Source organism: Amphiura filiformis, chromosome 2, assembly GCF_039555335.1.
Source record: "Amphiura filiformis chromosome 2, Afil_fr2py, whole genome shotgun sequence".
In the NCBI taxonomy this organism is placed as follows: domain Eukaryota; kingdom Metazoa; phylum Echinodermata; class Ophiuroidea; order Amphilepidida; family Amphiuridae; genus Amphiura; species Amphiura filiformis.
Genome location: NC_092629.1, coordinates 30,672,687 through 30,775,506, shown reverse-complemented (window position 1 = coordinate 30,775,506; position 102,820 = coordinate 30,672,687). Strand labels below are relative to the sequence as shown.

Below are 102,820 nucleotides of genomic sequence, written 5' to 3'. Positions count from 1 at the left end.
TAGGGCTAAACTATAACATACACACACGACGATACAATAATCTCGTTTAATGGTTTGTAATGTGTTGTTTGTATTGTTTACCCTGACTGCTCATATCCATATTGAGTCCTGTTTATCAGGGACAGTCGTAGCTCGATCAGTGGTAGAGCGCTCGCCCGACAAGCGAGAGGTCTGGGGTTCAGGTCACCGCGCAGGTAGGTATGTCCGGAGTTTTTACTCTGGTATATCTGCCGATGCATGTCATGTTTCCATTTGTAATTTCTTGTTTAATTGCGCGATGCGTAATTATTCTTTCCCGTGTATATTGATATATTTAGAATAACGGTTAAGCATCATTAATTTGATCTCGTGCGCTAGTTTGTAATGTTTGAGTCAGGGGTTTGAATATTTCCATGTTCCAGTGTATGATATGATGCGCAAGCCTCTTCCCTTGTTTAGACGATACATTGTTAAAACTTTCTTAAATATGTGACAAGTGTCACTCATCAATTCTTAATTTCTTGCTTCACATTATTGAGGAAAATCCAAAAATTATAACAGTTATCCACAACCATTACCACACTGAAAAGCACCCAGGGCCGGATTTATCATTGGGCCAGATGGGCCCGCCCCCCCCCCCAAACAAAATTGCCCTTTGCATCTTCCTTTTTAGCCCCAAAACACCATGTTTTGGGCAAAATTAGGGCAAAATTTAACAATTATGCACGCTTCGCGCCCACTGGCCCGTTATATAGCAAAATTCATCTTCGTTTTTGGCCAAAATATAGTCTGAAATCTTCGCGTGCTTCGCGCGCAAATTAAATGCCCCTCCTCCGCCACTGTCGATATCCTAAACCAACACTTGGCCACCTGAGTGCACATGCACACGGTGAGTTTGGGGGCCCCCAAATTTTGGCCTGGCCCAGGGCCCCCAAAAATGGAAATCCGAAAGCACCTAAACCAGTATAGTATTGCCTTATGTAGGCCTATGCTAACATTTAGATCATTCCTTTTTCAAGATATTTCAAATATTAAACATTAAAATTAAAATTGAAAATCTTATTCAAAACTGGCTCAGTCCACTTGCCACAAGCAGTTGGATGGTTAATTAATAACAATGATGAGACCACAAAAGGACTATTCAACACGACCTTCAACTCGACCATTTATCAACCAGAATATAATATTAATCTACATTGCCAGAATCTGGATTAACTACAGGCTACATGTAGGCCTAGATGCGGTCTAGCGCCTGTTGCAATTTTTTTATTGACGCGCTTTTTTTAGTGATAAATACATATACCGGTAATTCCAAATTATCCGATTATCACTATGTCAACTGGGTCACGCTTTTTAATTTGAGTTCTGCACCACGATCGAAATGATCGCAACACATAGTCTATGTCATGTACTATCAATTCCAAAAGGTACGTCCAGGGAGTTCCGTAACCACTTCGCTGGCGAATAGGTAGGTCTTTACTCTCTTCAGAAGTCAGTGAGAAGTTTTGGGCTGAATCGAATTGATTTGGATTAAGACACAGACATATGCAGACAGCTCTCGAACCGTGCAATAGCTGCCTTCTGTTTTATTTTAATTTATAGTTGACAGAACTTGCCAAAATCTCGTGAGTAAACGGGTTTTTAAACATCACGGAAAAAACAGACAAACAAACAAATAATCCACACTCTAAACCTGCATCTCGGCCTCGCCACCCGCGTCCTCCGGCTTTTTAGTTAATCACATACCGGTACGTAATTTACGAATAGTAAAAGGCAGCTAACCGATTGACTGTCTGTATGAGTGACTTTGTTGCGCTAACAAGCAACAGAGTTCATTGTCAGTGCCCAAAGTCGTGTTATGCTGTGACGTCACGTCCCTTTAGTTCCGATCAAACTGAGTGGAACTTTTTGATTTGTCATTTCCTATTTTTAGCAACATTGCATATTGGTAGTGATATAGCGTACCAGGATGTTGTTTGTGACAACATGGAACCAAGTAATGTACGTGACCCACGATCAAGCCAGAGCTGTCGCTAGACCATTTTCTCGGTGGCATAAATCATTTTTCAAAACATCTCCCGTACACAATTTACTCTTTTTTTGGTCATTGCACAAAAATACCAATAATGGCATTTTCACACAGGCCTCTCTAAAAAGTGGAAAGCGCCATCTTTGGCAATTAGAAAATAATGTTGTGACATGATGCTTACATGTATCAACGTCAAGGGGCAGTCCTAGCTTTCAAATACAGTTTGTTTCGTTCATTTTAGTTTCGGTAATCCAGAGATCTGTTTCACTAAACACAAATTTCATGAAACCCCTTTGGTGCCACTTTTTAGAAAATTGAGTAGAATGTTATATCCATACCTGTACAGTGCAATTAAAATGAAAGAACATTAATTTGTAAGAGTAGAAATGATTGTGTAACAATTGCTCAGTACTTAATTGTATTAAGGGTGTACTACACCCATCGATAAATTTGTGTCTATTTTTGCAGTTTTCTCAAAAACTAATAACACACTGGTAACAAAAGTTATGTATATTATACGGGCAAGGAATTCAATTACTACACTGGAATTTCAGTTACCCAAGACAAGCGGTTCGTTATTTATGATAAGAATACTGTCCGCTACGATGTACCTCATTTTCTATCATATATACTGAACCGCTTGACTTGAGTCACTGAAATTTCAGTGTAGTAATTGGATATTCCTTGCCCCAATAATATACATAACTTTTGTTACCAGTGTCTTATTATTTTTGGAGAAAATGCAAAAATAGTCACAAATTTACCACAGGGGTGTAGTACCCCCTTAAGACGAGGGCAGTAAGATCTTGCAGCAAGATGCATTGCTATAGGCGGCAGTCACGAAGAAGGAAGGGGGCTCTGACCAAGACCAAACTGTAAAATGGACTAAATGTTGGTTCAAGCAATTTCGAATTCAGCTGCTGCACACTCTGAAATATGATAATTTGTACTTGTAATATGATGAAAATCGCCAATCTATTTTAAATCTCTAGTTTAACATTTCAAACGTATACGATGTGCAATGTGACATATATAACAACAAAGTATGCCATATCGTCTTTTAATAGGTCTTGAGTGACAAAGAGAACAGTATTTACAATGATAAAACCATTGACATGTATTTCATGAATTTTACATCAGAATGTGAAATATTTATATATCTTTTAATCTAAAAAGAGAATTATTATACTTGTATCATGATAAAACAGTAAAAACATTTGGAGGGACATGTGTAATCGATAAATTCTTATCTTGATAAACTTGATGCTATCATTGATTTACATGTACAGACCTCTTCCCTAGTAAAAGTGACATAATTGTGATTTTACCCTTTCGTTGTTAACTAAACATATCTCGAGATTAAAACAATCAAATTGAACAGAACAAACGGCATTTGAGAGCTAAGATTGCGCTCTTGACGACATTGTTAGCATCTTGTCACAACCAGTATTTCCTAATTGCCAAGAGGGCGATTTTCACTTGCACAATTTTTTTAGACAGGCTGTACATCAATTATTAAGTGATGATTTTGTTCATAGATCATGTAGATATTAAATATCCACGTGCCATGTGTTCTGCACACGAAATACGACTTTTAATCTGTATTCATTTTAAAGAAAACACTGGTGGCACTATTTATGGCAAATCTTCTTTGCGTCTTTACAAGGGGTACATACTTCTAAAATGGCATTAAGACATAAAAATGACATTTTGCAAAGAAATTTTCAAACTACTTTTTATCATCAAAGGAAAGCAATAACACAATTTTTTTTATTATTGGGCTAAATTGAATTAAAAATTTAGCGCCCTCAATTTGGACACAAACGTACAGTTTATAGAATAAATACCACAAAAAGGTAGGAAAAGAAGGTTGATAAAGAAAAGAAAATCTAAGTTAAAAATACCTAACAAATATATAGGCCTACACCAGGCACAAAAAAGAAACTCGTCAGTTATATTCATCCTTGCTGTTCAATAACTTGATAATTTTGGATTATTCTGAAATATACATTTTGTTAATTGGACGTTTCTTTCTCGCTTGACACCCTGTTTGTGAACATTGAGCAAGAATTGACCAAGATATGCGCCTCCAAACTCTCAAACCCCAAAATGAAAACTTGCAATTTTAACGATTCAATTGTGCCTGTTACACTGTGTGCTTTATTGATTGGCCCGTGGTGCTTGTGTGCAATACAACGATGCGTTCCCATTGAAAATCGTTGAAAATGCAACTTTTGATTTTGGGGTTTGAGGCTTTGGAGGCGCATATCTTGGTCAATTCTTGTTCGCTTTTCACGAACAGGTTGTCAAATGAGAAAGCAAAGTCCAATTAAAAAATGTATATTTCAGAATAATTCAAAATTATCAAGTTATTGAACAGCAAGGATGAATATAACTAACGAGTTTCTTTTTGTGCCTGGTGTATATAATATGTGTATTACGCAACTACCATATTTGCACATGATCTGGGTTGCCGGGCGTGGTTGCGCACTGCTGTAATTGGTAAGTCCGTTTTAGCCTGTTCGATTTTTTGAAGGGCGAAATATAAGTTGTGATAACAGTTGTTTATTTCAACAAATTTCAGAGAATAAGATCTTGGGATTTAGCTGAGAAATGAGTTAAAAATGATGGTTATGAATTCGTTTAATAACTTTGCATCAGTTATTTATCAGGCATTGTGAAAAATATAAACATTTTGCTTTGGACCTCGGAATATTCCTCGGTTCCAAAGGCAAAATGTTTAGATTTTTCACAATGCCCTCCAAATAACTGATGCGCAGTTATTAACCTATAAGTAGTGTGATAGCTGTTGGTATTGTAAAGGTTTAGAATAGAAAATTGTAATGTTTTGTTAGAAACATAAATAAATGATCACATCAAACAACCGTGGAAAGAGTTAATATGAATTGTCTTTTTCGAAGTATAATGCTCTCAAAAACAGGATTAGTCTAATCAAAATCTATTTATTTCTACAATCAAAATGTATCATCTTTTGTATCTGCATAGAATTTGCTTACTGATATTTTTATATGGGTATCCAAATTATTGCTAAGGTAACTTTAATCATATACTATTTTTTAGGACTTAATCACAGGGAACAGCAAACTATCCAGTGAGAATGTATAATTTTACCACGCTGGTCTTACTGGCCGTCATTTTGTCTGTCTCGGGTAAATTATATAACGTCCCTTTGAATCACGGGTGTGCTAGAACTTTCTGCAAGGGCGGGGGACAACGAAAAATAATTGACCAGTGAGTACCGGTATTATTTTTTCGTAATAATACTATTAAAGTGAAAGTTGAAACATATTGGGTTCGTTTCGAATTTTCCCGAAAATTTACAATTTACACTATTTTTTACCAAAATGATGTTTACCGAATGTGTGCGTATTAAAACAATACAAAATTTAAGAAAAGGGAATATTATTTTATTCTTTTTTCTTTAAGATGGGGCCGGGGCACCCCTGCCCCCGTCAGGCATGCTTACGATCTTTTTTTTAAAATAATTTCATAATATTGCTTTCTAATTCGGACCTTCTTGGACATTTTATCAGTATTTTAACCCTGAAAAGTGCCTTTTTCAGTGGACATTCGGAGGGTGGGGTTATTGCCGGGAGTTATTGGGGCGGACGCAACTCCTGCACCACCCGCCTTGCGTACAGGCCTGCTGATATAAATATAAATTTCTAATCTTTAATCATATTCTTCTCTTCTCTCTAGCAAAACCTTTACAAAACCAACATTTTTGGGACTTTTCCCCCAGGGGAATTGTGACAGTGTGTACATCATATTGTATTGATCATGGCACGTACACCGGTAGCTGCAAGGGAGAATCAGTCTATAACCACGATTGTTTGTGTTGTGACGACCCTGCCAATGTACCAGAATGCAATGATTAACTCTCTCCACGCTAGTATCTACTCAGACGACAAGTTTTTAAAAAACTTTTAAAAAAATTCAAACATTTCAGAATGAACAGATCATATTTAGAATCAGCATTAAAATGAGTACAAACAAGCCTAGCATTGGTTCAGTGGTTCTTGAGAAAGCCCTTGAGAATTTGAGAAAATATCTCAAAACTTGGACCTTAAGTATGTTGAAGCCTATGGCTAGCATGCAGAGTAAACCATCTGTAGTTTAACTCTCTCCTTTCATATAATGTGGGTGTTGACTGCAGCCGACAAGTTCCTAACGACTTTGACAGTAAAAACCAACACACCTGACACTTTAATATAAGTTGTTAATCAAGTTCAGTATTGTTAGTTTTATTGACATACGTCTATTATATTTCTAACAGTAATTTATTAATGGTACATAAATTACATTCTATATATAGAATAAATTCTACAAATTTTATTTGTAATTGCAATTTCTAAGGCTACAAAATAATGATCTACATAAATATTAAACTTTAAACTATATATTTTCCCATTGTTGAACAAATTGAGTCTCTTGGGTCTATAATTATAGGTATATAACCTTTGCCCATTTCATTTATCCCCACTGAAAATATATATTTAGTAAACAACTCCCCAGTCCCCAGACAATGAGTTATAAACATACACATGTTACACAAATAACATGATATCATATTACTGCAGGTGTCTTTTGTGCGAAATGACAACAGGGGGAATATTAGTTTTTGTTCAATCACGGCACCTATGGCAAATACAGATGGCAAAAGAACTATTGGTACCAGTATTTTCACCCCTTGTTTCATAAATAAAGACATATATATATAATGTCATAATTAGAAATAGCAGCCAAAAACCACACTATTCCTTTGGAAGACTAAGCTAAAGTCTTCCACTATAAGTTTCAAATAGAATAGTCAATTGGGTAACTTCCATTTGAAATACCCACTCCAGTTGTAGAAGATAAAAATGCAAAGCCATAATACAGGGGGAGTATGGGTTTCAAAATGGTTAATTCTGACTAATTACATTTGAAAAACATACTCCCCATGTGGAGGATAGTGGAAGATATTTCTAAAATCTTCCACAGGGGTAGTGTGAATTTCAACTGGAATAGCCCATTTTCAGCACCACTTTTCTAAACCAATTATTTTCTATAGGGCTTCCATTAGTAGACTGTACTACCACAAGGAATACAGACAATTACGACTAACTCTGCTTTACATTCATTGCTATTACTGCATTACTTTCACCATACATAGGAGATGAATGTTACGATAACAATTAACATGGACATACAGTACGAATATTAAAAGGGTCACCATAAAGAAAAGTACTTTAACAACTTTCATGTTAAGGATGACTGACATATATATAGTAGCGGCAAATAACCCGCGAAAGGCGACGGATGTGAAAATCACACAATTTTGGCGGTAAAGCGACGTCAAAAGGGGAAAAGCTGACGGATGGGAACGACCTTCAGCGACAACACGACGGCAAGGGACAAATGGCTACGGCAGGAAACGGAGTCTAGTGACCAAAATCGGATGTTGTCTGGGCGGCGAGTGACGATTTCGCGACAGAGCCCAACAATAAGCAAAGTGGTCAGATGACTGGCAGCGGATTGGCTGGCGGGAAGGAACAGCGGCCGTGTCATCAGGGTATGAGATGTAACGTCACTTGCCGTTGTTTTTTCGTCAATGGTTGTTGACAACAACTACCAACGAAATTGTGACGACCTCAAAGAAATGAGGGTTGCGGTCTCCAATGAAATCTGAACGGAATCAGAAGTAATTTTTTGCCGCCACATGCTGAAAATTTGCCAACGGACGCGACTGATAATTCCAGCCGTCTGCTGTCGCTAGCGGATTCGTCAGCAACAATTGAAGGCAACACATGATGATTGGCAGGAAATTCAATAGTAATCCGCAGCTTAACGTAGCTTGCAGTACCCCCTATTCATCACAGTGTTAGCTAACCTTTTGCAAGCAGGTGAATTAATTGAAGTTTAAATTTTAATCCAAACATATTTATTACTACCTTAGAATTTCCAGATGATACTCCATCTTTTATCAGTGAGAGTGAGACTGTGAACTCTGTCATCAGGTCATAAGAGTTGATCACCAAATCATAGACTTTAAGAAGTTTAAACCTGCACCTGTCCTTGTTTAGTGTATCACTTTAATGATACAGTGTGCAGTCTATCGTTCGCTATAAATGAAAGATGGAGTACCATCTGAAAATTAAAAGTCACACGATCCAATTAAATCTACAGTTCATTAAGGTGTGTATCCAACAAGGAATGTTACTGGCCACCTTACAACTCACTGTGCTGAGCTCTGAACAAAGAATGGGATTTGCATGGCTGAATTATCATTAATTAAATAGAGTAAATGTTCACTTGGTGGGGATTTTGAACTTCACTCAACCCCATTTCTAAGTTTGTTTTATTGGTAAAAAGTTTTACCTTACAATGTTATGATGAAATGTTGAGAGTGGGACTTATTTCTTGTCATGTGTTTATATACAATGGGCTATACCGGTTGAAATCCACACACCTTTGGAAGACATGACCTTATTTCACACTCCCTAGTTGTGTGTGGAAGATTAAGGTCATGTCTTATATTTGGGGGTGTATGGATTTCAACCGGATCTATCCACATGCAAATTTTGTATGTACATGTTTGAAAAAAAGATACCTTAGCACATAAAAATATAGAGCTACATACATGTATATAATTTCGGTAGATTTGTATTACTTAGTGTTGTATCAACATATAAGGCAGCAAATAATTTTTTATGATTTTTGTATCAAAAATGAATACCTTTACAATTATAAGGCTCATTTTCAGAAACTGATGTTACCTTTAAACTATTGATTCTTGGTGAAGGTCAACTATGGAAAGTAACTTTTGATAAATTTGGCTTGCTATAAAAATTATCTTTCAAATGGGAGAATATTTGTTGAAGTTTTAAAGACCCATGATCCCAGCACAAAAAAGTGTAAAAAAATTGTTTATAAATTGCTTAGAAGTGAAGGATAAGTCATTCAAATTGTTATTTGGTAATTTTGAAATGAAAAATTTGGCAAAAAACGAAGAAAAACACCAGTATTGATGAAGTTGAAGCCCCATTCAAATACATGTAGCCAGCATATAAATTACAGACAGATTCATGTAAATTGCCTTATTTTCGGCTGAACCACTAGCAGGCTATGTTAGCACATCTATGACAATGACAAAGGTGCCAAAAACCTGAATTTTGATGATTTTTACGACTGTTGGGATGAGCAAATCACTGAATGGGCCTTTAAGAGTAAAGGCAAGTCATGGTATTAATAATCCCTTTCGCAAATTTGGTTGTGCATGTACGGAATTCCTTGCTTGGGAGATAAACATTGCGGACTTGCCACAGTATTTCAATGCGGGTGAACTTTGCATGTTGTAAGAAACACTTCCTACATGAGTTTTTCATATTTTTGCATGGTACTTAATGTCTTCTAAACACTTGCATAAGACAAGGAAATATTGATGAGCTAGAAACAACTGCTAGAGTGAAACAGAAAAGTAATATCATTGGGGAATCCCTTTCGGGCACGCTTCATCACATGCATCATCAATGGAGGAGGTTCGGTTGTCATCTCTCAAAAAGACCCGGATGTTGATGCGTGCGCAGTCCGAGACACACAAAATTGTGAAAGGACTTTATACTCATGTTTGATTTCACTGGGAACATAAATCATAATTTATAAAACACACTACACCACCCTTACTGAGGAAGATTTTTACAAATACTTACTACTTTGTGTTTTACCTTTGTTTTTGTTCTTATATTAAAGTTTTAAGGTTTTTGCTTTGAAACTTGACTGAATCTCACCACACACTATTTATTTTGTACTGTTTAAAAACATTAAAACTATAACATAAAAATTTGCCTAATGGTGCATATGTCCCTTGACATAACTGAAATTTAAGGCACGGAATAAAAGTGCCCTCTTGTATGTGAAATTCACGCAAAGGCAAACGAGACCATGTGTGCCATTAGGCGAATCTTTACAGTATGTTCATGATGTACAACTTTGTAAGTCCTACATTAATAACAAGCATAAGCCACACACAAGACTTAGCAAAATAGAATTCTAGCTCTGATGATGTATGTTGACTGCTGCCCCCATTTGTCAATTTTCAGGGTTGACAAGTGAGAAGCTTATGTGTTAAAAAAAGTGTCGGACTTTTCCACCAGATTCTGGTGATATGAGACTGCACAAATTGACCGCATTTGTTATCTATTGAACACATATTTTTTAAGAACTTCCTTGTCACAACAGTGTGCTGGTACAACGGCACAGTACACATACACCGATAGGCAGTCGTGCTTTAGCACAAACTAAAGTGGCGAAAGAATCCACCACGATACAAGCGGTAAGTTTTTTAGTTGTCAGTACAAGCACAACACAAATACATGAACAATGTAGACAACAGGATTTAGGCATAGAAGCATGTAAGCCAGACATAAATAGTGATAGGTCAATTACATCTTTATCTTTTGAAACCCTCAAATCACTTGGTCATGTGATTCGCGTCTACTCAATTCAGTGCTTTAAAATTTTACCTAATCAGTGACAGCTTGTTGACACTATATTTTGATACATACAGCTTTGCGGTATAACTGTGCACTTGTGTACGATAACCTTTGACCGAACTCTTGAAGCTGCGCACATTAAAATTTGCTTGACAAAAATCACTACAGGTAAAAAGATTTCTAAATATAATAGCTAGTTATTAATTTTCTGCTGAAGAAAATTTTCAGAGAAAAATCCTAAATGACTTGCCAGCTAAAGATCATACAGGGCTCAAATAGCAATATAAAATAAATTCATTGATAACTTAACCAGTTTTAACCCTGAAAAAACACTTCATGGCAACCTTATATCAAGCCTTTCGACACACACTCAACATCACAGAGAGCATTAGCATAGCTTTATCTGAACTAATTAAATAATAAAATATCCCTACTCTTTATTAAACATGGTCTGTCAGCTGTCAGACAAGGTGTCCAGGTACCTGGACAGCAACATGGGCGGAGGGTCAAAGGAATCGTGGTTGTTCTCAACTCGAGTCTGTCGCTGGCCGTCACAATCATAACCTGCAAGGGAAAAAGAAATTGTAACTTTAAAATTAGCAATTATATTGTCCCAGAAATAAATATATCAATACACGGTACTTAAGGTCTCTTATACATGTACAGCCAGAAAAGCCCACTTTGAAGGGATCAAGCAAAATCAGTCGAAAGTCGGATATATTGATTTTCTGATACAGCCAAACAAAGACAATAATTTCTTTTGTATTTTGCAAATCCGGCATCCTCTTATTATGAAATTTTTGAGTAGCTGTCCACCAAGAAGGCTTATTACCAAAATTTCAGTTGATTCCGATTTTGTGTTTGCATGCTTATATGCATGATACATGTATTGCAATGCTCATAGGCTGTGTTTGATTTTGTTCTGTTAACCAGAATGTTAATACAAATTTGATAACACTTATGCTAAACAAAAATCTGTAAGAAACTTATTATACATAAACATTATGTAGCAAGAGGTGTCCAGCAGTATAAAAATCTCAACTTTTTTTGAGAAAAGTGGGGATCAAGAAATGCCCCTTTAATACATAGCAGATAATACATAGCAGATACATAGCTCAGATAAACTCTTACTTGTTGACTGAAGGTCCAGGTACTGACAAACCGAGTGTAGCAGTAAACGGTCATAGCTACTAGGTATGAGAGACACAAACACAGATGTTGGATCATCTTTGAACCAAGACACTAGTTCTTCTTCATGAGTTTCCAAAGAACCCTGAAACAAATATAGAAAGAAGAAGGACATGCTTGAGGGAATGGACAAAAACATCAATACATGTAGATTGAAGCCTTACAAACATAGCTAGTTTTTGTTACAATGTTGAGCCTCGACCCTCTCTGAAAATCACTGCAAGTGGGTCGAAATAAAATGAATCTTTTCTTACTGTATCTACTGTACTCCTTCCATTTACTGCCCCTGCCTCTATAAGCCAACCCAGCGATTTTACTACACATGATCCTCCATCATTATGTGCAGGAACCAACTACACATGTATCTAACAAAGAAGCGCTGTGGGCAGTTAATGGAACGAATATGATACATGTAGCAGGAGATGCCACTTTGAACCATCATTTTTGGCTGTTGTCAATATTGTTCATCTGATGCTTGCACAAAGTATATCTTAACTGTTCATCGATACATTTCCTAGTAAAGGGCGGTAATACAATATCGCTTGTGTGGGGAGTGGAGAGTGTCTGTGCATAATATTGCGTTGTTTTAGAGGACTTAAATATATACATAACGCACTGATACAACAAGGATCTCGGGTGATCTGAGGGCCTACACACTGGTCCATGGAAGATAAGCCGTTTTAACAGAATGGCAAGTCCTATTTGTGGTTTGACAACGCAATGATTGCCTGTTTAAATCAATGAGATAGAATCAAAGACTATCCACTCCACCATTCTTGCATGTCGCTATTATAAATAGAGGCAACTTAATATGCACCTGGCAAACTGTAATTCAAAGCGCCTTGTTGTTTCCATTAGGCGTGCCTAAATTGTGCCTAAAATACACACTAAGCACTGCATGCAAAACCTTTGAAACGTACAAGCTTAAAGACGCAAATTACGGTTTGATTTTGAGCTCTTGCTGACAAATTATCTGCAGCCCTCCATGAGCGAAAACCAGATGGCAGATTTGCCATAGCATTAATTACGTATAGTGCAATTTGAGTCGGTAATCTTTGGTTTAAATATAACAGCTTAAGGTGAGGTTAATAATCTTCTTATGACATCTGGTTGCATCTTACCTTAGGTAAGTGTCGTCTTTGCAGCATAGTTCTATTCTTTGGATTGATCCTGAGAAAACAGTCTTCTGGCGTGTGAGCTGGGTGCTCTGTAAAAAAAAAAGCAAACAAATAATCCAAAATAATTGCCGGTACAGAATGTCCCCCAACAACTAAATACATAAGTTATGCCCCTCGTAAAAGCATTAATCAGGCTATTGAAATCCATAAGAAAGACATTTAAGAGAGTGTAGATTTCAAATTCTGTTATCCTCATTGAAATTCACACTTCCTGCGGGGAGATTAAGGTCATGTCTTTCATAGGGGTATACATATATCAATTGGATTAGACTTCGGGGTACTCAAGTTTGGTTTTGGTAGGGACGTGCATTGAGATTTTGGAAGTAGACCCATAAATATACCAATTTTTCAAGAAATTTGGACCCATTGATATACCAAAAGTCAAAATTTTCGGCCGAATTTACCCAAAATTGTCTTAGTTTTTACAAATTTTCCCAAAATTTTGGGAAAATTTTGAAAATTTTGGCTACATTAAGGAAAAATTGGGCTGTTTTCCGAAAAAATTGAGACAATTTTGAAAAAGGACCCATTCATATACCAAAATAGGCTTTGAAAAGGGGTCATTGATATACCAGAAGGCTGAAAATGCCACCCATGTTTGCGGACCGCCCCGTTTGGTCATTTGTACTGATTTCCCCCCCCCCCCAGGGATTAGCCCATCCAACAGTAACAGCAGAGAGAAGACATCCTTGAGAGGGCACTCTATTCACGTGGTTTCTTTTCCAACGCAATAAGATTACGAATTTTGATGGTTTGCAAGTGAAGAGTGTCCATCGACTGATTACGTAACTGTTATGAATAATTTATTAGTTTTTCAATGCAATCACCTCGACCCATTAGTACATATTATCTGTGTTATCAAAGCACTCGGAATAGCAATCAGGTGAGTTCACTGAACTACGCCCTAATACAGATGGAGTTTCAATACTCAATAGCATTCTTCTCTCCATACACAGATGAACAAATACAATAGAAGAAGGTCAGCACATATGACCTTCTTTAGCGACATGTTATATGAGTTGCACAAAAAGCTCAATATCGAACAGGCTAGTATTCGTTTGTGCATATGGACTGCACATTGAAGATGCAAAATATAAGTCATTATAATTTAAACAAGAAATGGGATTTTCATATACGGTAAAAACATGGAATAATACAACTAAATTCTGCCGTCAGGTCAATGGTTCATTATATCCCGTATGTTTCTTTTAATTCGAGACCAATTTTGAGACCAATTATTTTGCAACCCATTGATATGTACATCTGCAGATCTGGGTTTGTTTGTGTTTTGGTTTCTTTTGAAATAACAAATTCTGGTTTTCCAGTGCAAGGGGCCGCCAGGTGATACTAATTTAATGCTTTTAAAAGGTATTTCTAGTATAATGGCTCTCCATACACAAATGAACAAACAATGGAGGGGTCAAATTGCCATGCAAATGAGCGAGTGTTGCACACCTGGTAACAGATGCCCTGAAATGTTGCCACTATTAATTAGAAGTGGCATACCGGTCGCACAAATACCAGGACAATATTAACCAAATTTTGGATGTTTATCTTCTTTTTGGCCATTTTAGGCCACAATTATCCTTATTTCGGCCCATTTCAGCATTGAAATTGCACACTTTTGCGCCCTTCGAGGGCACAGGTCCTAATAAGTAATTTGGGTAGTATTTTACCAACCTTGGAAATTTTGTCCATTGGTAACTACGACAGCGCACAAACACCGATACATCAAAACCAAATTTACACATAAAATATATGAACAGGTTACTTTCAGGCCGGACAGGTTACTTTTAGGAGCAGCCAGTCCGACAAACTAGTTGTGGCTTAGCTGATTTTACACACTGACCCCATACATTTTTATTGTGACATTACTGCTGAATGTTAACACCCTGAGCACTACCTGCCGATTTAACATTGCCCTGATTGGTCAATTACATGATATCTTCACTTAAATCACCAATCAGAATGGAACTTTGCAAATAATTCTCCCCAAAATCTTTTGTGTGGTGAAATTGTTCGGCAGGTAGTTCTCATGGGGTTAAGACAAACATGTAACAGCAAAACTCACCTGTTCTCATGTCTACATTTTCCTTTTTGTCATTTCCATTAGTGTCTCCTGCTTCTTTCTCATTGTTTTTGTCTTTTTCATTATGTTCACTGACGCCATTTAAAGACAAATCCCTGAGATAGCGTTCTTGTTCTTCACCAGAACGGTTAACAAATTCATTCCACACCTGAGAAACAAAAGGATTACACTTACAGTTTATTATTCTTATAGTCTAAAGTAAGGGTGTAAGATGTAATATTCATAACCTCATTAATATACGCTGAAGCCTGTAATCCAATCAAAAGAAATTGATTGCCTGACCACGCACTAATTGCGAGGTCAATAATAACTCACAATGACTCCTGGAATACAGCGCGTTACAACGACTTCTGAGCGCGCGTGCGTGTATCGCTAAGCGTTATGGCAACGCACACGCCTACGCGATGTTGTCGCGCTTCTGTGATTGGTAGCTCTTGTTGTCGGCGCGAATGTTATATTCGCCTGGTTGATTTTTTTGTAGGGTAGGTTGCAACAATGATTAAAACTGGTTATATTTAACAGCGTTTTATGGCATAAAATAACATAAAATGCCATTTTGATTTGTTCAAAATATTACATACGATGGTAATGAATGACAATAATAACTTTTAACCATCTATTTTGAGGTCATTGTGTGAAATTAGTCGGGTTTGTTTTTGGGCCTCGGTATTTTCCTCGACCTACCGCTCCCTCGGAAAAATACCTCAGCCCAAAACAAAACCCTCCGATTTCACACAATGACCTCAAAATAGATGGTGCACAGTTATTATTGTCTAAATAACGATGTAATTTGATATACTAGCAACTTCTGATTGAGAACATCAGCAAATCGATTTTTTCATTAAGTGATGGAAATGCATTATAAAACAATTCATAACCTCAGTATGGTCAATGCGTGTGATCTAATCATATTTAATTATTGTAAAAATGCGAATGCAAATTGAGGTTATTAATATCTCACAATTGACCGCAAAATGCATAATTGTTCGCAAGTATATATTAGTAACCTCTGTGTGCATCGAACAAACTACACACACGCTGGCTGCCGTATTTGGATTGTGCGCTATAATTAAAGACAGAGATAAAAAGAATTTATCGCGTCTGATGTCACTGTCAATCATCCTTGATTGGTTTACACAGGTTAGTACGTAAAAGGAAGACCGATCTATCTGGTGCTGATCGGAGAAAAGGAATAGCAGCAAATGGCGAAAAATTACGTACTTTTACAAGACAAAAAGCAGCTTTTCTAGGCATTCTTGACATGGTGCCTTCGCGAAAGAAAGTTTCCTATTTAAAGACCTAACTTTTGAGATGGTTTGCATGTTTGAAGGTGCAAAATTAACAATAAGGCGCCCGGTTATGCCGCCGCATTCAGCAAGTCATCATCACGACACTTGTAAACAAACCGTGCTTGAGTTTGATTGACAGATGACGTCAGACGCGATAAATTCTCTTTATCTCTGTCTTTAATTATACCATATTTGGACAGATTGTGATTCACACTTTTGTAACAGTCATCTTGTTTTAGCCTGTTCGATTTTTGGAAAGGGAAGATGTAAAAACTGTTTATTTATTATAAACTTTTGAGGAAAATGTTGTGTTATGTAAAGTGACGAGATCAAAGTAACGGTTATGAAAGAATTAAATAACTTTGGATCGGTAATATGTCAGGCATTGTGAAAGATTGCTTTGGACCTCGGAATATTCCTCAGATCCAAAAGCAAAATGTTTAGATTTTTCACAATGCCCTCCAAATAGCCGATGCACAGTTATTAACCTCTACGCTCCTTGTGATTGCTATTAGCATGATACAGGCATAATAAGTTACAGTTTATGTACAGGCTTACCTCCATGCTTTCCTTGTTTTCAAAAAGCTGCTCAAAAGCACTCTGTGATGTTACCAGATCAGTCAGGCTCACTTCAAGCTCCCCATATTCTTCATTCTCCACCAGACTGAGCAGAAAGCATGCTATATAAAATATTTTTTAAAATGTGAGGAGGAAAGAAAAGTAGTTATACTTTGGATATTCACTAAAAAGCTAACCCAATTTTTAACACCAGAGCATACTAACCACAGCCAGGGTTCAAACCCGCAACCTCTCGCACCATAGTTGAATGCCTTATCGATTGAGCTAACTTGACTATGCATACATATATGGTCATTTTCACAGTAAAGGGTGTAACTTTTGATTTTTAGGGTCAAAATTTCAAACCACTTAAATATGTTTCTGTTTACTGAAATCATGCATCGAAGCAACTTAAATTCCAGCAAAATAATGTTTCAAGGCTTAAACCTTTTGATTTCTAATAAAAAAATTGACATTTCCATAACATTTTGGTTAAAATCTAAGAAAAAATGTATTTTACATAACCTCAGAAAATTTTGACATGAAAGCTGGAATACATGTGAAATTCCATTCCAAAGTAAGTCAACAGATATAAGTTAAATTTTATACCATGTTTTGCTATGTTTTTGTAATTGCAGTTTTGAAAATTTTTAACATCAAGTGCCATTTACAATGGAAATTTCCAAACCTTAAACATATTTTTAAAGTTTTAATTGGGTTCCTAAAATAATTTGAATGTCTAACTTCATGTACAAATACTACTTGATGAAAGGAACCTCCCAGCCAAGTTTCACAGAAATTGGAGTTATTTTTAGAAATGGCAATTCAAGCGATTTGTGTTTCGGAGGCTTCAGTTAACAACACAGGTGATCATAAAAGTAAAATATTTGGCTAATTACTACAAGTTGACATAAAAAAATAGGTAAAAAATATCACAATTACCAATTTTCATGCTTTGCTTCTAAGTATTGAATTTCAGTTGTGACAAAAATTAAATTATCACAGCAAGTCATTTTTTTGGTTTCGGAGGCTTCATGTTAACAATTGTTAAACATTGCAGAAGTAGTTTTTTTGAAAACAACAGTGTTGGGATCATCTAAGCTGTTATTTTCTTGTGTGTATTGAATCAATGATTCTATGCGGCAGATATTGTAGATTTATCACATGTTAATTTTTTCACCCATTTGTTAAGTATGGTGTTTTTTGCATGTTTTGCCTCCGAAACAGGCTTTTTTGGGTATCAGTATATTTTTCAAATATTAACCATAATGTCAATTTTTTTTTTAATTTATGACATTCTGCACATATCAAGTAATAATTACAATGCAGATATCAGTATGAAACACACCAATTTAGATATGCATAGATGATAATTAATCTTATTGTTGTTTCGGAGGCTTCGTTTGTTTCGGAGGCTTCAATTGTTAACGGAAAGTTTGTATTGGGTCCCATTTTCAAACGGTGATATATATCTCCACGATTTAAAAACATGTGACTTGAGGATCTATGTTGCTACATTTTGATAAATAGATTGGATGAGCTCTTTTATTTATATTTGCACAAGCTTGCTGAACAGTTTGTTTCGGAGGCTTCAAAAAAGTTAACGGAAAAACGGCTCTTTGAAGTCAAGATTTTATAAAAATTTTAAAAGCTTGCAAATCGACTAATTTTTGTTACCCATTTCAAGTTAAGATAACAACTGTTATGAATCAAGAAGAAGTGAAGAAATAACCAAGAATTATGAACCAAAGCTACACCCACAAAGTTTGTTAACAATTGTTAACGGAAAATGAAGCCTCCGAAACAACAAATATCAAGTCCGGTTCTCAAAAATACAGGGCTGTTCACAATTAAATCTAATGTGGCAGTGTTTACTGAACATATGACTGTACTTTCAGGATAAGAAAAATTATCCATGAACTAACTGAAGAAAACACAGGGTTTTACAAAAATGTTACTGTTTTTATAGTTTTTCAAAATGGCAATATTAAGTACATTTAAGCCTGCTAAAACTGAACGCAGTAACTCCCAAAGCTGATTATGCTACCCAAGGTAGCTGCTAACTAGATGACTTATGTGGCCAAAAATCATGGAATTCTGTGGCTTTATTAGAACACTACGGATTAAAATGTTAAAAATCCAAAGTTACACCCTTTACCGTGAAAATGACCATATACAATACCAGTACTTATGGATACACTAGGATCCACAACATGCTCATCTATCAGGGCACATTTCTTTAACCCCAATACAGTTGCACATTCATTGAATGACCTTTGACAATTTGGGTACACAAACACATACTCGCAACTTGAGGTCAAATTTTGCTCTATGATTGTTTAATTGAGGTTATTGAACTATGGCATTGGGATGAGGCCATTGTGGTCCATATAGTGATACTTACTATTCTCATGGCGTCTAGTCTTCCTCACACCCAGTTTTTTGCGTTTGCTTGGTGACTTGACGGCAACTTTTGGCTGCCAATATATCGGGCGAGTAGAAATGTTTTTCATTTCTGTCACATTCTTGGCTTTATTTTCTGCATCTGGATTATTTTCAAGTCTGTAGAAAAGAACAGAAAATAACAATAACAATAATAGTAATAATTTGATAAACATGCACTTTTAGGGCATGTTACAAACAAAACTATGTAGTTTTTTATTGCATTTTACCAAATTTAACAAAACACATGTGATAAAACCTGACAAAAATATTTACAATAGCAGAGCACCAGATCACATAACATCACAAAAGTACATAGAGTCCAATCTCTCATATGTATATGCCCTCCAGTGGGATTTTTGGGGTGGGTCGGTTGGTTGGAAAAAAAAAATTGTATTTTTTTTTAATTACTCACTACTGTATAGGCCTGTAGGCAATGAATATTGGTCATGTGGAAAGATACATCAACACTTCCTTCAGACCTTCAACATGCAAGATACACCATAGAAATGGATGCAATTAGAATGACTGCATAAGTTTATTGGAAGCATTTATGCAGGAATGGACAATTATAGGCCTAAATGTTATAATGAGTTTGTAATGATTTTCTTCTTTGAAAGAAAAATGTTGTTGGCCAAATTTAGCTTTGAAATGAAATTTACACACAGAAAAAGTAATAAAATACTGTACCGGTACCATTAAAATTATAAACCAAAAATAAACAACAACAAATATTTTTAAAAAGGTCGACACTGACTTTGGCCAATTTTGGGTCGGTCGGCAGAGGGCAAGCAAACAATTTTTTTGGGCCTTATGATCAGGACCAAGCCAAGCATTGGCCATATAAGTGAAAAATCTGAATGAGTGAACTATTTCATTCTGCATTTGAATGTCTGAAGCAGGGTTCGAATTTGGCTGTATCGCATAGCAGTTTGCTCCACATTTTGAAGTAACTGCTACCCAATTTTGCATTTGTATAGCACTTTTTATAGTGCTTTAATAGTATATGGAAGTACCCCGATTATGATGAATTAGCCAAAAACTGAGTACGCAAAATTTTTAAACGAATTCAAACCCTGGTCTGAAGTGCAAACACTGAGACAGCAAAAAGTTACGGTACTCAAAATGGGATAACAACACTGAAAGATTTTGAGTGCTGTTGGAACTCACACGCCCGGGCTCACACACGGGAGTGTGAGTTCAAATTATTGGAACTGATCAGAACCTCACTTTTGTAATTGCTGTAAACTGCACCAAATTGGCAGACCGCAGAAGAACTGTGCTGAAAACTATAGTTCTAAATCATGAAATCTGATTTATATTCAAAATTGCACAATTGTGGTGCAATGAATGAATTGATGAACAAAAGTTGGCATTGATCATGTTCACGTTGATAAATCCCAATCTTCTGTCCAATTGAAGATTCATTACAAACATCCTAACCTTAAAATTATTTACACACCTTGGTTTTTAGTGATCATAGCAAGCCGAGGTTCAGGCTCGGCCATGACCGGCTGAATGTGATGTGCATGTGATGATCACAATATGAATATCAATACATTTTTTTTTTAGGTAAGCTTACAAAAACTCCGCGACGTGTAAAACCAAGTTTGACCTCACAAATACATTACATGCACTCACTGAACACCCTTGTTTTCCTTCTCTGCATCTTCGGTTGTTTTAACACCCATTTTACTGTAAAATTAAGACCAAATTTCGCACGAAAAGTAGAAAAACTGATGCTAAAACAAGTCAGATTTCTGCCGACTGTGCAGTGACCCCCGGTCGAAACGTAAATAGAACGGGTTGCTAAAAATTTCACCCAGTTACACCCAAAATCAATAATTGTAGTAGAAAAGACGCCCAATACATGAATGTGAAAAAATAATTTTGTCTGATAAAATTCCCTTAAAAAAGAACGTGTAAACACGTGTATAAAAAAGAGTAAAGAGGGGTGTCATTTTCTTCGGAATGGGGGGAGGGGGTCATGAATGTACTGAGGGAGGGGGTATAGAATTTTTACACCAAACTGGGGATCACTTTGTTACACCAAAAATATAAAGGGGCTCATAAAATAATTTTTAAATGTGTGCATGCGCAATCTAAAATGCAATTATTTTGCCCGCTTCAGCTTTCTTTACATTTCGCCTAAGTTTTTGCGCGCTCAGCGCCCTTTGTTCCAACAATAATTAATGTGTCTACTTTTGGGTGGAGGGGGGGGGACTGGTGGGCCAAAAATTTTGAGCGATTGAAGCGAAGCCTATGATTTATACTTCTAGCATGAATGTCTTTTTAACATTGGAGGATCCCAATGGGCACAACTCATCAATGACCTTGTATTTTGGTTTTATTGAGGTTTGTACTTGATATATAATATTACGCTTGTTTTCTTACAGTAAGTATACCAACCAAAATCTAACTTAAAACACAAAGTTTGGTTAATAGTTTGGAAACGTTAATGTGACCAACAATAATTCAACGTATAGGCCCCCTATTTAGCATTATTTTGTAGGCCTATTTGTCATTTTCACAACGTCAACCTAACCAACATTAGGGCCTTACACATAGTGCAGTTATACTGCACAGCAAACATGATTCGACCTTTGCAGTACTTAAACCTGGTTAACAGGTAGGTGTTACTCAAGTAAAATCAATCATTAAAGTCGGCCAGCCCGCGCCCATCCCCCACATTGAATGGTGGACTGCACTTGTGACGTGCCCAAATATGGCACTTGCCAATCAATAATCATCCACTTGAAATCCCCTGGCTCGCTCCACTGACCAAAGTTATGGACAGATGTGGGAGTTGTTTTTGCTGTTATTTGTCACTTACATATATCAGGGAGGTACGAACATTTGCAGATGCCACACCTACCCACTTTTTAGCCTACATGTAATATACATTATTCTTGATTGACAGCAAGTACAAATAATCCGTCAAGTGGTTTAGCTTTAATGCCCTTCGGAAGAGAGCGGTCCCGACAAGTGAGTGATAGTCACTAAAAGTTGCATTCGATTTACACAGGTTGCAGGCCATACGTGCCCTTCCTTAATAAAACACCAACGTGCGAATATTTCCAAACATCTAAATTAGCTAAAAATTTAGGACATGTTACAAAACTATATTTTCTAGAATTTCAGAGAGTACAAACAATATTGGCCGGTTATTTTGCACACAGTGACGTTAACTATAGAAGCCCTATACCTATATTATACATTATTATGTTTTGATGGATCCAAGTTGTGATAATATTGGATCCAAAACATAATAATGATAAGATTGGATGCTTTACGCCCAATATTTATTGGTTTAGCTATGAGTTGTAAAACATTGGACTCGACTACGTCTCGTCCAATATTTTAAAACTCATAGCTCGACCAATAAATATGGGCTCAACCGATCCAATTTTATATCACTGTCGGTCACGCGTCAATGGTGAGAGCACTGTGTATTGTGTATAGGAAAATGAACAGGAACTGCAGTATGATTCTAACGTCAATCTGACATGGCATTGGTCAGTTTGGTAACATCAATATAACCTGACGTGAAAATAACCCTAACACGTGTTACTTTTTCGTGGAAAAATAAGCCAAAAATTGCTGGATAAAACACCAGTCGAGGAATGTCTCAAATATCATAAAGTGAAGTATATTTATACTTAAAAGAATGGGGGAGGTGTAGTAGAAGAACAGAGAGAAAGTAAGAATGCAAATGGTCCATACATGATTAAAAAAATAAATTCAGTGCATGGGGATAGGCCCGCGGATGAAAGTGCAAGCCAAAAATCACTAAAACCAAAGCAAACAGTAATATACCGTTACAGATTGACATGAAATAATTATGTTAAAATAGGTAGTGATATCAGGGCCTACTAAAAGCTGGAAAAATATTAGCAAGCAAGGAGGCCTACAATAAGAATGCCAAAATGGGAATTGACATATCAAACAAGTAGGCCTAGTACCGGTACATGTAGGTCCAGTAGTAAATGCTAACATTTATTACAACTTTGCAGAGAAATGCTGTAAGATTCTTATCAATTTTGTCTGGGTCTTTGTTCCACCATATCAGGGCCCCGGATCAGGGCTCTATCACCGGGCATATATTGTAAACATTCAATAGGAAACCCAATCGCTATCGCTCAGCAATGTATATACATGTAGTATAAATTCAGCTTAAGATTGGGTTGATCCAGTTGCCTTCATACACCCCCTATTGAAGACATTTGCACTCTAAAAAGTAACTCCCACAAATGGATAGAATCTAATTCAAATTTGACAAGTAGGACATAATTCGGAGTGGGATATAACAGATTTCTCTTCAAAATTAACAAATTTCGCTTCAAAATGAATCGGATTTTCTCATCAAAATGACATGAAACTCATCAAATTTGATAAGATCGTCTTGTCATTTAAAAACATGAATAAGTTCTTGTCAAAAATGGATAGGTTCTTATCAAAAATGATGTTGACTCCATGTTATATCTACACCCCCTGTGTGGGAGATTACAGGCCATGTTTTCCATTGGGGTGTATGGATTTCAACTGGAATAGCCAAATCTCACAGAAAGGACCTAAATTGGGACGCGATTTTTCCAAAATAGACCCAATCTATACTTGTTTGATGCCACGCAAATTGTATTCATTTTTAAGAAAAGGTGAACAATGATGGCGCTATTTATCTTAAGGGGTACTACACCCTTGCCCAATTTGTGCCTATTTTTGCATTTTTCTCAAAAATTATAGCGCATTGGTGACAAGTAAGATATGTATGTTATAGGGGCAAGGACTACAACTAATGCACTGGAAATTGTATTTCAACACAGACAATAGTTGTCTTCAAGTCTTTTGAGTTGCAGTCAAAAATGAGGGAAACCCAATATTTGATCAATAAATCAATAATTACTTGCCTTGAGTTGCTGAATTTTCAGTGCAGTAGTTGTAGTCCTTGCCCCTATAATATACATATCTTATTCGTCACCAATGCTCTATAATCTTTGAGAAAAATGCAAAAATAGGCACAAAATTGGCCAGGGGTGTAGTACCACCTTAAATCTTGTTTGCATCTTTACAAGGGGTAGACACTTGTATAATGGTATTAAAACATCGGACTAACAAAATGGTAAGGACATTTTCAAAACATCTTTTATCATGAAATGTTGGTAATATTACTCATTGGCTAATTTGAATTTAAAATTATATGTAAATAGCGCCCTCAATTTGCACACAAATGTACAGTTTATGGAATAAAAATTGCCACAAAAAAGCAGAAAAAGATTATTAATTTGATATAGAAACGAAAATATAATTATGTTAAACAGAGCTATATGCAAAATATGTGTCATGATGCAGTTATGTCTATAGTAGAATTCACCACGACCTTTGCAGGACTTGAACCCCATTAAAAGCTATTAAAACAAGCTAACACTCATTGAAAACAACTCAACTATGTTAAATCAGATCTTCTCTGGTTAAATCCACACTACACATGTTTCTGTTTTACCTGTGCGATATTGCAATGAGCTGGTATTATAATTTCAGTTGGGTGAACGATTATAAAGCTGTGTTGGCCTTTGTTTCACAAATGAGACAATAGTCTGAATATTGTTAACAAGCATTCTTGAAAATGAGAAACATAATGGTTGTCATGGTTGTAGACTTAACACGGTTTGGAAATGATTTCTTCATTTTTTTGTGTGTTATCTGTCATTCACATATCAGGGAGGTACGACCATTTGCAGATGCCCAACCTACTCAGTTTTTAGCCTACATGTAATGCATTCATTATTCTTGATTGACATCAAGTACAAAAAATATCCGTCAAGTGGTTTAGCTTTAATGCCTTTCGCAAGAGAGCGGTACAAGAGAGCAGTACACAAGTGAGTGATAGTCAGTAAAAGATGCATTCGATTTACACAGAAAATTTTGCAGGCCGTGCCGTGCCCTTCCTTCCTAAAACACCAAAGTACGAAATTTCCAAACACCGAAATTAGCTAAAAATGTAGGACATGTTACAAAACTATATTTTCTAGAATTTCAGTGAGTACTTTAAATATTGGCCAGTTATTTTTCACACAGTGACGTTAACTAGGCAATGCCCTATAACATTCACTGTTTGTAGACGTCACGCGTCAATGGTGAGAGTACTGTGTATTGTGTATAGGGAAATGAACAGTAACTGCAGTATGTATATTAGTATGATAACTGTTGGTATCGCCCAGGTCTAGAATTTTATAGCATTATATACATGATATAATGTTATGTTAGCAAAATTAATAAATGATCACATCAAACAACCACTAGTGGTTATGTAAGACCGATTCTTGAGTGAAGATATGATGAGTGTCAGTCATATCTTGAGATTCCAGGATTTGTCTTACATAAAGAGGTGTGTTTTACGATGTTAGAATTATTAAAAGCTTATACGGAGCAGAATAAAATGTATACGAATGCTTCTTAATAACACCAATAAAGCTCTCACTGATACTGACTGTCCAGAAGATCTTGCTAATAAATATCAGGGCTCTATCACCCGCATATTGCCCGGGCATATTGTAAACATTCAATAGGCTAAAAACCAATCGCTATCGCTCAGCAATGTATATACATGCAGTATAAATTCAGCTTAAGATTGGGTTGATCCAGTTGCCTTCATACACAAACCGGGATACAAACATACATAACGATCGAGGTGGATGGCATAGTGTCCAATTGTAATATAAGCTCCAAGTCATGTATGAAGTCAGACCCAGTTACATGTTTGTTCCCTGAATTTAAGAGTGATGAAGAGTTACTTGAGATCATTAAGAAGTGTCCTTTGATCTTGACCCTATGCCTAACTGGCTGGTTCAGCAGCACATAGTGGTAAATTTATATACATTACTTCGAAGGTTTTGGACAAGTGTGCTTCCTCTCAATTAATTGAACACACCAATAGCCATAGTCTATCTGAGCCTTTGCAGTCAGCATGGTACAGAGTCAGCATGGTACAGAATCTGCTTTATCATGCGCCCATAATGACTTCTCGCGCGCCCTTGATGATTAAAAAGCTGTTATGCTGCTGATGATTGATCTATCAGCAGCGTTTGATACGGTTGACCATAGGATTATGCTGCAATGGCTTCAAGGTGATTTTGGTGCAACTGATTCTGCCCATTGTTGGTGTAGTTCATATCTTGAAAATCAATCATGTCAAGTTTTTGTTTCTGGGGTATATTCAGGAGACCTTTACATGAAATATGGCCTTCCACAAGGTTCAGTTACAGGACCTTTGGGGTTTGTTTAATACTATACCAATGTTGTTGGTAGAATATGAGAGTATCATGATGTAACATATCACAATTATGCTAGTGATGATATTCAGATATAGCTCACCTCTGATCCCTGCATTCCTGGTGATGTACAATGTGCTCTTTTTAAACTTTCTAAGTGTGTTGCTGACATTCAGCATTGAATGATTGAGAACAAACTCAGGTTGAACCAAGACAAGACGGATTTTTTCATCGCTTCTTCTCTGCATCATCAGAAGAGATTGGAAAACACCAGTCTTCTTCTGGATGGTACGTGTTGACATATTTCTATGTCTATGTCTGTTCGGAACCTTGGGGTTGTTTTCGAAGTATTATATTAACTGGCTAATATAAAGAAATATCTACAGAATTCGCCCATACATTGATAACGAAACTTGCCATAATACCGTTAGAGCTGTTATTGTAGCACGTCTTGATTATTGTAATTAATTATGTTACTGTATATCTAAGAATGATCTAAATCGTTTGCAGAAGTTGCAAAATAAGTGTGCACGTTTATGTCTCAAACAAAGCATGTTACCCCTCTCTTGAGCCAAATTCATTGGCTCCCTGTCAGTGAAAGGATTATATACCAGACGCTGCTTTCTGAATGGGCTCTCTCCGCAGTACACAACTAAATGCCCGACTGTGATCATCCCAGAGGGCATGGGTAATGAAGACCCGCTCGGCAGATAGTATTTCCTACTTGGTGTCTCGTTCTAAGAAGGGTGCTTGGGATAGAGCCTTTTCAGTGGCAGCTCCACGTTTGTGGAATACCTTACCGGTTCATATCAGAAATGCCGCTACTCTTGAATCATTCAAAACTCCCGGGTCAAAACTATGCTCAAGACATATATCTTTTTTCCATTATATTGTTGTCTTTGTTTTGTTTTGTTTGTTTTGTTTTGTTTTCTGCCGAAAGCAGTATGTATTGGAATTGGAACCTAAAACACGACTATTGGGCGGAATAATAGCCGGATTGCAATGACAACTCATTCTGTCAAGTACTCTAATACTAGCGCTCAGGTTTGGGTTACGTTTTCCATGTTGCCACGAAGTTTCTTACGGTACAAAATGCTGAATGTGTCTGCATGTCGGGCTAATGAATTATGCATTAGAAAAGAAAATGGCAGGGACGGTCATAAATTCTTTATACGGGGTTGTTGTAAAATGTTTGCCTTGAAGAGTGATTATAAAAATGTTTGACTTGATTCTGGACTTTGAAAAGAATATAAAGCTTTGAATGTGTAAAGTTTTTATTGTTTTAAAGAAGTTAATCTGAAATAAGGTATCTGTGAAGGATTTTAGGGATATTTAGAGGGCCTGCACCCCCCGTCTTACAAAAATGTCGAATCTTTTTGTGAACGGCGCCTAAATAGTTCAGCCTGAGACGAATATTTAGGGGAGACCGGGGCAAAGTGGAACACGGCGCAAAGCGGAATACCCCCATTAACTTTTGTATATGCGGTCCTCAATCGCCAAGCTCGTGTAATAAGAACATCACACTCATGCAGTTAACCCTCTATCTTTTTAGCCAAATATACCACAGAGTCGTGCGATATGTCAAACTTTGCCTCTGGTCATAAGGAACAAAAAAGTCAGTGGTCGCATATCTGTAGGATCATTGGTTGATGAGATATAGTCACTTTTTTCTACTTTGTGCATTTAACCCTCTATCTTTTAAACCAAATATACCACAGAGTCGTGCGATATGTCATACGTTTCTTCTGGTCATAAGGAACAAAAAAGTCAGTGTTCGCATATCTGTAGGATCATTGTTTAATGAGATATAGTCACTTTTTTCTACTTTGTGCATTTAACCCTCTATCTTGTTAACCAAATATACCACACAGAGTTGTGCGATATGTCAAACTTTTCCTCTGGTCATAAGGAACAAAAAGTCAGTGGTCGCATATCTGCAGGATCATTGTTAATGAGATATAGTTACTTTTTTGTACTTTGTGCACTTAACCCTCTATCTTTTTAACCAAATATCCCAGAGTCGGGATATGTCAAACTTTACCTCTGGTACGTGAAGACTTTGAAGACGTGAAGAATTGTTTTGTTTAGAAAGGTGATTATTTAACTTAAAAAATGAGGGGTCAACCATGTCTGTAGGAAACAAATTAGCAAAGTTATGGGCAAATGTATTTTTCCAAATTCTGTGACCATCATTGACGGTACCTTACAATGAATTACTGTACAAAAAAGCAAGTACCCATTATGCAACATTTTTCAGCACAGCAATCAATTTTACAGAAAAGAGATTTTATTTGAAAAAATCTTTATAAAGGTGTACCAAATTGACACTTTTTGACTTTCAACCTGAAGTTTCTGGTGTCCAAATTTCAATTTTTTTGTATTTCCTACACAGTTATTAAGCTATTTCTGTGGTCACAAGTTGGGAGTTGAAGGAGGGCCTCTATTATCTATACGCATCCGGGGCACATGATACGTGATTATAGCCTAGTTTCCTTGTGTGTAGCCTTCTTCACTCAGTACGAAGGCTACAGCATCAATGTATTGAAAAATGCAGGGGCCATCGCAGGGTTCGATATAACTTGTGTCATGGAGCAAAATACTCCCCCATTTTGGACAACATGCTACACAAATTTCAGCTTGTATAGCAATTTTTTACAATGTAAACATATGCTAATATTATAAGAACATCGCCCCAAATGAGGTTTTCACTAAAAATTGCTACGCAAATGTTTCAAAGTAAATTGAACCCTGGTCCATCGATCATGTCAGTAAATGAATATTTTGTTTTGGGACTGATTATTCGGACTACCACCCGGCATGCAGGTATTCCTGCATTAAATACATCAGAATTATTACCATTGCAAGATGGCTTAAAGCTAGCATTTCAAGTATCTCTTATAAGCTAATAACAAATGGTGCTCGCTGGAATCTCTTGAGGCATTGTCTTTTTTAAAGACATGTCTTGTTGGTTTTGTTTTTTATGTTTTTGTTGCACTTTGTAGCCACGGGAAAAGGCGCAATATAAAAGTTAATTAAAAAGTTAAGTTAAGTTAAGTTAAGTTAAGTTAAGTTAAGTTAAGTTAAGTTAAGTTAAGTTAAGTTAAGTTAAGTTAAGTTAAGTTACGTTAAACTGATGCGAGAGGAAAATGTAAAACTGATGTTAGCAACAATTTTTGAGAGGCTATTTCCCTGATGTCAACTGAAACAAAAAGTCACATTGAACAGAAAACAGAAGCACTGGCATTTTAATTTCCAAGGCTACGCCCACGAACCTCTTTGACAACCCTTCTTTCAGCCTAACGGAATGGTTTTTGCAAATATTAACAATGTGCTGCATTTACTTTTACAAAGCTTTAGAAACAAAAGGCAAACAAGTACGTTTCTTTTTCTTCAAAATATTTAATATTGAACAATATATTGCACATAAAATACTACGATGTGGTAGCTACCTTATATATACTTCCATGCTAAAACCAACTACGCCATTCTGAATTTAACTGTGATGCCAATGCGCATTTCATTAGGCGCAGCCTCAGATCGTTAGCGTTCGCTCAAATCGATGGCGTATACACCCACACCCTTAGATGCGCGAGCGAAACAGCTGCCTCAACGCGGTGACGTCAATGCCGCATCAAGGTGAAAAATGTTACAAACAGCACGAGAGATGTATTTTTATGTCATTTAAATTAGCGTAGAACATTTTAAAATTAAGAGCAATAACTCTAATTTTTCTCGAACTGTTTTAAATAGAGGTTATACACCCCAAAGAATTTCTCTCCTTCATATTAATCTAATTAATCAATAGCACACAGCAGTATTTTATATGTTAAATATGTACCAGTGTGCAAATATCAACCATACCATTGGTCGTTCGTACTAGGGTTGCACGACTAAGTCGCCAATAGTAGTAGTTGCTACTATTACTAGTGATAGTCGCGACTTTTGACTATGACTTGGTGATAGTCGACTAATGACGATTATCTATTATGTGCTCAAGACATTAAATAAGATAACTACGATACATTGTTTGGAAAACTGATCTCTTGTTATTCATACAAATATAAAAGGTCAAAATTTTCAATTGATCGTCAGATTTTCCTCCCAGCTACATACACTTTAAGAATATATCATTAGATTTATAAAATTTATTTCGAGGACTGTTATATACAGGGTGTCCCAATAAAAAGAGGCCCCTCATTGCGCCCTCTTTTTCTCCTATTTTAGACAATTTGATCAAGTATATGTGGATGTGTAAAGAAGCCTTTACCCGTTAGCTTTAATAAACCGAAACAATTCGTCGGTCGCAACACATAGTGGCGTACGTGAAGGACAAAATACGTTTCCGAGCAAACCGTTTTTGAAGGATATGCTACTAGTAATGGGTTCTATACTTCTCCACTGTTATCTCTCAGTGGTCCGATTCCATTTGAAATTGAAGTTTAAGGTTCAAACTATTAAACCGTGTCTTTAATAGTTAACAAGGAATAACTGTTATAGGATAATAGTTAGCTCTAAAGCTATACGCCACTATGTGAAACGGAAAATTTGGAAAATCACTCTACGCCACTATGTGTTGCGACCGACGAATTATTTCAATCGGCTCATAACCTTTGAAGATACGCCCTTTTAAAGAAATGTATCCGTTTTTCTCTCTGTCCACGGAGGAGGTTTGGCTACTTCAAAGATTGAAAAGTGCATATACCATGCATGAATATAAAACATTCCTCGATGGTAACTTTATAAAATAACAACTTCATTTTAGGGAATGGGCTTTGCCGGTGGGCTTATAGGTTATGGATTTTGTTAAGTGCCATTGATTTGGGCGAAATTGATATGGGATGGGACTTCTTTTGCTATACTTGCAATTACTTATGTTTTTCTCGGTTATTTTATGCCTTTTTGTTTTATTATGTTTCTTACTTTCTTACTTTATTGTTTCTTCCTTTCTTTTTATTGACGACATCAGTCATTTCCCTTTTGGAATAAAAGGTAGCCCTGAAAAGGGTTGTTTAGTTTGTCTTTGGTTCTTTTGAAGTTAGTTTACTGCGTTGCTCTACACTCTATCTGGTTGGCTCTTTGACGAATACAGGTTTCAGCCCTAGTCCTCATTGCATCAAGCGCGTTGCGTACCAACCTTGTGCGCCGGATACTTGCGAATATAGCAGTAATACGTTTGCAAAGATCTTGGATTTTGCCACAAATGAAGAAATCAAGTGGTGTGAGGTCTGGTGATCTTGCAGCCCACTCCACAGCATGACCAATCCCAACCACTCTGTTTGCTATCCGTGGACAGGGTGAAAAACGGGTACTTGTCTTTAAAAGGGCATATCTTCAACAGTTTTGAGCCGATTGAAATAATTGTTTTGGTTTATTAAAGCTAACAATTAAAGGTTTCTTTACATATCAAAATATATTTGATCAACTTTCCACAAATAGGCGAAAAAGAGGGCGCAATGAGGGACCTCTTTTTTTTGGGACACCCTGTATCAAAAATTTGAAAAATATCAAATTTTAATAATTTGTCATAAAATTTGTATTATATCGTGAATTTCAAAAATGAAAATTATTTGATATCAGAAAGACATGCTTCGTATTCAGAATGCAATTCGATACGTCTGAGGTGCTCTCATGTCCCACAAAAATACTGTCGAAACGCCATAAACGCTCATTCTAGATCATTTAAGCTGTACTTTGAATTACGACCGCAGATTAATTCGTTTAGTGGATGTTTACACTACATCGGCTGAATTCGATTCCAAATTCGCATTCATGAAAATCGACTTCGTTTCTTTACGACAGGTAAACACGAGTTCAACGTCTTCGTTTACATTAGCGAAAAGTCGTAATTTATGATGACTTATTCGAATTCACTTCAAATGAATGATTACACAAGTCATCATTGGAATTACGACTTTTGAATTATAATTAATTACGACTGTAGCTGTTTACACTTATGTTACGAATTAAGTCGATTATGACTTTAGTGCAATCGATTACGCCCAATGTAAAAGTGGTATATATTACATTGACAAAGAAGATGGTTACGGTAAGACGTTAAAACCTTTTCGTACTGTTTGTATTTAATATTTTAAGTACCATAACAAGAAAAAAGCAATCCGTTTCAATACCTTTTGTCTCTGTACAGTATATTGCCCGAGTCATTCTTCTTAAACATACCTTACATGAATCATTATAGACCTATTCGATTTCTAGCTCAAATTTTGACCTCCAAATAGTCGTCAATATTCTCTTACAAATTTTGCCAACAAGTCGACTGCTTTTTAAAAAGCTGAAGTCGGGCAACCCTAGTATGTCCATCCAGTCGGGAAAATTGCACCCATATTACAGTAGTCCAGGGATTTTGAGAGGTTTCTTTAGGTCGCCCGAAGATAGGCAGCATGATTCGGGTGTCAGTCAATTCCTGGAAAGGTGGGCACGGGTTGTGCGGCAGATTTGGGATGCAGTTCCAGGTTCTTATTGTTAGATTTGGGCGCTCAGTTTTCTGGAATCTTGAATTTTATATTTAGAATTTGACCAATTTGCCTGAATTTTGAAGACAAAAATTTCAAAGTACAAGAAATTAGTATCACTTTGGGTCTCTTTTTCGTTACATTTGGTATATTTTGGGGGTATGTTTTTGGGATCCCATCCCAACTCGAGACCCCCGCCTAAGTATTGGCGGTGTTCAAGATCACATATACGCATGCTGATATCAAAATGTCCCTTGGCATTGAGGTCAACTTTTATAGGTTGAAATAGCACAATTGTCTCACATAATGGTCTTACATACAGTTCAACTTCAGTTGCAGAAAATAAATAGCTCAAAGCTCATTTCAAAGGTCAAAGGTCATTTCCGGTAAACTTGTAAAATACAATGAACATGAAATAATGGTCTGAACATTTCAAATGAAAAACCGCACCAAACTGGTCATCATGGCTGCACTATCATGACTATGCGGACTGTTGTGTAATTGTGGTGTTCAAAGTCACATGTTGATGTCAAAGATATTTAAGGTTAACTCAGGTTACACTCATAGAATGACTTGTTCGCCTTGTTGGCGCAATTCAAAAGGAGTAAGTTTGGATAACTCAAAAATAGTGTAAATGTTGCCAAAACAAAATTCATTTTAGTTATCCGAAAATGCTGAAAAAGCTCAAAAGTTCCGTCAACTAATCAACTTTGTTGGCATTACTTAAAAAGTTGATGTAAGTCGTTGCGTCAACTTTTTAAGTAATGCCAACTTCTGAATTCAAGTTCAGGGAACTTAGAAAAATAAACAAGGTTCAAAGAACCAATTAGTTGAGTTATTGTAACTCAACATGTAAGTTGATGTAACTCGTTCATATTAACTTAAGTTACTGGTACTTATTGTTTTGAGTTATTCCAATTTGGTACTTTGTTACTTAATTCACGTAATTGGATCATTTTCTACACAATTAGCAGTATTCAAATATTTATTTTTGTAATCAGTGCAAAATTTTGTATACTATAGCACACCTCTAGAAAATTATGCTAGGCTAGTTTCATTTTCTGAGTTGTAACAACTCAATAAAGTAAGTGCAAATGAATGCGACCAACATAATGATATCGAGTCAGCATTACTCAAAATTGTACGCGTTGGCATTACTCGGAAAGTTGACGCAACGACTTACATCAACTTACTGAGTAATGCCAACGAACAATTTCTATGAGTGTAACTTTGAAATTACGCCGAGGATAAAAAAATGGTCTTTCGTAAACAGTTCAAATACAATGCAACCAAATTTGAATCATAGCTGCCTAATAGTGGTCTTCAAAGGGTAGATGTCTCATTTAAGGCAAAAACATCACCATTATGGTTAGGGGTTAGAGGTTAGGGATAGGATTGGGGTCAGGGTTAGGGGTTAGGTTTAGGGGTCGTTTGTCTTAAATGAGACATTTAGCCTTCAGAGTCACATATTTGAGGGCAACTTTTAAAATGCAGGCAAGTTGAGGTCAAAAGGTTACTTAGGAGATCATTTGAAAGCAATTCCACAACTGTAGAAGCAATTGAAATCGTATTTGGTCAATAGAACGCATAATGTCGTGTTTCAATAAGAGGACGTTAAACTTGAGGTTAAAGATGCTTGACAAAGATGTTTGATCAGATCGACATGCAATCTTATCCCCACTTTTTCTATGGCATCAGGAGAAACCTCATTTGTTTCTCATATTCCCGGTGCAGTGGTGAGATATTAGACCTCAAATATGATTGAACAGATTCATCAGGATCAGTATAGTAAACTGGTTAACAAAGTTCTTTGTATCTGATCCAGAATATTCACGATTATTTACTTGTGTACGTTTCAAGGACACCTGTTGTCTTTATCAACACTTCCCAGCTAACAATTTTACGTTGTTAAAACGTCGTCTAAAAGTTATATAAAGTGGAATAAACGTAACATATGGACGTTGTAAGTACGTAAATCTGTGAACTCGTATTCGTGTAATGACAACGTTATTCACGGACGTTAATGTAACGTCATTTTGACGTTGTTTCGACGTCAAGTTGTGAACGTCGAAACAACGTCACTACGACGTTACAGCTACGTCCGATAATAACGTTATCACAACGCGAATACGAGTTCACAAATTAACGTAATTTTGACGTCCGTAGATTACGTTGTATCGAGGCCAGACCGTGACATTTATACGGCGTTGTAATTACGTGCTTTATACGTCGAAACAACGTCATAAATTTGCGTACTAACGACGTCCGTAGATGACGTTGTATCGGGGTCAGTTCATGACTTTTTAACCACGTTTTAACCACGTGCTTTATACGTCGAGACAACTTGATTATGATATTACATTAACATCCGGCAACAATGATGCTCAATCCCAAAAAGGGAGAGCTTATGAAAATTCAAGTTAACAACTTCAGGAATAGAAGTCTTTACTCTGAGTTTCACGCCTAAAGGCAATATCGTCAGACGACACGATAGAGAAATTTTGGCTGGACAACCATCTCCTTGTAATGGAAGAATTTACATTCCATGGTGTCAACATCCAAACTATTCCATGTCGTTTCAGATACGTATTTTTGTAACGTTTTCTGAACGTATTATTCAAACGTTGTCACCAGGTCTGGTCAAACACATTGCATCAACGTCGAAACAACGTCATTACAACGTCATAATGACGTTATATTAACGTCCAAAAGTCAACGTCGAAAATAACGTAGTCACAACACGAATACGAGTTCACAGATTTACGTATTTACAACGTTGATGAAAACCTAAGTGTTACGTCCGCGAATGTCGTGAATACGTAGTGTGTTAGCTGGGTTGATGGGTAGTGACTGCTACTGACAACCGACTCTAGAAGTAGTTCCAGCGTTGATCTTGGAGTTGCCAATTGGTTTTCCTCCAAGGGATTTTTTAGATCCCTGTTTCAGAAACGCATCAAATATGTGAGATAGTTGGTACTGTCCTTCTGTTCATGGTGATGCCCCTCCTCTTTCTTATTTCTATAACCCTTGGAAGAAAACCAACTGGCAACCTCAAGATCAACGCTGAAACTACTTCTAGCGTCGGTTGTCACATAGCAGTCACTACCCCATCAAGTGTTGATAAAGGCAACGAGTGTCCTTGAAACGTACACAAGTATTGAACATTCTGGATCAGATACAAAGAACTGTTAACCAGACCTGAAATATGTTCTGTTTAGATGCTATGAGTTGAAAATGCCCTTTAACCCTAGAACTACGAAGAGGGGGGGGGGTTGGTCCCCTAAGATTTTTTTATCCGTCATAAAAACGAGCGCGTTTACGCCCAAACGACCTAAGCTAATCGTAGATACATCCTTTGCGCTCATTTTGGTGATTTTTTGGTGATTTTTACCCCAGCACCTTACGCGGGGGTAGGATCGGCCATCAAAGATGACCACAGATGGAGGGGGTTGGTGAGGCCCCAATGAGTTTCATTTCGCTCTTGTGAAATTATTTCAAGAGCTACTGACTTTTTACTTGTTAGTTAGGGCGTAGGTGAAAATCGCATTTTTGTAGAATTTTTAGCCGAAAATCAATTTTGCCTATACTTTTGTAAATAGCCAGAATTTTCCAAAATTGCACGGGCGCCCTCACATTATGACGTCATAGCGACATTATGTGGGGAATGTTTGTACTTCTTTTGGTATCACTGGATAGGATAGAGGAGACCCATAGCTATACATTAGTACCAAATATAACGGTATTATGACGTTTTTAATTGCAAATTGCGAATTTAATTGCAAATCGACGTTCGTGTTACTAATTATGGCTCAGTAGTTCTATTGTTAAATGTCACCAGGAGCATTACAGCAAAATGTAAAATGCAATTTTGCTTCTTTGAAATATTTGATTCTTTTATTTCCATGTAGCCAAGTTTCTCTCACAAAAAAACCCAAAATTCGGCGTGGACATTTCATGCGCCCCCACCCCACCCCGAAAAAAATGAAAGAGGAAAATACCCCCGACCAAAAAAATAGAGAAAATCGGAAAGGCAAAGGAAAGGGGAAGGGGCAAGGACCCCGTTTTTCACCAAAACCAACCCCGATCATGGGCCAAAATAGTGTAAAATACCAAATGTTTGAGCACATTGCCCTGATAAAGCTCTTAATAAAAATTCCTTTAAAAGGAATAGGGTGGGCAAATGAAAAATTGTCAAGAGAAATGAAAGAATGAGTAAGTCTTCACAATTAAAAACAGGGAAAATATGACACAACATCGATTTCCAATGGGGGAATAACACAAAACGTATAAACAAAGTTAAAAGAGTTTTTAACTTTATACGTTTGTTATTCCCCCATTGGAGGTTGTGTCATATTTTCCTGATTTTAATCTTATCTATTGCTTATCCTTTGTTCTCTGCTGGTCAGTTGGAACAGATTTTCCCTGTTTTTATATTAACCCTTCACATCATAACAGAAGACGTTTTATGTTAACATTTTATATAAAACATTGTTATAAAACTTTTGTAGATAATAGTTATTTAAAACATTTTCGTAATCATTCCTAGAGGGTTTTTTTTATCATCAGATAGAAAGACTTCTGCTCATCTTCTCTGGTGAGACAACAGGGCTGGGGTATCTTTCCATATCAAAGTTTAAAAATCTGTCATATCAATTTCCTCAATATGTTGTTTTGATACAACTTAAGAGAGGAAAAGTTTGATTTTACAATATTTCGATATTATTTTTTAACTTTGTAACTTTATTATGATTAACATAACTGTATTTCAAAGCGTCAAACTATATCATTATTTTGTCCCAACAAAAATAATCCAGGGAATAAAATATTCATTCATATGTTTATTTATTTTATTCAACCTGGGCCATTTCTACTGGAGCACATGCATTCTAATAATTTGTCTATAATACCTTATACAAGCATCATAAAGCACTATTTGTCACAAGATTTGAAAAGTAAATAGCCTATGTACACACTGAACACTATGCACATTCAAGCTGTATTTAAGTACATGCCGAAGCTGTGAGTACAGTATAAAATGATATATATGACCTTCACAATGCTATTAATTTAGCCCAAAGATTAGGAAAACTAGCAAAACTGGTGAACTGGTACTGTTCAAATAAAAACATCTGCAAATCTTGCTGCAATTTCCAAATAGTATTTCTATTACTTAAATAATTATTTTTGTTATTTCTTTTAATACAAACACATTACTGCCTATGACGACTTTATCGTATTACTTACATATCAAAATCAAGTAATAATTACAAAACTCGCCGTAAACTATCACCTCTGTGGGTGTTTGGGATATAACCGGCACGAATATTTTCTCAACACTGCGGCATGTGAAAAAGTAGGTCAATAGTCAGAGAATATAGGGTGGGTGCGGCACGCCGCACCCACCCAAAAACGTATATATATATCCCACTAATAATACCGGGTCAAAATGATGCAACCGGGATTTTATTTTCGTCTTTGACCCTGAAATTGTATTATTTTGCCACTTCTCCTTGACCAAGAAAGCTGGCCACGCCCCTGCTAATATTATTCTAAAATGTAAATTTATTATTCACACTTTACTATGCATGTCCTATACGCATAGGTTAACGATACAATATTCGTGAACTTTTAAGAAGCGAAATTAACTGATCCTTAGAACAAATATTATTAAGTTTAAAATATTATATGAATATTAAAACACTTCGCTATGGAATCCAAATTGAAAGCGATCGCAATGGCCCCTGACGATGCGACCCAAGACTGGAGGACCGCAAAAGAAGACATCCACGCGTCCTTTCTTCTCGCCTTTGATCTTGGTGAACAACTATGAAACGAAAATAAAATGCAGGATAATAATATTATATTATCGGAAAAACACAACATGGTTTTGAGTAGTTATAATCGTGTCTTACTATAATACTGACGTAATTTCGGTTAGAAGCCTCACTATAATCGGGGACTGAATTAAAAATACTAGTTTGCGTCTGATGTCACCTGTCAAAGAAACTCAGACACGATTTGTTAACGATTCATCGCGCGATGATTAAAATTTTTAATGCAGTTAAAGACATAATGTACGATCTTTTTTCAGAATTTACCTTTATTTTTTTCAAAACCGATTTTTTGGCATATTTGTAATACTTACACATGTTCTAACTTAAATCTATGAGCAAACTGTCAAATTCGTCCTATTTGTAGTAAAACGGGACGATTTTCTGTTGGTCCGACATAAAGTCATAATTTTTTAGATTATGACTTTATGTCGGCCACGATCGCAAACCGTAGTCTCCTACAAAACTAGCTTGGTTACGCTCCCTCCACATGTGGAGGGAGCGTAACCAAACTGGCCGCGTAGGAGACTAACTCTGAGGCCGCACTCGCTGTCCTAATCCAAATAGTGCGAGATGTTTCGAGTCGGATAAAGGTGAAGTTTATGATGTTGTTTCTTTGCAAATTCCCAATGTTTTTCGCGTCCAAATGTATTGGGAACTTTCATAATGATTGCATATTATCATTTTAGAAGAAAAAAAGAAAAATCTAAAAATTTAAAAAGATCGTACATTAAGGCTTTAAATGCAGTCTCCGTTTATAATTGGGGGTGTACCAACCCACTCGCCCTCCCTGTGAAATTCTATACCAACCTCCCTATAGGAGACCAATATCCATTTGGTACCAAATAGAACAGCTATTTGATACCAATGGATTGTCTTCTCTATTTATTCAGTGAAACTAAAACAAATACCAACATTCTTCATACGACGTCATTATGACATCCTAACGTAATTTTAGTGCCCTCGTAAAATAGGGACATCCTACCATGAACAACAAAACAGGTTTCAACTTGGCTAACAAATCGTACAAGCATGTGGTTTTACTAACTATGAAAGGAAATTACTAATTTCATATTGCAATATAGATCAATATTTCAGAAACAACAAAAACAAATATTAATGGGACTTAATAGGCGATATACACAAATTAGTCCGATCTTTCGATCGACCATCGATGCTTATTATTTCTGAAATCCATTAACTGACTATTGTTAATTGTTGTGATAACATATGAATCTTTGCCTGTATTGATATTGACCAATATAAAGTTAGCATTAATTCTGATAAATTAGTTAATAGTTCGAAGCAACATCTACGATCGAATCAAAAATCGAAAAAAAAAATTCTGTTGCCTTAACAACCTATATATCCTTGCAATTTGATCGCTATGCTACCCCTGGAGCTCCCTGGGTAAGGTGTATTTCTTCAACGCTCAAATATAAGCCCAAGGCATGAACATTAAGATTAGTATTTTGGGCGCTTATTTGAGCGCCACCCTCTTAGTATAAAAGACAAATGTTTAAAATAATGATCAATAAAAATGATATAAATGATATGAATGTATCTTCAGTTTATGCATGGTCTGCATTTACCTTGCTCCAATCTGGTTTTCCTGGTTTCAGTTTAGTCTTCAATCCGGTAAGAGCGTCTCGTTGTTCGCGTTCGTGAACGGCATCCAACGCCATCTGAAGGCCAAAGCTTTTCACATCTCCTGTAGCACTCATTGCTGTCATATAGAGATGAATGTCCAGAAATCGCTCGGCATTATCGTCTTGATCATCTTCGAGATTTGACAGCATGGTCACAAACCATTCGAAAGCATTCGGGCTGCGGTTAATCCACACGAAGTCAACCTGTTATAACGAAAAATGTGAGAATATTACGCTACATGTCCCTTGAAGTTTTAAGCTGAATTTATACCCCATCGCTAGCGACGAGCTGTTGATATTTGACTTATGAGGTAGCGCGTTTATTCCAACGCAACAAACACGCGCTACCATATTAGCTACAAATTAATCACTCGTCATTCAGCGATCATTCAGCAATCAGCGTCATTCAGCAATCACTCGTCACTCGTAAATTCAGCTTTAAGCATTATTCTTCTTGACAGGTTTTAACCCTCTCCGGTCTGCATACAGGTGTCGACTGCAAACGACAAGTTCTAAATTTTCTTTAAAAATACAACAGTTTTAGAATTACACATTTTCATGACCATATTTGGCATCAGCATGAAAAATGAGTACAAATAATCTCAGTATAGGTTCAAAAAAAAAAGAAAAAAGCGCAGTGATTTATAGTGCGCTATACGCACAGGCACAACGCCTAGACGTTGATCCACAAGCCTCAGCACACTTTACAGGTTGTCGCTGACCACTATGGCCCCACATCATTCCATAAACCATTAAACAACAATACAGGGACTTTGCTGCTTCAAGAGCGCACACCCAAGACATACCACAAATAACCATCGCAACCAGGATCAGCTCCCCGAGTTTCGTACGGGTTACAACGAGACAAATTAGCAGTGAGTTCCTTGTCCAGGGGAATTTCAAGCTAACTAAATTTTTCCACGAGAGCATACTAGGCACCACCAGGGTTCGAACCCGCAACCTCTCGCACCATAATCGAACACCTTATCGATTGAGCTAACTTGACTGCTTGTGTGATTCAGTGATTCTTAAGATAGCCCTTGATATTTTGAGAAAAAGTTGCAAAGGAATTCGTTCCCTGTCCTTAAGGATGACCAGTGTTGAGTTTACAGCACATGACACAACATTCATTGATACTGGTATCCTGATCTATGGATATATACAGACTGGGCAACAGTGCAGTATTGCAGCATGCATTGTTTAAAAAAAAGAATTCGGCAAATAAGTTGAACATTTATCCAATATCCTGTCGATTTCACATTACGTACTAAACGGCAATGCTCTATGCATGAAACAATTAAGATCAGGTTTGAAGGGGTCACCTATGGTGATATCCCAGTAATCACAAAATGTTCTTAAAACGTTTATTTAAAACGTTATCGTAAAATATGTTTGGCAAACATTTTTTGCTAAATATTTTGTCACACTTAAATGACATTCTGTTTAGAATGTTTTGCATCAAGTATTCAAAAATGATTTTAGAATGTTATTAAAACGTTTTGCATACCCTTTATGTAACCCGAAATTCGAATGTTTTCTATAAAACTTCTTGTGCTTGCTGGGATCATGCGCGTATTCTTACAGTGCTTATGATGGCAAAATAAGCATTCCATAAGCTACAGCATCGCATAATGTGGCAATATCGTATTTTCATAGTTATAACCGCGTTATTAACATTGAAAGCTGTACTCCAAAGGACCGAATGACAGCATTCCCATGTCAAGTCTTCAGCCATGCACTAACAAATACCTACCTTCCTTACACTCATAACAGTCTCCGGTATATCACCGCTCCAATTATATTCACATTTTGGGCAGGTATGCTGGCAGGATTTGTACCTCGCTACTATGGATTGTACGATAGACGCAAACGGGGTAACGCCTATTCCTGCTCCTATGAGCACAGCATGCTGAGCCTGGAAGATGCTGGTGCTGGGTGTTCCATATGGTCCTTGGACTTTTACCTGGAGATAATGAAGATTTATTGAGACACAGACAAGTTTTATATTTGGAATCACACATATTACAAATATCTTATCAATCAAAAAAGCTTGGATTCTACAATGTTCTGTCTTCTGCATACCGATTGTCAGTGGATCAATGGTTCACGTCAAAAATATTGCGGGTTTTCGGGGATGCATTACAGGTAAGAGTTTAATCTTAACATCCTACTTCATTTGAATGAACACAGATGCCAACAGCTGTGCTCGATCCGACAAATACAAAATGTAAGCGGGTGGAAACACTGATCAAAAGTAGATCAAACCAATCAAACAACATTATCGGAAATATTAACCCTAGAACTACGAAGGGAGGGGTGGGTTTACGCCCAAACGACCTAAGCTAATCGTAGATCTATCCTTTGCGCTCATTTTAGTGATAAAAGGGTGAGGCCCACCATTGGTTCCTACAGTAAAATCAATGATTTTCATTTCGCTCTTGTAAATTATTCCACGAGCTACTGTTTTTACTGTTTTTACTTGTTATTAGTTAGGTTGAAATAGTCATTTCCTGTTATATTTAGGGAAAAATTCAGTAAAAATCCCATTTTTGTAGAATTGTTAGCCAGAAATCAATTTTGTCTATACTTTTGTACATAGCCAGAATTTCCTAAATTTGCATGGGCGCCCTCACATTATAACGTCATAGCGAGTAGCGACAATATATTATGTGGGGAATGCTTGTATCATAGTGCAGTTTTGTCCACGGCAAATTCACCGTGACCTTTTCAGCCATAAACCCGCTTAGTGAAGATTAAACCGAAATATGCAGTACTAAATCATTATAGTAATCGATTGTCCAATGCACATTTCTTACCACGTGATAATATTAATCCAATGAGCGATCGAATTGTCCGCTACGGTCGACTAATCCAATCGATAATGACGCTATTGACATGTACGGGTGGAGCTCCACTGACTGAGTTTTGGTGATTTTTCACTGGTTTGCTATCATTTACTCATCAAGGCGCTCCACCGTTATTATAAGGACTATGCTAATAATTTAAAGATTAACGTGTAGAAAATAAACCATACCTGATTGACAGAAAGTACTAAATTTGTACACATTACGGTTTGGTGGCACTCCTCTTCCAAACGCGACCAAGTCATGACGGCCCGGTGAAGCAAAATGTGCATTGGATTAACACGGGAGTTTGGATAAGATGGTAGATTTCCTTTCTCATACAAATGCATGCTCCCCCGTTATTAAAGCTTGTGCCGGATTAAAAATTCAGATATTTTGAAAAGAATAAGTAATTAAAACATAGAGCAAGTACTAAAATCAGAGCCTTTATACTTTTTGATATATGACGCTAACTAGTTCATCTCATATACCCACAGCACAGCGCTACTAGTACGGGTCAATTACCTATGTGAGTGCCCCTGTGTTGTGTGCATATATATATATAGTTAACAATAACTGCATGATGTTTATTTTTGTATTATATCACTGGATAGAGGAGACCCAAATATAACGGAATATGACGTTTATAATTGGAAATTAGGGTGGAGGTTGCAACGCCCCCTTCAGAGTTCGTGTTACAAAATATGACTCAGTAGTTCAAGGGTTAATAACAGCCAATCAGAATGAATTGGATTCACTTCCACCGGCGAGTACGCACGCGTTCATCATGCATTGTACGCAGGCATTCGTCATGCTATGTCCATTCAAATGATTATTTACTGTAGTCACCTGTATTGGGTCTTTGGAATCCAGATCGAACAGCAAAACTCTTCCTGGTTCTCTCTTCCCTATCTCGCCATTCGTTACCTTGGAAACTGCCCCATCAGTGGACGAATCTGTTAATGCTAACTTTTTCCTCTCCTCCAGTAATTGGTCAAAATACTCATATAGTCTGCCTGTCCAATTTCCAACAGTTCTCACATGGATGGAAAAATCGTCTGTATTAAAATGATAGTAACAAATAATTTCGTGCTCTTTTGTTACTGATACACACGTGGTATATGGAGTGATTTACTTATAACAAGAATACCCAAAGAATGACTAATTAGATACATCAAACTCGGGTTCTCTTTTATTTGTTCATATTTAATACACTTTCACTTAAGGGGCGGCTTCCAAACTCGACCGCCGGTTGAACCCAGTTCCGTTGTTTAGAACAATTATTGAAATCGGTTCCAACCGAACGGAACCGGCAGACAACAGGCGGTTGAGTTTCGAAGCCGTCTCTAAACGATAACATATACGGGAAAACGTGAAATGGTAGATTGAATACGACCTAACCTGTATTTTCAGGCGGACTGCTGATGGTAAACGGATGCCACTCATACGGTGCAATCTTTGGAATGTTGAGGAATACGTAATCCCCTGCTTGGATGTCAAATTTCAGAGGGCGGTTGATCACTAGATGGGTCACCTGTGGTGTAATATGTAATAGATGACATAACAATAAAACAATTTTTAATATATATACTGTAGTGCAATAAGCGTCAGGACATAATTATGACAATATCAATAATAGGCCTATTTCATATTAAAAGGAAGGCGCAAAATCAATGATCGACGCAATTTAGAAGAATAACATTGATACAAATTTGAGGTCCATCCCAATTAACATCATTATTTCCTGGTGGTAAAAAAATTTAAGTTTAAGTTTAATTACCTTTGATGGCAGTAGCACAACTCTCTTTACGAGCATATCACCAAATCGCTTGGACATCACCCACTCACTGTCGGAGATCTTCTCAAATAAGTATAAGCCACCGGGAACCAAAAAGAATTTCCAGAATCTAGGGCCATGTATAAGTAGCAGGAACAGATACCACATGTAACATACAAGATGGCTCATATAAAAGATCTGAAATGATGGAATAAAGGACATGTGATCATTACGTTACATTCCTCTGCCTTAAAAAGTGTCCATCTTCGCTTCAATGTTCTCCATTGAGGTTTCCTAGCTACTACTCAGGTGATTGCCGACCACATAAACATGTTGTCAATAGCCGGAGACAGTATGATTCAGGTGAATTACATTAGGAAGTGACCTCCGTCATAGGCTCTTCTCATTCCTGAAATGAATGCTGACCTTAATGCTTGTCTGAAAAGCTAACCTGTAACGTTTACCTGAATACTTAGTAAATATTTACCTGAATGCTTAGTGAATGCTGACCTTTATGCTTAGTGAATGCTTACCTGAATACTTAGTGAATGCTTACCTGAATGCTTAGTGAATGCTCACATGAATGCTAGGTGAATGCTTTCCTGAATGCTTAGTGAATGCTTACCTGAATGCTTAGTGAATGCTTAGTGAATGCTCACATGAATGCTTAGTGAATGCTCACATGAATGCTTAGTGAATGCTCACATGAATGCTTAGTGAATGTTTACCTGAATGCTTAGTGAATGCTTACCTGGATACTTAGTGAATGCTTACCTGGATGCTTAGTGAATGCTTACCTGAATGCTTAGTGAATGCTCACATGAATGCTTAGTGAGTGCTTACCTGAATGCTTAGTGAATGCTTACCTGAATGCTTAGTGAATGCTGACCTTTATGCTTAGTGAATGCTTACCTGGATGCTTAGTGTATGCTTACCTGAATGCTTAGTGAATGCTTACATGAATGCTTAGTGAATGCTCACATGAATGCTTAGTGAGTGCTTACCTGAATGCTTAGTGAATGCTCACATGAATGCTTAGTGAGTGCTTACCTGAATGCTTAGTGAATGCTCACATGAATGCTTAGTGAGTGCTCACATGAATGCCTAGTGAATGCTCACCTGAATGCTTTGTGAATGCTCACATGAATGCTTAGTGAGTGCTTACCTGAATGCTTAGTGAATGCTTACCTGAATGCTTAGTGAATGCTCACATGAATGCTTAGTGAGTGCTTACCTGAATGCTTAGTGAATGCTTACCTGGATGCTTAGTGAATGCTGACCTTTATGCTTAGTGAATGCTTACCTGAATACTTAGTGAATGCTTACCTGAATGCTTAGTGGATGCTTACCTGAATGCTTAGTGAATGCTGACCTTTATGCTTAGTGAACGCTGACCTTTATGCTTAGTGAATGCTTACATGAATGCTAAGTGAATGCTTACCTGAATACTTAGTGAATGCTTAGTGAATGCTCACATGAATGCTTAGTGAGTGCTTACCTGAATGCTTAGTGAATGCTTACATGAATGCTTAGTGAGTGCTTACCTGAATGCTTAGTGAATGCTTACCTGAATGCTTATTGAATGTTTGCCCGAATGCTTGTCTGAATGCTTAGTGAGTGCTTACCTGAATGCTTAGTGAATGTTTAGTGAATGCGTAGTAAATGCTTACCTGAAAATGACCAGATCTTCTCACCCACTCCAGCGAACCGAGGAATAGAACCGCTAAGTACAGATCTAAAACGAAACCAGTGATCGTCGCAATACCAGGCATACGTAGCTGCCACGCTTTATACGATGTAGTTTCGTCTACTACATCTGGGGCGTTCACTGAAATTAGAAAAAACAAGAGTGCAGTTAAAGTGCAACAATACATATCGTGTTGACATGATTAAGGAAAGTAGCTATTTGATATGACATAATATTGTACAGCAATGTATAGGCCTATAGGTAAAAACCACGTTGTACCACCTAGCCTGAGCAAATTATCTTGGTTCAAACTCCCCCTCAAGTGCAAAAGGCCCTACATAATGTACTAAGATTTATGATCTCATAATGGCGGTAATGAGCTATTCCATTTAAAATCCACACTAACCCTGTGGAAGATTTTGGAAATATACTCCATAGGGGAGTATGAATTTCAAATGGAATGAACATACTAGGCCAACCTGATTCAACATGCATCTTCAACATAGGGAGGGCAAGTTTCAAATACAGTTGATTAATGTGATAATTCCATTTGAAATTCCTACTCCCCTGTAGAAGTTATTTCCAAAATATTCCACAGGGGTAGTGTGGATTTCAAATGGAATAGCCCAGTGTATATGAACATAGGACTAACCATCTTCAAGATCGTGCCCAAAGCTTTTTATAAAGTTAATAGTACTTTTGTGATATAATCAAGCTTGTGTTTACTTTATCATGAAGTCTTTAGTTACTACTTCAAACGTTACTCAATTTAGTTATTTTTTGGTAAGAATTTCGTGAAAGTGGATTGGATAGCTTCTCATCTTCATCCACCACCACAACCGCCACCACCACCACCACCACCAACAACAACAACAACAACAACAACAACAACAACAACAATATCATCAGCAGCAGCAATAACGATATATAAGTATTAAGCTTTTGCACATTGTCCAATATCTGCATCTTGATTTTAGTATGTCTTGTGTATGAGATTGTACCCTGTTAATTTGTCAAAATCATTTGTGTGCCGAAATAGCTGATGTGTTACTTTATATTTTAGCAAAGTATTTCCGCTGATGATTCCATTAGCCTTTTCGAAGTATGGCGTACACAAAAGGAGAGCAGTCTTCAAAGTGGGTAAAACACGGCAAATTCGAAAGACTTTACTCACTTCGTGCAGTGCCATCCTATTGTGTCCGTCAAGCCTTGAAAAGGCTAATGTTTACATTTGCTAAATAAATTGTATTTTTGCCCGTAAGGGGTCAAATTAGTGACATATCTTGTCCGCCATTTTTATATGTCTGACGTACATGTATATATTTAGAGGTAAAATTCAAGATGCATCATGGGTAATTGGACAAGTTGCGAAGTTTGTATCCTTACTTCCATTACAACAATGTGCAATAGAGTGCACCAGGGAGTAGACCACGATACAGTACCCAGCAAGCTTGTGTACGTCGACGGATTTATCAAACGGAATCACGTAATCAGCTTTAGTGTTCCGCAGAATACTTAGCGTCTTTCTCAGCATTAAGGCGACGACAAAAGCGCTATTGAAATTCAGACACATCCCGCATCCTCTGGCTATACAAAATGAAAATAGAAAAATGGTTGGCTGGATCACAGCAAGTTCCCTTGTGCAGTATTTGTTGTATTGATTTATATTCGTCGGCAAAACAACTATCAAATCAACCAGAAACGTCGCCAGCCGTTTTGTGTGAGCCGCAAAGCCAATTTTTTATCCCCATTTGTCAATTTTTCGTCCCATTTTAGTCATTTTGATGACACTTTACTCTTTGCCGTCCCCATTTTCATCCCTGAATATTTCTGTGGGGGAAGTTTGCCCTTCGGCACCACCTGGCTACGCCATTGAGATCAGCAACATCGCCCTCTACAATCTGTACCGGTTAATATTGTATATTCGGCAGTATGCGAAAAAAACTGATATAACATAACGCAGATATAAAAAAAAAAGGCCACGGATTTATATATTACATTTAATTATTGCGCTTTACCGAAAGTCGCTGATCGCTCTTTCCCAGAATAGACCATATAAACCATATTCAGGGCAACGGATCTATAGAGGCTCGTGCGCAGCAACCTAATAGAATAACCATCGCAGCCAGAATCAGCTCCTCGACTACACTGGGGCAAGTAGCAGTAAGTTCCTCATCAAGGGTAATTTAAAGCTATATAATTACATTTTTCTACAAGATCGAGAATGAAACTAAGACAATGCGGGTGCTCGAGCTCGCACCGTCACATACTCTCGCACCAGAATCCAGCACGCGCCTCACCGATTGCGTTAACTTGACTGCATAACCCTTACAGGTGGGTGTCAACTGAAGACAAGTTTTAATTTTTTTTTATTAATTAAAAATTTTCAGAATTGTAAATAATGATGACCGTATTTTGAATCAGCATGAAAATTGCATTAAAATAAGTACAAACAAGCCTAATATTGGTTCAGTGGTTCTTCAGAAAGCTCTTGATATTTTGTAAAAATATCTCAAAATCTGGCCTTTTTATTACTGAAGCCTATGGCTAGCATGCAGTGCATTATACAAGACCGACACTAGTGGGTCGTGTTTGTTTGTTTTGTTTTTGAACTATCCAATGATATTCAATTATGCGTCATACATATGAATATATGAATACAAAACCCACCCAAGCCCATACTTTGGCCAAATTGAGTTAAGCATGGTAGATTGTTGCTATACATAGGCCTGTCATATGTATGAAAGAACAACTCAAATTCATCCTCTGTGTCTATTGAGCATGTGAAAAATAGCGTGTATGAAAGAACCACCCAAGTCCAGGATTTGAGTCTTGTAACACATTGATTGAAATCCAGTATGTATAAAAGTCCACTTGTAACACATTCATTGCTGGAGAGTGACTTTTGACCAAAAAAAAATGGGTTTAATCAAAGAAAGTGTGTGGTTTATATTACATGGCAGTATGCTTATCAACATTATGCATACCTGTGTGCTTAATTTTGTATTATCTTGCTAGTGGAAATCTCATTCCAACATTTTTGTCTTTGTATATGATTCAAAAAACCACCCAAGTCCAGCATTTAAAATGAACCCCCACGAAGTCTCTGAAATGCTAATCGCCATACCTAATACAGTTGAACCCACTCATTTGCACGTAAAACTTACCATATGGACCAGGTCAATCTAACTGAAGGAATTAAAATGATACACTGGTTTTTTTCTCAAAATCACTTCCCATGGACTTGGGTGGGTTTTGAATTCATGTATTCATATACATGTAGCTTTTACCTACCAATAATAACAAAGATGTTAGCTCCCATTGCGTAATATTTATACCCTGCACCGATAAACAAGTACAAATTGAGAATTATATAGGAAGCCATAAAGAATATCCACTTTGGATTATTAAGAGCGTAGAGATAGGCGGCATTGCATCGAGCTTTCCAGATCTCCTCTGGCGTCATGGGTTTCGTCTTGGAGGATGGTGTTTTTAGCCATGCCACAGCACTGTTGGTTGAAATGCCAAGAGAAAAGTATTAAACTGCATTAGGAAAGTTAACTTTCATGCTGGGAGTATCTCAAGTAAACGAACTACGGTTTAACACATGATATGCGCAATACCACCGACAAGTATGGGGTAAGCCAGGGGAAGTGGTGCCTTACCCCAGGCCCGAGGTCTTTGGGGCCCGTGAAAAGTAAAAAAAATAATGCCTTAATTGGCCCGTCAAAGGAAAGAAAAGGGCCTTATAGACACGAAAAAAGCAAAGATTTTTGTACTAATTTAGTCACATTTTCGTGTTAATATATTTCCAGTGGTATTGAACGGTTTATTGTAATTGTAATAGTAATGTTGTTTAAATTAGTTACTAATGAAAATTTTAAGTTTTTAGTGAATACTTACCTGAATGCTTACCTGAATGTTTTGTGAATGCTTACATGAATGCTTACATGAATGTTTCGTGAATGTTTACATGAATGCTTAGTACATGCTTACATGATTGCTTAGTGAATGTTTAGTGAATGCTTACCTGAATGCTTAGTGAGTGCTTACATGACTGTTTAGTGAATGTTTATATGAATGCTTAGTGAATGCTTACCTGTAAATAAGAGGGTTTTTTGTAAATTGCAACTTATTGGCAACTTATAACAAGTGTTACACAAACATTGTATAACCCGACAACATTTTGTGCAACTCTTTGAGAATTTGAGCGCAAACGTTATTGTTTGCATAATAGAGTATAAATAATCACCTTATAGTTAGATTCTTCATCACATCCGGGTACCCTTCTAGAGCTGCCTTGAATTCGTCAAATGAGATATCACCATCTCCATTGGTATCAGCTGATTCAAAGAGGATAGTAGTAAGATGATCCAGCTTGTCTTCACTTAGATGGATAGAGCTCTCTTCCATGCCTTGTCGTACGATAGTTTTAAGCTCATCTTGGTCAATTTCACCGCTACCTATAATATAATAAAAGTGGCATTACGCTACTTGTTCCTTACCTCTCTCTCGATTGCAGACATCGAAGTAAGATTTATGTACTTAAAGTGTATGTAGCTGGGAGGAAAAGCCGATGATCATTTAAAAAATTAACTTAAAGAAGTTTAAATTTTGAACAACGGTTGACCTTTAACCTTCTTAGTAATAACTCAAGAACAGTCCATCCTAGAAGGTAACACTATATATTTTCTGAATCCTAATGACCAGAGGGTACATAGTAATGTTTTCGACACAATTTGACGAAGTTTGAAATTTGACCCCATGTAAAGTTCAATGACCTTTCCCCCACCAATGGGAAAATATTTTGTTTTGGGAACAACAAAATTTGTGTACTGGGGATTTTAAGGATTACGAAAAAAAGGATCGAAAAATACAGCATTCAGGTGCATGGCAAAGCCACCTGGTGACTAGACTATGAAGATGACTTTATTGTGTCGACTGGGCCACGGCTTTCACGCGCATTGAAATTAAATTTCACTTACCATCAACATCATACACATTGAATATAAATCGCAGTTTTTCATCTATGGATCCTTTTGTGAGAAGAAACAACGCTTTCATGAGTTCATCTAAAGTTAAAGAACCACTGTTATCCTTGTCAAATAGATTGAAAAATCGAGTACAGAAGAAAGCCTGGCAAAGAAATCATGACAAAATATGTGAGCATGGGTTTGGGATAAGGGTATAATAATAATAATAATAATAATAATAATAATAATAATAATAATAATAAGCCGTATTGCTCTTTACAAACTAACAATAAAATTTTATACGCAATAAGTCTTTAGCAGCATACACAGAATATGAAACAACGAGATACACAACTACGCACTCCCACAAAAAAAAATCGGAACAAGAAAAGATCAGGACGATTAAAAAAACTCTAAAAAATCACAAATAAACTGAAAATTCAATAAATTACAACCAAAATCTTGTCTATGATAAGATTTCAAGTCCCGGCCTTTGAAACTCATTTATTTATATTTTTCAGAATGTTTGTTTTAATTAAAAATCATTACACTTACATTCTTTAGCTGCAGGCCCTTCCTGAATTTTTGAAGATCTACTTCTGAATCCTTTCCACCCGCGATCTCTTGGAATCGATGTTCTGCCCATTTCAACCACTGCAAATCTTTGTCCATGATAACCTCACTGTAACGAAATATACAGGATTAATTAGTCACCATTATTTTATATTAAAGCCATTATGTACGATCTATAATATAAATATAGTTAATTGTTTTCAAACCTGATTTTTTTGGTATATTAATAATGTATACACATGTTAGAAAGCTTACAACTATATTGAATCAGCCAAATGCATTGTGTTTGTAGGTCAAAAGAGTATTTTTGACATAAAGTCATATTATGACTTTAAGTCTTCCATAGAACTCCATGTTAAACTGCCAAAATAGCCAGTCGGGTTTCTTTCACTTTACCCAAAATAGACAGAAACCATTCAGGACAGTTATTACTAATAATTATTTCAGCATATTGGGTATAAATTATTATTATTATTATTTATTATTTATTCTTTCTTTATTGAGGGTAATACTGCTTCAGTGACAAGCACTGCTTTTCAAGCAGGCCCTCATTGTATACATGTTATAGCAACAAAATATATTACGATACACAATATTGAAAAAAATAGCATACATAATATACTAGTATTACAAATAAGTATAATGGTATCATCAAATACAAGAAAATTATAAGTACCATGATTCAAAATACAGAAATACAATAATTATATTTATACAAAAAATAAGCAAGCAAATGAACAAAATGTAAATAAAGACAGGCCTAAATTTCTTTAATTTTGACTGAAATTGGCCTAAAGTCATATTTTCCATCTGCGCTCTTACTGTCGGTGGCAAAGAATTCCATGCATAGGCTGCCCTGACGTGAAAAGTACGTTGACCTGAATTTGATTTAAATTTTGGAACAATCAATGTATTAGAAGTATGATTTCTAGTTATATGATTATGGTTATCATGAACAAAATCAAATTGAGAAGATAAGTATGATGGATATTCATTCTTTAAACATTTGAAAACAGTCATTAATAGAGTATTATGCCATCTTTGATCAAGTTTAACCCACTGCAAAGTATTCATTAAATCATTAGTTGGTGTCCTTATATCTGCTGAGAGAATTATTCTAGCTAAATTATTTATATGAAGTACCTGAAGCCTATTATGGTACTCTACACTAAAATTTGACCAGACCATGCTGCCATAATCAAAGTGGGGAATAACAAGAGCATTGGATAACATTACAGTGGTTTTGTGTGGAAGGAAAAATTTTATACGTTTTATTATGCCAGTTCTTTTGGAAATAGTTTTACTAACATTATCAACGTGAGCTGACCAAGACATCTTGCTATCAAATTTTACACCTAGATATTTAAACTCATCTACTCTTTCAATATCATTGTTGTTATATAATAAATGTACATTGTTGAACTTTTCAAGCATTTTGTTTGTACCAAAGATCATAAACTTAGTCTTTTCAACATTTAAAGTGAGTTTGTTTACTTTGAACCATTCAGCTACCCTACTTAGACATGACTCCATTTGAATTTTAAGATCAGATTCATTTTTAGCTTTACACATTAAAGAGGTATCATCAGCATACATTACAGTTTTACATTCAGACACAGCATTAGGTAAACAGTTAACAAAAACAGTAAAGGACCTAAAATTGAGCCCTGAGGAATACCAATATCAATTGGCCTAAAGTCAGAAAGAGTTGAGTTAACATTAACAGTTTGTTCTCTGTTGTTTAAGTATGATTTAAACCATAATAATTCATCCCCATATACCCCATATTGTTTAAGTTTCCTAATCAGAATATCATGATTTACAGTATCAAATGCTTTCTTTAAGTCTATAAATAAAACACCTGTAGCATAACCTGTATCCATATTCTTTAAAATGTAATCTTGCACATCTAGAAGGGTTGTTGTTGTGGAATGATTCGGACGAAATCCTGATTGAGCATTTGATAACAGTCCTACATTACTCATATATTCATATAATTGATCATGGACAGCTCTTTCAATGATCTTTGATACAATTGGTAATACAGAGATAGGTCTATTGTTACTAACATTAGTTTTATCACCCGATTTAAATATTGGAGTTACTTTAGCCTTCTTCCATGCATCAGGAAAAGTAGACCCATTCAAAGACAGGTTGCAAATATGAACAAGGCATTTTGAGATGAAAGGCGCAGCCAACTTTAATAACCTTACATTGAATGGATCTAATCCTGACGATTTACAATTTTGCATTTTACTTATTTGTTTGAGAACAAATTCATTAGATATTGCTCTAAAACTAAATTTGTTTACACTATGATTTTGATGAGAACATACAGTATTACAAGTGCATACATAATTATCATTGTTATTATTAAATTTACTCCCAAGTTCATTACCTATTGAAGTGAAAAACTCATTGAACTCATTTGCCATATCCTTTTTGTTACCTGAGTAATTACCATTCTTTTTAACAACTGCTGTAGGTATACTTGATGTTTTGTTTGGTATAATTTTCTTAATTGTTTTCCCAAGATTTTACTATTATTTATGTTGTTACTTATAGCCTCGTTACAATAACTCTTTTTCAGTGAATATTTCATATTGTTTACTTTATTTCTAAGAGACTTTGCTTTACTCCAATCTTCAGCATTATTTGTCTTATGTGCTTTTGAAAAATAGTAGTCCCTATCTTTACTTAGTCTCAAAATTCACTATTCACCCATTCAGGTAAACAACCTTTAACTTTCTTTTCCTTAAATGGTGCATGCTTGTCACAGGCAGCATTGAATGAAGACTGCCATTCATTAAGTGCTTCATTGACATCATTTATATTATGAATTCTACCCCAATCAATATTTTTGATTGTATCAATATAATCTACTTCATTAAAGTTTTTGAAACATCTGGATCTTACAATTTTTGGTGGAAGTTTCAACTTATTACATTTTCTTACAGCATATATTAATGAATGATCACTAAGACCTAAACTATGAACACCAGATGAGATAATAAGTTCTGGTTTTGATACAAATATTAAATCAATTTTTGTTTTACTAGTTTCAGTTATTCTTGTATAATCTGTTATAATTTGTTTCATATTAGAATTGTTTGCCAACCTTGTCACTTTTCTTAAATTACCAATTTTAACCTGATCTAAATTAAAGTCTCCTAAAATATATACATCATCATATAAATTGTTACATTTCTTAAATATATCATCAAGATTATCAAGAAAATCAACAGTACAGTCTGGTGGGCGATAAATACTGCCAACTAAAATGGGCTTTGTGTTGGTTAAATTAAGTTCAATAAAAATACCTTCAATATCATTATCATATAAATCCTCATTTTGTTTTGACAAAATACTGTTTTTAACATAACATAAAACTCCACCCCGTATTTTACCATTTTGTCTGTCAAGTCTATAAGTATTATAACCATCTATTTCTACTTCTGAGTCATCAACATCCTTATCTAACCAAGTCTCATTAATACATAACGCATCAATAGCATTGTCATTCAAAAGGAAATTAACCTCATCAACTTTGTGGATTAAACCCTGGATATTTAAATGAGCTATTTTAAGACCCTTCCTAATCTTACACTTTAAATCAATAAAGCCCTCATTAAGAGGAAGTTCATCATTAGCAAGTTTGTGAAAACAATTCTTACAATACCAATTATTATTTTGCTTAACATCATTATCATCAACACATCTAAGGTGAAAATCAAGAGTACAATTATTACAAGTTACATAAAGATCATTTTTTAAGATTTTTCTTACACACTCACCACAAAAATCATTTTCAGTTTTCTTGCAAATTTTGACATTCTTTACAGTTTTTAAAGTTTCAGTTCTTTTTTTACCGGTACTATTTTTATCTTTTACCTTACAACACTTGTTTGTACACTCATTGTTGTCACATGTTGTGACACTAGTAATTTCTTCATCATCAAGATTTCCATTGTCTGCACCATTGGCATAAACATCATGAGAATTTTCATTTTCCATAGCAGAAGTACTGATTGAAACATCATTATTACTACTACATGTAATAGCACTAGTTATATGTACAGATTTCTTTAGAATAGCATTAACATGTTTAGTGTCATCACTCATATTATTTACAATATTTATATCATTTGCTATATTATTTACATGAACATTGTTATTACTAGGAATATTGTGGGAATAATTAGAGTCACGCGGTAGCCGTGACCAGCAAGTTTTTAAAAAAAAGACTGATAAAGAAGACTAATAACAGATGCTCCCGCGAGACTATATTTACACCTAACATTAAAACACTTGACTTCTATTGTTCGATGTTATTTTTCGCTGGGTACAAAATGTATCTAAAACCCTGCTAAATGTTATTTACAGTCCCAGGTGTAATATCGTGACAACTCATTAATTCCAAAAGGGCCACCAATCCTACAGTCAATCATTGTTCGTAATAAACAAATATTTTTGCTTCCATTTCACGCGGTATTTCATAGCGAAAATTAGTTGCAAATCATACTGATCCAGAATTTTTAGACACTGCTACAGGTCTACCTGGTTATCACCGTCATACTACTTTTTCAGATTCACTTCCAAATATACCCTAGCAGTTTCCTGGATACCCTACATACAAATTCTGAGCCCCATTCGCCAAAAAATCAAGTTTTTCACAATTCTTTTGTTCTTATCGGACGACGCTGTATTTTGACACAGTAATTTACAGCAGAAGCTCGTGGCCTAATGGTTAGGGCGCTTGACTCCAGATACGCTATCCCGAGTTCGAAACCCGGTGACCAACTGACGGGTTTTTTTCAATGTTTTATTAAACAATTTATTGTCATTAACCAAGGATAACATAATTTTAAACATCCAGTGCTATTGTGATATTATTTTTTTATTAAAGCAAGTTGTTTGATTCGCATGGAAATTGTTTATTGTGTTAAGGGCATATTTAAAAACACAGCATAATGTGATACAACACCATCAAGGATCAAAAGAAATCTGAATAACACAAGAAACTAGATCAGGTATTATAGGGTATGCAATACCACGTTACTCATTGTAATTCTCATTAAAATATATTTTGTCCTACCACGGGCAAATTCGCATGATAATAGGACAATAAAACATGATTGTGATATGTATGAATTGTTGTTGAATCGATTCAGAGACCTGACTCTCTGTCATCTTCAGCTATCGTAGAACACGGTAGGTTGATTACAAACACTCTGTAGGTGTGGAAAATTGTTCCGCTAGTATGGAAGGCCAGCACGAAAAAAAATATCCAAATAACATTTATCAAGCATATATAGTACGGACATACTGCAGTTACTGTCCGTTTTCCTATACACAATACACAGTGCTCTTTCCCATTGACGCGTGACCTCTACAAATAGCCTACGTTAAAAGTATGGGGATATGCCTAGTTAACGTCGCTGTGTGAAAAATAACCGGCCAATATTAAAAGTACTCTTCTAAAATTCTAGACAATATAGTTTTGTAACATGTCCTAAATTTTTAGCTAATTTAGATGTTTGGAAATATGCGTACTTTGGTGTTTTAGGAAGGATATGTAAACGACAGATAACACCAAAAATATGAAGAAATTATTTCCAAACCGTGTTAAGTCTGCAAACCACCATGTTTCTCATTTTCAAGAACGCTGGTTAACAATAAGCACGTATTGTCTTATTTCGTAAACAAAGACCACACACAATTGTTCTCTAGCGCTCGCTTTATAATCGTTCACCCAACTGAAAGTATAATCCCAGCTCATTGCTCCATTGTACGTGTAAAGCAGACACATATGTTATGTGTATTTAACCAGAGAAGATATGATTTAATCAGTTGAGCTGTTTTCAATGAGTGTTATCTTGGTTTAATAGCTTTTAATGGGGTTTAAGTCCTGCAAAGGTCGAGTTGAATTCTACTGTAGACATGACTGCATCATGAAGCGTCTATGTGACACAACAACACAAGATAATTATCTTGCCATGTCGACTTATTATCAGCATTATGTCAACATGACGATATAAAATATCTCGCCAAGACAACTGAACAAACAAGTCAACATGGCAAGATAAATTATCATGCTAAGTCGACATACCAAAAATGGATATCGTCTTCGCGAAATAAATTATTATGCCAAGTCAATTTAGCAACAAATTAATGTCTACATAGCAGGATATTTTGTCACGTCCAGTTGACTTAACAAACAATATAAGCCAACATGGTAAGATAAATTATCATACCAAGGAATAGTAATTTTGACACCGTATAATTTAAATTATTGAAAAGCATCCTCGGGATGTAGAGGAGGGGGCGGCCCGAAATTAAAGGGAAAATTAAATCTCAAAAGACCGCCGACAACCGCCGCTCAATAGGGATATCCAACTACAAAGAACCACAAACCGCGAAATTTGGATATCCAGCTAGATTGCCCCACAGGACTCAGGAACCACAAATCTTGAAATATGGATATCCTACAAATTAAAACCACAAACCGCGAAAAACCGCCAACAACTGCCGCTTAATAGAAATATTCAACTATATTGCCCCGCAGGGCTACAAAGAACCACAAACCGCGAAATTTGGATATCCAACTAGATTGCCCCGCAGGGCTATAAAGAACCATAAACCGCGAAATATGGATGTCCAACAAGTTTTAACTATAAATTAGCCCTCGATAGAGGGCAAAGCTTGAAGGATTAGGGAAATTATAACCACGAACCGCGAAAGTTGCCTTAACAAACAATATAAGTCAACATGGTAAGATAAATTATCATACCAAGTAATAGTAATTTTTGACACCGTATAATTTAAATTATTGAAAAGCATCCTCGGGATGTAGAGGAGGGGCGGCCCGAAATTAAAGGGAAAATTAAATCTCAAAAGACCGCCGACAACCGCCGCTCAATAGGGATATCAAACTAGATTGCCCCGCAGGGCTACAAAGAACCACAAACCGCGAAATTTGGATATCCAGCTAGATTGGCCCGCATGAATCAGGAACCACAAATCTTGAAATATGGATATCCTACAAATTAAAACCACAAACCGCGAAAAACCGCCAACAACTGCCGCTCAATAGAAATATCCAACTAGATTGCCCCGCACCACACACCGCGAAATATGGATGTCCAACAAGTTTTAACTATAAATTAGCCCTCGATAGAGGGCAAGGCTTGAAGGATAAGGAAAATTATAACCACGAACCGCGAAAGACCTCCAACAACCACCTCAATAGAGATATCCAACTAGATTGCCTGTAGGGCGACAAAGAACCACAAACGGCGAAATTTGGAAATCCAAATAGATTGCCCGCAAGGCTAAAAGAACCACACACCGCGAAATATGGATATCCAACAAGCTTAAACAATAAATTAGCCCCGATAGAGGACAGGGCTTGAAGAATAAAGGAATACCACGAACCGCGAAAGACCGCCAACAACCGCCGCTCAATAGAGATATCCAACTAGATTGCCTGCAGGGCTACAAAGAACCACAAACGGCGAAATTTGGATATCCAACTAGATTGCCCCAGGGCTACAAAGAACCACGTACATTTTAGTTATAGGTATATCTACATTATACTCGTATTTTTTTATTATCATAAATCAAGGATAATATTATTAAAACTTCTATTTTTCGCTTTATTCGTCTTATGGAGTACTTCGTAACCGGACTACTTTTCAAGCTTGGAGCTACTCGGCTTCATTCATAAAAAGAAAGGAAATCTACCAAAAAACGTTGACAACGTAAAGAGCAGCAAGTTTAAAAAGCCCCCACCTCGGCTCACTTTTTTGAAACTTGGTCCCATTTGTAAAAAACTGATTTAAACTTTGTCATAGTTATCAATTTAAAACATTTCCAGAAGTGTTATGAATCTTTAATGTGCCGATGCGATATATTGCTTAAAAGTTGTTAGCATTCTGGAACGATCAGAGAGGTTATTATGTTGTTCTTGGCCAATATCCTATATATGTTTTGTTTTATAATAATTATTAAGTTCATGATCAATGATTGAATTAAACGAATAACAAGTAGGCATGTTAATGGCAATGACGCTATTGTTTAAACGTTAAAAACACCGATTTGCTGTTGATATTCAAAATGGGACCAAGTTTCAAAAAGTGAGCCGAGGTGGGGGCTTTTTAAACTTGCTGCTTTCTTTACGTTGTCAACGTTTTTTTGGTAGATTGTAATTTACAGAAGTACTTTCAGGATAAACATCTGCTTTTTTAAAATATAATCTACTTGTATCATCACTATTACCTTGGTCAATAACATCAAAAACACTTGAATGAAAATGAATGAATGGATGATTGTGATGAGAGGGAGTGACTTTATGAGCACAATAGGTATCACTTGAGACATGATGATGAGGTGAATAAATAGAATTTACATTTTGGCTATTGATGTTATTATTAGAATTATTTACAATAGTCATAGATGAAGAAGATGTGTTATCATTACATGTAGAACCTATACAATATGAATGATCAGTTTGATTGCTTGAAATAGTCCTTTTAATTTCACATTGTTTTTCACCATGTTCACTATTTATACGAGAAGAAAGACCTATGTTCCTTGCTGATGTTGACTCCACATAAAAGGGGTTGACTGAGAGTCTATTACATTTCTAAAGTTCCTTACAAGTCTGCTGATGCCATGGTTGTTCAGGTGAACCTTGTCCCAATATAGGTCTTCTCTAATATGTCCTCCTTCTGTAACAAATGATGAGGCATGGTCTGCAAATGATACGCGAGCACTAGCGCGACAATTTCGTTCAAAGATGGTGTTCAGATCATATATAACTCCGTTTAAGACATTACTTCTTGCAAGGGGGATCAGTCGGGGAAGAATACTTGATACAATGATGTGCGCGTTAGGAAATTTCTGAAGAGCTGCATTGACAAGACGTCTCGCTTTGGCTTCACAAGCCTCGGTTGATTCACGCTTTACATTATTAGTCCATGCTTGTAGGATGACATGTTTTGGGTTTACATACTCACAATCCTCTACAAGTCTCTGAATCTCAACTATGGTTGCTCCACTCTTAGCAAATACTTTTGTGGACCTTCCTTTGTAGAATAGTTAAAGAATAACATAATCAAAATTTGACAGAAATCGTACATTATGGCTTTAAGATTATGGTGCTGGAACTTCCTTAGTTGACTAAATCACCAATAGTCAAAGTCGCGACTTTTAGCGATAGTCGCGACTTTCGACTTCCTCAATACACATTAAATAAGACAACTATAATATAATATATACAATCTGGCAAACTGATCGGTTGACATACAAAAGCATGTACAATTTTACAAAATTTTATCATAAAGTTCGGAAAGACATAATTGAAGTATACTGCTTTAATGATATCTGTATCAGAAGTGTTATTAATTAAGAACTAAGCACCTGCACATAACAGTTTTTTTTATTATTAAAAAGTGAGCTTATTAATAAAATGTGAATGATGTATGCGGATATGTTATTAAGTATTAAACTTGAGTATTAATTTTTCTTTTCACGTTTTGCAATAATATGCCTACTCTAATATAACTTGTGCCTGTAAATCTGTACTAATAGTCTTTTACACACTCGTGTTCTTTGTATCGTGCGAATCCAGAAATGAGATCATGGTACGTGAGGTTATAGTCTAAGAAAATGGCCGTATAGTTGCGTACTAATATATTTTTGTTTAACACTTTTAACCCTTCGTAATTCATGTAACCGTTCACAAGTTACAAATACCCTTACTAAGCGTAACTTTACGAAGGATCCCTGTAATAAATTCCTATTACTTACGAATGATACCGTTCGTAAGTGAGTTTAGTGAAATTGAACTTAAAATACGTCGTAAGTTACGATTAATTTTGAGACTTATTTATAACATTTGGCACAAGGCCAGGCAGATCCAATATTGATTACACAATAAATTGAAGGATTGCCCTTACATTAAAATCAGAAACATTACTAGAAAATACATATAATCAATACAGAATAAAATAAAACAAAACATAAATTATGTGAACTGGTTAGAGGAGGTGGGACTGGATGGCCAATTTGAAGGCCTGGAGGAAGAAGCATTGACAATAGCTTCAGGGAGATAATTCCAGATGGAGGAGGCAAACGGATAAAATGATCTCTGGGACAAAGAAAGCCGGCGGAAAGGAACTTGAACAGCGCGGGAATTGAGGTTTCGTAGACCAGGTCTGGGATGAGGCTGGAAAGGGTTGGGAGAAGAACAAAGATTGGCAAAGATTTTAAATAAGTGACACAGAGAAGCAACATCACGACGCTTACTAAGAAGAGGCAGGTCGGAATCCAATAGAAGGTCCTCATGGGAGAGGTTCCAAGACTGAAGAATGACACGACAGGCGAATCTTTGGGTAGACTCAAGACGGTTGGTAAGGGTTATGTTAAGAGGATGCCAAGTAGTACAACCATACTCCAGAATGGGGCGAACCAAGGCCAAGTACAAAGAACGACGGATGCTGAAGGGGGCTGATTGGAAAGATCTATGAATGAAGCCGATGATTTTGCGAGCTTTTCTGCATATGTTATCAATGTGAAGATTCCAGGAAAGCTTGTCAGACAGCCAGACACCGAGAAATTTCGCAGATGACACACGTTCAATAGGCAGGCTGTTAAGGGTGAGATTGAGATCCGGAAAAGGGTCCTTCTTAGTGGAAATGACCATGACTTTTGTTTTGGAGGAATTGACAGAAAGGTGATTAAGGGAGAACCAAGAATGGATGGAATCAATGTCGGATTGGAAATCAACCAAGTCATCAGGAGCAGAGATAGGCTTGAAGAGAGTAGTATCGTCTGCATAAAGAACAAGAGAACTGTTTAAAGAAAAGGAAGAAAGACACAAGTCATTAACATAGACAAGAAACAACAGAGGCCCCAGGACAGAGCCCTGGAGAACTCCAGAAAGCACAGGAACAGATTGTGAGTCCACACCACGGATAGCAACCAACTGGGACCTGTTGGACAGGTAGGACCTGAACCAAGAGAGGAGTGGACCGGAAATACCAACAGCTCTGAGTTTATGGAGCAGAGGGCTGTGGGGGACGCGGTCAAAGGCTTTGGATAGGTCAAAAAGAGCCATGGCAATGCTTTTGCGATCCTCAAGGTGATTGTACCATTCATAAAGAGCAGTTGAGAGTGCATCCGTGGTGGAAGACTTGGGTAAGAAACCAAACTGTCTGTTTGTGAGAATATTATTGTTGATGAGATGCTGCAAAACTTGACTATGAATAACCTTTTCCAGAAGCTTACTGCAAATTGGTTGCAAAGAGATAGGTCTGTAGTTAGAGGCAGCGTGAGGATCCCCAGATTTGAAAACAGGGATCACTCGAGACAGTTTCCATGCATCAGGAATACGGCCAGTTATGAGACTCAAGTTGAAAATATCAGAAAGAATAGGCGAGACAGTAACCACAGTGTGTTTCAACATGAGGCTTGTGATTCCATCAATCCCAGCGGCTGAGTTGTTGTTAAGCTTGGAGATTAAGGGTGGATGTCATCGCTGGAACAACTGCAAAGAGAGATAAAGGAAGAAATGTCATAATGGAGAGATGGAATGTCAGAAATATTGGAGTCATTGAAGCATTCGGAAAAGAAATTACAAAAAATATTGGTAATCTCAGCCGAAGTGGTACCAGAAGTGCCGTTATGGTGAACACTATCAGGAATTGGAGATTTACCTGACCTGGACTTGCAATAACTCCAAAAACGTTTGCTAGGAGAATCATTGTCAAGGAGATTGTCAAAGAAAGATTGTTTAGCATACTTAAGTTCATTACTTAATTTGTTTCTGATAGTTTTCGTAAAGTTTAGTGAAATGTACCCAGGGGTATGTAAATTCAGAATCCGCCGGGAGCCAAAAAGGTACCCTTGAGCATATTGAGTTATTGGTAACGGTCACACTAAAATTAGTGATTCAAGGGCTCTGGTATGAGCGTTTGGACAGTATTTTGTGGGACATAAGAGCACATCAGACATATCGAATTGCATTCAGAATACGAGGAATGTCTTTCTGGTATTACATAATTTAGATTTTTTTGAAATTTGCGATATAATACAAATTTTATGACAAATTGTTAAAATTTAATATTTTTAAAATTTTTGATATATAACATTCCTCGAAGTAAACTTTATAAATCTAATGATAATTATGTACTTAAAGTGTATGTAGCTGGGATGAAACGCCGACGATCAATTGACAATTTTGACCTTTCATATTGAATGTATTCGGTGTATCGGAATTACGCAAAATTTATGTTTTATGACCTTTGACATTCTTGATTGGCAGGTGTTACCAACTGATGTTCATAGAAAATATTGTACTTGTCATGTTTCAATAGGGGATTAAGTGAACAATGACCACTGATTATCACATGTTTTACCGCCTCCAAATTAAATTTTAAAAAACAAGAATAATCCAACGAGAGTCCATTTCAAATCGTGGATTACTTTCATTTAAATGTAAGCACTGACATCAAATACTTAATGAGGTGTCATTATGCGCAAAAATAAATTGTCTTTCCAATATTTTTGCACACATTTGGCATACGATAAACCGTTTTGGAATAATGGTCATTAAATAAGGGGGTAGTTATTTAGTTATTTTTTAAATATGTGTTTAGATATATTAATTATTTAGATATTTTGACAATCAAACTCGGGTTGTTCTGTAACTCTTGAAACTTGTTTTGTAATTGGTTGCCAATAAAACGTATTCAAGATTTGTATTACAAAGGGCAAGTGCAAAATGGGGAAGATCGAAATTTGAAACTATATATTTGTATTGTGTGGGCAAGACATTGTATTACAAAGAAATGGGTTAAAAGATGTAATATAATGTATTTCATGTGGATTGTATGCCCAAAACGGGGACTTCCATTCATTAAATGAAATAGTTATGTGCAATGTGTAGGTATGTACTTCCTGTGCATTGTACATATGGGCACATGCAGGCGAGTGGCATCAGTGGCAAATCGAAGTCCTTGTCTTCCAGGGATATATAATGTCAAGGAGGATGCCAAATAATCTGGCCCCAAGCCAGCAAGGCACTTGTAAACATACAACATGGCTTTGTAGTAGACTCTCTCCCTCACAGGCAGCCAGTGCAATTCTTGGAGCAAAGGTGAAGCATGGTCTTTCTTGGCTGCAAGAAAAATAATCTTGGCTGCCCAATTCTCTAGTCTTTGAAGACGAGCAATTTCAGTGACATTCGAACCCAAAAGTAAGATTAGGCATGTCACAGTGGCTGCACAATACTTCTGCCACACTGTGCATGCAAGCATAACAGTAAATTGAAAAGCGCGCGCATGAAAGTTGTTCAATTTTGGCAAACATCCATGCCGAAAAATTAATTTCCTCATATGTGCTATTTATCACAATTGTTTGAATTTTTGATATATGGTGTGTGAAACCTTTCTGTGACTACCATCGTTGTTTTTTTAAATAAATATTGCTTCGTTTAAGAGCTACTACCTGTTTTTATGGATTGTTGAAGATCCCTCATAAATCAATAAATATAGGCCTTTTGAAAAATCAAGATCTACCATCATTTAGCTGACATACTAATCTTTCTAAGCATGTAAATTATTTCCGTCGACAACGAATGGCACACTTGAGGAAAACGATTTGAAACCAAACATTTTTTAAGTGAGTTTAAAGGGAGTAATATTCCAAACCACAATAGCTCTAAGCCATTGTGTGTGTCCAAGGCCACGCCATTTTTGTATACGCGGTATAACAGAGGGGCTGTTCCTTTTACCGTTTCTCTTCCCATGTTAATCCAGATAACAAAATGTTAATTTAACGTCTCATTGCAAATGAATTTTTATTTTTACTTTTCGGATTTGGCTTTGAGCAATGGTGGCACATACCATATTTACAGAAAAAATGAAAATTCTATTCCAGACACCGTCAAAATGTCAAAGTTTGTATTTTTTGTATTATATTAAAGTAATTAACTGCAGATTCTTTACTCAACATCATAACAGGTTCATACTTGACAAATTCATGATGAATGAAAAGACTTTCATTAAATATTGAAAAAAACCAAAATTACTCATGCCTAATTTACATAATAATATCATGAATGCATAATTAGCTGTAATAAGCTAATTATCATAATTGATTCCTTTTTGTTTATTTTTTTGTTATAAATTGAAAGAACTTTGTATACATATGTTTGTGAAAAAACCGCACCCTGATATCATGTACGGTTTTCTTTTGGCATCAATTTTGCATATTAATTAGCTGAACTTAGTCATTTTTTCAACTTTTATTTGTCTGCAGATTGGCCGGAATTGCTAAAATAGTATATTTGGTTAATTTATTATAATTATTCAATGATAGATTTTTTAATTTTGTTTTCTTTGACGAAGTTAAAAAGATAGGCAATTAACCTGTGATACTTAAATTAACGTTGCTTTTTCAAGCAAGTGTCCAAATAAACCTTCAAAATCTCGAAATGTGCCAATTTTGTCATTATAGCAATTTGTGGCAGATTTGCATTCCATTTATGAGCATCGTAAAATTGACGCTACGTCACAATGCATTGACCGATTTCAATTCGGTTTTTTGATTTTTGATGCTTTAATAAAGGTAATTCATGTAGAAACATTAAATAACGTGTTTCTGCTGCCCTTATTTTTGAGGTGATATACCTAGTAAGATGTTATCATAATCCAATCTGGACAGAATGAGTGAGCGAACCACATTGTTACACGTATAATCAAAGTCTAGATAATGACGAATGCGAGAGATGTTACGGAGATGGTAGGTAACGCTGTATACAATATTTGGCTCCAAAATAAGCAATTTCAATGGTATATAAAAAGTAAGTGTAGGCCCCTACAGATGGTTTTAACAAGGATATATATTTTTACGATGGAAATAATTTTTATGCATTAATGACATGTACCACACATTTATACAGGTTATAACAAAAAATGAATACAAAGTTTAGAAAGTAGTATTAGGAAAACATGTCACTTATTGATTGCATTGAATATTACATGGTTGGCACGGTAAAGTTCTAAGCTACAACATAAGCTTTGTTTCAATAACATTGCTGGGCTACAAGCGAAGATATGCTAATTGTGTTAAGTAGTCCTAAAACAGCTTGCGCCACTTCAGTGTTTTTGTGTAGCAAAAGTGACTGAATTGAGTTGAATCGTGAACCATCTGGTCGGTGCTCTGCAGATGAGTAATGTTAAACAATGGCCATTTGAAGTGGTATTTTAATATATGATGCGGGAATTTGGAAATATCCCGATTTTATTAGTTTATTCTGAATTAACAATCAGAAACAGTCAGTAATTAGTAAAGATAGAAAATAATATTATCATGTAACGAAGTATGTAAATTTATAAATGTGATGAAATCAATAGAAAATAAAATAAAATAAAATAAAATTTAAACTTATAAAACAATTACGTAAGATTTCCTAATCAATAGTGAGTTGGATTTATCTCAAAGTTCCTACATGTTTTCTTACAGTGTGACATTGTATAAAGCTATTGTACACATGATAACCCAGCAAACACAAAACGTTTTTGATAACATTCGCAAAAATGTCGGGTTATATAAAGCGTATATAAAGCGTTTTAATATCATTTAAAACATTTTCTTGAAAACTTACTACAAATTATTCTAGCATTCTAGTTTAATGTTAACGAAATGTATGGCAAGAAATATTTGCAACGAATATTTTACAATAACATTTTGACAACATTTTGAAATGTCGTTGTAGTGTCTATTCACACAAAACGTTTTACAAACGATTTGATGACCCTTATATTACCCGACATTTAATGTTATCAAAACGTTTTTACCAAAACCAAACCCCAAATATATAACCCGTTTAAAACGTTTAAAAAGGAAAACAGTACCTTGTGGTGTCCCATGGATTTTTCTCTGCAGACGATCCACTTCCTGACCTACTCGCCCCGTCCTCGTCCATCGTGATGTTTTTCACTCCTCAAGTTTTGCGTAAAAGTGCATGCACAAGACACAAGTTGCACACTTTTGACAGACCCAAGTTCACACGTAGGATTCTTCCATGACAATAATACTGTATTTGACACACAATGAGAGTTTCACACGTTCGCTGTCGGTCAAGTATAAAACTGGTTTCATACTACCATGCCGCTTGCCGCTGAGCGGTGTGGCGCACGCGCATTGCAGACAAACAAACACAATCAAGGATTTTCATTGGTTAATACGAGGGGTATCAAAAGTTTTAGAAATCGCCCAGAAGTAAAGAGCTATATCAATGAAATTTTGTCAGTGCAATCACTGGTCCTTATGTACATTATGGTCCAAAATTGGTCTCATAGGTATGTTTACTTTTTTTACAGGAGCTAGATGTCACTACCTGCATATGTAACCGCATAACCAGCAAAATGGAGAAAAATGAGGCATGCAGCATGATTAAGTTCCATTTTAAGGGTTACAGTGCCCAGAAAATCTGTGATGAAATAAAAATTTATTTTCTAAAAAGCAACCGTGACAATATCACAATCACCACCGAAGATAACTTTCATTTCATCATCGATTTTCTAGGCACTGCAACCCTTCAAATGCAGGATCTTAATAACGCTGCTTGCCTCAATTTTCTCAATCTTGCAGTTTATGCGCAGTAACTGGGGCAGCAGGTTATTAGCATCTAGCGTCGCCTGTAAAAAAGTAAACATACTTATGAGACCATTTTTGCATCGTAGTGTACATAAGGACCAGTGATTGCACTGACAAAATTTCATTGATATAGCTCTTTTCACTTCTGGGCGATTTCTAAAACTTTTGATACCCCCCTCGTACGTCATGCCTCTTGCAGCAGCGTCAAGCAGGAGGAAAGTCTGACAGGTGTATAAAACTGTCACGCTTTCGTTAGGATTATCCCTGACTTCTCCAGGACAAAAGTATCATACTATTGAGAGTTGCGCTGGACTGCATCTTGTCTGCAGAGTATAATTGCTGGTGGCACCTTTGCCAATGCTTTTCAGTAGATACGGGGCAATCTACATTGTACTAATTATTGGGCAATAGACAATTATACTCTCCAGACAAAGTGCAGACTAGCGCAACTCCTAATAGTTTGATAGTTTTGTCCTGAAGAAGGTGGAGCTAATCCTAACGAAAGCTTAACATTTTTATACTTGACCGACAGCGAATCTTTGAAACTCTTTAATCTGTATATCCGTCGTTAAAGCCTATCGTGCAAACTATATGACCATCACAGACCTACCAGCATGGCAGATGACCAGTTTCTAAATGAGTTACACCCACCCACCGATATATATTGGTTCATAATGAAACTACGCTTAAAACCTTATGATTTATAACTGATTAATTTCATTTCTCTATGCAGGTGTTAACGTTGTCGAAATTAAATGCGATTTTAATAATGACTTATTCACTTGTACCACATTGAATTACAAATTCGTTTCACGTCTCCATGTTTTTGGAAAAAGTGAGTAGGAAGGGAGGAGTTTTTTTCCTGTCTCAAATCATTGACATTGACATTGCTGGCATGTTTCTTCGAGGTAAACAATAAGGCCCTTTTTTATTTTAAAATTATGAGGGTTAGATCCCGTCCCTTAGAGTGCCACAAAAAAAAATTGAAAGTGATTAATGCGGACTCTAAACTAGTTTATCAGCATTAGCATTTTAATATAAAGTATTTAAAAAAATTAAATGTAATGTTTTGAGTAAGTATTGAGGGCAGTGGACGTGTAACTTTTTTTATGTGGCCATAAAATATATAATTCTAAGAACTTATAATCATGATATTAAATACGGTATATGAACATAGTACTGATTTATCCGTACTGTAACTATAGAATTTTACTATTCTTTCCCCAAAATGTGCTTTTGGTATCACGGAAAAATGGATTAGCTAATTCTTAAGTTACATAACCTCAAAATTGCGTCGGATGAACATGGAAATTCCTGACACGCAGCACAAAGCCTCAGCGGGTGTCGTTTTAGTCGCGCGTGCGTCACGTTACCTTGAAATTGCGTCTAATTTCATCAAAATACCATGAAAATGCCTGATGCGCGTCAAAATGTAGACTGATTTCAATCCAGACGGTTGACGACTGAGGGCAGCAGTCTAGTCAAAATGCCTCAGCGGGCATCATTTTAGTCGCGCATGCGTCGAGTTACATTGAAATTGTGTTAAATGACTTTGCAAATGCCTGTCGCTCATCAAAATTCCACGGCGTGCATCCTTTTACCTGTACCTAAATCAAATCTCCTCAAAATTACGTCTTATTTGCGCAAATGTACATGAAAATGCCTGATGCGAGTCAACAAGGTCTAGCGCGCATTGCGTCAAATTACCTCAAAAACAGGCGGCGAGCGGCATGATTGGCGGAGAGAGACGGCAAAACCGCTCAGCTGTATGAGATTTTCCATACACTCGGTTAGTTTTGTAAGGTCCATTATCGAACCCCAACGGTTTTAGCTTGTATTAATATTATTTATTACCATAGGCCTACTTGTTTGTGATATTAAGCGTTTTTTAAAACTTTAAAATTTTAAAAAATTTCAAAAATAATAATCCTATTCAATTACACGGTTGACCGCGGAAATGTACTGAATTTAGAGAATTCGTGGCGCTCATCACCTGCTCAAAAATACATCTAATTGCGTCAAATGAACTTGAAAATGCCTGATGTGTGTCTACCATACAATCCCAGCCAGGTGCCGCCACTGTAACGTTAGTACCTCGAGGTTAGGCTACAAATAAGGTACATTTAATTGGTTTCATACTTTCTGCGGAGCGGCACACTGCTGAGCGGCAGCGGCATGACTCTGAAAGCCACTCTTGCCGCTCAGCACCGCTCCAAAATCATATTTTGATCTCATACGTCAGAGCGGCACCGCTCCGAGTTGATTTGAATTCAACTCCCAGCGATGCTTCCGCGGCGGGTAAAGCGGTGGAGTGATCGATTTCTGGTGCGACTGCGCAGTGAAGTAAAATCATCTTGGGGGGGGGGGCAACGTGCCCCGGGCGCCACCCTTTATAGGGGGCGCAAAATTGACCAATTCAGCATCGATTCTGCGCCCCTCCAAGCGATGAAAGTCAAAATTTTCGCGCGCTCCGACCGCATTTCAGCTCAAAATCAATTGAGAGAACGTTTTAAGACCGATATTCAACTTCTAGTATTAGTGGTAGGCCTTATTTGTCCAAATTGTCACGCGCTCCGTGCGCAATTGTTTCAAGAATTGGGGGGAGGCGCCATTATGTATCCTTAGCCTTGTGTGTCACAACCCCTAGCTACACCTCTGCCCGCGTCTAAGATATTCTCGGGGGGGATAGGGCGCTAATTTTCTTTCTTGCCCCGAGCGCTACCAACGCTAGTTACGCCACTGCATGCGGGGGAGAAAACGCAGCGTAATAATATGGATTTTTAAGTGCTTTCATTGGAGAAGTAATTTGACAAAAGAGAGTTTACGAATTGCTGTTTAAAAGCAGAAACGTCTAGAGGATTATAGAGGATTATGTATTCAAAACCACTCTGCCATTAAAGCCTCTAGAAGTCGATGTAAACGCGAAAATATATAGTGAGCAGTAAATTATGAACAAAAATACGTCATCAATAGTTTCCATATTTCTACATACTATTCCCATAGACTACAAAATTACCTCTAATATTATTATCTTATCTTATCTATAGTCGTATTTACACGGTCGGACATAAGTGAGTTATTACCGGTAATAAGCGACTTATAACCGGTAATAGTGACTTATTACCGGTAATAAGTGACTTAAGTCCGACCGTGTGAACACGACTTATATTATTTGGTTTAAAATTAATAATGACAAGAAGCGCTGGATCTAGACACAATCCCTGCGAAGAAGTTCATCGCCTTGTGAGTTCATTTATGTTTATTCAAACGAAGCGCTTAAGCTAGAGTCTTTTGTCTTGAAGTATTACAAATAACCCGTTGGACCAAGCAAAAGGGAAAAAGTTGGATGCACTTATGTCCGACCGTGTGAACACGACTTAAGACCAAGACTTCCAATCGATATATTTGAAAATATATTTCAAAATTCAAATTTTATTTCGCAAGCTCTTATGAACTCTCACCCTCCTGACTCTACCCATCCACTCTTACGTTAAACATGCATGTCGCAACATTGCCTGCTAAATCACTTGCAGTACACGCAACTGTATTTTAATACAGTTGTTAAAACATCAACTGGGAAATATACAGTTGTTAAAACATCAACTGGGAAATTTGATCCTGACGATGGCGTACAAGATACCACTGGCGTGAACATCACATCATCAGACGCAATTGGAGTATCGAAAAATACAAGTGCAGAATTGGTTCTAATATCGGTTGGGCATGTTATCGTAGGTACTTGCTGATCTGCAGAGGAAGGTAAATAGAGGGTTAATGGATTATCATTCCGTGTGCCAGTTTCTTTTTTTTTTACATTTGGCCCCCTCCCCATAGGGGTCACGTGAGGGGTCAAGAGGTGTCAAAAATGAAAAATTGTCCAATGTCGTCAAGAGACATGTCAAATTACTCGTCTCATCACAACGATTACGAAAATATATAGTTTTTCATACATTTTGAGCTAGCTCGGTTAATGAATTAGAGGGTCACTTCCGGTTAAAGGTCAACTGAGGTCAAATTTTAAAACAACTTTCAAAACCTTCAAAAACAAGGTGTCAAATTGCTCGTCTTTGCACATAGATTACCAACATGGTTGAATATTTCCAATATCTGCATTCAGTTTTGAGTTATAAGCTTTTATTTCAATCCGAGCGCAACAAGACCGTAAGTCCAAAAATGATAAATCGATCAATATCGATCAATATTACAGATATTAACTTGGTCGATATACAAAATTTTTCTTCCTGCCTATACCCATTTACCTGAGAAGTATCAATATTATGGCTTTTTTTTTGGTTTCCAAATTATCTTATTTTAAAAAGGTTAAACGATCATATCTCAAAATGCCAAAATATAGACTTACGGTCTTCTTGCGCTCAGGTTTTCAAATATTTAAAAAAGGGGGAGACAAAATAAGCCCATGTAGAAGAAACTGAAAAGAAAGAAGCTAAAAATTAAAAGAAAGAAAGAAGCTAAAAAGGAAATACAAGAAGGGACAGGTCTAGAAAAATAAAATTTACCTTTTCAATGATTCTACCTGTTCATTAAGGGGCTGTGCAATAATTATGAGCCCTGGGGAGTGTAAAATTGGGGGGGGGCAAGAAATTTTTGGCGAGCCGAAAGGGGGGAAGCAATTTTGGCCAGCCGAGGCGCCTTTTAAATAAACCGCTCTAAAAAGGTTTAGGAAAACAGTACGGAAACGCTTTAATATGCAAATTTCCCTGCTCGCTGCGCTCGCAACATAGACCATTTAAGGTTTGAAATTGGGATCCCAAAAATTTGGCATTTGTAAAGGGGGGGGCAAAGATTTTTTGGCGGGCCGAGAGGGGGGGCAAGCGATTTTTGGCGGGACGTTCTGAAATTTTAACCTCAATTCTGAGGGCGCTCAGAATTATTGCACAGCCCCTAATTCCTCCTGTTTGAGTGAACGCTCCCATTTACTCATCTAGCGGGGACCTGTGCGAAGCGCGGGTGCCCGCTAGTCCCTTAAAAATCGCGCTTCTTCGAGTGTGCATACTCGCCGCGGGATTAGGCTATGTTCAATATAAAAGGTCAAAATTGTACATACACTTTAAATACATAGAAAGCTTACTTCGAGGACTGTTAAATATCACAAATTTAAAAAATATCAAATTTTAATAATTTGTCATAAAATTTGTATTATATCGCAAATTTAAAAAAATCAAAATTATTTGACATCAGAAGGAAATTCCTCGTACTCAGAATTCAATTCGATATGTCTGAATGTGCTCTCATGTCTCGCAAAAATACTGTCGAAACGTTCATACCAGAACTCGTAAAGGATGCTAAATTAAGACCTCGGCTATATCTATATAAACAAAATTATATATATTCTATCTAATATAATAAAAAGAAAAACAATAATCTTGACAAATCTACTCACCCACAATTACGTTAAACATGCATGTCGCAACATTGCCTGCTAAATCACTTGCAGTACACGTGACTGTAGTGACACCAACTGGGAAATTTGATCCTGCCGATGGCGTACAAGATACCACTGGCGTGAACATCACATCATCAGACGCAATTGGAGTAACAAAAGATACTTGTGCAGAGTTGGTTCTAATATCGGCTGGGCATGTTATCGTAGGCACTTGCTGATCTGCAGAGGAAAATAAAAAGAGGATTAAGGGATAATCATCAATTGGCTTTTGTTGAAAGTGACATTGCTAGCAGGTTTTTTGCAACAGGGCTGCTAAAAACATCCATATTGTAATTAGGAGGTCGTCGGTTCCTTGTACAGTTTTTTAAACTGCGTAGTTGTATTTCTCATGCAAGAAAACATATAATTAGATACCAAAATCACCCAAATCGAAGCTCGCGGGCCAAAATGAAGCCTGTGAAAATTGAAAATCTTACACCAGAAGCCTAAATTTCACACCTAAGTTTAACACCAGGGTTTGAAAAAAATATACAGTACCAAGCATTATAGTTTTCTTCTGACATTTACCGAAGAAATGATAATTATTGCTTTTCATTTGACCGAGAAAATTAATTATTGCGTGAAAAGGTGTAACTAAAATTAGTGTTTATTTCAACACCGAATTCGTTTCAAGCGCCTAATTAAGTGACTGAGTGGGTCTTGTTGAATAATAGGCATCGACTGACTAGCGTTCAGCCTGTATCTAATATAATAAAATGACAAACAATTATCTTGACAACTTTACCCACAATTACGTCAAACGTGCAATGCGCAGAATGGCCATCTAAATCAGTAGGCCTACATGAAACTCCAGAAACAAAAACGGATTCCGACGATGGGGTACAAGATACCGTTGGAATGATCATTGATCCAGATGGAGTACTAGAAGTGATATTAAAATACATTTCGGATCGGCATGTCATAGTAGGTACGTGTTGATCTGCAGAGGAAGATAAAAAAGAGGATTAAGGGATAATCCCAGGATATCCACTGCCTTTTGATGACCTATAATAATAGGCGCATGCCGTAAAGCTGAATTGATAGATGAGTTTTAAAACTCCCGCCAGATCATTGAACAGTGTAGTGGTTGCATGGGATTCACTCAAGCATATCGATATACCAGTCCCTTGCCTTTGTTGATAAACATTGAGGTCAGCTCATATATCGCCTACTCGATCGCTTTTCAGAAATGTGATTCTCACACATGCTCAGTGTTTACTTCCGTTTTCAGAGCGGCGAGCCGATCAATCGATACAAATCACTGAGGCAAAAACGAGGTCTCTTTTGCGGGTTGAAGAAATCTCAACTTCCCAGCGATGTCGGTTGACCCCCCGGGGGGGGGTCACTCCCATTGGGGCCTGTACACCATCCGCGATAATGAGAACGCGTAAAAAGGGTAGTTTTTCGTGGGTAGGCACGATACGCACGTAACGCGTTTAGGGTGTCAAAAACATGAAATATTGGAAAAAAGGGTAGCAAAATTGCAATTGCTAAATACGCGGAAATGAAATTTAGGGTATGAAATTTGATGCAAGGAATAAAATCCCTGTTTAGGGTATTGTTTTAGCCAAGGGTAAATCCTTGTTTAGGGTGCTTTTCAAAAGTTGATTATCGCGGATGGTGTACAGGCCACAATGGGAGTGACCCCCCAGGGCGGTTGACACGTGAATGCATCAACCAATCATTTTCTATCATCTGTATCTATTATTTTGCTAAATTAATTTACCTTTCTCGATTTCGGAGATGAATTAATTCAAGGCAATAATTATTGACAACAATTGGTGCTCTAAAAATGTATTTTGTGGCATTTTTGTATATTTCAACTGCAATCGCGTTCGCCGCGATTAGTATAAATGCAAAAGCGACGAGAGATGCATTGCAAAATTAGCGTCGATTGTCCATTAGCGGCGATTGTCCATCGCTTTCCAAAAGCGGTGCATCGCAATTGCTCAGCGATCGAGTATAAATTCAGCTTAACACGCACATGAAAATTGTTTTAATATACAAGTTATCTCTTCGTGGACCAACTCTTCAATTCCCTAGATCTGACGAGAGAAATTGGATTATTATGGGAAGGCGCTTGGAATTACGTCATGATTCAAATGTGTGTATTCTAGGTATAGACAATAGACGCCATTAGCGGCCATTTTGCTTCCTACATAATGTTATTTACATGTAGTAATACTTTGGTACTAAAATATATTTAGTTATCTCTTAACAAATCGCGCTTCTATGCGTGTATATACGCCAAGCGGGATTAGGTTATCGCGTGCGATTCGAACATGCCGCTGCAAATTCCAACATGGGGTTATTCTAAACTTGAAACGAGACAGACTTTTCGCATTAACTAGCTCGAAAACCCACTTTCGTAGAGGCAGGGACATCGCTAGACCGTTTTCTCAGGGTGATGTGGACTAGATATATTTTTTGCTGGTGTTAATAATGTAATTATGCCGATGCAATATGATGCCGAGCTAAGCATTAGCTAATTAATATTATGTAGCTGTTACAATTTTAAAGAATAGTCCTTAAGCCGCCAACAGCCTTCGGATTGTCTTATACCTCATGTGCAGGACTATTTTCTTCAAATATTAAAATGAGCTCCAAAGTAATTATACAGATTGAAATAAGCAAAATTCTAAACGTAATTTCTTCTATTATACTTGCACTACAGATATACCAAGTCTCAGATAGTCCGTACAGTTACTTAGCATATTAACTTATTTTAACAAATATTGTGAAAATGTAATAAAAATATTTTACCTCGCTTTCAGTTGTACGCTTTGCTAATTCCGGCCTGATTGGAGTTAGCCGAGCCAAAACGCCATCAATGGGAGTCAACGACAGTCAACGGCAGGAAGGGGCCAATTTTATTTGTTTACTTTTTATTACACAGGGTTAATAACCAGCTATATAGTCATAAATGAGCAACAGCAAAACAATTACTATATTTCCATGCTATTTAAGGGTCTTTTAATGCTCTACCTGACAAAGTTTACAATTCAGTCAAAAACAAATAAAATATCTGTAGACCCTGTAGATACTAGCATAATTAAACATGAAATTACAAAATGTATACGTACACTAATTTGACTTGATCCTCAGATCCTCTGAGCTACACAGACTGTCCCTGATAAACAGGACTCAGGTCTGGTACTTATGGATATGAGCAGTCAGGGTAAACAGTACAAACAACACATAACAGTGTACGAGATCAATTATTGATGCTTAACCTCCAGCCTAATATAATAATAATAATAATAATAATAATAATAATAATAATAATAATAATAATAATAATAATAATAATAATAATAACAATAATAATAATAATAAATAAGCATTTGTAATGCGCCATTTATCTAGAAAATTAAATCTAATCCAAGGCGCAGAAAACCAGATACACATACAAACAATAATAACAAGTATACATGAAAACAGAGTTAACAAAAAGTATAGCTGAATAAAACAAATCAACTATCCAAATTGTTAGCTCTATACAATTTCATACAAAATACAATCAACATGAACCAAAGAATCCTTAATCCAAAAATACAGAGCAGTATATAAGTATGATAAATCAAATATTAGTTGACATTATACGCAGCATTGACTAAGAAAGTCTTGTGTCCAGATTTGAACTGATCAACAGAAATTGATTTCTCAGATTATAGGGAAGCGAGTTCCAAAGTTTTGGTGCAACAGTAGAAAAAGCACGGTCTTCCAGAGAATAATTAGAACGTGGAATTATTAATAGACATTTGTCAGACGATCTTAGATAATCATACAAACAAGGGATAATCATACAAACAAGGGAAGAGGCTCACGTATCATAAATTTACATTGGAACATATAAACATTTATTATTACAAACTAGCGCACGAGATCAAATAAATTAATCATTATTCCTTATATATCAATATACAAAGGAAAGAAGAACTACGCATCGCATGAGCCAATTTGATTAAAACATAATTATTTGTACTCTAAATAAAAAAAATAGTAAAAATTACTCAATGTTGAGTAAAAAGGGGACAGAGCAACAAAATGAGTCAAATGGAATTCAGTTTTAAATAAATTGTTACTCAATATGAGTGCAATTTAATCAACATGGAGTTCAATTTACTAATTTTGTTGTGTATAGCTTATGTTATACACTCATAAAGAAATCTGCTCATTTTTTAATAGAAATTTGTCAAATTTGACAAGAGAAAATTACTAGGATATTAAGAATATCAAATTTGATAAGATTGCCTTATCATTTAAAACGGGGATTTTGTCATAAATTATTTTAAAATGAATGGATACTTGTCAACTACCCAAAAACTATCAAATTTGAATAGTATGTCATGTCAGAGGGGGACTTAACAGAATTTTGTTAAAATGAAATGGATGCTCATGCCATATAATGAGCTGGAAATCTTGTCAATATAAATAGTTACTTGTTAAGATAAAACGTAAACTATTAATTTTGATAAGATTTTTCGTTCAAAATTATAATAAACCTAATCAAAATGAACAGTATACTCGCATCTCATCAAATGGAAGAGTTAAGGAATCAAAAATAAATGAGTATGGATTTTATTTAAAAAAATTACAGTACGAAGTTACAATGAACGACAGAAATTTAAAAAAAGACTAAATCGCGTCTGACGTCAGGGCAAAGGCACGTCGTGATTGGTTGCCGCGACATGCGCAGTACGGCATTTTCTGTCCAGTTGTCAGAATTTCAGACGCTAACTAGTGTCTTTCATTATAGAATGTATCCAGACATCAACAGGTGTTTGCAATTATTGTTATTGAATTCATGTATATCATGAAATTGTTGCCCATTACTGATAGTCATTACCCATTGTCAATATCATTGCACTTTTAATTATGCTATATTATAATATTATGTCTTTCATTATAGAATGTATCCAGACATCAACAGGTGTTTGCAATTATTGTTATTGAATTCATGTATGTCATGAAATTGTTGCCCATTACTGATAGTCATTACCCATTGTCAATATCATTGCACTTTTAATTATGCTATGTTATAATATTATGTCGATAAAAGGCAATAAACTACACTGACTCACACTAAAACGCACAAACGGAATCAACGGATATTTTTCCGTGGATATCTGCTCAAACAAACCATAAAAGAGCATGCTAGAATCAAAAAATTACCCTTCACCGCGGCTGTGCACTATTATAATAATTAGACGTTGTTTCTTTGATATGTATGTACTTGAACATGTTTTTTTTTACAAATACAAGCCAAGAAAATCCAGATTTGTAAACACCAACTGCATTTTCGATGGATTTCATTTCCCTATTTCCCTCATGTTTGCAATTTAAGGGTGTTTTTTAAACCCACCTGACCTTCGAGGTTGTAGAAATTATTTGATATCAGAAGGACATTCCTCGTATTCAGAATGCAATTCGATATGTCTGATGTACTCTCAGGTCCCATAAAAAAATACTGTGAAAAAACGTTGCTATCCGAGCCCTTAATCCTGCTTTGTTTGTTACTGTTCGTGTTACAATCAAAAAAGGGTGTAATTAATTAGAAAATGGTAATACCTAAAACATATTTTACCCTGTTCTGGAAATTGGACCACCTTTTGACATGCGACCTTTCTGACTAAATGGAAAATACTCGGGGCAATTTTTGGGGCCCAAATATTATATAATATACGGTAAATCCGGCCCTAGATCATACTGACAATTTTCGGAAACGTGTCGCGCACAGCCTTCTCGACCCCATTTTCCGACTTTTCTTTTTGTGTTGGTCCTTCTATTGTTCTTCCTAACTAAAATTTACTGCTCTTATCCTATGCGGTTTTGTGCAATTAGCGGCGCGTATCTACTTCTTTGCTTTCAAGATATCAAAAACGATCCTGTGATCTACGGGTACTCAAAAACCCAAGATGGTGGCCTCCATGCGTGTACGTGTACCGGGGGTGCTGGCATGGAACCAAAACAACAGCGGGAATCGCTAGTTGAATCGTACTGGGAAAAGTCGGCACGCATCAGCGAAATTTACTGTCAGGAGCGTGGTAAGGTGCTGGGTAAAAATTGTAGCACTAACATGAGCGCAAAGGATTGATCTACGATTAGCTTAGGTCGTATGGGCGTAAACGCGCGCGGTTTTTTTTTTATGACGGATAAAAAATCTTAGGGGGTTGGTACTTCTTCGTAGTTCTAGGGTTAACAAAATATTTACAAAATGTTTTATAACAAAACATTAATAAAACGTTCAAAGTACTTTAACAAAACATATGTCATAATTTCTGCATACTTTGGATTTCTATAGCATAGCGTATTCAAATTAGCGAGACTCGTTTGTCTTTTAATGGATATTTGTCGATCATTCCATACGTATTTCTTTATGTCAAAAACGTGTGGTGACGTTTGGAATCAAACATATGTCATAATTTCTGCATACTTTGTATTTCTATAGCATAGCTTATTCAAATTAACGAGACTCGTTTGTCTTATATTGCATGTGGCGACATTTGGAATTCAATCTCTCTCATCATATCAACCTCTAATCGCACTTTTTCATATGCTCCTCATATCTGGATTTTTGCACTTCACACACATTCCTCGTCAACCCCAAAGTTTATTTCATAAAATAATAGATCAGATTACCATAAAAAAAATAAAAGAGTAATCTTTAGTATGGTGCTACGGAATATCACGTAATCGCAATTTCCTAACTTTTTTCAAAAACTATAAAATTGAAAAAGCAGTAATTTATTTTTGTACAGGGTGTCCAAGAATAATTTATACCGTTTGAACAAGATATCGAAAATATATAGTCAACAGTGTACCTAATTATCACAAATGCGATACAATGACACATATGTCTCCACTTATTCTGTGACTTTCATTGAAATTTATAGCTTGATTTATTTTGGTGTGACATTGCTATTATTACTGAAAATGGACGAAAATTGCATGTGTGTAATTTACAGCACAAACGCTTCATAACACATGTACCGTATCCTTTATCACCATCGTCCAGCCGCACAGTGCAATATATTGGAGAAATCCTACATTCTTTTATAGGAAATACACCAACGCTGAATAATTCTTGATATGGGATTAAGTGAAACATTTCAATATGACTTCAGATATTTAGGTTGAAAAACGTACTTTCTATGAGATTTTTAGCACAATTTTTACACCCAAATGCCATTATTACAGAGGATATAACTTCCTCAGGGATCCTCCGCAGTTAATTTTCAGGCTTCTCCGTTACGTAGTTGTGGGTTTTCCAGTACACTGTGGACAGAAATACACGCTATGACACTAAGGACGAACCTTCTCTATACTTTTATGAAAAATCCATCTCTGCCGGCATTTCAAATGATGAAACTCACACAATGTAACAAATGTCTTCAAACCTGCCGCCAAAGAAAGAATTGTTAAAGGTCACTCAAGCGTAACAAATCCTTTATTCCATACAAGGATTGCTTCGTAACATCATAAATAATCGATAGATATCGACTATTTGGTAGAAGTAAAAACAGGGCATAACAAATATACTGCATAACATTTTCCAAATAATTTTGTGCTGAACGAACGGTTAGTAATTTGACAGGTTTTCAAAATAGGTACCGGTAGTTTTGTCAAAACTTGGAATTCGCCATTTTTACGTAATATCCTGTAACCTCTATTAGATTAAAATCTATAATTCCTAAGAAACCTAAATTATATGTAAATTTTAGAATTTAAAACAATACTACTAATAGTAATGCCCTTTATACCTAAAAAAATACAACTTTCCCGGTATAAATATTAAAGAGTAGTTTTGGGCTCATTGCACACAAAGTGTAGGAATCTGACCTTTGACCTTTACCACAGGAATGCGTGTTGTCAAGAGACATGATATTATGTAAAAAAAATTACCCAAAATGTTTTAAGTTATTCGGCTCATTTCACCCAAAGTATAAACACTAGCAAGTTCAAATTTTGCATGCAATCATTTCTTGTCAAGGTCAACTTCTTGAGCTATCAATGATTCAAAAATAATTTTCATAAGCAACAAAATAAAATAAATAACTTAATGCAAGATGATACCCGGATAAGGTAAATTTATTAAATTTAACTTTAAAATGCTTAATAATTTAATCTAGGTCATTGAAACACATGACTAATAACAAATCATAAAAATCATAAACTGGTTTAGGGACATCTTAAAAATTTGTTTCGTTTCGTTTCGTTTCGCAAAATACAGTAAGCCATTTCGCAGGCCTTTCGGGGTTATCACACATGTCAAAGCTAGACACTACAGGCCTATATGACCGAATCTTGGATCTCGGATTGTACACCTGTACATTGAGAGGTCTAATTTTGGAGTGGTTGCAACCCCCCCCCCCAATTTCCAATTATAAACGTCATATACCGTTATATTTGGTAACAATGTATAGCTATGGGTCTCTTGTATCCAGTGATAACAAAATAAATATAAACATTCCCCACATAATGTCGCTATGACGTTATAATGTGAGGGGCCCATGCAAATTTTGGCAATTCCGGCTATGTACAAAAGCATGAGCAAAATTGATGTTTTCTCCTAAATGTAAAATGCAATGACTATTTCAACCTAACTAACATGTAAGAAGTCAGTAGCTCTTAGAATAATTTTACCAGAGCGAAATGAAAATCATTGGTTTTACTGTCCCACAGATAAAGAAAGTTAAAGTAAAAAAGAAAAAAAAACTAAAACATCTTGTCCTTATATATATTTGATTTTGGCTGCAGTGATATTTTAGATTTCAGGATTGTTTTTTCTCCTTCATGTCATTGTTCATTGTGTACTTGTATAACATGATTATTTTGGTCATTAATTTCATTGTCTTATCATTAATCAGTATTTGACATGCTCTTTAAATGTAGAGCATAGGATAATAACATGACAGTTGGTTGGTTGGACTCGTCAGCATTTGTCGTCTACCAACCTGCTGCCATGTTAAGAAAATGCCATATACCCGTATCAAGGGGTTACAGGGCTACAGGCCTCTGGGTCTCAACTGTAATTCCTTCACTCATCGTTGTACTATGCATTTTTGTAGATTACTATGTATTATTCTTTATATCTTTATAATGTATTATTCTTATGTATTACTTTTGTGTCATGTAATGAGTGAAAATATAATAATAAATCTATCTATTTGCAATTGAACTGTTATTTCTTTCAATGTACATGTACATTTAGATACCGATAGTCATTAGCAAAATGTCAATATCATTCAGGTTTATTATCACTTTGAACCAAAAATCTTATCAAAATGAATAGCTGACGTTTTATTTTAACAAGTAACTATTCATATTGACAAGTCCCCCTCTGACATGACATACTACTCAAATTTTATATGTTTGGGTAATTTTTCACAAGAATCTATTCATTCTATAATAATCGGGCAAAATCGGTGTTTAAAATGATAAGGCAATCTTATTAAATTTGATGAGAATATACGAGTAATTTTGAAGAGAATTCTGTTATGTCCAAATCAGAAAAGTTCCTCTAGTCAAATTTGACAAATTTCTATTCAAATAATTATTAGCAGATTATTTTAGAGTGTATTACATAAGCTATACACAAATCACACAATAGAATGAGTGAGTAACAATTTAACAATTTTTACTATTCTTTATTTAGAGTACAAATAATTATGTTTTATTCAAATTGATTCTTTATCTATTATTCTCATGAACGTGGTAGACAAAAATTGAAATAAAAGATGTTTTACTTGATTTACACTTTTCTTTTACATTGCTGTGCAGAATGTGAAATCATCTGAATCATTTGTGAAGCATCAATTTCGTTTGACAAATTGATCAAATGTTTCTTTTATGGTAATTTATTTTATACCGTTATTTTTATTTCTGCATAGATTTACAAGTCAGCACATGTTTAAAAGTGCAATGCAATCATAGACGTCCTGAAGGTATATAACTAAAACGAACCTATAAGGCGGTACAAAAGCTTCACAACCATCTCTTCTGAGAGTCATCCCTGCAGTCGTGCTTGTCTGTGGAACCCTTTGCTAGTTTAGTACAGAAAATCAGTGTAAGTATGTCCAGATGTGTTTTTACATGATGATTTTTTACTCTGGTTCATCTGCCTATACATGTCATGTTTCCATTTGTAATTTCATGTTTAATTGTTCTTGTGTGCGATGCGTAATTCTTTTTCCTCTATATATTGCTATAAACATCTCAACAAAGTAACTAACACCCCTTAAATAATGGCCATTATTCCAAAACGAGCGATTGCAACCCAAGATTTGAACGTTGCAGTAACATCTGTTGATTTTATTCAGTATAATGGAAGGAATCTGTGTAATGATATCCGAGTGTTTTTGTATTGTTGTAAGTACACCTTTCAAATCTGGACCTCACTACATTAAATTGACCGGTGTTTTATTGTTTTCTGGGCTATCGTTTCAAATGAAGTGTCAAAATGCGCAGAAATAAATTCTGTTTCCAACGCATTTTACATATTTGTAATATAATATACCGTTTTTGAATAATGGTCATTATTTAAGGTGGTTAGTTACTTTTTTGAGATGTTTATTAGGAATCAGTCAAGTTAGCTCAATCGATAAGGCGTTCGACTATGGTGCGAGAGGTTGCGGGTTCGAACCCTGGCGGTGCCTAGTACGCTCTCGTGGATAAATTGAGTTAGCTTGAAATTTCCCTGGACAAGGAACTAACTGCTAATTGTCTCGTTCTAACCCGTACGAAACTCGGGGAGCTGATCCTGGTTGCGATGGTTATTTGTGGAATGTGTAGGGTGTGCGCTCTTGAAGCAGCAAAGTCCATGATTTGTTTTAAATGATTTATGGAATGATGTGGCCCGTAGTGGTCAGCGACAACCTGTAAAGTGTGCTGAGGCTTGTGGATCAACGTCTAGGCGTTGTGCCTGTGTGTAGCGCACTATAAATCACTGCGCGCTTTTTTTTAATAACGATAAAGCATCATTTATGTGATCTTGTGCGCTAATTTGTAATGTTTGAATGTTTATACCGTAGTGTATGATGCGTCAGCATCTTCCCTTGTTTTTATGATCATATTTAGATGGCGGGTAAGCATAATTAATTGATCTCGTATACTGGTATGTAATGTGCTGTTTGTACTGTTTTCCCTGACTGTTCATATCCATAAGTACCAGACCCGAGTCCTGTTTATCAGGGACAGTCTGCGAAGCTCAGTGGTTAGTGTGCTCGCGTTGAAAGCGAGAGGTCTTTAGATATTACGCTTTAAAAAAGGGTACTTTGTAAAGTTGCCTGCTATATTGACCAAATTCAGCTCAACATGCTCAATGTCACGAAATTTGCGGCAAAGTAGGGGAATTTTACTTTTTTCTTATGACTTCGCCTAGAGGAGGGGGCACACAAAAGGTACCCACGGCCAATGGTGTACACCCATTCTGTTTTAAGTTAGCATGGAAAGACTTGTTTGCGAATTTGGGCGCCATCTTGGACTCAAGTACACTTTTGTTGTGGCCTCTGGATTTATTTTGATTATCATGGTTCAGTGGACATGCAAGCAGTTTTGCAGTTGAATATATGAATACAAAAGCCACCTAAGTCCATACGTTGGCCAAATTGAGTTAAGCATGGGAAATTGTTGCTATACATAGGCCTGTCATATGCATGAAAGAACAACTCAAATTCATTCTCTGTGTCTATTGGGCATGTGAAAAATAGCATGTATGAAAGAATCACCCAATTCCATGATTTGAGTCTTGTAACACATTGATTGAAATCCAGTATGTATAAAAGTCCACTTGTAACACATTCATTGCTAGAGAATGACTTTTGAACAAAAAATGGGTTTAATAAAGGAAAGTATGTGGTTTATATTACATGGCAGAATGCTTATCAACATTATACATACCTGTGTTCTTTATTTTGTATTATCTTACTAGTGGTAATCTCATTCTAACATTGTTGTCTTTGTATATGATTCAAAAAACCACCTAAGTCCAAAATTTAAAATGAACCCCACGAAGTCCCTGAAATGCTAATTGTCATACCTAATACAGGTTAATCCACTCATTTGCACGTAAAACTTACCATATTGACCAGGTAAATCTAACTGAAGGAATTAAAATGATACACGGGTTTTTCTCTCAAAATAACTTCGCATGGACTTAGGTGGCTTTTGTATTCATGTATTCAGTTGTATACTATGACCATATCGACACATGGACTCAGTGTGTCATTTCATAATATTTTTAATATCGAGTCATAATTATTGAGTTGGGTCAACGGTGAGTCCATTTAGTAAATTACCTATTTTTTGTTGTACGCATATGTTAACCGTTATCTCTATATAAATTAAAATTAAATAGTTCCATAACATTCTAAGACTGTAAACATAAGTTTTTAAGAATTTTAGTGGATTTGGGGGATTTTGGCCGCCATATCAAGGAAAAATTCACGAGGGCCGTCCAAGATCGACTGAATTTTGACGTCGTCATTGGTTTTACACTTTAACATAAAAATATCTCAAATAATTCCAAAAGTGTATGTATGTTATCAAACAATATTTTATCAGTCTAAATCCGTTGAGGTTCAACAGTGAACCTCGTTGTAAGTACTGGGTTTTTTTTAAATTTTTGTATGAATAACGCACTATGTTATGATACAATACTAAAAAATCCGCACATGTTCCGCAACAGCTATCCGTGGCTTTCCTGCCACCCACGTGGTCCGAGCTCAACCCCACCCCGGGTCCCCGCCCCAGCGCAGTTTAAAAGAATTCTTCACATTCATTTTGGATCCAATATCATTTATTTTCATGTGAAAATGTATATATTGTACTAGGAAATATATTTTGTGCACTTTTTTTTCTGTAACGGGGCTAATAGAGCTAAAACACACCTCGGCTCGGGGGAAATGATAATTGCGTCCAACGTCCAGGCAGTCTTGTCGTCATATTGTTTGTTTTGTTTTCGATATAGGCTGTTGCCGCATAAAAATGACGTCGGCCACCATCGTCTGGAAAAATTAAGGTGGTCCTTGACCTTAGTTTACTTATTTCATCCAAAGTAACATACATGCTAAATATGGTTTAAGTAGGAAAAAGCAGTATTTTTTCCTGCGATGGGTCCAGTCCGACTGTCTGCCCACGAAACGGGAGACAAAATGGGAGACACCTTATCCCACCGTATCCCAGGTGTCGAGGAGCTGAAAGTTACCTTTTGCCAGCATTGTTAGCACCTGTGTTCTTTCCATATATGCTGGATTTTCTCCAAATGGGGTACCTACACCTTGTCCCATTTTGTATCACTAGTGGAAGTTTTGGATGAGAAAACGGACATTTTGATGAGAAACGGCCAAAATGGCTAGAATTTAAATTTTCTCATTCTTTTGGATGAGAAACTTCCTCGTGTGTGCGTCAATCATTATTGTCTGGTGAGAATTGCTAATCCCCGCTGAGCTCAAAATAAACATTATTATTTTCTCATCCAAAAGAATGAGAAAATTAAATTCTAGCCATTTTGGCCGTTTCTCATCAAAATGTCCGTTTTCTCATCCAAAACTTCCACTAGTGTAGGCATCATGATACTCTATGTACTGCTGGCTATCTTTTTTCTCGTGTTTTGTCTTAATTTGATTTGTCTGACGACCATGGTCACAAATCCCCAACAATGAGGTTATCATACTAGCACGTGTTACTGTACGATATTCTAGTAAAGGTTTTTTTTTTTTTTTTTTTTTTTTTAAGTTATTAAGCATATATAAAGAATTTAAAAACAATTTTTAAGAAAATTTATTTTCGGGTGCTAAATTTTTTCTTGAGAAAAAGGCACTTTTGTGATTTTTCTTGTATTGACGACAATGTTAAAGATATTTTTGTTTTGATTCGTTTGTCAAAATGGAAACTCGGGTGGCTTTCAAAATAGAGCATCATGTGTCCACGGCCATGATGATTAAGATAACAAAGTTTGAAATTGACGATAAAAATCCCTCTTATTGCCATTATATACCAAGAGAGATTTTCCAATTCAGAACAAAATATTTGAACCGTATTTTACGAACAATTTGAATTTCAAGCTGTTGAAATCCCAAGTGGAGACAAATTTGGTTCATTCAGGTTGCATGAGATATGATATGCATAGAAATGATCAAAAATGTTGGTTTTATTAGCACTTTAGAGATAGCAAATTTTCAAATTACTGCAGATATCTAGTTTTGTCGATTGCTTAGGTCTCTACATTTTAAACATTGAATATTGATAAATGATTGATTGATAATCGATAATCGATTATCGATTTCGATAATTGATTATCGATAATCGATTATCGATTATCGATTTTCCTCCACCACCCTCAACTACACACATATTACCCCCCCCCCCCCATCATCCTTAGCGATTGCGATTGAACATGAGAGTCTGTGATCATCATTTGCATGTTAGGTTTTAGAATCTAATTGAATATTGACAACTAATTAATCATTGATTGTCGGTTATCGACTGTCTTTTACTCCCTCCCACCACCACCAACAAATCAAACACTGCTTAACAACGACATCTACCGGCGTGGCGTGTTAAATAAAGACTGTGATCACGAACACCTACACTAGTGGAAGTTTTGGATGAGAAAACGGACATTTTGATGAGAAACGGCCAAAATGGCTAGAATTTAAATTTTCTCATTCTTTTGGATGAGAAACTTCCTCGTGTGTGCGTCAATCATTATTGTCTGGTGAGAATTGCTAATCCCCGCTGAGCTCAAAATAAACATTATTATTTTCTCATCCAAAAGAATGAGAAAATTAAATTCTAGCCATTTTGGCCGTTTCTCATCAAAATGTCCGTTTTCTCATCCAAAACTTCCACTAGTGTATGCTCCTACCTACACTACTCTATACTTTCTCTATTTTCTCTACCTTGAAACTTCCTTTCGCAACACAGCTGGTTAATACCCAGCAAACACAAAACGTTTTCGACATCATTCGTAAAAGGTTATAAAAGGTTGTCAGAAAACGTTTAAATGTTGGGTTATATAAAGGGTATATTAAGAGTATAAAACGTTTTCATAACCTTAAAAACATTTTTTGATAATCTACTGCTCAGCAAACAAAAATGTTTTACATAAAACGTTTAAATGTCGGGTTATATAAAGGGTATACAAACGTTTTAATAACATTCCAAAAACATTCTTGAACACTTGATACAAAACATTCTAAACAGAAAGTTATTTTGGGGTTGAAAAATATTTTGCGAAAAATGTTTGCCCAAAATATTTGCAATAACGTTTTAAAAACGTTTTCATGACCTTTATATAACCCGACATTTAAATGTTATAAAATGGTTTTGAAAAAACATTTTAAGAACATTTCTGTGTTTGCTAGGTTCAAATATTTTAACATAATGTTATTTAAGTATTGACAAAATATTTGGCAAAAATGTTTGCAAAAATAGTTTACAATAACATTTTTTGAAAACATTAAAACAATATTGTTATACTGTGTTTTCATACAAAACGTTTTAAAACGTTATCATGACCTTTATATAACCCGACATTTTAATGTTATTAAAACGTTTTACCTGAACCAAAAGCCAAAATATAACTTATTTAAAACGTTTTTAAAACGTTTTTGTGTTTGCTGGGTAGGAAAGGTGAGCCAAAATAGGTGGCGCGGTAGCTTTTTTTATCTGGTGCTGTTTTTGGATGGGAGCTTTCGTCCTAAGTCTTGTAGAGGATGGGAGCTCTTATTCCACATACTGGGTAAAGGCGCTGAAATTTCTGTACAGATGGGCACTTAACCCATTTCACACTGGTGGTACAGGACACAGATCCCCAGTGTGAAGGTGACCGCGCAACCCCACACGGACATTAGGAAATCAGCGATGCTGTCAAATTAAAATCAGGAATGCGGACTTAAAGGTTGTCCACATACGGACAACATCGTTCTGTTCCTTTGTCGGGTCAAAGCTAGTGTGGGTGCCAGCTTGTGTTGTGACTATTTTACCTTTTTTCTTCTTTTTCTCGCTGTCCCAAACGTTGTTGTAGAATGTGGATGCATGTTTTGTTAATAACATCACTCAGGGGGCGCTGAGCCCTCCTGTCAGTATAACAGCAAGAGCTGACTTCAAGAACTCTTCTTTTCCAACTCGGAGCTCATCCAGCCTCTACCATTTCACCTCGCCAGTACGGTATGAGTAGGCAGAAGAAAGGGGAACTTTGTTGCAGAGCAATGTCGAAGAAGCAGAGAATGACCTTTGCCCGTACAGGCAACCTTGTTTGTGGAGATGCAGTGTTAATCGTGCTGTATATCTTGTGCTGGTTTTCCCCGTAGGGTGCTTCTTTACAACCTCCTTAAGGGCTGACACATCCCTATTTCTGCATAGTTTGTCGCTAAAAGTTATAAGGATAAGCCTCGAAACGGAACAGATTCAACGACGATGAACTCGTCCAACGACAACGATTAAGGAATGTGAATTTATGGCTATTAAACATCAGAGGTCTAAGATCCAACATTAGACAGCTACAGGCAAGGATCCACCTCACTCCACCTTTTCAAAGTTGACATTCGCCTATAAAACTGGCCCAGCACAGTTAAGCAAGAGTTACTGCAGCTAGATATCAACAACGCTTCTGGCCCAAATAATGTTCCTGCTCTTGTCTTGAAGATGGCGGCTCCTGAACTTGTTACTCCACTCGCTCGCCTCTTTCAACTGTGTTTTGATAAAGGTTACATGCCAGCCCAGTGGAAATATGCGCATGTCATCCATGTTACAAGAAGGGTGATAAACATACACCTGGAAACTACAGGCCCATCTCTCTGCTGTGTATTATGTCAAAAGTGATGGAGAAGCTTGTTAGTAAGAAAATGTTGAACACCTAGATCAACATCATCTGATCTCCCGTCGGCAGTTTGGTTTCAGGGCTGGGCACTATACATCAGATGCTTTGACATACGTCTCTCAATGTCTTGCCAACTCACTCAACAACAGAGAAAAAGCACGGGTCGTCTGCCTTGACATCAACAGAGCTTTTGACCGTGTGTGGCACCCTGGTCTGCTTGCGAAACTTTCTGCACTAGGGTTTTCAGGTACTCTTCATGCTTAGCTGACGGACTAGTTCAAAGATAGACCCCCCCCCTGTTTATCATCTTCATTGGCGACATCTCACAAGATCTGAACAATCAGTCCATCTTGTACGCAGATGATGCTACCATTATGTCCTTCATCAAATCCAGAAAAGATAGACTTCCTGCTGCAGCATCTCTCAACTAGGATTTGGCCAAGATAGAGACATGCGCTAAGACATGGAATGTTTTGTTTGGTGCTGCCAAATGTAAAACCACTACCATCTCCAACCGGAGAGATGCGGAGGCACCCATCCACCACTTCACCTTTTCCGTGTAACTCTTGAAGAAGCTGACAGCGTGGACTTTCTATGTCTTACATTGAATAACAACTTATACTGGAACCAAGTAGTCACCAACATGTCAGCCGGTCAGCGACTGGGACTCCTCAGAAGAGCTTCGCCCTATATTCTACCTGCACAGAGAGCCATTATCTACAAGGCCATGATACGATCAAAATTGGAATATGCTAGCAGTGCTTGGACTGGTGCAACTCCCACCTCACTAGCTCAGCTTGACTCCATCCAAAATAGAGGTATTAAAGCGTGTCATTGGTCTGCCAACGAATGAGTATGAAGATCATCGTATTCATCCACTGAGCCAGCGCAGGGCAGTTGGAGCAGCCACCCTCTTCCATAGTATGTTCTACAAGGAGGCCCCTGAGTTATTATGCCAGCTGATGCCGGACATCCATGATCCCATGACCTAGCAGTGTAAGTCCCAAGATCAAACCTTGTCAGCCATGAAAGATCATTCCTACCATCTACAGCCCAATTATGGAATTCTCTTCTTACCCAAATTCCAGCCATTAGATCGAGGGCCAACTTCAGCGGCGAGGTTAATCGCTTTCTGAGTGTTTCCTCGTCAGCAGCTTTTTAAATGACTTTTTGTCTCTCCGCAGACAACATAGACTTTGGTAACGCTTCCGAATGGCAGACTAAGCCCTAAATTGTTCATATGATTTTATTAAAGTTTGGGTGAAATTTTTATTTTACACACATGAGCTACATATAATTTAACATTTTTTTACCAAGCGAAAATAATCACCAGGAGGAAAATTTAAATAAGAAAGCAATTTCAAAAGGTTTTTTGACAATTTAATTTAAATATGCAAATTAACTTTATTTTAGTTAAAATTGATGAAAAAATACCTGTGATTATACATCCATTGATACTAGTATATATTTTACCTAATTCTTTAGTCTAAACCAATGACGTAGAAAAACATAGATCGCTGAGCTCGAACTGGTACGTTGCCGTTTCATTGACAATCACACACTGAATACGCCATTATGAAATGAAGGGACCTAACAAAATCAGCATCAAATGCAACTAAAATGGGAACTGAATTTACTCTAGCATGTATGGATTAATAAAATTAAATAAATTACTTGTTTTAGCATATTCAACTTTACTGTATACCATTTTTTTATCAAAAATTGCTGAATAATAAAGGCAGGCACGCTCCTAAATCTAGTTCATTCGCCCGTTGCCATGCGGACGCTAAACAACTCTACCACCATGACCACTGAAGGCGAAATTTTGTAAAGTGGTAGAGTTGTTTAGCGTGGCAACACTGGTGATATACCAGATTCAGGCGTGCTTGCCTTTATAATTCAGCAATTTTTTGAATAAAAACAATGGTATACTGGGAAATTTAATGCGTTTTAATACATGATTTGTTCAACTTTGTGTATTTATACAGCACCCAAACCGGGACCCAAACCTGCTTCACAGATTCGGCGAGCAGGGCACTCTATCCTTTCTACCTCATTGGTCTAAACCAAGAATTAACGGTCTGTTAATGGATGCGTTATTTGAAATAGAGCATTGCATTGTGGGATACCTGCTCAGGCAACATGGTGCCAGGCCCGGCAATGTTTCCAGGGCAGGCAGTCGGACGGGAATAACGGGTATTTGAACCTAATACGTTATGGTATTTTCTTTCAAACCCGTGTTACTGCTCTATTGTTCATCAACCTCTTTTGCCTCCTTTTGTGATATTGTGATAAACTTACACTGAATGTATATTTTTTACAGGAAGATGAAGTTACTTAGTTTTTTCTGTATGGTTTGTGCACTTTTAGCAGTCGACATTCTGGTTGAAGTCAATGCATGTGAAAGTGATTCCAGTGAAAGTAAGTCCAGTTTTGAGGAACTTGAGTTACAGGTGGTTTTGAAATTATTGGATGAAGACAATTTTTTTTTTTTTTTGACCCCCCTCCCCAAAGGGGTCACGTGAAGGGTCAAGAAGGGTCAAAAATGAAAAAATTGTCCAATGTCGTCAAATTACGCATCTCATCACAACGATTACGAAAATATATAATATGTATGAGCTCGGTGAATGAGTTAAAGGGTCACTTCCTGTTAAAAGTCAACTGAGGTCAAATTTTAAAACAACCTTCAAATTCAACAAACTGTCAAAAAGTCAAATTGCTCGTCTTTGCACATAGATTACCAATATGGTTAAATATTTCCAACATCTGCGTTCAGTTTTGAGTTATAAACTTTTGTTTCAATCCGAACGCATGAAGACCGTAAGTTCAAAAATGATAAATCGATCAATATCGATCAATATTACAGATATTTGTGACCCGTTACAGCAAAAGGTACCTTAAGTCGGGAGCTACATATGCCTTATTTTGCTAGTAACAAATGCATTCTAAACCAATCATTAATCCTATTGTTGTAGAGGATAATAAGCTTGTACCTGTCTATAGAACTGTTTGTTATACAGCTCTAGTCTTTATTTGATATGGGTAATCCCTGTTCAAGTGGCATGAGTGGTGGGTTACAAAAGCATTGTATTGTATTTGTATAGGTATGTATTAGCCACCCACTAACAATGAGAGGACATTCCTGAACCTCGTTGACTTGTAGATGATTTGAAATGACCGCCACTTCAGATTGTCATTATTGTTTGATATTTTCTGCCAACATTGGGGAAAAAGAGACACTTGTAGCAGCCGACATAAGGTACCTTTCGCTGTAACGGGTCACATTTACTTGGTTGATATCCAAAATGTTTCTTCTTGCCTATACCCATGTACCTGAGAAGTATCAATATTATGGCTTTTTTGGTTTCCAAATTATCTTATTTTAAACAGTTTAAACGATCATATCTCAAAATGCCAAATATGGACTTACGGTCTTCTTGCGCTCAGGTCTTCATTCAATTGGTCTCTTCCTGTTGTTGACTGCCGTTGATGGTGTTTTGGCTCGTTTAACTCCAATCAGGCCGGAATTAGCAAAGCGAGGCAAAATATTTTTGCTACATTTTCAAAATAGTTTTTTAAATAAGTTAATATGCCAGGTAGCTGTACGGACTATCTGAGACTTGGTATATTTGTATAATAGAAGAAATAAAGTTTAGAATTTTGATTATCTCAATCTGCATAATAGAGCTCATTTTAATATTTCAAGAAAATAGTCATGCACAGGCGCAATCCGAGGGCTGTTGGCAGTTTTAAAGAACTAATCTTTAAAATGGTAACAACTACATAATTAATTAGCTCACGCTTCGCACTCAGAATTATTGCATCGGCATAAGTACATTACCGTATTAATACCAGCAAAATATTATTTCTAGACCACATCCCCCTGAGAAAGCGGTCTAGCGATGTCCCTACCTCTACGAATGAGAGTTTACACTTTCTCGAGCTAATTAATGCGAAAAGTCTATTTCGTCTCAAGTTGAGAGTAACGCCGTGTTGGATTTCGCAGTGGCGTATTCGAATCGCGAGCGATAACCTAAATCCCGCGTAACAGTCTAATGATTACCCCGCGAACGATTTCATGGCGAGTCCAGAACTATGATTCGCGTTAATTTTCTACTACTGTGTGACTACATTCATAACCCTGATAATACAGAGCTTTTGCGTCCAGCTTATTTTTTTGTCAATTCTTTTCAAATTGTACAAATAACATCACTCGTACAACTTGATTGACAAAACCCCGTCGTGTATTGTACAAATTTGTTTCCTAACTTCTCAATCTTTTTTTTTGTTGGTGTTTTATAGGCGAATGTCAACCAGCTTGTGTCCATGGCAACTGCATTGCAGGTGGTACATGTTCGTGCTACCCTGATTACACTGGACAACAATGTGATATCCGTGAGTATTATTTCATCTAACAACAAAGTCTGATACTAGCGTCATTTAATGGTTTAATTAACAAACGGGTACCATTGTGAGTGAAACAATTATTAGTATTATGTAGGTATAAAGAGCCCAGGTTACAATTATAGACCATCCTTCTGTATTGGCAACAGAACAGAGGGGGCTGTGCGAAGTTAACAAGCCAGGCAAACAAGTACCTCATGACCTAGACCACTGAACGCCCATCCCTACCAATGGCAATAGTACGTGTAGCCACGTATCCATGGTGATTTTGACGGGATGATCGGAGTTACTAGGCGTAGTAAGATCAATCAATTTCAAGTGATGTTCAAGTTTACACTATCTTCCGGTAACATAGTTAATGTACGGATGTCAATCTTACTCGTCTGTCTACCAAGATTCGCACTATATTAATAAACCAATCAAAAGTGTATCCGTCCAGGGGAGGGTAAAAAAAATTCCAGAATGACGTCAAATAGCGATTGTGTAATGTTAGCGATATTGACGGGATGAGTCGAAGCAGGTCTTCTATTTTGGAGACGCACAATATAGAACCGGATAAGAAGCGGTTCTCCTGTCCCCTCCCATCACCACCACCACTAAAAATGGCGGCATTTCCAGTTGAAATTCAAAATGGTAGCATTTCCGGTTGATATTTAAAATTGGCGGCATTTTCTGTTATCCGTTGACCACTTCCTGTTGACCTTGCGGTATTTTGATCACACTTTCTCATTAATATTCATTACTTTGTGAATATGCTAATTAACACCGCCCACCTCATTAATATTCAAATATGCTAATTAACCTCATTAATTTCAAATATACTATAATTAACCACGCGCATCTCATGAATATGTAAACAGGAAGTGACCTTTGACCTCGTGACCCGGAAGTGAACGTCCTGGAATGATAACTTACTACTACTAGGCGCTGAGAAAAAAGATATGCTCGTTTGGGTCCTTGACGTAAACCAAGGCAGCTATTGGACTTAATGCCTTTTGGAAACAAACTCTTTATTTGGTATGCAGTGTCGACTTCACTACGCGCACCAAAGTCAGTGGTCTAGGTAGTACTTTGATTCGGGTCTTTAACGATATTGCATTAATGCGGTTCTATATGAACTGTTAATAGTAATCATCTATTATTAAGTGTTTATTAGGTTGCCATCATTTTGAAATCATATCTTTGGTGTTTTAAAATTCAAATGTTATCAAAATATCTAGTTGATGAAGAGAACATAATTTATCTTTTCTGTCCCTGCATTTTATCCCACTGTGACGATAGTTTTGGAAATAGACATATTTTCGCCAGGAAAAGCCATCAACTCTTCAGAGGATTTATACGGATGAAAGCAGCCGTTAAGAGTGAGGTATTTTATTGCATTTTTAGCTCAACATGTGACCAAAGTATGTGGCTGATTTTGAGATGTTTTTATTTTATCCGAATATATGTGTGTGAATTATCAGCAAGAACTTAACCCATAGTTTTTCATTTTCTGATGTTTATTTATGTTGCTGCTGTAGCTGTAGATCTTATTTTTCATTATCCTGGTGATATTTCTGTTCGACCTTATCGGTGTGAAATTGAGAGAGTGTGTGGCATAATGGTTAACCGTTAGGACATTGCCTTTAGTGCATGAGGTCCCAGGTTCAATTCCCGGCTGTGGAGATTTGCTGGGATATTGACTTGGGTAAAAATGTCTGAAATTATTTGGCAACTTCTGTAGATTAAATTCAGACTTCCGCTCTCCCAATGGTTTATTTAGAATTCGATTAATGAATCATGAAAGTACTCCGTCCTTCGGAGGGACGTTAAACCGTCTGTTCCTGTATCTTGGATTTCAAGTGTCCTAGACCTCAGATATCCATAAAAAAACCTTCATTCAATCAGACAGTTTTGATTTGGGGATAGACACCTCGATCACCCATCTAGGTCAAGTAGTTTCAGAGTTATTTTCATTTTACCTGGTTCATAAGTATATTTTGAAAAACGGCCATATACAGAGTTTGCCCGGGTTAGGAATTTTCCACCTGGTAAAATTTGAAAGACCTATGCATACCCTACTCGTATCAACATTCAAACTTTCCTCTTGAAAAATTGTATACGAGTCTATAGGACAGGACCTGGACTATATAGATCAAAATGACCCATGCAACAAAAATAGGTACCAAAAGGTTAACCAAACAAACATAGGTATGGTAAAGTAAATAACACAAGCAAAAATAATAATGTTCTATGAAAAATAAATGTGTGTAGGCATATTACAGGATTATCTGAGTTGAAATTACCTTCTTTTAATCATTTGGGGGAAATGTTGGGCCTTTTAGAGATAAAGTCGATAAAACAAGAATAGGGATTTAAAGAAAATCACTAAATCAAAAATAGGGATCAAAAGGTCCATGAAATAAAAACGGGGATCAAATAGGTCAATGAATCATGTCTGTATTGCCTTCGTGAAAGGGGACATAATGGGCCATTCAAGAGAGACATACTTTTGGCTTGTACAGGTACGCGGCAAACAAAAAACATCAACTAAGTCAGCCGGATGTCTCGAAACTAACAACTTGCGACTTCACGCTTATTTCGTGGTAGCAGGTCACATATTATTTTAATTTTTATCATGTGTGTTTTGATGCAAATGTGTTATCAAATCATTAATAAGGGCATATTGCAGGACTCCGTGAGTCGAAATTACCCCTTCATTTTGGGAAACTTTGTTTTTAGAGAAAAAGACAACAAAATAAGAAGAGGGATCAAAAAGGCCAATAAATCAAAAATGGTAACTAATATCACAGATATACTTTTGTAGGTCCTATCCACTACATATCACAGATATACTTTTGTAGGTCCTATCCACTACATGTACAATGTAGCAATGTAGCAATGAACGTAAGCATAGAAAACATCTCATAATATTATTTTCTCTATTCATTGTTTGCAGGGTGTCATTGGCGGACCATTATACTAGATCACACAGCTGCACAGAATGATCCGTTTTGACGTCTTGACATAAAGACTTCACAAAAAGTAACGCAGCCCTTACAAATGTAACACCTATAACTATTAAGTTAAACACTATTATATTGATTTGATTGGTCTAAAGAACTATTTTTCATTTTCAGCTAGGCGATATGATTATATGGATCATGTGAAATAAAGAAATTAATGAAAAAACATCGTTAAAGTGTCCCTTTTCACCTAGGCCTGCCGTAAAACCTCTTCTACAAGCATATATAGTGCTTCTGATGAAAGCTAAATTATTCCAGGCGCCATTATGGAGTTTGAGCCAGTAGCGTAGCCAGCGGGGGGGCAGGGGGGCAGAGTGCCCCCCCCTGACAAAAAAATGAAAGAAAAAGTGCCCCTCTGACAAAAATGAAAGAGAAAATCAGGAGGGCAAAGGAAAAGAAAAAGGGTACAAAAAAATACACAATTTTTCCGCGCTACGCGCGCACATTGTAACAATAAAGCCCTTTTTATCCTGACAATGGAAAAAAATAGTGTAAAATACCATTTTTTTGCGCTACGCGCGCACATCATCCCAATAAGGCCCTTTTCGGGAAGCTCGAATACATACAGTCTCTATGTATTGTATGATGAAACTGCAATTTTTTTCGGCTGGGCCCCCAAAATTTTATTTTGCCCCCCCCCCAAGAAAGCTGGCTACGCCCCTGGTTTGAGCAAATAAATTACAGATCCAAGCATATACAAACAAGTATTATTGTAAGACCAATCTATTGTATTGGTATATTTACGCTTGGTTCGTATTAATTAAGGTTTTATCAAAAACACTAGATATGCTTGTAGACGAGGTGTTACGGTATTTCTCTTAAAGTTGATGGTTGTTTAGGACGCTTATTTTTTTTCGATCCACGTAGTCTCCTTCACAACCGGTTTCTGTCGTTCCTACACTCGTCGATAATCACATACAGTATTAGACTCTCTACCAGTCCTATATACGACATGCCTATATATACCCAGCAAACACAAAAACGTTTTAAATAAGTTACATTTTGGCTTTTAGTTTAGGTAAAAACGTTTTAATAACATTAAAATGTCGGGTTATATAAAGGTCATGATAACGTTTTAAAACGTTTTGTATGAAAACACACTACAACAATATTTTTAAATGTTTACAAAAAATGTTATTGTAAACTATTTTTACAAACATTTTTGCAAATATTGTGTCAATACATTATGTTAAAATGTTTGAACCCAGCAAACACAGAAATGTTCTTAAAATGTTTTTTTCAAAACCTTTTAATAACATTTAAATGTCGGGTTATACAAAGGTCATGAAAACGTTTTTAAAACGTTATTGAAAATATTTTGGGCAAACATTTTTCGCAAAATATTTTTTCAACCCCAAAATAACGTTCTGTTTAGAATGTTTTGTATCAAGTTTTCAAGAATGTTTTTAGAATGTTATTAAAACGTATTTATACCCTTTATATACTAGTAACCCGGCATTTAAACGTTTTCTGTAAAACATTTTTGTTTGCTGAGCAGTAGATTATCAAAAAATGTTTTTAAGGTTATGGAAACGTTTTATACTCTTAATATACCCTTTATATAACCCAACATTTAAACGTTTTCTGACAACCTTATAACCTTTGGCGAATGATGTCGAAAACGTTTTGTGTTTGCTGGGTATTTAGGACTGACACACGTCAATTTGTAATCAATAGAAAATACAAGGTCGGACATTTGAAAATAATTCTTTAAGATTTGGGATATAACATCGGTACCCACCTCATTGTGCTACCTATAGGCCTAAACAAACAAAATTAAGGATCGAATGCTTTTTAATGTCCAAAAAAGCAAAATAACTGTCGAACTTCCGCCGAATTCTGCACCCTTGCGAAGCCCTCGGGTGGATGCAGAGTCAAATCTGGAATAAAAATATCAGACCTTTGCGATCAAAAACAACCAATTACAACTTTGGACGTACTGTGTGCAAAAAACACTGTTGCCAAATAATAGAATAGAACATTTGACGTCAACTTGACAAACTATTGAAGAGAAATGTGCTCCATAAACATTAGATAAGTGCGCAAAACAATTCCCATTCAAATGCGTGTAAAACTGAACAGGGACACTATAGACTACCTCAAAAGTACTCGTGTTGTCAGATTCAAACATGAGCATGTGTGCCTAGCGCCTTCTCTTGGTAAAATCCCTGGTAAAATCAAGATTGTGCAGCTTTGTGATATTATTGAATTATAACCGTTGGAACTTTCGGGGGCACGTAACACAAATGACCATACATTTAAATTGATTCAGACCTAACTTTTTGGCTGGGAATTGATGAAAGAAACATTTTGGCGTTTAAATAATCTTAATCGGACATTTAATTCCAGAGATATGGCCTTTCGAGTGTCACGGTTTTATATAGGGCTGCTGGAACATGTTTAAAAGTTTAAGTCCAAAAAGGAATACTAACAGAAAGTGCAATTTTAAGATACTTTTTATGTATTTATTAACTAGCGTTATCTGTAACATTATATTAATTTGCTTATAACAACATGAAATAAGATCATCCTTAAAAATTCAAGCGATTTTGTTGACACTAGCGGGACACCCGCGCTACACTCATAAAATAATCTGCTCATTATTTGATAGAAATTTGTAAAATTTGACAAGAAAACAATTTTCTGATGGGGACATATTAAACAGACTTCAAAATTCCTAGGATATTCTTGTTAATTTTGATAGATTGTCTTATCATTTAAAAGGGCAATTTTGTCATAAATTATTATAGAATAGATTTTCATCAAAAATTACCCAAACAAATGTCAAATTTGAGTAGTATGTCATATCGGAGGGGGACTTACCAGAATTTTGTTAAAATGAAATGGATGATTATGCCAAATAATAATGAGTTGGATATTCTGTCAATATGAATAGTAACTTGTTAAGATAAACCAAAAACTATTCATTTTGATAAGATTTTTGGTGCCAAGTGATAATAAACCTAATCACAATGAACAGTATACTCGCATTTTTACAAAAGGAAGAGGAGTTAAGGAATTAAACATAAATGAGTAGGGATTCTATTGTAAAATTAATAGTACGAAGTTATAATGAAAGACAGAGATAAAAAGACTAAATCGCGTCTGACGTCAGGGCAAAGGAGCGCCGTGATTGGTTGCCGACCTGCGCAGCACGGCATTTTCTGTCTAGTTGTCAGAATTATAGAATCAACAGGCGTTTGCAGTTATTGTTCATAGTGCAGTTTTGTCCACGGCAAATTCACCGCAACTTTTCAGCCATAAACCCGCTTAGTGAAGATTAAACCGAAATATGCAGTACTAAACCATTAAATAGTAATCGATTGTCCAATGCACATTTCTTACCACGTGATAATATTAATCCAATGAGCGATCGAATTGTCCGCTACGGTCGACTAATCCAATCGATAATGACGCTATTGACATGCACGGGCGGAGCTCCACTGACTGAGTTTTGGGGATTTTTCACTGGTTTGCTATCATTTACTCATCAAGGCGCTCCACCGTTATCATAAGAACTATGCTAATAATTTAAAGATTGACATGTAGAAAATCGACCATACTTGATTGACAGAAAGTACTAAATTTAACGCGACCAAGTCAGGGCGGTCCAGTGAAGCAAAATGTGCATTGGATTAACACGGGAGTTTGGATAAGATGGTAGATTTCCTTTCTCATACCAATGCATGCTCCCCCGTTATTAAAGCTTGTACCGGATTACAAATTCAGATATTTTGAAAAGAATAAGTAATTGAAACACAGAGCAAGTACTAAAATCATAGCTTTTATACTTTTTGATATATGACGCAAACTAGTTCATCTCATATACCCACAGCACAGCGCTACCAGTACGGGTCAATTACCTATCATTCTAAGTAAATCCAAATATATTTTTGTATTATTATGACATTTTACAGAACTTAATTTCATGCAATTGGAGGCACTTGTGTGCATTTTATGTATTCATGCAGAGTTTGTATTCGTGGGTTTTTTTTTCGTTTTTTTTTTTGCATTCTGATTAAAATTGCTTAATCATATATTATACCATAAACCTTATGACAGTAGTGAGCATGGTTTATACTTTTATGGAGCTGTAGGTAATCGAAAATAATGACAAGTCAATTAAATGAAAATTCAAACCCATTTCCGGCTGCGAAGCG

General features: G+C 36.4%; 2 protein-coding genes and 1 long non-coding RNA gene across 3 annotated transcripts; 1 reads left to right on the top strand and 2 right to left on the bottom strand.

Annotated features, from left to right (window-relative positions):
* Positions 1-10,192: 10,192 nt before the first annotated feature.
* On the bottom strand, positions 10,193-21,030 carry LOC140146080 (R3H domain-containing protein 4-like). The gene is made up of 7 exons (XM_072167831.1): positions 20,889-21,030; positions 19,210-19,367; positions 16,806-16,927; positions 14,941-15,106; positions 12,813-12,898; positions 11,635-11,776; positions 10,193-11,067 (listed from the first exon to the last, which is right to left on the bottom strand). The coding sequence occupies exons 1-7, from the start codon at positions 20,936-20,938 to the stop codon at positions 10,958-10,960; spliced, it is 834 nt and encodes a 277-aa protein (XP_072023932.1). The 5' UTR covers positions 20,939-21,030; the 3' UTR covers positions 10,193-10,957.
* Positions 21,031-37,220: 16,190 nt separating this feature from the next.
* Positions 37,221-69,647, bottom strand: LOC140146085 (NADPH oxidase 5-like). The gene is made up of 14 exons (XM_072167837.1): positions 69,594-69,647; positions 68,239-68,420; positions 52,301-52,427; positions 51,758-51,908; positions 51,025-51,235; positions 50,067-50,281; positions 48,159-48,359; positions 46,756-46,913; positions 45,089-45,283; positions 44,710-44,842; positions 44,158-44,366; positions 42,219-42,428; positions 40,409-40,669; positions 37,221-38,809 (listed from the first exon to the last, which is right to left on the bottom strand). Exons 2-14 carry the CDS (start codon positions 68,307-68,309, stop codon positions 38,678-38,680), a joined length of 2,274 nt encoding a protein of 757 aa, XP_072023938.1. The 5' UTR covers positions 68,310-68,420; positions 69,594-69,647; the 3' UTR covers positions 37,221-38,677.
* Positions 69,648-84,338: 14,691 nt separating this feature from the next.
* Positions 84,339-98,815, top strand: LOC140135882 (uncharacterized). The gene is made up of 5 exons (XR_011856583.1): positions 84,339-84,495; positions 93,575-93,672; positions 95,554-95,646; positions 96,937-97,021; positions 98,594-98,815. It is a non-coding gene; the product is annotated as an uncharacterized lncRNA (long non-coding RNA).
* The last annotated feature ends 4,005 nt before the right edge of the window (positions 98,816-102,820 follow it).

Coding starts and splice junctions, on each gene's coding strand:
- LOC140146080 (XM_072167831.1), bottom strand. CDS start 20,938: ATGGGTGTTAAAACAACCGAAGATGCAGAGAAGGAAAACAAGGGTGTT. Junction 19,368..20,888: donor AAGGAAAACAAGGGTGTTCA/GTGAGTGCATGT, acceptor TCTTTTCTACAG/ACTTGAAAATAATCCAGATG. Junction 12,899..14,940: donor AAATGTAGACATGAGAACAG/GTGAGTTTTGCT, acceptor TTTTTTTTACAG/AGCACCCAGCTCACACGCCA.
- LOC140146085 (XM_072167837.1), bottom strand. CDS start 68,309: ATGGACGAGGACGGGGCGAGTAGGTCAGGAAGTGGATCGTCTGCAGAG. Junction 44,843..45,088: donor TTGTGCTACTGCCATCAAAG/GTAATTAAACTT, acceptor ATTACACCACAG/GTGACCCATCTAGTGATCAA. Junction 40,670..42,218: donor CTGTTATGAGTGTAAGGAAG/GTAGGTATTTGT, acceptor TCGTTATAACAG/GTTGACTTCGTGTGGATTAA.